General features: G+C 37.3%; 2 protein-coding genes across 2 annotated transcripts; both read right to left on the bottom strand.

Moving 5' to 3' along the window:
- Positions 1–300: 300 nt before the first annotated feature.
- Positions 301–55,769, bottom strand: LOC132556220 (fibroblast growth factor receptor-like 1). Its single transcript, XM_060220613.1, has 8 exons — positions 55,540–55,769; positions 51,320–51,405; positions 27,205–27,480; positions 3,076–3,153; positions 2,421–2,702; positions 2,107–2,225; positions 1,477–1,714; positions 301–1,279 (listed from the first exon to the last, which is right to left on the bottom strand). Exons 2-8 carry the CDS (start codon positions 51,381–51,383, stop codon positions 855–857), a joined length of 1,482 nt encoding a protein of 493 aa, XP_060076596.1. The 5' UTR covers positions 51,384–51,405; positions 55,540–55,769; the 3' UTR covers positions 301–854.
- Positions 55,770–84,437: 28,668 nt separating this feature from the next.
- On the bottom strand, positions 84,438–85,466 carry LOC132556197 (neuroblast differentiation-associated protein AHNAK-like). The gene has a single exon (XM_060220590.1). The coding sequence runs from the start codon at positions 85,464–85,466 to the stop codon at positions 84,438–84,440; it is 1,029 nt and encodes a 342-aa protein (XP_060076573.1).
- Between the last annotated feature and the right edge of the window lie 36,430 nt (positions 85,467–121,896).

The following is a 121,896-nucleotide window of genomic DNA, read 5'->3' as shown; positions in this document are numbered from 1 at the left end:
GGTATGAAAGTTACAAAATGTTTGTAGAAACTTTGCACGATGATGTGCACATTTTTGTAGATCAATCATTTTTAACGTCAAATAAATCTTCTTATTGCAGCACAATTAATTTATTTCACGTCTTGCCAATATTGCAACATTGACCCTTGAACTATTGAGGCAAGGGCATTTAACTCATGAAGGAGGTTATTGTCTTACACACGATTCACTAATTCACTTGTGGTGTCAAAACCTTACTGTTCTGTGTTTTATTTCATATCAATGATTTTTTTTCTAAAAAATCATCACAAGTGTCAAACAGGCCCACTGGGTTCATCATTTATCACAACCGACATCAGGTGCTTGGTTACTTTCTCCAGCTTTTTGTCTGTTTCAATAATGAACTTTAAATGACATTATATTCCTTTACTTTTTTATTGTCAGTTTCAATAATCTATATAAAGTATATCTAAAGCCATTAGGTTACTCCTGTTGTTTTTCTTTGTCACAACCTTGTTGAGAGCTAATTGTGACAGTATCACAAACACCTTGCACAACTTTGGAAATTAGGCAAGTTTTGTTTTATTCCAAAGCTTTGCTTAATTGAAAGTTTTTCGGAGATAAAACTTTTCCTCATCTAACGGCCACAATAGAGCAGGTCTCTTCCAATTTGTACCAAAGGTAATGATATGGATATGAAGAAGGCATAAGTGATCACAGGTTTTTTCAATCTGATAATTTGTATTACGCACTTGTTGATTGCCTAAGTACAATGACTGGTACATGGAAGTGTATCCTTAGGATTTATAGTTACCGTTCCCGTGGTAACCAAACACAAGTTACTATTGCAACTTTTTTAATAAAGTCACGTGGTTTCAGTAAGAATACATATGTTGTGAAGAGTGGGGATTATTTCTACTCTGGGAAACCGATGATATGTCGGTATAAAAGTCAATACTATGGTTTTTTGATAACTTTTCTCGACTGCTTTGTATTAAATGTGGGTTGTGTACACCTGTATACATGTCTCTGATATTAACATTTTGCATTGGGTTGATGTGTAAGTTCGTGGCAGGATTGTTCTGAAGTGGAGGATAGGGTTCTGTCTCATGTGTTGGCACAGGATTAAACCTTGTGTTTCTTGTATTAGAGTTTGAAGAATTATTGCAGCTTTTCCGTTTTTGTAAAAGAATGATTGCCATGACGACTATGATGATGATGATACATGTAGGAACTGCAATCATCAAAGGGAGACTACTGCTTCCACTGTCTGAATCCAATGATGACCTGTGGGGATTGGCTGAAAAAAAAAGAAAAAACATTATTAAAAAGTATGTTTATATTTTTAAAGAAATGTTTTCATTAGATTTTTTACTCATTATTTTTAATGTTAATCATAATTGTAATAAGGCAATTTGGTGTAATTTGATCGTTCATGATTATTACAATGCGATACCCGTGGTCTTATGATCGGAGATAAGAATGTGCTGTACTTACTGTTGACGACAGTGAGATATGCGCTTCTGACATTGTAACCCATGGCGTTGGCCCCCAGACAGATATAGACTCCAGAGTCACGGTCTCGAGCCTTCTGTATTACTAGCTTGTTAAGGTAGGTATTATCAGGGCCTGGCCAAACTTCTCCTGTTTTTAATACGATAAACTGCTGACCACCCAAGCGTAATGTTGTGTTCATGTTCTTCACCTCTGATGGATCGTCTACTCGCTTCAACCACTGAAAAAATGACAAATTAACTGTTTTTACTATCAATAATCAGCCAATTTAACAAATTTCATCGTATAAGGTAGAAAGATAGAACATTTGTGTTCTAATATTTGGTTAAGAAATTCCTGAATTCAGTTCTGGACTCCTTTACATAAAACTTGATTTACTATCTAAAATTGTTTGAGTTTGATTGATCAGATTTCAATTGAGCTGATTTAATCTCTTTAACATATAATACATTCCATACAGGTTTGATATCAAAATAATCTAAGGGCCACAACTCCAGATTTAATGAATTACAAATTTTTGTAGGACACTTTCCCAGATACAATATACAAAGTATGGAGTACAACATTGAAGGAATTACAGTTAATTTTCTTTAATGAGGTTATATAACTGACCTGTATATGTGGTTGTACGACACTCTCTACTTTACACTGAAGTGAAGCTGTTTCACCATACTCAACCGTAGTGTTGAGGGGGTGGGGCTTCAGAAGTACTGGCTTCTCATTAAACTTCTCTGTCAACAAAAGTACAACCAAAAAAATGAAATAATGCAAAAAAGAGTCAATTCAACAATAAATAATTTTGAAGTGTCATTTCAATTTTAAATCTTGTATCAAAACATATCTTTGTGAAATAGTTCTTAAAATATCATAATAATATATCATTTATGAGAGTTCAAAATAATTTTCTGTTTTGACCTATGACCTACCAATGACTTCGAGGGAGTAGTTGTAGGAAATGGCTCCCTGTCTGTTATTAACAACACAAGAGTATCTCCCACTATCACTCTCCTTCAGTTCCGTGATCTTCAGTGTCCAAGATGGCCGTTTGGAGTTGTCATCATCGGTGGAAATGCTATTTCCGTCCTTCAGCCATGACACTTGAGGTCGAGGGTTACCAACAGCCTTACAGACAAATCTGACAGAACTGCCAACTGGCCTCTGGTAATCTCGCTTTTTCATTTTCTCTGGCTGTATAAACTTTGGCTTTGCTGCAATATGAGTTAAATATCTTCTCAGTATAACTAGTCTGTGGTCCCTCGGGCTCTATACCAGTATCACTTGCTATCACTACATTTCACTATGAGTATTGGCAAAACAATAGACAATTTCCATTTTCCAGCACTTATTTCACTGCAAATTAAATTTAGCGACTCCAGTAGTCTGTGAACAAATGATCAAAGCCCCAGGTGGCAAATGGAAAATTCAATTCTATACTCTTAACATATTGTTTCAGAAAATGTTATCAAAATTTGTCACTGAGCGAGTCAGTAGAACATGTTTGTGCGAGACAGAATGCATCACTATTTAGATAGTCCACATGAAGAACAATGTTAAAGGGAAGGCAACTTGTATAATACTTACACCATTCCTTTGAGAGGTCTTCTTCTGGTGTTTGTGGATAAAGATTATTGTCTTGTTTTACCATACCAGTTTCCTCATCTGAAAAATACAAATATTAATACTGATGAATACAGACATTTCTGAAATACTGTTCTTAAAACTTTACTTCTTCAACAACAAATATCATACTTAATTTTGATTCTGAATACTATGCTTGTATACTCTGGATTTTACCGTCCTAATAATTCTCCCTCCTCCGCCTCCTCCCTTCCTCCTCCCCTGCCTCCCCCATAGGAGCATTAACATAACTTCCATTTTCTGACTTAAATCATATTGTCTCAAATATCCAGGTTCTCACCATTTTACAGGAAACTAGCTAGAGCTCCCTACTTAGAAGAGCATTTAAAATATTATTGTAAATTGAAATTTTAACACAGTAAATTTTCTTCCCAGTGTGACATGGGACCATTTGGCCTAATGTTTGGTTTCTTTGCTGACAAACTCAATCCTATAGTGCTTGTACCTGGGGAGATGAGGGGGTGCATGTGTTTACCCATCATGCCTTATCACTAAACAAGTACCTTGTATCAACAGTGCCCTCACTGTCAGCCATTTTGAATATCTCCATTCCCAGGGAACTTTGATAATGAGGGAGTATTTTTTATCTGGCTCCTGGGGTGGGGCTGAAATATCATATTCACCATGTGGCCCCTGCCTGTGTAAATGTACCAGTGTCTGTTAACCAACTTCAGTCCTGCAGTTCTGGTGTACAATTTTTTTCATAACTCAAGCTAACATTACTTCTTGTTTGCACAATATAGTGACTTCTAAACTTTGCCTACAATACATGATTGTCTGGATGATTGTAAACATTTTGATGTTTATTATGAATTAACCTACACACACAAGATTTCACTGCCTTGTTAAACCTCTGCTTCTTGTCCATTGGAATCAACATGCACAGTATTTGACATTTACTGCTGGCTGATAACCTGGGACAAATTTCTCAGCATTTTCTCCGCAGTTTTTAGTGCCTTTTTGTCGGTACAGCTATTTCTCCGAAGCAAAGTTTATGCATTGTTTTTAGTTTTGTAGGAAACTTTTATTTCTCTAACTTTAAACAATAACGTTTAACCCAGATGTAAGTAAATCATTAAACTAGAAATCTCTTGAGATGTTCCAGGTCTAAATCAGTTGTCATGGATACAAAATCAAAAAAGTTTTACTTCGTATCTATGGATACTGTATATCTAAGAGATGTGTCGACAATGTGAAATATAGAAACAATACCTAAAGAGAATTTTCTTACCCACTAATTTGTGTAGTCGGCAGAGTATTGACAAAGTATCACCTGTATATTTCATTTAGGTCATGGTGCCAAATTACTGTGTTGATGTCCATAACAAATATGCAATAAACGAGGTGTGGACCACGTTAAGTCATTCTATTATCTAATATATGCATCAAATGCACTGCACGCATGATTAAATTGGCTCATAACGCTGCCAATTTGCGTAATTTTTATGACACAACCTGAAAAGCTTATCAGCTTCCGAGAATTACCATACAAAACTCACCCATTATATGAATATTAATAATTCTATCACAAAAGTTATCAAGATTTATATGTCCTTCGCTGGAGGGCATCATTTGGATTGCCCGATTCTTCCATGATGCTGTGAACCTAATTATATTAGGTAACATGCATATTTGTGTGTGATGTTCTTATGGGTTTTTTTCGAAGTTTGCGTGATGCCCTAATATCTCATTTCCTATAATAATAACCTAGGTGTCGGCTGCTTGCTGACCAGATGGCACTAGATTTAGGTTTTAAATTAAATCTTGAGGTACAGATGTGTATTACTCAAGGGATTTCAATAAGGAACCATACACATTTCAACATTCTGTATTTACTGATAATTAGACAGCTAATAGCCGCGAGTGTTGGCTCTACCTCATTTTTACTCAAGTCCCTGCTGAAATAACTTTCTCACCATGGTGCCATGAAGCAATGTGAAATTTTCAAATGAAATGCAATTATCTACCATTTTCATTTAGTTACTACAAAATCATGCAGTCTTTAAAAAGCATAGGCATACAGACATTGTCTACGCCACCATTCACAAAGGCATTGCAAGGTATACCACCTAATCTTGATATCATATCAGAAATAATGGGAGATAATTGATTCTACTATTTACTTAGTAAAACTTATTGTTATAGCGTCACTTCAGTTTAAAACTGAACTCATGTCTGTGACAAATCATTTAAACAATGGACATTTTCTAGCTGCAGAAAAGCCCTTCCCTGATTGAATTTTACACCTGTTCATCGTTAAGGTGACAATAGTCGCAAATGAAATGTAGAAAATAAAATAGATATGCTAAGTGGAAAATGAAATATGTTATAAAACTTGTGATCCGTAGACATTACTCAAAGTTATAAAGCTTTGTAGGAGATACAAGGTGCCTAAATCTTTACTAATGCATTGGCTACTTAAATCCCCCTCGGTAACTAACATTTTCTGTTCGTCAGATTATCAGGAAGGATACGAAACGACATGGTTGTTAAAACCATTTTAAATGTTTCAACCATTATAATTGATGTTCAGATCAAGATTGGCTGCAATATGATGCAGCAACAATGTTGTTTCACGTTTCAATTGATTGATTGATTTTTTAGCGGATTGATTACAGGGGCTAATGTTATCCTAGATTTCCGTAGTAGGCCTTCACACCTCTATCGATTCTACTTATTAATTCTGCACAGAGCTATTATCACGGAATGATAAATAATTACATATAAACACCATTTCATGTCTATTTTATCACTGGGCTAACAAGCATTCAATGGAGTAGATTTCTCCTCATCAAAGATGCCTTTTTAGTGTAGAGAGGCATAGCCGTGTGAAATGGATTTAGTCCAGTAGCTGATCAATGATGAATAGAAGGAAAGTTTATGATTTGCTGATAAGGAAGTTTAATGTCAAATTAACACCTCAGTATTCTGTTTTTACCAATAAATAGCCAGGTTCCTTTCCATCTGACACTTCTGTAATACTACCTGTCTAAACCAGATTCTTGACTGTATTATATGGATTGATCCAAACTGCATCATACGCGTGGAAACTACAGAGATCCTAACCTTATCTCATTTTACCTGATTTTACCTGCCAAGACTGGATAGATCTTGACCAAGACAATGACCGTTACAACCAGAAATCAACGCTTAGATCTGGTGCTATTGTTGTAGTATGTAACTATAGAACCCCTACTTACTGTAGTTTGTTGTGCTGATGATTTTGTTACCAGTTTTACAGGTGTTATTTAGTAAGGGACACCTGTAAACAACAACACCCTACATCTTCCTTGTCAAGGAAATCTACCTGTAATCATAAAAATCTTTATATTCACCTGCCTAAGAATTTCTACCGAGACAGTATTTTGCATCATTTCTTTATTCTGAGACATAATTCTATTACACCCCCCCTATCAAACTTCCTCCCACTCTTAAACTCTGTCTCCATGACATTATACCTGTTTCAATACATTTTTCTTGTCTTCCCACCCTACTTCATCTACATACTCCATCTCCTCCAATCCCACACTGTCTGTCTCCCCTCCCTGTCCATATCTTACTTTCCTGCCTCCCCTGGGTTCATTCGTCCATACTCTACCTGCCTCCACCAGAGACACTGTATATAGCTCGGGGATATCTTTGGACATTCTATCCATTATAATTCCTCAGCTGGATTCTGGCCCTGATATTCTATCCAACTCCTACCCAGGTTTGTCTCTAAATCATATGCGTCTTTCCCAAAATATTTGTGTCATGTCGAAATGAAATACCCGGGAGAATTTATGGATACTGGCCTTTCTTGGTTTAACTGTATCAAGTATTGCGATTTTGTCTGACAGTTCCCTATCCTTCAGTACCGACAATAACGCTTCCAGTTCTAATACTGATTTGTCATGTTAGCCGATATTAACAAGACTGTTTTGTGTGACAAAGGCCTTGTATTGGATTACTACTTTACAATTCTAATTAGTGTATTTCTGTAATCTATCTTACATGCATGTGTGCCATTTAGAACAAGATTTCCCTCTTTACAAAGCCTTGTAATGTGATTAATTATCGTCTATTTCAAGCCAATAGTAACGTAAGCTACCTAGCAAGGTTTTAAATCTAATTTGTCCCTGTTTGTGCATTTTTTGCCTGTTACTGCAAGTTTAATGTGTTAGAGTCAAGCAGTAGGATAAAATTAAAAGGCAATTGCTGTACTCTTAAAACAACATATTCTTATTCTGTATCCATTTTTGGGAATTAACAACAAATTTCAGGTAACAAAAAATAAACTGAAATTATAAAGCACATTCTATCAAAGGCTAATTAATTCCACTAAGATCAACTTTTGTAATATTAAACAAACTTCAGGGGAGTGAAGGAGACATGTTGTTATCTATGTATAGTATCTTGACTGTATAAAATCGATCAGTTTTTCTAATGAGTTAAACCGAATGTGCTTGTAAAACTTTTTAAATATTCAAACTTTATAACAAACAGACTTTGCCAGTAGAAGCATTTCAGTAATCCAACCTTGTTTCTTTATTTTACGAGTTAGTTGCCTGTAGTGTTTCAGTCTAAAATTGTAAAAATAAAGTTTGCTTACTGAAGTTTGTGTTAATTTTAACATGTAAACAATTATGCAACAATGTGCACAAAAAATTAAAACGGAACAGAAAGTACAAAATATTTTGTGTAGTGTATATGATAGCCAGCTGTATTGTGTAATTCTAGACCTACCACAAGATCTGGTATTTTATGTGAAAATTATTCAACTAAATATCAGCTGTATCTTCCGATTCACAAAGTCATCTGCAATCATTTTTGACACGCTGAATTTATTTCCCGTGAATTATGGGATTGATCAGATGATCTGCGGTATTTTACCTCCTAACCATTTCTCACCTGTCTAACGATTAAGCGTCTCAAGAGTGCTACTGTTGACCTGAGACTTGGCTCTTCAGGACTATCATTTAAGACGACGACTGATCCTCCTCACTAAGAATACTTAGAAGTATTACAGTCGACGCACAAAAAGGGACAAAAACCTTATCATACAGAATATCTATTTGCTATTAGACTCGCTTATGATCATTTGCACATGGATTTTTAAAAGAAGACAATGAGAGTAGAGGTAACTTAAGACGATTTGTGTGGCAGGGTTTACCTTACCGATACTCATCGTATACCAAACACAGCCTGAAATAGGAGCCACACATTTCCTACATCCATCTCATGAAATATTCAAAGCCGTGAAATCTTTTAAAGTCATTTCTAATTTATAGGCTAGAGTTTCGTGAAAGTTCTGCTTTAATGTATCAGCTTTTGTTGCTATTGAAAATTATATTTTATGGGTCAGTGTATATCTTAAAGTCAGCAGGACGCCCTTTAGTTTTTCCCTAAACAACCATACTACCTCCAAAAACATCTTTCCTCTGCTTTGGGTGACAATAAACAACTTACAACTCTGGTGAACACCTGGGTCAGAAGATAATGGGTTATATTTACTTTGTAACACTATTACATTCACTTTATAACTTTATCATATTTACTTTCTAGCTATATCATATTTACTGTTTAGCTTTATCATATTTACTCTCCACTTACATCATATTTACTGTTTGGCTACATCATATTTACTCTCCACTTACATCATATTTACTGTTTAGCTTTATCATATTTACTCTCCACCTACATCATATTTACTGTTTGGCTACATCATATTTACTCTCCACCTACATCATATTTACTGTTTAGCTTTATCATATTTACTCTCCACCTACATCATATTTACTGTTTGGCTACATCATATTTACTCTCCACCTACATCATATTTACTGTTTAGCTTTATCATATTTACTCTCCACCTACATCATATTTACTGTTTAGCTTTATCATATTTACTCTCCACCTACATCATATTTACTGTTTGGCTATATCATATTTACTGTTTGGCTACATCATATTTACTCTCCACCTACATCATATTTACTTTCTAGCTATATCATATTTACTGTTTAGCTTTATCATATTTACTCTCCACCTACATCATATTTACTTTCTAGCTATATCATATTTACTGTTTAGCTACATCATATTTACTCTCCACCTATATCATATTTACTGTTTGGCTACATCATATTTACTCTCCACCTACATCATATTTACTGTTTAGCTTTATCATATTTACTCTCCACCTACATCATATTTACTGTTTGGCTATATCATATTTACTGTTTGGCTACATCATATTTACTCTCCACCTTTATCATATTTACTGTTTGGCTACATCATATTTACTCTCCACCTACATCATATTTACTGTTTAGCTTTATCATATTTACTCTCCACCTACATCATATTTACTGTTTAGCTTTATCATATTTACTCTCCACCTACATCATATTTACTGTTTGGCTATATCATATTTACTGTTTAGCTACATCATATTTACTCTCCACCTACATCATATTTACAGTCTAGCTATATCATATTTACTGTTTAGCGATATCATATTTACAGTCTAGTTATATCATATTTACTGTTTAGCCACATCATATTTACTCTCCACCTACATCATATTTACAGTCTAGCTATATCATATTTACTGTTTAGCGATATCATATTTACAGTCTAGTTATATCATATTTACTTTCGAGGTTCATCATATTTACAGTCTAGTTATATCATATTATTTACAGTCTAGTTATATCATATTTACTTTCGAGGTTCATCATATTTACAGTCTAGTTATATCATATCTACTGTCCAGCCACATCATATTTACTTTCGAGGTTTATCATATTTACAGGATCATATTTACTGTGTAACACTTTATTATTTACAGTCTAGTTATATCATATTTACTTTCGAGGTTCATCATATTTACAGTCTAGTTATATCATATCTACTGTCCAGCCACATCATATTTACTTTCGAGGTTCATCATATTTACAGTCTAGTTATATCATATCTACTGTCCAGCCACATCATATTTACTTTCGAGGTTTATCATATTTACAGGATCATATTTACTGTGTAACACTTTATTATTTACAGTCTAGCTATGTTTTCTGTCACACAGGTACACTGGATTACCTCAGCTTATAGCTCTAGTGTTTCACAAAGTTTTGACACATTTTCCTCGTCTCCTCACATCTCAATGCTAAAAGGTGATTCAACCACATCACACAGGTAAAAAAAACTTGAGGAAAAGGTGCAAAGTTGTGAACATGAATTTATGTGATACATGTATGCAATATTTATCCTTTGATAAAACGACAACTAATCAATTTCCCCCAGGCGTAATTTAATCGTCAGAGTGACAGCAATTTACGGCATTACAGGAAGAACTGAGCCAGCTCTTCATTACAAAGTCTCTTCTACATCTCATAACTAAAACCAGACAAACTCCATAGGTGATGAAACATCGATAATTTAAAAAAAAAATAAGCTAGACAATAATATACCGGGTATGTTGAAAAAATCCTATTTTCAAAGAGATTTAAATGAAATGAATAAGCCCTGGATTATGATTGGTTCATGTCCTGATGTTACCATCTGTTGTCTCACAGGGACAGAAACACAAAATATATAGATATTTCCAACTGTACAGTTCTTTTAAGAGCGACTTTTCTCTGACAGTTTCAGACATTTCAAAAATGTCAAATTCCATTCTGGATATTTATCTATTTAGTTATGAAATTATATTAAGTGGATTTTAACAAAAAATAAGTACTGACTGCCATTTGTTCCAACAAATTAATTAAATTATTCAACCATAACATATCTTGTTTCTTCCGAACACAGAAAAAATTGAAAACAAATCTAAATTTTTATTTTAAATTCTTATCCTATCAATATCAAGCATCTGTCCACATCTCCCTAGGGAGCTCCATTGGACCACGTGGTCCTTATCTGTCTCCGTATCACGCTCCCATTGGTCATTAAAGGGAGGCTGAATCCAGGAAGTTACACTACAGGCCCAGACCACTGACCCTATCTTTCCCATCTCCTCATGGTTGCTTTCCCGATTTTGGAAGGACCATTTCTGCTATCTGAGACAAGAGATCTGTACCAGGATCCCCAGCCAGTTTTACCGCTGGGAGAGCATGGAACCTGCAGACAATTAGACACCCAGTCCCAGTAAGCAGGTCTGTACAATGGACAGACGGCTGCTGATACTGGCAAGAGATCGTCAAGGCAACAGAAAAAAGTTGACTGTTATCACCAGCATCATACGCCACTGATAACACTTTCCCATCTAACAATTAAATTGATGAGAAATTTGAGAAAAATGAAAAATTTTAATGTTTCCATGAACCCCCTGACCCAAGTTTTTAAATTCTTTAATCATCTTGGGAATGAAAACATTTGAGGCATAACATGTTTCTAGTCGTTACAAGTCCATAGAGACCGTTACCCAGTAATCAACTGCTATTGTTTTCAATGTCTTTGCTTTGATTGCAGCTACAAAATGGGCAGCTATTATTGTATAAACCTGTGTAGGAATACCATTCATAAACACAATGAACAGCTGTAAGCATACTGTCTAAAGATGAAATGTTACATGTTATACCTATAAAGTCGTTACCATCACCACGGATAATTTAGAATTATTGGCATCCAGTGAAACTTAAGCAACAACTTAACTGTGTCAATTACATCATGACTAAGTAAACACTGAGTTAGAAATTTCACAGTCTTCACTCTAACAGACAGCACCAGGTCAAAGATTGAATTCCCTTCTCATAATAAGTGATGAATTATTCATTTTGTCCGAGAACAAAAAGAATTCTTTACGATTTCTGTGCGACAGGTCTAACTAATACGCCAGGGAGGGTTAATGATGTCTCTGAGATGAACAAAATTATCATTTTTTATTTACTTGCTGTTTCCTGTCAAGAATTTGTTGGTATTCTGGCTGTCTGGGTTCATAATATGTTTTATGGCTAATGTTATATGTATTTTAATTAACAAACACATCTGTAATCACTCTCTAGCTGGGATCTTTTTAATTCCATAGAAAACTATTGTACACATGTAGATTTATTTAGTAAATTCTTGTCACCTACTGTTTTCAGGGACAGAAATCTTTAATGAGCTTTCAAGCCATGGTAGAAGTGATAGGGATTAAGGATAACATGTGGGTTTAGTTTTCACATCACCCCCCACCCACCACCCCCACCTCATCCCTCCCTATCTTTATACTCCTACAAAAAGCCCTATTTCCCCTACACCCCTTCATCAGTACCCTAACTTTACCTTTCCCCTATCCCCTACTCCCCTTCATCAGTACCCTAACCTTACCTTTCCCCTATCCCCTACACCCCTTCATCAGTACCCTAACCTTACCTTTCCCCTATCCCCTACACCCCTTCATCAGTACCCTAACTTTACCTTTCCCCTATCCCCTACACCCCTTCATCAGTACCCTAACTTTACCTTTCCCCTATCCCCTACTCCCCTTCATCAGTATCCTAACTTTACCTTTCCCCTATCCCCTACACCCCTTCATCAGTACCCTAACCTTACCTTTCCCCTATCCCCTACTCCCCTTCATCAGTACCCTAACCTTACCTTTCCCCTATCCCCTACACCCCTTCATCAGTACCCTAGTACCCTAACCTTACCTTTCCCCTATCCCCTACACCCCTTCATCAGTACCCTAACCTTACCTTTCCCCTATCCCCTACTCCCCTTCATCAGTACCCTAACCTTACCTTTCCCCTATCCCCTACTCCCCTTCATCAGTACCCTAACTTTACCTTTCCCCTATCCCCTACACCCCTTCATCAGTACCCTAACCTTACCTTTCCCCTATCCCCTACACCCCTTCATCAGTACCCTAACTTTACCTTTCCCCTATCCCCTACACCCCTTCATCAGTACCCTAACTTTACCTTTCCCCTATCCCCTACACCCCTTCATCAGTACCCTAACTTTACCTTTCCCCTATCCCCTACACCCCTTCATCAGTACCCTAACCTTACCTTTCCCCCCTTCATCCCCTACCTTTCCCTATCCCCTACACCCCTTCATCAGTACCCTAACTTTACCTTTCCCCTATCCCCTACTCCCCTTCATCAGTACCCTAACCTTACCTTTCCCCTATCCCCTACACCCCTTCATCAGTACCCTAACCTTACCTTTCCCCTATCCCCTACTCCCCTTCATCAGTACCCTAACCTTACCTTTCCCCTATCCCCTACTCCCCTTCATCAGTACCCTAACTTTACCTTTCCCCTATCCCCTACACCCCTTCATCAGTGCCCTAACCTTACCTTTCCCCTATCCCCTACTCCCCTTCATCAGTACCCTAACTTTACCTTTCCCCTATCCCCTACACCCCTTCATCAGTACCCTAACTTTACCTTTCCCCTATCCCCTACACCCCTTCATCAGTACCCTAACCTTACCTTTCCCCTATCCCCTACACCCCTTCATCAGTACCCTAACTTTACCTTTCCCCTATCCCCTACACCCCTTCATCAGTACCCTAACCTTACCTTTCCCCTATCCCCTACACCCCTTCATCAGTACCCTAACCTTACCTTTCCCCTATCCCCTACACCCCTTCATCAGTGCCCTAACCTTACCTTTCCCCTATCCCCTACATCCCTTCATCAGTACCCTAACTTTACCTTTCCCCTATCCCCTACACCCCTTCATCAGTACCCTAACTTTACCTTTCCCCTATCCCCTACACCCCTTCATCAGTACCCTAACCTTACCTTTCCCCTATCCCCTACACCCCTTCATCAGTGCCCTAACCTTACCTTTCCCCTATCCCCTACATCCCTTCATCAGTACCCTAACTTTACCTTTCCCCTATCCCCTACACCCCTTCATCAGTACCCTAACTTTACCTTTCCCCTATCCCCTACACCCCTTCATCAGTACCCTAACCTTACCTTTCCCCTATCCCCTACACCCCTTCATCAGTGCCCTAACCTTACCTTTCCCCTATCCCCTACATCCCTTCATCAGTACCCTAACTTTACCTTTCCCCTATCCCCTACACCCCTTCATCAGTACCCTAACTTTACCTTTCCCCTATCCCCTACACCCCTTCATCAGTACCCTAACCTTACCTTTCCCCTATCCCCTACACCCCTTCATCAGTGCCCTAACCTTACCTTTCCCCTATCCCCTACATCCCTTCATCAGTACCCTAACTTTACCTTTCCCCTATCCCCTACACCCCTTCATCAGTACCCTAACTTTACCTTTCCCCTATCCCCTACACCCCTTCATCAGTACCCTAACCTTACCTTTCCCCTATCCCCTACACCCCTTCATCAGTACCCTAACTTTACCTTTCCCCTATCCCCTACACCCCTTCATCCCCTAACTTTACCTTTCCCCTATCCCCTACACCCCTTCATCAGTACCCTAACTTTACCTTTCCCCTATCCCCTACACCCCTTCATCAGTACCCTAACCTTACCTTTCCCCTATCCCCTACACCCCTTCATCAGTACCCTAACTTTACCTTTCCCCTATCCCCTACACCCCTTCATCAGTACCCTAACTTTACCTTTCCCCTATCCCCTACACCCCTTCATCAGTGCCCTAAACTAACACTCTTATTCCCCAGTTTTCAGTTCCTTTTTAGACCTATTTGGACCATTTGACCGAAAGATAAGTAAAACCATTGGAATTACACAAACTATTAGGACCCAAACAAACATTTGATAAACCCTAAAATCATAAGAACCATTTATCATTATAACCATCTGGCCCTACACAAACATTAACAACCATTTCAATCATTAGGACCACTTTGATAAAAAGACTGTTACAACCATTAGAAGCAGACAGCAATGTCTTCCAGAAGGACCTCGGCAGAGGGACCAGTGTGATGTTATGTTAGTTGTATTACAGAAATATTTAAAGTTGATTTTGTAACATTTTGCTATCTTTGTGAATAGAACTGCAGCCCGCAGGCCAAACAATGCTCCATTATGTCATCATTACCATTACTGTAGACATAAAAACTTAGTTTGCTTCAAATTGGCAGCAATAATCAAATAATGTAGAAGGTGGTTTATAGAAAACTGTGGGCGGTCTATACAACTCTCCGGGCAGTATGTACGAATCTCCACATCCATCTACAGAAATAATGGACAGAACATTTATCCTATCTTTAGTTATGGTTATCGGTTTATAAAGCCACAGGTAGATCATCTAAACTTTATTCTCAGGTGGGAAGAAACATGATCAATATTTCGACTTCTAATTCTATATGATGTAACTAAGTACATATCACAACCCTCCAACAGCCTGTATCTCCACTAATGCTGTACAACACTATGTGATGTGTCTAAAGAATCAGGTTTTACTGCCATCAGCCATTACACAACAACTCTGAAATGTTCCAGTGACTCTACCTGCTGTTAATCTCAATCATTTTAATACAAAACTATACATCAACATTCTGAGATATCACAGACCCCATCCTATCTGTATAACAACCCATCAAAAATATCCGCTAAATTCAGGAAAGTTGATAATGAAATTATTGTGCATTATCATACTAGTATAGTCTTCTAAAAAACAAAACACAAAAAAATGTGACGGTGCACAAAACCTGGAAGCAATTTGGCTTATCACCAGAGTGTAGTAGACGGACAGTTAAGTGGAATTGTTTAGGAGATTTATCATTATTTCTTGTCGTTTCCTGAGGAAATGTGTTCTCAGAAATGGGAACGGTATCCAAGTGTTCTATCAGGGATTGTTACACAAGCTGACTCCACCTTATGGTAAATATTCCTGGATTCTGATTACATTGATAAGTGACTTAGGTCGTAACCTTAGCAGTATAATTCATCATTGTTACATGGACACCAATAATCATAATTATTTCCATTAAAATTTGCTATTTTTCAGTGTGTTATTTTCAAAAGCAAACATCCTAATCAGTTGCTTCAAATTATATTCAATTAATCAATGAATTTTAAGATATTTTAAATCATATCCCCTAGCTGAAGTTTGCTAATCAATTTAAATGGAAAACTTTTATTCACTTTTTCTTTCACAAAAATCTTCAGTAAAATCAGATTTCCACTTATCAAAATTTACAAACATTTCTCTTCTTTGGACAGCGGACAAAATTTAACAGACACTTCAATGTTCACTTTCAGGAGATTAGGCAGGAGTTGGATCCACCTGTTTACAGTGCACAATCTAAACTCGACTCTTATCTGCTTAAGAAACCAATTATTCCTAATACTTTTATTTTGTTTGAGTCTGCATCAATTATGTTTTTACAAATTTATCGACCATAAAATGAAGATAAAAACAGTTGAGATCTCAAAAATTCAGAACTAGTGTTTGTCCTCTTTTATTTTACAACACAGTGAAAATTTGAAGGTCAAAAAACATAGTAAATCCTTGGTTAAGAAATATTTGCTGTTTTTTTAATGGAATGAGATAACCAGAGATTCCATGCATTACCTGTCCCCTATTCCAGTCCCCTTTTCCCGACTCCAGTTGTCTCCCCATATATATGGACTTCATCATTATATGATCACCGTATTTAAAGATCAATGAACAATTCTGTATGCATGACAGACGTATTTAATACGGTACCTTTGTAATAATGAGAACACCTAGGGCTAGCTGTAACTCTATCCCTATCCATGACAGTGTTTTAATTATCTCAGCCGCGTGGACATGACTGATCCTGGTGAAGTAGGCGTCAACTGTCCCCTGCATTGTCAAGATGATGTCAAATACATTACGGACTGACCAGAAATTGACCAAAGGTATTCAAACTTGCTAGAAAAGTCACCAGCCTGCAGAATGTTGACAGTCCGCTCCCAAGGACGTAACCGTGTTCTATAACAGACTGACGGCTACAATTATACAAAGGACAGGAATGTGCTTACAGGACAAAGGGTCCAGCATGAAGGGTTTTTCCAGCAATAATCATCAAACTGTAGAAGATTAGAGTCAGCCCAGCACTAACAACTCCAGCCATGATCACCAATCTGCAGAGGGTCACCTGCCCACAGCGAACATCTACCCTGTCTCAATATATTTCATTCTTACCCATAAGATTTTGTTACTTTTTTTGAGATCATTATGTCTGATTTGAGGGGTTCTGCTAAATTTTGCATTTTTTTTTTCAAAAATGACCATTCATAACAAAAACAAGTGATAAATATCTAGAAACTTAATGATATTATATAAAGATACCCTTGCTACATGTCAACTTACAGGCTCCAACTCAATGAAATATTTGCCAACATTAGTTTTCAAGAATAAAAATTGTTTTCTCCCAAATATTTCAAGATCTTTTAATTTTTCTTTAATATGATTATAATGGTTTCTTGGAAACATTTGTTTTGTGACTAGCATCGTATAATATTTGTAGAAGATCTCAGTGAAACATTTGTGTTCACATGTTAAGTTTCTTGGAAACATTTGTTTTGTGACTAGCATCGTATAATATTTGTAGAAGATCTCAGTGAAACATTTGTGTTCACATGTTAAGTTAATCATGCTTTGAACGACGAGGCACATCGTTTTACATTCCTCCAAATTATACAGAAGGGATTCTCGACATTTGCATGTTAACTGAATGATGTACTGTTTCGTATTATTGCACAGATTCTGTACATTTGCATGTTAACACTGTAGAGCTAGCGATTTAATGGGTACTGATGTTTCGGTTCATTGCTGACCAACTCCCGAATCAACATCATGATCAAGATGCTAACAGCATCAGCACCAAGCTTTGTTAGAGCTCTGATGAAGCATTCCAAGTAATTCAATCTCCAGTCAGTTAGGCAAATGGAGGAACAATCTAATCCAAAAGTTAGGCAAATGAACACACAATCATACTTAAGTAAGGCAAATTGAGGCATTACTGTTGCCAGCCCTGTGAACAAGATATTGGAACAATATATTACCACCTATTGGTTGTGTAAGAGCGCGACTGGTAATACATCACAGCCAATGGTCGCTATTCTCAGGAGTGTTTTAACAATAAACTCACTCAAGCACCCTGTTTTGTTCATGGAAATGGTACAAATGTTTTTTCTAGTGTCAGAATGAAAGACATCACTTCTCAGTGGATATTGTAATGTCAGTGCAAACTGATCATATGCCCTTTTTGACAAATTACACTTTTATGGAAAGCCCAAAATGTCTAACTAATGCTATTATAGGATTAGTACTCTAACATAACCACCAATTGGTTTTGTACCCTGATTGGTTTTCTTTGCTGTATGATAAACTATTTTAGAAAATTCATACCAACTTGGGAAAATGGACTGTAATTTGCAACAAATGTCACCTTAGTCCATTTGATGATAGTTATAAAAGTTCTTGAAAAAATTTAAGTGTCACAATATGTACTTCTAGTTTCCTTAATGGTGATTTCAGTGAAAAATGAGTTCACCAATCATGTCCTCTGATAGTCCCATAGTAACAGGGTGAGGGGATAGAATGCTTAACACTCCTTATTATATATGGCAATATTAAAGAAAACTGGTGTTTTAACAAAGCAATAAGATGAGAGAGATACCAATAGGGAAACCCCCCCACCTCCACATCTCCCTACTCATTTCTTATGTTATATTCCTGTTCTCCAAAATCTCTACACCTCCCTGTTCCTTCTATGTAAATACTACCCTTCCATCATAACCACCCACTGCTAACAACTACATGACTGTTTACCTTTCATTACTGAGGTGAAATTGAAAATAAATACAACAAGTAGCATGATATGTCCATATCAATGATTGCTACTTCCTCCCCTCCATTGTCAGGAGATTTCCCAGCCCCAGGCAACTAGTTAGGTCCATGGCAGGGTGAGGTAACCCAGACCTGTCAACCAACAACCAATCAGAACACAAGATACCCCAAGGAGGGGGTAATTAGCCAATAGGGGTATCTGATACCCAAGGAGACTGGCAGAGATATTAAACAGATTCAATGGAGGGGAAATTATATAAATATTCTAGTATTATTGTGATCCAACCACTCTGGGACAGGTCTCTTTATCACTCTCATGAACTGATATAAAATCTGAATAAAAAATTATATGTTTATACAGGACAATATCCGACACTTTGTTCAGGTGGAAAGTTCAATCTAGGTCTGTTATTAGAATCTGTAAGACTGCCATTTGATTGTACTGATTGCACAAACTCCTTGTACACTCAGAAAACTTTTCATAGTACAAATTTTCTCTGAAATTGCTAAGCTTGAAATTATATCAACTTTCTATATACTGTCCATATACTTAAAAGAACAAAGAGCAAATTTTCAGTAGGAAAGTGATTTTCTTGATTTAAAAACTAATGAAATAATAAGCTGCCTTTCCCTTCACTTAGCAACGATGAATTGACATCCAAACTACACCAAACTCTCCTCAGGTAATCTGGTAGTATTATTTCACCCATTATGTTGATCTTCATGGTAGGATTTAAGGAAAATTGACTATTCAGTTTGATGTATAACAAGACTGAATTCTGCCATGTTTGTGGACAGGGTTTTCTGACGTGCCCCTTGAATCAGACACCACACATGTTCATGAAACCTATGGACTCTTCAATAAACAATTGTACATAAAGGACTAGAAGTTCATTTAATTCTATTGAGTACCCAATGTCAAAGGAGGGATTACAAGGAAAAGGCAGGGACAACCGGCATATCAGAAATGGGTTTTTGGCAGTTCTGCATACCGCGTCTGATCAAGCCAAGCTTCCGCCTCAATGGTAGGTCCGATGCAGGCACAATGGGTGCCGGTAATGAAGGTATAGGAAGTCACCCAACTGTTGCTTGGTAAACTTATTCATATTTCTATAGAGTTCTGAACAAGAGATCCTGTTAAGACGGGATAAAAGTTTTTGAAAGTAATAAAAGCTGACAGAGTGTCATCCAAGTGCGAGCAATGCTTTAACCATAAGATAGAATGTGACGTCTGCTCACTCCAATACTCTCGCACCAATCCAAATCGAGTCTATGTTTGTAATGTATAAGAAGACACAGGTGTAAGCTGCTTTTGAACAGTCAATTCAAATAGATGTCAAACATGTCATTCACACAGAAGAATGGGAAATCAAAATGAAAGAATAAAAACATATTGGATGTAGTTCTCTCAGCAGCTTTAAGTGGCATCAATTCAGAAGACGCAAAAATGCACAAAAAACTTTATATTTTACTTTTTAGTTGCGAGGAACCCCATGGCTCCTTGGTATTGGTATTAACAAGGCAGATAGAGTCAGGTTGAATTGAGCTCCAGAGGGGGAGTAATTGCGTCTCATTGATATGGAGTATGAACCTGATCTCTCTCCCCAACAGATGTAAAAATAACTTCCATCACATGCAAGGCTTGTTGTCGCTCAAGCCTGCCAGTATTTATATATCTTCAAAGTAATTCTTCAATTGGAAAATTACCAAATATACCTGGGATCTCTCATTCCAGATTTACCATAGTATCCTCAATCATACTAGTCCTATAGAGGTGAAGGTAAGGGGATCGGGCTAACATAACAATTTTTGTCTTCATGGTTACTATATAACAACATTAGCTGGGAATAGGGATAAAATGGTCTCAGGGAAGAGGGGAGCTATGTCTGTGATGATGGGCATGTGATTTTTTCCTTCGTAGTCAATATACAAATTAATTTGATGAGGGCATGACAGATCAGACTGTCGATATATTTAGAATAAGGATTGTCTAAGATTTTCTATATATGTAATCAATACCGATTTATTAGCAGCCCCTGGGGCAAACACATATTAATATTTCTTTTTAGTCAGTATACTGATGAGTTGGAAAGCTCTTCAGGACACATCAGCTTGTGTTGTTGTAATTACTGGTATAGGAAATGGTTTTGTTTTGTTTTTAAGTTTTTGTACTGTTTGAGTCCTATCAACAGTAAGAGTCAATTAGAGCAATGATTTAGTGAATGGTGAATTCAACAAACAAATATTGACATTAAGAGAAAATGACTGCCATTTTAAAATAAATAAATTTTAAAACTTCATTTTGGTACAAAGTCTTTAGATATATTCTAAATATCTAAAAATAAATATCATATCAACACTTAATGTGACCCTAATAAATACTAGTTGCAGGATACCACAAAAAAGTGGCTGATAAACTAGAAGTCTCAGGTTCAAATCCTAGCAGAGGTGATGAAGTAAACAGCGACCGCTGTTAAAATAATTTAAAAAACAAAACTGCAGAAGGAAGACGAGAACAATGTTCTACATTGTCATTGATTGAAAGCAAGGTTGCATTTTTGGAACACCAAGAGGCCAACAAAGTTTTCCTTACATGTACTTGTGCAACAAAATGAAGGGAGGTAACTGAATGGTATTGAAGCCTTCGTCCAGAATTATCTACATGTTTACATCAACAGAAATGTTCATCTTAAAAAACAAATTCCAAACAAATTACTATTCAAACTTTATTCAAACTCTTAAATTGTTATCTTTTATTTATCTATTGTGGGAAAAAAATGTGCAAATATATAGAGAATATCACATAAGATGTACAGTCCTTGAGTGAAGCTAATCATGCTTATCGGGAGATAAAAAAAAAAGCCTACAAACACTTACACACTATCCAAACAAGCCTTGACCAGTATATCCTAATAGTATACCTGCTATTACAAACTCCTCCCATACTTCTGTACCTGTGTATATACAATACATTAACACCTGTACACTTCCACATCTTTAAAAGTCTTCATCTTCCTAACCATTTATAAAATAATTATATCACAATAAACCGACAACTCAGGGACGACATCTTTCTCACACCTGAAAGATAATTGCATCATGAATGTACTATTCTTAAGGATAGATAAAAGTTTATTTTCAACAGTACAAACATTACATTAATGCCAGACAAATATTTAAGCACTATGGTTAGAACTCGGAGTATTTTGTTTCTGATGGAGTTGATCAAGAATAAAAAAGGAAAAATAACCATGATTTGTCGTAGCTTTAGGAGGTGAATGAATATTCTCTTGCTTCCTCTCCTTTTATTTGCACCTTTACCATCATATCTTTTTCAGGGGTAACACTGTCCTTCAATGCAGATTTTAATAGACACACAAAGGCTTATGAGACAATTTCCTAACATAGTTTCCATATAAGCTCAATTCAATTTGAAAATTTTTAAATTTCCTCTCTCTATTCAGGGAAGTATATATTGTCCCAAAAACACCGATAGGATTTCAGGTCAGAGGTCACTCTTATCAGGCGATGTTTGTGTCCAGTGAAGATCACTCGGTCATTTTTGGGTTGACATGAGGTAAATATACAACTACCCCATTGAAATCCATTTGTAAAGTCTGTATCAATAAGGGAACGAGTGGAGGCGTGTAAACTCTGACCTACTTCTGTGCTGAAGATTCTTGTTTTCATCAATGAGTAAGCAGATAATACCATTATGGCAAGAAAAGCACATTGAGGTCCTAGAATATAATGGATCAGTTAGACAAGGTAATGATTAGTCTACCAAAGTCAGGCTTTTTTCAAGATGCTTGTTTTCATGAATGAGAAAGGTTTTAATTAAGTCCTGAAGAGTGAATTTTTAACACTCAAAAACTGTTATTACAGGGTGATCCCCCTTTCTCTCAAGTATTGCTTCTTTATCAAGATTTATACATCTATCTTGTGTGCAATGTGATGTATTTTACACACAAGTCGTATCCGAACAAATCTTATCTCATCCCTCCCACATCTACAACTTTTTTTTCTATCCCAAATCCACTTGAAGGGTCACAATTATTCATATAACATTGCCATTTCACCGTTCTTTCAATCTCAACTGACTGCAATAATAAGAATATTTGTTATCAGCCATTTTTTGTAGTGCTTATGTAAGCCGAAAGTCGCAGTTTACAGATCCCAGGGATAACTTTGACACTTTAAGGCTGTATACTATCTCACTGTAACTTTTCCACAAGAGCTCCATATTATAGTATTTGACGAATATGTTTCAAGCATTACAATTCAGTTTATAAATGATTATTTAAACAACTACATGGTGAAGATAAATTAGAAAGGTACAGGAGAATAATTAAAAGGCTACAGTTGGTATTCTACAGGATAATGAAAGCCTATATAAACATAGGCACATGGAATATGGACAGGGTAATTTAATGTTAGTATAAAATCTAAATAAACAAGGAGGATAACTCAATGGACAGGGTAACTCTTCGTTACAATTTAGTCTAAATGTACAAGGGAAAATACACAATGGCCATGGCAATTCTAGATTATTACATAATTGTTAATGAGCAAGGGAGACAACTCCATAACATAAATCACCTTTTTATCATGAAAAGTAATATGTTACCTAATGAATACCCTGGATTTAAACTTCATTGTTCTTATTTCAAAGTTATATGTATTCACACTTGGAACACATAACTATATGTTTATTCTTGTTACAGATAAAATAGGCTATTTTGGGAATTGTTTTAAGTGTATTGTAAAATAATAATTTTTTTTAACATCTGGTGTTTTTTAATTCTGAAAGCTTGTTCAATCATTCTTTAATCATGAGTTAATATTTCACTTTAAAAGATATTAACTACAGGTTTTTATAAATTTTAAATTGATAAAACAATAAAAATGTAATGAATAAAAGATAAATTTAATTTTCGGTGTAATAACTGGTGAAACGGCTTGAATTATGTCAGTGTAAGCCAGCTAATCATCAAGGTGGATGAACATAGGATTAGAATATTTACAAATATCTCTGACAAATTTTGAAATGAAGCAGAGTGATTGTATAAGTTAGAACAATAAGTCAGAGAGCTCTGACAGGTTAAACCAGATATTTGACCTCTGCCAAATCTCCTAATTAGTCTGCTTTAGATGTGATTTGCTGACAGGTGATATCTGTCACCATGGCAGTAACTATGACAATTAGATTCTGTTTCAGGTTTCAGTCAAGGTTGCAACAAGTGTCTCCTCAAAACAGATACTCTCCTTTAAGACAATATATCTATAACTTAAACCTAAACTGAAACCTGTATATTTTGACCCCCCCCCTGTATACTTTGACCCCCCCCCCCTGTATATTTTGACCTCCCCGTATATTTTGACCCCCCCCCCTTGTATACTTTGACCCCCCCCTGTATATTTTGACCTCCCCCTGTATACTTTGACCTCCCCCTGTAAATATTTTGTCCTCCTCCTGTATACTTTGACCTCCCCCTGTATACTTTGACCTCCCCCCTCCCCCTGTATACTTTGACCTCCCCCCTCCCCCTGTATACTTTGACCTCCCCCTGTATACTTTGACCTCCTCCTATATACTTTGCCCCTCCTTTCTGAACAACAAGTTTTCTCTCACTGTTGCTTTCACATTTGAATTTCAAGATAAAAATAATTTGCTCTAAAGATATTAACATTTACACATTTGTATACCAGTAAATAGCTCACGTTTTATTAAACTGTTGTGTGGAATAAAAGTACAAATATAATCTGTTTTGCAAAAGTTAATCACTGCAAAATTGTTGTGATAAGAGAATCATGAAATTTAGTAACTGCGAATGAATTACAACTTGCTAGAAAGATTTTCAAGCACCAAGGCTTATAAAGTAAAACCCAGATAAAACATTTGACTGTTTTTGCCTGTTACTTATTTACCCATACTTTACACATTTTAGAGCCTATTCAACAAAATTGTTTGATTTTAGAATAATATCCAGTATCCCCTAAACATGTACTTTTAGGAAAAACACTAAACGAAAATTTCTAGATCAGCCCTAAAACCTGCCAAAAAAGACACCTAACAAACATGTAGCCCCAACAACATGGTACATGGGCTCCATCGACAGCCTGAGATAACATATCTCTCTGGAAATCTACAGTAATTAATTCTGGAACCTTGAGTGGGGCATTTTTTCACTCCAATACTTCAAAATAGCTGTGTCTGACATTAATGTTTCTGGCAGCGTAGAGCTGTGTGTGACCTATGATAAGATTGTCTCCCTTTAATGCCAATTAAAAGTTCTTCCCAGTTTTTAATTGACCCTTAAAGTCAGTGATCCCCTTAAAATCAGTGATCCCTTAACCCCATAAAAATGTCCCTTTCAAATCATGGTCATTCACCCCTCCTCCGCCTCCAAAAATCAACTAAAAGAACAAGGCATCCAAACATTTCTCAGATCACACACAGTGCTCTCCCCTTCTGCTGGATACCCAAACCATAATTGGTCTTTATATCAGCAATACTAAAAATGCCCTTTGTTCTATAAAAAAAATTTCAACTGACCGCCAACCTCACAAATTCCCTACATTTGCTCCCTCCCTTCCTTCCCTGTGTTTGAAGAGATACTAGTGTATACAGGCAACTGAGCCGGAAAAGAACCCATAAATCAGCCATTAGCAGACACTGTGCCGCATAAAATTGTCACGGCTTACCCCCACCCTCCAGGACAATTATGGGTCATTTCAGGTGAACTTACATGTATCAGAGGTCCACCAGACTATATCTGTTTGTAGTTTATTACCAGAAATCAGTTAACAATTAACTTGTTACCGGATGGGAGATAATTTGGTTCACCATTTTGTTACCTTCCCATAAACCTTCCCCCTGAGAGTGAAAAGTTTTGTTACTTCAAGTTTCTCAACACAGAGGTACAACTTCACCACACAAAACTACCTCAATGATACCCAACCTGTTAATTTAAATTCAATTTCCAGAAATTTATATTCTAGATAAAAATTGAATGGGAGGTATTATCAGTTTTTCTTAACACTTGATTGTGTTTTATGTCCCCATTGCACACCTTAAACTCACAACGATCACACACTCATCACCGTTTGTCGTGACGAGGGACTCCCATTTATCCAATTTACCTGGTATTTTTGTAAGCCATATGTTAACATGGAGAGTGTATCATTGGGACTTGCTGTTTTTCTGAGGCTAAATGTATCACCATGGAGGCTAGTTGCACTAAATGGCTGCTTTGCGTCACTGACGCCTCATCCCCATGATCCATCAACCCGCCAATAAAGAGGAATATTGCCTCAACTACTGCCTGTATGTAGCCATTTTGTTTAAATTTAAGGTTCTATTTTCACCCTTGTTATACAACTTCAAAACATTATCATAGAAAAAGTTAATTGAGTTTGGATTAAATTATGATTCAATAAAAAATGTAATACAAATCTCTCACATTCATTGTGTTTTCTTTCCTAACACAAACTTTATGATCAGAACTGTAGAATATTTCTATAATTTTCAATCCTTAAACATGTTACAGAATATTTATGTTGAATCACATGACTTTTCTTTGTCATTGTGTATTCAATAAATGTCACGGTCGATGAAAATATGAATTGAATTTGGATAACAGTATTATCACTATTATTTAATTAAATCAGCACTTCAATGCCTTTTCTGACACTATGTATCCCAGTAGATAGAAAAACTGACATAAATTGAATGGAGAAGTGGAGCTTAGACAGAACAGTATCGATGAACCTGCATAGAGAAATGATTATGTAGACGAGGAGGTAATATGTTAGAGCTTCTAAGGATTTCAGGTATATAGTAAGGATACACAGTGATCGGAATTATGTAGTCTGCACCAGACTCTCGCTGAATTTGTATGGATCATTACAATAATATTGACTGCTACGACAGGAATTCTGTTTCACTTGTAGAGGGAGGAATATTTAACAAGAATATCAGGAATATTGAGGGTTGTGTCGGTCTTCATTACCGATTCAACATGGTGAGCAAATTAAAAAGAATGCCTAGAATATCTTACATAGATTGTATGTATCCCAGGTTGTGAATCAATACAGTGTAACAACACAAGGAAAATGCAGTCAATAACTTGATCTAGTATAACAACATCAGGCAAATGTAGTCAATCACACTGATCAAGGTATACATTCCTAGGTTCAATCACAGAAAAAATTGATAAGAGTGATTTACTGTACAGTGAAATCTTCATCAAACAGTCCAGCATCTTGTTAATTGAATTGACCTGAATTGTTTTAGGTTAGAGATTTGGTTGACATGAGAAGAATATTCTGGATCAACAAGATTCCACTATACAGATACAAGAGGAAGTTTGTGGTACTTACTAACGACAACAACAGTGTAGTTTACATGGATGCTGCCAAAACCATTCACTGCTTTACACACGAAGCTACCACCATCTTCTAAAATTATATCCCGAATCCTTAAGGAGCCGTCCCGTAGGACATGATATCTATCCCACAATACATTTATATCCTGTCCATCCTTCAACCATTGAATCATGGGAGCAGGCTCCCCCTCTACCGGACACTTTATCTTCTTAGTCTGTTTCACTTTTAAAACATAGCGAAAATGAGCCTTGTCAGTGAGTCGTGGTGGACCTGAAACAAACATAAAAATATCATATTTAATAACAGAAATCAAAGTCACAAAAAATAGAATTCTATATCATGTTAATTTATTCTATGGAGAAAATGAAGCAGGCCTCATGGGTGAACACACTCTATAGTAAAGAGAGAATATATTGTGCTATTTTGCATTTTAGTTTTTAAACTTTATGAAATTGTTGAAATGATAAAAATTTGAAATGAAGGTGTTAATCATACATTAAATTTGTCGTATATCAGCTATTAATGGAGAGTAGTTTCATAATTCAGGTTTATTTACAACTTTTTAATTTATCCAATTGTTTCTATTGATAAGGCAAGTCACATAATTGAGAGATTCCTGGAGACTACAGACAATTCTTTGGCAACTCAGCAAATACTTGGGCGACTGCAGATAAATGTTTTGACAATTGTCAATTAACTATAAACAAGGTATCACAGTTGTATATCAACACAAATAAAAAGAATGAAAAAAGAAATGTTGATGACATTTTCATGTAGAAATTTTTTCTAGTAGTTTGAAGTGTTTTCCTTCCAAATGAATACAGTAGCAATAACTGTCACACCAGCTGATACATATGACAATGCTGGAGTGTTGACGACCGGAGCCAAACATCCTGCCATACGAAATAATAAGATGGTTGATTTATGTAAGTGTCCGTAATAACAGAGTGACTCATTGAACTTGTGATGGAGTTTGTGAAGGAGGCTGTGATGAAGAGCATCTACAAGTAGGAGGTTCTCCTCTACACACCCCTACAAACCACTCCAACAAAAACACGCTCCACATTTATACCATTATTCCTCTCATATTTTGTCCATCTTGTAGAGCTTAGTTCACAGTACTTCCATTTCCTTGAACTCAAGTGTACTCCTAACTAAAACAACCTGTCCTACCTCAAACTTCCAGGCAGTTGAACAACTCTCATTTGGTCCTTCATAATACTCACATTTCTCAAATAAATAGATTTTTGCAGTTTTATACCTCAATTTGTATTTTCATATAAAAAAATTCCAAACTTCTGAGCAGAATTTAGTGGTTCATGGCTTAAAACACATTTTTATAAATTTGTGAAATTTTGATTTCCCAGCATTTGGACTCCAACATCAAGTACTTACTGTAAATGTTGTTATAAACCCTACATTACATTAAAATCATGCATACATATATCAAAAATATGGACTATATTAAAAATTTTTGACTGACACAAGAACTGTTTACTCTATCATCATATGAAATTAAAAGTTTGAGACTGCCCGGTCACCCAGGCAATGGGATTAGTCCTAAATATTAATTCAAGTACCACAACATTCCCGGTAAGGAATCCCCACATACAGTTCACATGAATCTGAAATTCCTATTTAAATTATAGTACCACATGTCATACCCTCATAATTGATGCCATGTGTTAAAAATAAACCTCGGTATATAGACACTGAGCCTGTCAGCCACTAGTTTACATGATGTCAAAATAGTGTTACCACACCATTGTCACTATATACTGGATTCTTTAATTACTCAGCTACATCAGCATTTATCTCAGTGCCAAGTCCAGGTTAAATTAACATCATCAGTTATTCACCAATGCAGGTAACCTCAATTGACCTCTGACCCTACCCTACTGCAATATGGGAATGATTACCTGAAGTGGCCAGTAAATTTAACTCCCTTGGGTATCATCTAATACATTTACCGATTCTCAAGCTGGGAAATTTTGTCGACATTTTCCTACTCCAGACATTCAGGTTATTTTCTCCAAAGCAATATACTACCTAGTTAATTAATAGTTTTTTTAAGGAATGTTATGTCACAATTCTGAAGCCCCTAACTTATGTACAGCAAACTTTGTCAGGGAGACTCTATCAGCTTTTTTCCATTTCCAATTCATCATATTATGTAGAATTAATGCGACTAACCTCACTATGTCAGATAATTCCTGAGATGTGATTAACTGACAATAGATTGAACACTAGTGTGGGACTGGGCAGCAAGGCCTCCTTTCTGATGCCCTAATGAAACAATCATCTGGACTTTGATCCTATTTATAATTAAATCAAACCTTCCTTAAGAAAACATTTAAAGTGTAATTGCCATTCGAGAAATAGTTCACAGAAAACCTTGATAACATGCAACCCTTAGTTTCAGTCACAGACAAGAGATATTAGTGTCACAAAAGAATACACTCAAATGAACTCCCAAATCTGAAATACCATGGTGCTGATAAGGAGCAATTTAAGAACTTACAGAAATCAATTATTTTACGGAGGACTACTTATCTCACTCGACAATTGAATTTACTGTTGTGTTAGACGTATTCGGTGGAAAAACCTACCTACCTATATACAAAAGGTCCATCCTAACATGACTGAGCCCAACTAACCGTGTCCCCAAACACAGGCCTCAGTCTCGGGTTAGGGTGGATAGAGATCACAGATTAGACTATCGATTATCATGTGTTACGCTTATAAAAAAAATATGTTCAGGAACAAGCCATTACACAAAGAATGAGGCTGTGTACGCCTCATTAGTCGACTACGGGTGTCTACTGTAACAAGCCTCAAAAATGTTTATAGGTTTTACGGGTAGTTTGTGAGGACAGGAGACAGGGGTACGGTTACAGATAATCGCTAGAAATCGGCCTGCTGTATGTGCGGCCACTTAGACACACAAAAGACTAGTTACAGATACTACCATGCCCTCTTCCCTCCTTCAGTGCTATCCTATTTCACCATTTTGTCAGAGTAAGTTTTTTTTTATATTTTTTTCCTCTCAGACACAAGGTGATGCTATGTAAAAACTTTGTGAAGCAGGTGATGGGGTTTTAAATGGATACATTATTCCTGAAGTAGCCTTCAGTGGTTAACAACAGGAGAACATTTGTTCCAGTGTTATAACCAGGCTTTAGGTAGACATACATCTGACAATTAGTGGAAGGAGCTAGGAAGAGAGCCCACTGCTAACACACAGGAGTACATCTATTATCATCATTGGCCAATAGATGTAAAATTAAGCTCAAATTTCATTGACTTTTAAAACTGATTTAAGTCTTAATGATTTGTAAGTATGTGTTTCCCCTCCTATCTTATTTCCTCAATGCCAGACTAATCCTTTCTGTTTCAGTGATTAACATCTTTTTATCATCATTTGATTAATAGGTGCCTTTTTATCATCCTGAGATATACCATAATGATAAATTAAGCTCAGGCTACAAGGTGGCTCTTATTCAGTATAAACATTCAATTTATATTACTCAGCATATCTAATAAAACAAGTTTCAAGTAAAAATCTGACTTGGTAATTTTCTTCATTTTTTTTTCTCACAATACATTTCAGGATCACAGAGTTTATTAAATTTTACACCAAAGTCATTCCAAATGATTAATAGGTATTTATAGAAGAAAAAAATTGACTTATCTTGATAAATGGTGAATAAAGTGATAAAATTCAACAGAATAAACACACGTAAAACTGCTACATTTTTTGTACTTTCATGTGGTGTACTATGGCCTATTGTTTTGTACTAGATCGCCTCAAATTCTATCTTTCATAATCTCTAATCTAATAGCTCCTTACTCACCATGTCCAGTCACCTAATCCCCATTGAGCCCCCTCCTGACTCCCCATTACTGCCCCTCCTGACTATTCTTCCATGCCCCTCCTGGCCCCCCATCCCTCCCCCTCCTGACTGCCCCTCCCTTCCCCTCCTGACTACCCCATCCTGCCCCTCTTGACTATTCCTCCATGCCCCTCCTGGCCCCCCATCCCTCCCCCTCCTGACTCCCCCTCCCATCCCCTCCTCACTACCCCATCCTGCCCCACCTAACTACCCCTCCTTCCCCTGTTGACTATCCCTCCTTGCCCCACCTGAATCTCCCTCCCTCCACTTCCTGACTATCCCTCCCTTACCCTCCTGACTCCCCCATCCTTCCCCTCCGGACTCCCCCTTCCTTCCCCTACTGACTATCCCTCCCTGCCCCACCTGACTCCCCTTTCCTTCCCCTCCTGAGTCCCCCTCCCACCCCCTCCTGACTTTCCTTCCCTCCCCCTCCTAACTCCCCCTCCCTGAACCCTTTTCTCCTATCACAGTTTCCACCTTTCCTAGCTGTACATGCCAAATTACTACAAAAACATATCAATCTTGTAGCCATTTCCGTCTTCTAGAATTAAAACAGATTCAATTTCAAATGCTGTTTTTGCACTTTATACCGCTCCCGATTCATTGAAATCTAGAATTATAGGTGCACACTGCAAGGTTGAACATGGCACTGCTTTAGTTTCCAACATATCATGTCGGGTAATCTCCAGAAAAAGATAACAAAATTGTTTAATTTCAGAAAGGAATTTGAAAAGAAAGCAAGAACTAGACGGGCTGTATAGGAAATGAAAAAATCAGCATTCTTGTGAAGTCTGCATACACAGGTTTGTTTTCTGGGTCACTTTCTCTAAAAATCCACCTCAACTGAAATTAGTTCTAGTTTTCAAAGAGATTATGTCAGAAAATCCCACCTCAATTTAACCTGACAGAAATGAAGTTAGTGAGCCATGCTTCACTAACAGTGAATTCAGCAACTTTTCTATTGTTGATGGGCAAACCATCCATTTTTATAAATTTTTGATTACTAAATTTGTCTCAATCCCTATAACTAGCTGATCATGACAAATGAAGAAATAAATTTTGAAACTTGATTGATTTTGATTCAAAAACAAAAACAGTCCTTTGTAAAACAGCAAAATATCAGCTGAATAATGTGACCTTGGAAAGTCCTGTCAGTTTTTCGACTGATAATGATATCCTGCAGTTGTATCCATCGGCTGTATGATAATTCATGCCTCACAGCTACTCCATACACATTAAAATGTGATCGTGATGTATTGGGAACAAAAAAATTAACAAAGCCCCGACGAAAAACCTGGTAAAATATCCGCTAATTAGTGACTGAAAAAATGTGTTAAAACAGAAGCGCTGTTTTATGTTGTCAGAACAGTGTGGAAGTTGACAGGGGTCCTCATCCAGAGATGCTGAACAAAGATGCAGCATTCCAGATACAGGAAGGCCCGCCCCTGCATCAGTCGACTCCCTAGAGCTACGTAATTGATACACTCTTGAAATATTGTCCTATGGAAAGAACACATCACTATGCCCCTTAGGGAAATTAGTTTTTTCTCAAAAGAAGTTTTCCTTTAATTTTTCATTGCAATTTTTACTTAAACCGTTCATCCAATTTCCAGCTTATCTAGACTATTGTTTCTTCAGCAATTTGTCTGCCATTGTTTACTTCATTGTTTCCTGTTGTCAACACTTTAATTTCTTATTTTATAAAAGTAATTTCTCAAGATTCTACTCAGTGGCTCCACTTTATCATATTTACAGCTTTCACAATAAAACAATTGATATCCATAAAACTTATCATCTGTCATTCTGTATCAACACTCCACAATTTACAGACAATAAAACCACTCAAATTATCGCTTCAGGTAAATATACAAACCTGAAATTCCAGTAAATAAAATTGTATCAGTTTTCTGCTCTTTCATATCCGAGAGCCTTTTTACAAGAGGTCAAAGGTCTAAAGGAAATGACTACTCTAAAGACTGTATATGTATTGCTGATTAAATATAAATCAATACACTTAAGTATTTGGAAATTGAATTTTTGTCAGTAAACCTCTTCAGATTTTGTATTTTGTACAAATAAAACATTCTGACAAAAGTTACTTTCTCATTCCTGAATTTGCCTATCTACATTTCATGTTTCTTCTTTTAAATATGATACCAAATCTAATCAATAATTACAGAAAACTTGAACAGCTGGGCTGTTGTCATGGAAACAGAATATTAATTTTATTAAACGGGTCCAAAGAATGTTGAAGTATAAAATGGAATTATATTGCTGGTCTGTTACATTTAGAATAAATCATACAAGGACAAGAAAAATAATTAAACTTTATGATTATCTCCATCTGATCAACTCCTCACTGACAGTTTAATCATAATTCCCGACATTGCTTGTCGATCTTGTTGCAAGGATGTGCACAAAAATGAAAACCATTAAATGGCTGACCTACACAGCATGATCAGATATCTCATAGCTCACCAGCATCGTCAATATAAAAAGATTTTCTACTGTCTACCAACCAAACTTTGGAAAGAAAGAAATGTCTAAGGGACCAAAAAAGCAAATATGTTATTGTTTCTGTGCTTAAGCTGACTTTCAGATTTTACAAGGGAAAACATCCAATAAATTCTTACTTAGCAAAGATGGAGCACCTCTCTTGAAAGAGAAACATTTTATTAGGACAACCCCTCTGGGAAATTAACCAAGTTAGATACTCCTCTTTTGGAAACATTTTGATATAAACCCTTTTTCCTTATCAAGACATTTCCAGTAACCATTGATTTATGATTTAAGCTAAATTTCTATAACTGCCTAAAAATAACATCCAAGTACAGTACTACTCCTCCAACAGAAACAAGGGATTCAAACAATAGGCTTTTTTTAAAAATATCAAAAGAGTGAAAAGAAGCTTTAAATCTGTGAAACCAAGAAAATGAAGTTGTAAGAAAGTGACAAGAAGAGACAGAAACATGTCACTCTGTCTAAATTATTATCCAATATTTGATTTTTGTTACTTTAATCTTGGCTCGTTCCATTACCAGGACAGGCACGGAGGCTGTCAACTCTGACATCATTTCTCTGTGTCGACCATAAGGGATCCAACCATCTGCTGTATTGTACTTTTTCACACTTCATTTTTTACAGAGTACAACCAAGGGATATTTTTACTACCCAGTTGACACGTGGCCCAAGGAACACCAAATTTCATGACTCTCCAATGGGCCAGACTAGTGACAAAGTACGAAAAAGATCTGAGCCACTCTAAAACAGTTATCAAATCTGGCACTCGCTGGTGAGATTATCTCCCTTGGGAGACTTAACTCAAATAAATGTTCTAAGACTGTTTAACTGCTCCCATTGCTATAGTTTTTAGCGGCACCTATGAGATTAGGTAATTTGAAATCAAAAACTCAAAGATGCAACATCACGTTTTCCACGTAAAATATTTTAATACCCGTGTCCCGAGAGGATGTGTGAGGCAGTAAACCCCTGGTGTGGGTAATGTGTTGGTTCATATAACCTAATTTTCTATTGTTTTACATTTTAATGTCATCTGAAATAACTGACAAATCATCCATTATGTACAAGAAATCTGCAGGATTGCACATCACTGCATCTAGCCATTTCTGCATCATCATCTAATAGTTCTTAATTAGCAACACTGGACATGAACAGTCATCCTAAAGTTCTTCTTAGCAACACTAAAATTTTTCCATAGCAACACTAAAAGTTTCCTTAACAACACTGAAAATTTTCATTAGCAACACAAGGTTTTCTAGCAATAATGGAAATTTACATGGCAACACTGAATGTTTACTTAGCATCACTAAACACCATATGTCACTCATTTTATACAATATTTTCTAAAAATTAAATATTTTGTTACCCTCACTTTACATGAAGCAGATAACATGTTGCTAGTTGAAGGTGATATCTTCTATAATTAACACAAACTTGTATTTCAAGTACGAAGGATTACTAAGCCAAATCACGGATTACGAAGTCCGATAACATCTACACCGTCAAGTAAATCGTTCATTGTCTATATGTTGAAACAGTGTGCATGCAATAAACATTCCTGGTAAATTAGACTTAATCTTCTGTACAACTGATATAACATCCTGAACATTTCCAGATCCATATTCATAACAATATGAATCAGATCTTCTCCAATAAAACTGTCAGTCATTTTATCAAATTCTCGTTAATCAAGTTATGGTTTAAAACAGCTACATACCTCTCTGTTTAGCTTGATTTGGTCATGTTACAATAGGAATCAATTAAATGGATAATTAAATCAATCCTCATTATAATGATTTACACCAGATGCATTTCCTATGGATTTTTACCAAAAAACAAATACAAGAACTCTACAAGAACTCTACAAGAACACTACAAGAACTCTGTATATCCGTAATTAAATGTCTCAAGACCTACTGACTAGTTAACTTAGTCTATATACACAGAAAACCTAATAGGACAAGTACTTTTTCACTTTCATCATTAAAAATGTAACAGAATTTCCAAAAGTTGTGAATAAGTTAGGTAAAAAGAAAACGTCTACATGATTTTTTTTACATCACATTTAAATTGATTAGAGTAGCACGTGCTTGTGTTTGTCTGACTCAGAACAGCAGGACCTTTGTGTAGGAACCACGGGTATCACGGTCCCCCACCAGACAATACTTTGTATACCTGGCGTCCTCCTCTTGTTTAGAAACGATGGAATGTACCTCAGCAGACCAACATGCCTGATCACCTACCAACAGATGTGAGAAGGTTGGCAGTCCCTAGATCATTATTTCTACCAGCATTTTATTTTGGAATGATTTTCATTTTCACTTTTTTCAAGTTTCTTATCTACTTGGGTATAATTTCTCATTTCCAGAGGTAAACTGAAATGTTACTGAAGAATAGGTTGAGACCTATACAACATTTTGATGTAACTATCATGACAAATTGCCAGCACAAAAAACAGATGGTTGCTTAAACCAACTGTAACTTCCAGTCATAATGAATATTACTTTCAATGTTTTGAAAATAAATGATTTAATTGGGGAGAATTTACTGTTTGTAAATCCTAAAATGTCTTGGAACGTGGTTCGATAAACAAACATTGCATTTTAATGGGATCTTTCCTCCCAAAATACATAAAATAAAGAGAAATAATATCGCTTTTAAACTACCAACAACCAAAAAATTGAAACTTTGAATTTGTCAGCATTCAATCACGCATAGTAACAAGCATTAATTGTCATTGCACGCCAAGCACATGTTCGTGTTCAATCTGTCAAAATGCATGTTTTGTGAGAGTTTATCATTGGGATGAAGGTAGAAACAAAGCCAATCCACACTTAAGTGATGGACCTGCCTGGTGTCAGAATAACATCCTGTCATGTCTACCCAGACAGCTGCGCTGGTTCTACAGCCAATCCAAAGTCACTACTTACTGATGACTTCAGCAATTCCACGGATTGGGATTAAAGATGTATGGTACCTTACTTTGATACCTTCATTGCCAAAGAGTTTCATCATGTTATATACAGTGAATATACAGCCATTGAAAAGGCAAACAAGAAGAATTAATTGATATCCAGGTAATTGATTGGGTAATTCTAATCAACCATTAAAATAAATGAAGGTTAATAAAGAGATGTAAATCTGAAACATATCACTATCTAAATCATGCCATTTGGTAAGACTTTGTCCTGTTTGTCATTGGAGCATTAGGAGTGCTAGAAACCAGATAACTAGAGGTTTTATCAGCAAATATTATTCTTTCTTTCTATATGGATGAAAACAGAAATGAGTAAAATGTCTATGTTAAAAAACACTTTCAGTGGAAACATTCAGCTTTGAATATTTTTCCACAAAGTTAGACATTTGTTTATCAATATTATATTCCTAATTTAATTTGAATGTTGTGATATTATATTCCTAATTTAATATAAATGTTGCGTCCCTGGGAGCTGGCAGAAGGTGACCTTAGAATTTAGGAAGGTTAGTGATATAATGAAGAAATTCTGTTCCTCATCAGAATATTATAACCAATGTAACAAGGAAGACCTCCCCAAACAACCACTAGTCTGCTTCTTCCAGCTCTAATGAGATCTAAGCACCAACTTTGCTGTGGTAGCTATCCAGAAACTTTGATAGCAACAATACTCAATCTTTCAACTAAATGGTACCGTTCAATAGTAAACTCCGAGATAATTTTATTTTTCCGAGTTAGTCCAAGTTTTTTCTTTAGTTTCTGTTTTTAAGTATTTGGAAACTATGAATTTTTTTCTTTAAATACATCATTTTACTCCAATTAATACTACAGTGGATTCTTTAGAAATAGTTCGAAGTTTAGACTCACTTACAGCTTTGTAGTTTAGACTGACTTCCTTCTCATGACCCGAACAATTATTTGATATAATTTTGTGATGTTGTTAGCCTTCAAACCTATTCCTGTTTTGTATTAAGTCTTCATCATCACATAATCATAATGTTATATACTCAACACATTTCTACTCTCCAGATCATTATTACACTAATCATTAATCATCTCTCAATTTCTTTTCTCACATTTTTTCCTATTATTCTAAATTTCCCTTCATTTTAGGCCAAACATAATGTAAATTTGTTTCACCACCAGAACAAGCCATGCATCCCCAGAAGATTTATTGAGTATTTCTTCATCCATCTGTAATAACACCACATCCATTCTGTCATACATTATGTATTATGTACATGTATGCTTAGCTATTGTGATTCTGATTCAGTGACCAAAAAAACCCACTTTTTTGTTTGTCATTTCTTTCTTGTTTGTCAGAAGGCTGTTGGTATCCTGATGATGCATACGATTATCTAAGTTATTGGGTGGCTGGAGCAATATTTCAGGCCTGTCTGTCTGTTTGTCCTGGCAGGGTTTAACAACATTAATCAATGTTGACCAATCAGGCAGGTGCTTGCTGCCAGCTGATCTACACCTTAACTGTCCTAATACATTACGCTGGAGTCCTCCTGGGCACACAAACCTCCAGGCCAGGGTGTCTCATTAACACACTCTGTTTGTCCTTTTTGAAGGATTAGCTTTTTTCTTGTTTACACTGTGTATAACTGAAGGTCTAAATTACTATTTACAATGTGATATGGACTTTTTAATTTTTATTTTTTTCCTTGCTTCGTTTTCCTCCATCTCCTCCCCCATTTTTTCTATAAAAATTGTTTTTAATTTGTAAATGTACAGCTAGTTTTAAACTTTCACTTATTGTAAACATAAAGGATAGAAAAACTAGTGTTAAATACTTCTGTCAATCTGTGTACAACACCAGCTTGTTTTACCTCTGTATTTCATAGACACAAAAAAATTTGTTAAGAACCCAAATCTGATTTGTTGACTAACCTAACATGTATATGAAATTGGAGTCTTAAAATCTACAGATAAAGTAAGAAAAATGTTGACAAATCCCACTCCTAATCAGTTTGTGATATATATCCTTTTTTCTTGTCACAGAAATAGGACATTTTGACTAACTATACTAAATGTAGAAGCAAAAAACCCCTAAAGGGCTCTACACACAACACCAGTTAATTGATTCTCTTGGCCCAAAGACAGGTTTTATGGTGTGGTATGTAGTGGAACAATGGCGAGGATGTCTCTGATGACAGACAAATCTACAGCTAGGTGATAGGTCTGGCCCCTACAGGCCATTTGTTTATGGATGTATTATTGTATTTGTGATTATCAGGTGAAAAGATCAGATCATCTTTATATCCAAACCCATCATGACCTATCAAAATCTCACATACTCCAAAATTTATTTTCATTTATCTTTCCTAACAAGACAAATTGTCAACTCAAGTGTTGCTAATAACAAAGACTTCAAACACATCAAAAGGACACAGATGTATTAACACAGAAATTATATTATAAATCAGAAAAAAAATCCCTCACATTTTTCATTGATCTTTTCAATTTATGTCTAATTTTGATTCCCATGTTATATAATGCTATAGAGCTTTCATCAATTCAGTTAAGTCAGCCTGAAGCAAAACTAAGCAGAGGCTGTTTCTAAATCAGAAGTTACCATTACAGAAATTTACAACCCCTGTCCGTGATAAATGTTTTCTAGCAACCACCAAGTTTAGTCTGTGACATAAACTATGTAAATATGGCTTCCTTGATAAACACAAAGGTTCCTGAATAATTCATTACCAATCAAAAATTATAATATACACTCATTACCATCTTAGAGAAGCCAACATGTCAGTCAGGAAAGAAAATGTTTGTTGTTAATGAGAAAAACAGCACAGTAGATGTAATATTTCAGTTAAAATGTTTAATTCAGTTCAGGATTTTCTAATTTCTAATTCAAAAGAAATCTGCTTGTATCCATCCTTACCAAAACTAAAATAAGCACGACAATTTAATATACAATGTTGTCATTTAGAGTCAAAGGTATCCCACAAAAGAAAAATTTGTAAAATATTGCATAAATTATCAGTGTTAATTACCTAAAAATGCTAAATATTTAGTTTATATCATTAGCAAATGAATTTTTCATGAATACTTCTATACATATTTGAAACATTCCTAACTTGTTGAAACCATTTAAAGAATTGTGGCAAAAATAAAGAAAATATGTTTTCCGTTTTTTTTTTTTTTTTATTTTTCTTTTTTCCTGATTTTTAGTGACTAAAGTCTATGTAGTATCTGTTTCCATTGTGATAATGATAAGTGACTCTACAACAAAAATCATCCTCTCTAATTCCAATAACTGGAAGTGAAAGTTACACAAGTCTCGTGTCAAAAAGCCCTGATGTGTCTCACAATTATCTGGAAAATGCCTAAACATCGATATGATTACTGCTTCTCGCACGAAATCATCTGCTCGTATCACATCAGCATGAATCTTCATTTGTAACTTCCATATTTTACTGAATTTCCAAGAATAGAATCTAAATACATGCTGTTTAAAACACAATCTAAACATTAATTTTGCCTGTTTCTATGTCAAATGATTTTTCAATATTAGTTCAAGGCTAAATAAAATTTATATTTTCTCTTTAATCCAAATAGCAACATAAACAATTTTATTTAAATGACAAATAAAAGATTACAGTTCATTAACCTTGAAATAATTAACTTTAGAAAATTATGTTTAAATTGATTTTCAAGCGCACATCTTTCATGTTCCCACTCACTATTTTTTTAATCTTGAAATGTTGACAATTTTATTTCATCTTCCGTGATCAAGGTTAAAATGGAGAAATATTAATAGATAAGTTTGTATTTAATTAAACATCTGAATTTTGTCCACTAAAGAGCTATAGTGAGCTGGAGAGTTAGGAGTTCTTTTATACAAAACACAATATCACAGAACTCCTAATTTTTGGGATAAAATGCTAGTCATTATATGTGTGGAATGTTAACTCATACTCTGTATGATAGGGTTAAAATAGTGGCCATACGAGTGGAAGGTAAGTACTATAGAATTCCAAATCCCACGCTGTATGACAGGATTCAAATAGTTTGAGCGTTAACACCAGTGAATTCCTGAACTCGGACACTGTATGATGGGTCCTTTGTCACCTATTGGACATGGTCTCGTATAACAAAGTTATTGATTTTTTATCTGGTATTGACCATTCTCATTCAATTTCCATGCTATTTATCTCCCATCTTAATGTAAATAGGACTGTCTTCCAATATCCCTTTATTTTCTCGAAAACTTGGGGCTGGTTGTTGATAAATCTTTGCATCATTAGCTCAATAAAACCTGCACGAAATACTATGCTGGAGAGCTACATCAGATGACAAATTACATTTTCACATTTTTGAGTTTTTATCCTATTATTATGTCAAAGTTATGGAATATCTACCATGTTGTGGTCGCAGGACATTAAGTGAAAATGACAGTTTGTGAGAGGGCAGTGGCCACTAACCATCACCACGGTGACAGTTGGCCATAACTCAACCAAACAGTCAGATCATCATCTAGACTTACCATGGGTTGACAGTCTAACCAAGACATTTTCTGATAGTGTTTTTAGTAAAACAGCCCACTGAAAAACGATTTTCCTTGTTTATTCTTGAAAAAGAAAGCTGTTACAGCAATATCATTAATTTGATGTTTATAGACAGAACAACGTCCCATCATCAGTTCCTACTGTTAAAGATGTTATTCAGACAAAATCACATCATAATCATGTAATTATGTTGTCACATTTTTTCCTTGTTTTTCTCTGTTATACAGTTAAAGAACACAGAATGAAGCAGGTTGACTCAGGTTGTCTGTCGATGCACATCTATGTACATGTAGTAGGTTTTTGTGAATTGCACAGGAAGTCATCAATTTCACAAGTATGATTTCTAGTCCTGCCTAAACCTATCAAACCTCCTCCATCCACAGACTACAGTGCTTGTCCAGACTCCTGTAGTGTGGACACATGTGTAGGCTCTAATTAGGTATGAAACAGATTCTGACCACAGCGTTAGTTTTGTCAGCCACATATAAAAGGCCACTACAAAACACCACAGAAGATATTAATGTCACAGAGCAAACGGTTCATCCTACACTACATCTAATGAACATGACTCATGTGATGTAAAAAGCCAAAACATTTTTCGCCTTGGGGTGATTGCTCCATATCACTTCCAAAACATGTTTCATACAAGGAAAAGATCTCTTGTCCCTAACACAACTGACTTGTCAAAGATTATATGAAGGTTTACTTATGTAGTGTATGGGTCTTGTCATATTTGTTCACTGTTGACATTAAATACAGTGTCAGACTTATGAATATCAAAGAAAATCGTTGTCTTTCATGTGACCTGGCCATGTGATAAAAGTGTTACTCTATATTATGACATATGGGCTACAGTTAGGAGTTCAAATCTCACGGATTAATAACTCCAGCACACGTAAAACAGTTAGAGTGGATTGTTTCCGTTTCAGAGTCATGACCTGATGTTTTTCAAAACTTGTTTGATTCAATAGTATAAACATTACTTCCTTAACAGGCTGGGAAAATTTCATCTCAAACTTTCAAATTAAAATCATATCAATTCTACTACATCTATATTCGTATGAAAACTTTACATACCACAAACACATACAAATAATGATACTGATTTTTACCAGATTTTCTTTGTTGATAGGAAAACCTAAACCCTTTTGGGATTCATTTAAATCGCAGGTTTGATATTGTCCCTCGTCCATAATCAAATGTCTGATATAAATCGCAGGTTTGATATTGTCCCTCGTCCATAATCAAATGTCTGATATAAATCGCAGGTTTGATATTGTCCCTCGTCCATAATCAAATGTCTGATATAAATCGCAGGTTTGATATTGTCCCTCGTCCATAATCAAATGTCTGATATAAATCGCAGGTTTGATATTGTCCCTCGTCCATAATCAAATGTCTGATATAAATCGCAAGTTTGATATTGTCCCTCGTCCATAATCAAATGTCTGATATAAATGAATCCCAAGGAGGAATGAGGGACACTATCAAACATCCAATATAAAAAGTGTTGTCCAAACTTCAAAAGGGATGACATCGGAATAATGTACCAGACAACAGCTTACATAACCAGTTTTATTACAACCTCTTAACGAGATCAGTATCATAGGTAATTTGAATTTGATATGAAGAATGAATTTGCTCAAAGTTTAAAATTAAGTGCTTCTTTTTACAAGTCAAACTCATATTGAATTCACTTGGCCATGAATCTTGTGTAAATATGGCCTAATATTGGACAGTATTCCAATAAAGGAAGCTGGAATAATCAATCTGATTAACTGCTGAAATGTCCCCAGATAGCAACATTACAGCCCGCAATTTTTGTCATGGTGATTTTTGGAGAGTTTGAGTCATAGCAAGTTTAAGTGAAAATAAATCTTAACCCAATATTGTCTAATCTACATGTACAGTGCCACAATAACAGAGAATGTAGAATTACCAATAAGATTAAAATCTATTTGGGAGCTGGTATTTGCCTGAAGGGGAACCCTGACCACAGCTGAATCATGTGTCCCTGTTCTGAATCATACTGATTCACCACTTGTCACTGCCCTCTCATCCATTCTCACAAACTCTCTCAGCATCCCTTCCATTTTTTAAAATAAATTATGCATGGAGATGAACACCATTTGCTCCAGGAACAATCCCTTCCCACTGTCATTCATATCTCATCACTATGTTTAAAACAAAATAATCAAATGCTTGTCCTGAAAATGGATATACAAAAAAAAGGTATTCTGAAGCAATGACAATTTATTTCAACAAGTTGGAGAAAGGGAGAAATGAAAGATTCATGGCCTTGCGCTGTCCATGAATTATTTATTTGAACTGGTAAAATTTGGAAGAAAAAAGAAAAAAAAAGGTAATTGCCTACTTACCAGTTGGATAATTTTGCACACTGGGACGTGTAATTTGGGTTCCACAAATTCAGGAGATTTTATGTGTTTATATAACATGTTCATATAAGCATGAAGTTCATGTATACAAAATCTGGGGTATCTTTCACCAACTAATGAGAAAGTGAAATTCCTTGGCCCACATCAAAACTAATATTCCAGATGGTCCACTTCAACAGAAACTCCACAAATCTCTGGCCATTTTTTATCCCAAAAGATAAGTTTTTCATTTGAAAATTTATAAAATGAAAATTGCATGTCCCGAATTTGGGAAAAACCATCTGAATTATCCTTTTTTGATTAATAATTTGGTGTAGGTGATTTCCTTTATGACACACGTGTGCCTTCTGTTACAGGGATTTGTTTCTGTGTGGTTAGGTCTGTTTACATAGCCTGGTATGTATACAGTGATCCCAGCCCTGTGTTTCTTTACCTGACCCACTCAAGAGTGTAAGCTTTCCTCAAGCCTACCCCCTTACAAAGGCATGTGAGAAAAGATGGTCTCACCACAATCACAGAAAACTGACGGTCACCAAACCAATGGCAACACTTAGTCACTGAAAATGAGGTGTGACAAAATCTCACCACAATCACAGAAAACTGACGGTCACCAAAATCCTGGCAACACTTAGTCACTGAAAATGTGGTGTGACAAAATCTCACCACAATCACAGAAAACTGACGGTCACCAAACCACTGGCAACACTTAGTCACTGAAAATGTGGCTCTGCAAAATGTCTTAAAAGACCTTGCAGTGTGAACTATCACCAAAACCATGGTAATACTTGGTCACTGTGGCATCACTACATTTTCTTACGACACAGGCAGTGTGTGAAGGACCAGAATTGAAGGCAGGCCAGCGAATGCACTTGCTCTCTCCACTTATTGCCAGCTTGCTGTGTGTAAGGGTTTCACCATCAGCCTCCCAGCATCAGTAGCTACGCATAAAGTGTTGAAACAATTCTCAAGTACAACTGAGCCAAGATTAAACCCTAATGACAAGTTACATAGTGAATATCTATGATATTTAGTCTATTTCATAAGAGCACTTAACTACTTTCATACATCACTGAAATCCATTAATCAATTCATTCTATTAGACTATTTCAATGTGATAAAAGCAGTAGTATTCTGTTTTCCTTTAAATTTCAGCTACATGTAGCCATTACATCATGATACTTTGTATTAAATCCAAATTTCTAAGAGAGAAGTCTTGAAGATGCATCACCCTTGTAATCAATTTAGCCAACATCTTCTGACACCATATTGTTATCGCAGGCCGTCAACTCAATATCCCTAATTTTTCAAAATCACAGTAGGAATTAGCCAATCCTGTTGTTTTGTACTATGGTATAGTTAATAATTCTGTACCAGCCAAGAGTTGCCAAACACTAATAAATTTGTTCCTGGTGATAAAAATTTTGTCTAAAAGAATCGAGACCTACAGAGCATAGGGAACATTATAAAGCAGAGATATCCATGTTTATCATGCGGATGTAATTCCGTGTTCTGGATAGCATCTTGAGTGATAAAATTGGTAAATATTGTACTCGTCTTAGACAACAGGCACGTACAATCAGTGTAAATAAAGATACCTAAATAACCAAGAAAAAAATATATATTGCCAAAAACTGCACACCTGCAGGCCTAAAAACATTGATGTGAGGAAACTTGTGGGGTGCATGTTTTCACATCTGTAAGGGCAGAAAAATTACCCTGCATGTCACAGGACATGTTAAAATGGTAAGAAACCTATAGATAAACGTTCAGGTGACCAGATAAACAGTGAGGTGGTATCTGCTGTCACAGCGTAACTACCACCAAATCATACCTTTGCAGGCTTAAAGTTTAAACCATCCTATAAGTAGCTGATAAACTCTATAACTTTGACAATTTCCATCATAGAAGCAAACTCTTGAATAACAAGATAAATTTGAAACTTTCTCAAGGATTTTTTGGTGCTATCGGGAATCTGGTAATCATTTGAGTTGATAGAGAGACTCTGACATTGGCCAGACACTACCAACGGTGATTGTTGTTAACCTTTTGTGGTTCTGCAGCAATAAATTATTTACAATTTTCCTGATAAGTGTATAGTACAAATTTCAAACAAAGGAGATAAAACACAGGACTATTCATGGTAAGGGTTTAAACACTGCACTCATTAAACAGGGCAAGGGTTGATAATTCTCTAAAAACCCGCCTCCTCCATCATTGGCCAACGCCATCCTGTCATGTTTTTTGTTTTATGATCTTTGCTGTGCCCAATTTGGTGCTGCCTCCAATCAATGGCCAGTACGCCCATATCCCCCTCCTACCCCACTCCCTATTGCACCTGCAGTCATTATTCATTATATCATATCAAGGAAATGATTATACAACTTAAAAGGTTTAAAAATGTAGCATTAATTTTGACTTTTGCATTGTGACTTGTATTGATCTGGTACATATATCATCTATTGCATATTACTTTCAGATAATTAAACTACAATTGTCTTTTGTTATCTTAATCCTTCCTTCTAATGTTGTAAAATAGTTATGGTCTTTAGTAGATAAGAATATAAAGTGTAAATAAAATAAACAGCAATCATTGCACAGTTGATAAAAATCACAAGAATGATCCACCGACAAAAAATACATTTCTGGAACAAATCACTTTTCGGAAAACTACTTTTATTCATTAATTTCCTCTGTTTTACCCTTTAATGTCAAGTTTACCCCTTCCTCATTGTGACTTATAGATTGAAACTACATCTGGATGAACACTGAATTCAGGAAAACACAGAAAACAAACAAAATCAATATGTATGTTTCTAGTGGGAAAATTATGAAATATATCGCATCAAATCCAATTATTTTTTCTCCTAAATCAAGATTATGAATTTTCCAGAAATCATCCAGTCTGGGCAATATTAAAATCAATCCCTATGGTGCCATGTTTTTAACAATTTTGATGTTCTGCACTGTAGAAAGTGCTACAATCGTCACCTGCTCAGTCAAGGAGAGTCGCCGAGTCGCCGGCACAATTTCGACTCCAGAGTTCCACCCATTATGTTCATGTTTTAAACATCTCCTTATTTTTAACCCAATTTCAACTCCATAAAACCAATTATAACGTAATTTCTAGGGGTTTCCCCGGAAAAGACAGAACGGCTGGGAACTGCGCATCACCCCCTGTCAACGATAATTTACTGTTTACGAATTACACAATGAAAAAGAAATGTGGGAAGGTGTGACCTTGATAGAATTGAAGGTCATCGCCTTTAAATATAGGGTTGGAAGGGGAAGCGGGTTCGCGGCAGTCCCTGCTACCATTATAGGAACAAATGGATCCTTGATGTATTGATTTTCATGGATAATTCTGTTAAATTGTCCCACTCTGCTTTGCTTCACACTATATTTTTTCCATGATTTATTCCTATTTAAAGTCAACACACTAATCTCGTGCAGGTTTTAGATAGATTTCGTGTGATATTTCATCATTTTCTTTCCAACAATCAAGAAATTTATTTTTTGTAGGATCACAGAACAGTCTCCCAGGATTTTATTGTGGAATGGTTATAAAGTAGCCAATAAATTCTTCATCACACTTTCTGATTAAACCTTTGAGACTAGAACAACATTACACAACAGCATCACTCAGACAAAAATATTCTCAAAATATCGAAAATTAAGTGGATAATGCCTACACATGATTGGGTAAAAACAAGATCCCCCGTAGGTACTGGTAGACACGTTTATCGACTAGAGATATCAACAGTTAGCTGTGTTAACAGTAACCCTCGCTGCTAACACATTTACTGTATCATAATTTTCTTCCACTTTATCTCATCTTTCCTTTAATATCACACATCAAAATGTTTCATTAAACTCTGGTCATGTATTCTGCCACTCTCCATCATATCTTGACGCCTCCTTACCCCTCCTCTTATCTCAAAGTTTCTCTCCAGGGGGAGGGGGTTTAGAGAAGAGGGGTGGGGAAAAGAAATGACACTGAGCTGTGCTTTACTAATGGAAACAAAATTTATTCAAATCCTAAATGAAATGTTTTTCAGGAATCAGAAGTTATGCCGTGTAAATTTTCCCTCTGGAAACCTGACCTGCAGTTATGTGTTACACAGGTAGGGAAGATAATACACAGGTATGTCAGACATGAAGAGAAGATAATAGACAGGTGTGTTACACAGGTAGAGAAGATTACACTCTGGTGTGTTACACAGGTAGGGAAGATAATACACAGGTATGTCAGACAGGAAGAGAAGATAATAGACAGGTGTGTTACACAGGTAGAGAAGATTACACTCTGGTGTGTTACACAGGTAGGGAAGATAATACACAGGTATGTCAGACAGGAAGAGAAGATAATAGACAGGTGTGTTACACAGGTAGAGAAGATTACACTCTGGTGTGTTACACAGGTAGGGAAGATAATACACAGGTATGTCAGACAGGAAGAGAAGATAATAGACAGGTGTGTTACACAGGTAGAGAAGATTACACTCTGGTGTGTTACAATGGTAGGGCAGATAATACACAGGTATGTCAGACAGGAAGAGAAGATAATAGACAGGTGTGTTACACAGGTAGAGAAGATTACACTCTGGTGTGTTACACAGGTAGGGAAGATAATACACAGGTATGTCAGACAGGAAGAGAAGATAATAGACAGGTGTGTTACACAGGTTGAGAAGATTACACTCTGGTGTGTTACACAGGTAGGGAAGATAATACACAGGTATGTCAGACAGGAAGAGAAGATAATAGACAGGTGTGTTACACAGGTAGAGAAGATTACACTCTGGTGTGTTACACAGGTAGGGAAGATAATACACAGGTATGTCAGACAGGAAGAGAAGATAATAGACAGGTGTGTTACACAGGTAGAGAAGATTACACTCTGGTGTGTTACACAGGTAGGGAAGATAATACACAGGTATGTCAGACAGGAAGAGAAGATAATAGACAGGTGTGTTACACAGGTAGAGAAGATTACACTCTGGTGTGTTACAATGGTAGGGCAGATAATACACAGGTTTTACAGACTGGTTAAGTTTATCCATCAAGTGGTCAGAGCAGATATTATTAGTCTTGCTTTCTAAACTTTTAAATTTTGGACACTAAAAGATCGTGCTTCAGGGAGATTTTTAAAATGTCGGGAATTTTTACTGTCAACTCCTTCAAATTTAAAACTGAGAAAGTTTTAAAAAATGAGATAATTAAACAAAAAGTCACAGAATTATGATTTAGAAGAACAACTGGGCTTAAATAAATCTCTTCTCACAGCAGGATATATCAGTATTTTAGTCAGAAGGGTTCTCAATATCTATCCATGGTTTTATTTTGTTTTGGTTGCAGACTAAGACAAAATAAAATGACAGATAGATAGTCAGAACCCTTCAGACCAGATAATATCAAAATACAAAAGCCATAAGACCAGACAGATATAGGTTTTAGGACATCTAGGAGGCACTCGCCTTAACAGCTATCTTATCACTGCTGTTTCTCTACACAAGATACATCACAGCGTACATCTTCATTCAAATCCTTGGAATATTAGTAGTAAACTGAATTAAACTAATGAAACCTTTTTCAATTATAGCCATTATTTTGAGTCTGCCAAGTGTCATAATGTAATGTAACTAATTACTTAGTAAATATAGAAGTGTATATATGATGCTAGGTAAGCTATGATATCAGGGGCCCACCTACTAAATGATCCCTCCAATCCCTCCCCAGCCAAACCTAGTCACCCTGCTGCCAACACATATTCTCTCACACATGCTACCTAATGCATTCTGCTATATTTAGATCTTCTATGATGAAATTTTCATCTTAACACAGACTTTTGTTAATTAGAGTGTGTGCTTGTGAATGAAACACTAAATGGGAATTTCTTGGTTTTTAACAGATTATATTTATTATAACTATCACATCAGTTATTGAAGCATTTTCTGAATTGATACTTAAATCATAAATAATACAACTATTTATTGATTTATTATTACTATTATTTATTTCAGGGTTTTTTTTATACATATCTTCACTATTGTATAATATCAACTTTTTCTCATTAATATTGTTGTTAGGTTTCATGCAGACACAAGGTTTTGAGTTTTTAAATGGCAAATATTCCAAGTTTCGCTTTTTTATATAAATATATAATACACTGTTTTGGTTAAATTCTTCTGTCCTCCCCTCTGAGGCATTTGTATCACCAGTAGCATATACTGGGCCACTGTCTGTGTTCACTGTGATCATGATAATATATATTAATTTTCATGTTAAACTTATTTATAAATCTGGATAAGAAAACAGGCCATGCATGTGTTGAGAGTTTTACTGATCAACTTCCAACAGGAAATCGAGAAGTACTCCAAAATTTTCAGATAACAGCATTACATTTTAACCTAATTTTTAAGATTAATAAAGTCTCTAACAACGGGACATGGTTTATTTTCATCCATTAAAATTACTTTCATCACTAGCACTTTTCTTACTGGAGTAGACACAGAGTCTTGTTCTAACCTCACTCAACTCTGGCCAAGTCACGTTTTAAACCCATCGCCAATATCACTCTGTTGTAAACGTTTATAATTTACATCTGTAATGTCCCTGACTGGTTTTAGTACACTCTATCTATTATTCATGAGAGTGACTTTAGACTTCAGCTGACCTTGTGATTATAGTGTTGACCCATTAATTACCGCTAATCTTGGAGAAACTCCCATCAAACAGTCCAACTTATATATGTTGCTGATGCTGAAAGATCACAATTACTTGACCTCTGACCTTTGTCAGTGATCATAACCTGCTATTGGGCCAGTGTTGAATGATCCAGTAATCCTACTGTAAGCACCTGGTTCCGAGAGCCTCCTCGTAAGATCATTCATTCTCATCAATATGCAAATGAAGTCTGAAGTATTCAATTTGGTATGTTTACATGGACAGGAAGCTGACCAATTAAGACAGGAATATAATTCCCGACCACTTGAAATATGGTCAAGCATTTCTGTTGTGGTCAACCATTATATTGTTACAAATTAATGATAGGTTTCTGCCCTCCTTTGATGAATTTCCCTTCCATGTTAAGGTTGGAACTGAAATCCTTGTAGTATGATCTTTGGTTGTATATAAATCAGCTCTCTTTCAACAGGGACCATTTTAATTCAATTATCACAGTATGGACGGTATACTTGCATATTATTCAACATTCCACTGTTTTGAAAAAAAAAAGGTTTTGAGGTGAACTTGGTGAGAGAAAAAACTATTCAAAAGTTAAAAATCAGTGTTTAATGATAGTTTTTAAAATAGCACTTTGTTTGAAGTTAGAATATCCTCTGTCTTTTTGGATATAAATTTGGGAATTCTCAGCACCTATCACTGAATGTGATAGGAGGGTATGGATATCATTACACTCTCAAAGGGATTTCCTATATTCTCAGATATTTTGATGCGATAGGGTGTCTTTTTCTGTCAATTCAGGATGTTTGGGGTCTGTAGATAAGGACGGACTACATGGGTGAGCTGATATTTGGACATTTAGGGTCTGTAGATAAGGACAGACTACATGGGTGAGCTGATATTAGGACGTTTAGGGGTTTGTAGATGAGGACAGACCATGGGCAACCCGATGTAATGTAAGGATATTTTGGGTCTATAGATAAGGACAGGCTACACAGGTGACCTGATGCAAGATAGATCAACTGGTTTTAACATTCAATCTATTTTTTTTATTTTTTACACAATAAAATTTTCAATCTCAGCAAATTTTAATGAGAGTTTGAAATATGAAAGTCTACTCACCGTTAGCCGTTACAAATCCCAGGGTCAGTAGCACCAACACTCCCAATCTGTCCATTCTAACCATGGTGCTTCCTCTCCGAACAAATCTGTAAACAGGAACGACTGATATTTAAAAAATCTCCTATTTATAACTCCTAAGTGTTTGGACAGTCCGACAGTTCAAAACTTCAAAACATATGGCTGTGTCCATGAGTTTTGATTCTGCTGACCTTGGTGTTGGAGTTGAAATAAAGTTTTCACAGCAAGACAGTGTGTTCATACGCTCAACATTCGACATTATAAAATAAAACACATGCTGAAATCGTCCCGATCTTGTCTTCAGCAATCTGTATCCATGACAAATTGGGTTTTACGCGCAAACACAAAAGCCTAGCTAGCTACACTAGGCTGCAGTAGTAGTGTCAAGTTTTGATGTTTTTGATAACGTCAGAATGATTGGAGATTGAAAACCCGCACGTGCTTCACACCAGACTTGTGAACAAAAAAATGAAAGAATGTGAAATGTACATGGTACGTAGTGAAACTGACATCACGAGAACTTGTTAGCAGTGTCGAGGCCTGTCCGTACACTTCCGGTGTTGTTTTTTTTACTATCAAGCTAGATGTTCCCGTAGTTGTCAATCATCGCTTGTATGAATATTCCATTACATGTCGGCCCCTGCTCTGTTAGTTTTGCTCCAACATCTTCCCATGGCACTCCAATCTAAGCATTCCTAGATAACCCCGAGTGTAATTTCTACTTGTACTGTCCGTCATTGGCCATTCTATGTATCTGTCCAGTACTGGACCGCTTGTTTAATTCCCATTATAAACATGGCCTTTGACTTTATGAACATTTCGTACAACCTTCTTTGTTGAAATATATTTACATTTGGTTATATTCTGCATTGCGTTTTAGCACAGTACATCCGATGAAACTAGTGAACACAGAAGCCGCATTTTACTGGCAAAAAATCCAACCGACAGATTATTTCTAAATTACAGCAATCTTTGTCAACATGTTTCTGACATTTTCTGAATCGTTTTGATATGTATGCAACATGCCCGTTTTGTATATATACTTATCGAATCAACGCTTGAAGACCTAGTCTGCTGAGAGAGCGTAATGAATTTCCCGTCCCTGCTAATAGCAAGGCCACATTAGACCATTAACGCCCGGCTCCGTCCTCCCCCGCTAAGGGGGCTCATGCTGCTTTCTGGCTGACACGGGACCGTATAATTATTTTCTAGATATTCTTCATCATGGCTATAAAATATTATATTTTAGTCAAGATTTGAAGGAAAGTTAACTTGAGATTTTAACAGGAAAACACAGCACGTGCGATATTTTTGTATGGTAATGTTTACGCTATCACGTTGACGGCGAGGGAGTACTTCAAGCCAATTCAAGTGTCGAGACTTGCGGCTTTTCTATCCAGCCATTCGCAATTGGATTGAAAATGACTAGCGTACATTTTTTTAGAAAGATATACACATTTTTTCATATCACAACACGGATTATCTACTACTTACAACTTTTCTTAGATTATAAACACATTTTTTCTTGTACTTATATCAGACAAACCTCGAGCTGAATTAAGTAAGAGATAAATAGTTACAAGTGACGTGTTTATAAATATATTTTCTATGTATACAAAGACCTCATCTCCATCACAAACCCACGTGGGAAAAATCTAGAGTCGTATACAAACTAGAGATCGAAGTCACGACCACAACCGAGATGAACCCTGGCTCATAATCGATCTTCTGGTTTTAGAATAATCATTACATTTCATTGGCTATCGTCTACCAGGCATGGAGCGATTGCTGAAGAAGACAAATATAAACACGAAATCACTTTAAATCTGTTTACAACTGTATCATTTTCTGGTGCTTGAATTCAATCAAGTTATAATGCCTATGAATATTAAGATGCCGGGACCAGAATACGTCTCTATACGCTACAGACCTAGCTTATTGAATTTCGGGATTGAATGTCGACCGAACTCCAGCACCTATGTGGTATGATCATTGTGTTTCCTCAATGGAAGAAAAGGAAACCGATTTAATATGGTTTTTATTATAAAGTGCACCGAGTACAGTATATATGGACTATTGGTGGCTGTTTACGAACGATGTCTTTTTCATTGAGTTTCCCCGTGTGTGTTCGCTTTATACACACGTTTTATAAGCGTGTCTGATTATTATTATTTAGGTACACACTAAAAACTTATCAAACATTTTCAAAAGACTCTTGAATAATTATCAATTATAAAATCAAACACGTTGTATGATGATTTCAATCGCAGTCAATTATGAATTCATTTGAGCTGTATTTATTGATTTTCAAATATCTAATTCTAGGTCTGAATCTTTTTTAATTCAGTTAAAGAAACTCCCTAAGTTAAATTGGATGACTAAATCATGTGGTTTTAACATGTTAACTAAAGGTATTTATGACGTGATAATCTCTTCATCATTCACCCTCCCAATAAGTAGCAAACTCGTCCATTACCTAAATATAATGTGGTTAGGTGATCAGAGGCATGTATCGGTGACAATATGAAAGAAAAACAGAAAAAAAATACCCGGCTTAAAATTTCAGTTTTGACTTTAATTCATTTATCAATATAATGCCCTAAAATATCAAAAGGCAGACTAAAATCTTATTTCAATATAAATTGAATTTCTAAACTGAATATAATACAGTGTTTATTCCTTTCGGCATTACAATTTGTATTTTGATCGATATAAGTTATAATTATGCCGACGTAGTTAGCATTATTTGACGGGTCTGCCCCGGGTCAAAGTTTTCATCACGGGGTCATTTCCTCCTACAATTATCGTTATCGAAGGCGGTCTGAATCAAATAATTTCGCCCGGGAGAAATCGAGCGCGAGGTAATCAGATTCTATTAAGGTGGACACAGATAGATAAAAGGGCGTTAGATTAAACCGATCAGCTGATAATTTTATAATGAAAGAACTCCCTTAAAATCACGTCTTCCTGTCATGTCGCCCAAACACTATATAACAAAGACTTAGAGGGGAAAGGAGCCTGTGTGAACGCCCTCTACATTCTCTAACTCAAGAAAACATTTCTAAATTTAGTCAATTTTCAGCGTCGTGTTACAATTATTATGCGATTGGGTTAGCTATTCATAAACACAGCCTTTATTTTTGGCATTACTATGACCAGGAATAAAATTAGTTCGTCTCGGTACGTTAAAATTAAGAACTTGAATCAGTCTTATTTTCTTCTCTAAATTACCATCTTCTGAAAGTTATATCGCAAAACAAATTATCGTTAGGTCAACACATTGCGGCAAACTTTTGCAATTCATTCTTTGGCTTTAGTGAATTTAATCTGCTCGTTGTTTCACTTAGTTTTAATTTGAATAAAAAACTCAGTTATCATCTTTAAAAATCCGATATTGCGGGATAATTTTACCGTCTTACCGGAAACACCTGTGTCAGGCAGTGTTATAACGATAACAAGACGAATCGGTTGGGTCCATTTATATTCTAGTTTGATCGATTACATAAAGTAATTATAACAAGGCCCAAGACAGGAGCGGCACAAGATGGACTGATAAAACACGTGATAAAATGATCATATTTTTATATAAACAATCAATAATTAGGAAAGAAATTATCGATGAAAATACTGTCTTTTTAGGATGTTTAATCTCGTGTAAAGCCTTATTTATCTGAAATGAGGACGTAACAATTTTATAGCCGTGACGTCAAAAAGGTAAAAGTTTGATATCAAAGGTAAATGTCAGCACGTGATTGATGGGTCCCTATGTATGTAATAAAACTATAGATCTACAGACCGCGTGGCCCCAAGTAAAAAAATGTTGTTTTCATAATCACCGAAATATAGAACACTCCTATCAAAATTTAGAGAAAATAAAGTTTTTTCTTATCTACGTAAAATTATATCTCAGGATTTTCAGGCTCTCAGTTGATAATTGATAAAATCTTTGTAAATATTAGTGTAGACCATCAACACGATATGACCTACAGTTAACAACATTGACTTAAAGCTTTTAATGAATGTCTAACATCGCAAATTCAATAGCGTTGTATATCACGTACAAACAATTCTCATTAATACGCAGACTATAGGACAAGTTTCTAATTAAATCAGGACCAACAGTTAACATAATAGCTCTTCTGTTAGTGAAATATATTTGTATTTATAAAATAAAATTCTTTGAAATAAATACGTATGATTACCTTGTATAAGTATTCCACTGTCCTTAAATGGCGTCCTTACACTGTCATTATAATCCTATATCAAAGGCCACTCGTGTTAAATATCCAGCTTTTATAATCCTCGTCATTTCACAGACAATCTGACATAATTGCTACTATAACAGATAAATTACACTACAATAAACGTCTCTCTATAATAAAATATAAAGATCACAAAACATCCCTGAATCGTCTGCCGATACGCGATGTGTATCCCTCCACGACGTCACTGTACTACGAGAGACATTGTAAGGCTGAACCGCTCGCTATAAAAACTCGACACTGACTGGCTACCGCTGTAGCGTACACGCTTACTTCTCTCTCTTGGTGGTCAAAGCGGAAAATTCGCAATAATCACAGAGCGCAATAACAGAGCACACTCGCCTCTCCCCTCCAACAGGACACGTTAATGAAGTCGTCTGTTTATCTTGATACCAAATATTGGGTCAGTCCCATTGTCACCCATGGGGGACAACAGAGTCGTAAAATAAATATTCCTCTTGGGTGAAATGAAAATATATGACGTTCAACTGTTCAACCCTTGAACCGTTAAATAATAAATTATTGTTAGACCTAGTCTACCAAACCACAATTTCTGTCGAGTAATTCATCAGATCAAATAGAAAATTATTATTTTTCTGTCATATACTTGCTATTTCAGAGAGCATAACAAGTAACTTCACAATGTTGTTTTTCAAACTGTCTAAAGAATCTTCAAAAACAACTGATTATCACTCTGTGTATATAAGCTGTTTAGGTAGTGATAAGAGTAAATTGTTGTGTAGACTCAGTGGCTTACATATAACACTAGAAATAACTTCTTTTAAAAAACCGATATGTCAACGTCTTTTTAATGACAATAAAGCCAGAAAACACTATCACAAAACCGATAAATTGTATACATCCACAACGGCTATACGTTATATCAAGATTTTATCGTCTGTTCTCTCTTGTGTGCGCTCTTATGGAAAAGCAAAATTGGATTATTCAGTTGATATCAGAATAGCATTGTTATTTGTTAATGTATACGAGTTGGAGCGAATTTAGTCAATTATGATTTCAGATAATCAGTTCCATTAGGCGCTCTTACCAAAACATTTGTCCATTTCAAAACGGTGGGAAATGTCAGGACGCATTGCCCGTCAGTTAAGTTTCCACTTGGGAAGGGACAAACAACTTACCAGGCGTAAATTCAATATAATATGCATATGAAATCATCATCAGCGGCTACAGCTATCAACGTGGAGAGACCGTATCTAAACACCTAATATAACTACAAATCTTACACAAAAATCCGATATATACCTAAAATATAAACATGGTTAATATTTAAAGTGTTCTGATGACCTTGATGTCATACACTAAGTCAAGCGTGTGCAGGAGGTAGATTTTGTCGTATTTTTCTGTTATTGCCGATGACATGCCCGATAAGAAAAATGGATGACACAATTATTATAATTATTCAATGAACAGGTTTTATGAGATTTAGTTATTCCGATTTCGTTTATGATATACACCTAACTCTCGTCATTGCTTGTCATTCATGCAAATTTTCTCGCTATTGAAAATGACAATGTAGCCTGCAGGCGTATGCGTTTGCCGTTTATCGGAAAAATAATTAAATTTTATGTGTATTTTTTACAGATAACGGCCTGCAATGACAATAGGGTTCAGGTAAAATATGAAGAACATGTAAAATGGCTGTGAAAAGTGTCTGTGTTTTCGTCTCTCTGTAGAGACAGTCATGAAATAATTACTAAAAAAAAAAACGTCCAAAGCACAGTAACGGTTATCTCCCTTCGTGAGAGTGCGTTGTCTCCCTTAGCTCGGTCTTTGTGATTCGTCTTGCGATTTTAAGGATTTATTCTAAACCTTTATGAATTGTGTTGGGCATGCGTAAGATTAGCGTTGATCTGCGAATGTCATTGTGGAGATCGCCATCGTGAACACAAGACCGGGACCGAAAATTACAGCCCTAGATCGCTCATTTATTATCTCAATTACCCCTGCAAAAGTACAGGACCAATTAATGTTACTTGGCTCGAGCCGTCCCCGAAGGTCTTCCATGACTATCCCGGTAACCCCGACGTCTCGAGAATACGGTGGTTCTCCCTATTATTCAATTTTAAAAATGTATAGGGCTTTTTCGTCAGCTATAATTGCAGCCCAGTGCCTCACTTAGGCCGTGATCTATGCCGTCTCTGCATTGACTCGTGACAAAACGGTTCCCGGTTTTCACAAAGGCTCGTACTCTTGAAAACGAGAGACCGTTATTCTCAAACGCCTAAATCTCTAATAATGGTATACGGTCCAAAATAGTTGTAAAACAACAATGTGAAATAAACCCTAATGACCGATGTTTTTACATAAAGTCTGCCTTGAAGAAGTAAATGGCAAAATGTTTTCGGCAAAATCTCTTCAGGGGACAATTTTTAACATATGTTTGTATGACGGAGAGCAAAGCATTACCAATAATACGACCTAAACAATTTATCCCACAAATGTTTATTAGTTTACGTTTATAATTCAATGAACCACTCTTGCAGGTTTTCATTTGATCCCTTTGTGACTTTTCTCAATGAGTAGGATGTCGACAGTAGCAGCATGTATACACGGGGTATATAGCTGACCTGTTAACGGTATTCTGAATTCGCGTGCCACAACGTCACTACTATTTCATTCCACTCCAAATTTATGAGCTATCTGAAAATTTATGTGCCATTCGCGACGGCATAAAGACTCATTGATAATCATTGGGTGATTTGGTGTTCAGCCGGTGTTGGTTTTGCCGCACGTTAAATGTCCAACCCAATGTGGGTATTAGGGGATAATACTGAGGCGGCAATCAAGAGTACACATAAATCTACAGGCCCTTCAGTCGTGTTTACATCTGGTGATATATGTAAACAGTTCGGCAAATAATGGCCCTGGCCTATCAAGCAGCGTTTGCAGTAAGTCTTAACGCATTGCTGTCAAGCCTCACAACTGCGTGGACAGCATAGTGTTAAGTGAAATTGTCTTTTTTAGATACTTTAATTCTAAAAAAATACCCTTTCAAAATTTAATTTATACTGGTGAGTCTAAAGAGAAGATCAAAAATGTTTTAACATAACGTTATCATATACATGTATGTTATAAACTATTTCATAAACTGTTGACTAATTCCGACGTGGACCCCGGTTTTTGTCATTTTATGCTTATTTACTTTCTTAGCTATAAATACAGAAGTGCTTTAATTCTTGTAGACAAGGATAATTCGGGGAAAAGTGGCGAGGGCACTTCTCCGCCATGACGTGTGTCATGACCAGGAATGTGACTCGGCCTTAAGTTGACTGTAACAGAATATTCCGATGTAATGTCAATACACGATGTATATAGGAGTTGATTTAGGACGACGTAGTACAAATACTCTCAAGGACACTGTATATAAACAATATCCATTGTTCATGTCCACTAGAAGGTTGTTCCATGGTAGCCTTTCATCCTGTGTTCAAATCCGGGATAAGCATTTGACTGGGAAGAAAATTGCAGCCGTTACTTGCGGGCACCTATTGACAAGGATTCCGAGAGTAGGTCGTCTATTGCTGGGTTACTTGGACACAGGGGTATGTGAACCCGTCACACCAACAACGACTTAACTCTGTCATCAGACCCGCTGTTCTGACGTCGTATGCACAAAATATTATTCAACTCCGTCATCTCTCTCCTTCGCATGACGTCGGGCAGGCAGGAAGGGAGGGAGTTGAGCACAATATCAAGCCTTTTTCTGACATATGATGATTAGGTAGGACAAGGAATTTCCCATGTCAAGCTAAACTCTTTTAAACACGTGGATTAAGTACTTTATATGTGTTTTTTTACATAGCCTTGTTACATAGTTGTACATTAAAGCACACAGTAGTTACTTGGTGTAACAACGACACCAGCAACAAGTGCGAGATTTACCTCGATTATAGCCGTTTATACAGGTGTCACCTCGACTGTAGCCGTACATACAGGTGTCACCACGACTGTAACCGTACGTACATGTGTCACCTCGACTGTACCCGTACATAAATGTGTCACCACGACTGTACTATACGTACAAGTGTCACCACGACTGTAACAGTGCGTACATGTGTCACCACGACTGTAGTCGTACATACATGTGTCACCGCGACTGTGCCGTACATACAGGTGTCACCACGACTGTAGCCGTACATACAGGTGTCACCACGACTGTAGCCGTACATACAGGTGTCACCACGACTGTAGCCGTACATACAGGTGTCACTACGACTGTAACTGTACGTACAAGTGTCACCACGACTGTACCGTACATACAGGTGTCACCACGACTGTAACTGTACGTACATGTGTCACCACGACTGTAGCCGTACATACAGGTGTCATCACACTTGTAGCCGTGCGTAAAGGTGTCACCAAAACTATATCCGCGTATACACTCACGCGTCACCAAATCTGCAGCCGTACGTGTTGTCAAGTGTACGTGTGTACGTACAGGTTGTTGACAGTGGTGGACCAACTAAGGTGCGTTACTTGAGCCAGTTATCTGCAATACTTATCTACAATGCGATCATTGTGTTGTATTTTTAGCTTATCAGAGTGAAGAATTTCAATACTTTGCGGTATGTGTTGGGCCAGCTAATGGTATACTGATGTTCTCATCTATCGAAAAGAATCAAGTTATTTTTTCTTTAATTATAAGTCCCTAATCGAACTTAATACTTTACTGCATATGACTGAATATCTTGGTTTATCCATAATATACACTTTAATACAAGTCTTACATATTTGTATCAATCCTATAACATCAAATCGTTAAACAGAAAAATAAATATTTTTATTAACTACAAGATTCCAATTTCCCTGCCTAATCCCACGTCTAAAGCCTCAGTTGTTTTACCTGTGCACACCTGGCCAGGGTTGCTGGTTGACACTAGTTCTCTGATTAAGTATAAATCTAAATATTATTTTAAACGCGAGTCAATAAAACATGTCCTGGAAACTAGTACCAATCGTTTGTTTCAAATAATAGGATGATCTTTTCGGGTGTGTTAGATTGACCTTTCCCAGAGTGCAAACTTCAGTGTCGTGGTTTGTCATTTGCATCATGACAGGCGTCAATGCGTGTGTCATAATATGTACATGCATAATTATTTGTCAATTATAGGTTTACAGCTTCCGGTAATTGGTATAGCATTAAGAGAAAATAACCACGAACCAACAAATGTTTAATTAGAAAAAGCACAGTTTTTGATTTGACTGGAGGCGCAATAATTTTCTCTCACGAGCTCACGAGCTGACCTAGCCGGTGGTTATAAGAAAAAATGACACCGGAAGCGCTGGAGTAAATGACAGATTGTACAAATTGTCATTATTGGTCGTAAATCCCGCTTGTCCATAATTCCTGGCGCATCCTCTACATATTTACACGCACCATTCACAGAAATAAAGAGTAAAATGAGCTAGAAAAGTTTTCAACGTCGGTACCTAAATTTTACTCAAAAATAAATAATAATAAATCTAATTAGGAATTTGTATTACTACATCTTCTATCAAACCGGTTTGTAAAACATAGACGATGTTTTTTCCCATTTAAATTGTATTTACAGTATATTCCATAGCAATGTACTACCGCGGACTTAAGATAAGCTATATATCAGTCCGTGGTACTATAACGTATTTGAAATAATATTTTTTAAACCATCTATCTATTCTAAGTCCGTGATCCATCATAAAGCAGTACATGCGTTTTTGTCACGTCAACTTGCAGCACAGAAAACTTCATCATGAATCGGTAATGAATGTTTCTAATAGAAATACCGTAGAATTAGACGTGGAACACAAGATACACTTACCTCGGAATTGGTAATGAAAATGGATTTCCGCCAAACTCCGTGAAGTATGAATGTTCAGTAATGACAGTTTTGAGTTTGTACTAGTTTAATCGTCCGCACAGAACTGATATCTCTTCAGTAATGAACAGGTTACGTTTTTACTCGGTTATCTGTATGTAGTACACTGACTATCGCGTGATCCAATCAACGAATCTCGTTTGTTGAAGTCTTTTCCGGACAATGAGCTGGACAAGCCGGTTAATGAGATATAGAAATCAACCTGTGGGCATTCACTTGATTTCGGACAATCTATGTAATGAGAGAACTGACCAGTGTGACGTCACAATTCGTTTGCGAACCTCGGGCACAGCATGACACCTTGTGTCAGCTGGTCACGTGATATGACACCCCGCTGATTATTTTTGTTACGAATGAAAACATTTTGATTAAGGCTTAACTGTGTTTGCCGCTGTGATCGTTGCCGATTGAATGAGATGAAAATATTATTTTTTCTTTAATAAGGGTATTGTTGTAGTGACTGATCGCAGAATAATACTCTGTCAAACATGAAATCTGTTCAGAAACTCTGCCCGATAATCAACCTATCAAACGATTTTTAAGATGATTAATGAAAAAAAACCTCCACATTTTTGGTCGGATTATACAGGCAACTGACAATAAAGGCTCACTAATAGGATTATATCTCTTGTCATGATTGGTCGTCAGGTCAATATGATAAGTTTAATAAATATAGGTCATATTGTTACTTTATAGTTATCACATTACTATCTACATCTACAGATCTCCATACCATATCATACTTAACTGAAATATTACAAGTGTAACAGTTATCATAACATAGATTATACAATACTTATTTATATTGTAAATTACCTCATAATCAATTAAAATATGAAATATAATAATATATATAGTGTAATACTTTATCATCTAATGCATGACATACATTGTTTATTAAAATATCACACATGTAATACTTTATCATCTAATGCATGACATGCATTGTTTATTAAAATATCACACATGTAATACTTTATTATCACTTAATGTATGCCATTCATTGTTGTTTACTGGAATATTACATGTGTAATACTTTATTATCATCAAATGTGTGCCATAGATTGTTTATTAGAATTACACATGCGTCATACGTAGTAAATCGTAGCATCATGTTTTGTCGGGTATGATGATAAATGCTTCACACATCCAGCACTATCATAATGTGTCTGTATTACGGCAAGTCGCTTTTATACCCCGAGAAAAAGCTATTTACATGAAATAAACTAAACATGCCTTATTTATCATATAAAAATCGTCGTATTTTGATTGTTGTATAAAGATAGTGTGTTATATTTGTATTGTATGGTAATGTGTTTCTCTTTGTTGATATGAAGAAGACAATCATGTTTACTTTAATGTGTAATATTTTAATTAAAAGTTCATTTGTGTCGTGTTTTGCTGACTACACATCTACGAACGATCAGCAACACATGTTTTAGAAATCTGATATAAGAGAAACTCTGGAATTATTCGAAACAATGTAACTTTTTAATTTTGACGTAACATCTTCTGATAATGACCGATTCTACGATTTTAAGTTGGTGTAGTGCTGTGAGGATTTTTGACCTTGATTAATATTTTGTTTATAGTCTGTCCATCAAGTCTAACCCGCTCTGACATTTTATCAAAAAATCACACTTTTCTACTCATTGTAAACGTTCTGAAATTCAAAACAAAATTATTGCCACGGGCATTTCAGAGAAAGTTAAGAATTTTCGCCCAGGGATATTCTAGCTGAGATATGACGTATCAATTTGTCGATCGTAATCAGATAGGTTTTTAGCTGTGCAGAAATTAATTTATTCTGTCAAAAAGTGAGCTTTTGATGCACGAGTTTTAATAATACGTACAACAGTATTTATTTCAGCATTTCATTACAAAAGTAATCATTGCACGATGACGTCATATATGTATTTAAAGAAAAGTTTTTTATATGATTAAAGCCAGGCTTTGTGACATTTCAGTATCTCAGGTCCTGCACCAGAATCGTACATTTAGTAGACCTATCATTTATTTCACATTTATTTCCATTGAAAATTTTATTGTTCGCTATGTCATTACAGTGAAGGATGCAGTGTAATTGCTTTTGTCTATTTACGAAATTCAATTTCCATATAAAATATGTGTTTTTAAGCTTTGGTTCGGAATGGAGTTCCACCCGGCTGAACGGGTATCATACTTCACTATAATTTCTTATGTTTCATTACAAACACTACTGTGTTAGACATCGTGTAAACAATATTACTTACGATTTCACGGAATAACATTAATGTCACTTTAATAAAGTTACAAACTACCTGTAGTTCACGCACAGGTGTGATAAAAACGTTGATACAGGTGCGAAGCTCAACGCGCAGGTAAACCAGCTAGGTGTCAGGTCGATGTAGGGCTTAGTCAGGGACCGGAATGTACTTCTATTAACTAATAAGGTGTAATACATTTTATACATAACAGCATCCTGAGCCTGTTTTCTATACCAATACTGTACCACTACACCTTACAAACGGGACCGGCTTGGGTTACGTCCCCTTTAAACTAGTCTTAATTGGGTGGCCACCTTAGCAATTTCACGGTCCACTGATTTTCCTGTGATCTTTGGTTTAAAAGAGATGAAACTCAAGATCCGACATGGGTTTAAAGTGTTTAAAAGAAATTCGATAATTGTAATTCAGTGTCAGTGAACAAAATGTATCTTTAATTTAAAAAGAAATTTGTCAAAACGCATTTCAACCTGTAAAATGAAATTCTTTACTTTGTGTTTAAAATGATTAAATCGGGTTTTGGGTTAAAAGTTATTGTTCATAAATTCGTGAACTATGCTTAGATATTACGTAAGAGCGAGTCATATAGACATCCCCATATTCACCTCATGTTAAGTGCATTTATTTAATGTGCTTAGATAGGCAAATATTCCCTTTCATATCACTTCTCGGCTATTCCATCCTCTTCCACGGGTATTCCATCCTCTTCCACGTGTATCCCATCCTCTTCCAAGGGTATTCCATTCTCTTCCACAGGTATCCCATCCTCTTCCACGGGTATTTCAGCCTCTTCCACGGGTATCCCATCCTCTTCCACGGGTATTTCAGCCTCTTCCACGGGTATCCCATCCTCTTCCACGGGTATTTCAGCCTCTTCCACGGGTATTCCATCCCCTTACACGGGTATCCCAGCCTCTCCTGCGTTTATCCAAGCCTCCATGTGATTATGGATTGAGTTTTTGGTCCCCCCCTTTCGGTATCCATTTTAATTGGTTTCATCATATAGGTATTTCGGAAGTGACCGAGCCAACGCACCAAACCGGAAGTTCGTAATATAACATATGTTAAACAATAATTCGCCGCACGTAGAGCATTTCAAATCCGGTTCTCAATATGTTTTAAATTTTTTATTTTATGTTTGAATCTGGAAATGTCATAAACGAACTAATTAGCCCCATAAGTTTACGTACAGTTTCAAAGTTCATCCTTATGGCACTGAATCCTGTATAAAAAGAATTCTACTGAATTTGTAAATTATGGCGCTGCGCCGTCAACAAGTACTGTTGAGTCCGTGTCAGCTTCCACATTGCTGTATCCCGGAAATCCCCAGAAATAATAACCATATACCGGAGGAAATTCCTGGCGTATGTCACTATTGCTATCACTGGTGGCTCTAAGTTGTAGTCATAAGTAAGGTGTCAACGTCGTATATTTTACACAAACAATACCATCAGTTTCATTATATTTCTTCCCAGAGTTTTGTAGTTAGCTAACTTCCGGCGCGAAGGTCACGTGGTCTGGCAAGCTGGCGTTTCCTGAGTGGGATAAGATTATTTATGGGCGATGTTTACATTTGTTGTAGAGTACTTATAAATGTGTCAGTCTGTCACTGTGCTTTGTTTACTAAACCTTGCCTGGTGCTGGTATTGACGGAACACAGGGAGGAACAGGTCAGCGCTACCCTCTACGGGGCACGATAACACACTACGGATATTGTATGTTTATATTAACACAGAAAATAGATATAATACTTTATAAACGTTATCATTATTAAGACAGTACTGTCATAACATGGCCTGTATTTGCTAGTTACTGGTTTTCTGTTGAGAAGGCTATCTTGATTGTTTCATAATGCTGTTTTAACATTTCACTGATAAGTCATTATGAATGATGGATGTTTACAATAAAGAACAATTGAAACACTTCCTTATATATTATCCATTTCTTATTTAAACACTTATTCAAGCGTCATACGGGGGTCCCAAGGCCCTAGGTTCGAAACTGGGTCTATTACATGGCGTCGAGTACCAAGAAGAGAGCCATAACGCACCTGGAATCTATTAAGAAACAAATTAAAGTTTAAATGACGTCATGTGTAAACAGCATTGAAGAGACAAGGTAGTGTTTCGTCTTATGTATAAGACGCCAAGTGTTAAGAACATCTTGATAGGAATAGAGAAGTTATGACGTCATTTGTAGAAAGGGTCGTCAAGAAAAACCGGATAGCAGTTGGGATTTGAGGCAGGATTCGTGTGATGTTGGGTGTAAAAGTTGACACCATGGAACATAGATCGCGAAAGATAAACAATACAGAGGTCATGATGATGATGGAGTTATGTTACCCACAAAGTGCGGTTGTGTAGTCACCGTAGAATAACCAACAACAACCCATGTTGATTATTCTAAACTTGCTGACATTCATCAGTGGCCCCATGAAAATTTGAACTGCGATTTAGAATTAAGACGGTATCATAATCGTGACGTCAGTGGTAGAAATGGGAATCAGGACATGTTTCATTTACAAAAGTATAAAGAGAATAGTCGAATCTACAGTAAACATCCAATGGTTTCCTACTTACACAGACTATAGGAGGCAGCTTACCAAATAAACTCATCTTCTGAATCTAGGCTCACAGCTATCATAAATCAATTTCACATTTATTTTTTTCGTTAACTATTGCGACATATGATGATCGCAATGTATTATTTTTGGTTGTTTTCTATCCAGTCGCCGGGACCAAAAATCGCTGCAGTCAGAAATGGCTTGTTTCAATATGTATCTGACATTTCCAGGAACCGTTCGTCCATAGGACATCATCAAATGTCTACTTTGAAGATCATTAACAACGCTCGTATACCTTGTATTATGAAAAGCGTGACGGGTATATAAGGTAGATTCCTAGACATGCGAGGATAGTGCTCTCATCGACAAACGAACACTTCGGATGGAGTGTTAAAGTTAAGACTGACATACACCATTTTAACCATATGTTTCCTTAAGAAATAAAAAAGTAAATACATTAAACAGCAAATAAAGAATAAATAGAAGTTTATCGATTTTAAGATAAATACACGAGACAGGTGTATACAAACACACATAACTCACCTGTAATCAGAAGTCGGGGTCGTTAAGTCAAATGTTTCACCCGAGTCACAAATCAATCACGCTGACTTTAATCCAACATCTTGTCACACTAGGAATTTAGGGCTACCTCAAGTTTAAAAACTGTCCGTTTCACGTGATTTTCTTACAAGATTACTGTATAAATCCATCCACGTGTATTCACAACTTTGATTTCACACTATGATCTTACAACTTTATAGACACATCGTGGTCAGTAGCGTTTAAAGGTATGTCCGAAGTTCCTTTTTGTTGAAATGAACAGCCTTGCCTTGACCGCCAAGTAAACATGATTTAACATACGATAGTTTGTTCACTAGCCGTCCTTATAAATACAATATTCATTACACATACTTCACTCCAGGTAAACTTAAATAAACAGAAATTTATATCAGCCAGAAAAAAACTTTTTGAAGAATGTTTGATTTCTTCTCTTAAACACAATATGTTGTAACCTAATTTTCCATTTAAGTCTAAATTCGTGCTTGTCTGAGCAACAGAACGGATAAAAGCCCCTTGAGAGATCAAACCAAATCACGTGACAGGAACATGCCAGGACTGCTGGGAATAAGGTAAATCTGCTCATCAACAGAGCGGCATGGCGGACATTGGGAAGATAAAGAGCGTGTAAGCTGTCGATAGGACGCCGTAACCCTGGACATGTGGGGACATTTTATCAGCGTTTATATAAACTAGATAAGATAAATACAATAACAAGTTATGTTAGCCCAAAATGAGGCTATTTCAAAATGACCGTATATCATAAGAGGCTTGATTTCAATGCAGTTTGATGCTGCTTGCATTGGAACAGCTTCGCAGAACGGCGAATCCGAAACCTATCTGTCTTTTTGCAGATATCGCGATGCTGTGATATAATGACTACACTATCTATAAACAAATATTATGAAGCTAAATATTCATTTATTGATTAGATACATTTTCAAAGACAAAAGATGGGACATATCCAAAGATGGCGTCGTGTAAACAGCCGAACAGCATCTAGGTTTGGATTTCATTGCATTCATTTGTTTGTTTTTTTTAAGAACCATTTTTACCGGATCGTTACACACACTTTTAGCCTAAGCTTTGATCGACACCACCTTATAAACATAGGCAACAGACTAAGAAGAATGCATTGTTGTTCATTTGAAACTGAGCTTCGTGCGCAATACGACAACGGAGCGTCACTTTACCAAAAATGCAAATGTGTGTTGTATGCATAAATAAATATGAAGTTATCTAGTGATATCAAAGGTTGTGTACTTAGTCCTGTGTATGTCGAATAGTGTATTACTCATTTGAACGATCCTATTCCTTTATCTTATGCTATAATTTGTGCTAAAATTTAATTTTGTTCACGGACGACATAACAGCACGTGAATATTGTCCATTGATATGTCCCTTCCGTAATATTTCGATGTTTATTACAACTATCACATGATAAGTGTATTTGATGTTTAACATTGATGAGATACAACTGTCAATGTATTGATATTAAAACCTCCTTACGTCCTATCTGCATCAAATTCTCTCTTACGATTAAAATCGGATTGATGTTTTACAAATTTTAGAAACTGTAGAAATAAGGACCAGGTCAGAGTGTCGATAATACTGCAGTGTGTTTCGACTCTGTCATCTTGTATGTCCCCTCCGGACCACGTAAATGACGGTGCATACCTGGTATCATTAACAAAATAAGGGTTCTGGGACAACCTGAATTTGTTTGTATTATCTCATTATCATATTGTCAAATAACTAAGTGTTTCGTAGCATATTAAGACCGCGTGATTTAGAATAGTAATTTGTTGTTTATTATAGAGGCTGTGCGCCTTTTTTTCTCGATGCTTTTGAATTTACTTTTCAATAATTTTCATTGGAATTGATATTCAAACATGAAAATCCGTATTAGAATACACCAATGGCATTTTACGTGCTTCAATTACTACATCGATGTTGTTGGTATTGATACCCATACATAATTATATGGAGGATGCCACGATAGTTCATTCGGTAAAGCGGCGGACTTATCATCAGGTGGAGAGATGTGTGGTCTGATTCTTACCTGGGGAAGTTTGTGTTTCCCTGGTCAAGATCCGAGATGTGTGGTCTGATCCTTACCTGGGGAAGTTTGTGTTTCCCAGGTGAAGATCCGAGATGTGTGGTCTGATCCTTACCTGGTGAAGTTTGTGTTTCCCAGGTGAAGATCCGAGATGTGTGGTCTGATTCTTACCTGGTGAAGTTTGTGTTTCCCTGGTGAAGATCCGAGATGTTAGGTCTGATCCTTACCTGGGGAAGTTTGTGTTTCCCTGGTCAAGATCCGAGATGTATGGTCTGATCCTTACCTGGGGAAGTTTGTGTTTCCCAGGTCAAGATCCGAGATATGTGGTCTGATTCTTACCTGGGGAAGTTTGTGTTTCCCAGGTGAAGATCCGAGATGTGTGGTCTGATCCTTACCTGGGGAAGTTTGTGTTTCCCAGGTCAAGATCCGAGATGTGTGGTGTGATCTTACCTGGTGAAGTTTGTGTTTCCCAGGTAAAAATCCGAGATGTTAGGTCTGATCCTTACCTGGGGAAGTTTGTGTTTCCCTGGTCAAGATCCGAGATGTGTGGTCTGATCCTTACCTGGGGAAGTTTGTGTTTCCCTGGTCAAGATCTGAGATGTGTGGTCTGATCCTTACCTGGGGAAGTATGTGTTTCCCTGGTCAAGATCCGAGATGTGTGGTCTGATCCTTACCTGGGGAAGTTTGTGTTTCCCAGGTGAAGATCCGAGATGTGTGGTCTGATCCTTACCTGGGGAAGTTTGTGTTTCCCAGGTGAAGATCCGAGATGTGTGGTGTGATCTTACCTGGTGAAGTTTGTGTTTCCCAGGTAAAGACCCGCGATGTTAGGTCTGATCCTTACCTGGGGAAGTTTGTGTTTCCCTGGTCAAGATCCGAGATGTGTGGTCTGATCCTTACCTGGGGAAGTTTGTGTTTCCCAGGTGAAGATCCGAGATGTGTGGTGTGATCTTACCTGGTGAAGTTTGTGTTTCCCAGGTAAAGATCCGAGATGTTAGGTCTGATCCTTACCTGGGGAAGTTTGTGTTTCCCTGGTCAAGATCCGAGACGTGTGGTCTGATCCTTACCTGGGGAACTTTGTGTTTCCCTGGTCAAGATCCGAGATGTGTGGTCTGATCCTTACCTGGGGAACTTTGTGTTTCCCTGGTCAAGATCCGAGATGTGTGGTCTGATCCTTACCTGGGGAACTTTGTGTTTCTCAGGTGAAGATCCGAGATGTGTGGTCTGATCCTTACCTGGGGAAGTTTGTGTTTCCCTGGTCAAGATCCGAGATGTGTGGTCTGATCCTTACCTGAACCGAGATGTGTAGTCTGATCCTTACCTGGGGAAGTTTGTGTTTCCCTGGTCAAGATCCGAGATGTGTGGTCTGATCCTTACCTGGGGAAGTTTGTGTTTCCCTGGTCAAGATCCGAGATGTGTGGTCTGATCCTTACCTGGGGAAGTATGTGTTTCCCAGGTGAAGATCCGAGATGTGTGGTCTGATCCTTACCTGGGGAAGTTTGTGTTTCCCTGGTGAAGATCCGAGATGTGTAGTCTGATCCTTACCTGGGGAAGTTTGTGTTTCCCTGGTGAAGATTCGAGATGTGTGGTCTGATCCTTACCTGGGGAAGTTTGTGTTTCCCAGGTGAAGATCCGAGATGTGTGGTCTGATCCTTACCTAGGGAACTTTGTGTTTCCCTGGTGAAGATCCGAGATGTGTGGTCTGATCCTTACCTGGGGAAGTTTGTGTTTCCTAGGTGAAGATCCGAGATGTGTGGTGTGATCTTACCTGGTGAAGTTTGTGTTTCCCAGGTGAAGATCCGAGATGTGTGGTCTGGTTACGATAAATAATCTAAGAGACACTGAGTAATCCGGACATTTAACCGAAACATTACGACAACTAATATAAGAGAGTAATCTGGACATTTCCAAACGTTACTCCACTATTTAGAAAAAAATACTGTCTCCCATCACAACTCATCGACCGAAAATTCGTTATTTCAATGTCCGAATCAAATTTTTCCAAAAAAGAAAAAAAGAAAAAAAAAACGTGTCATTTTTTTGTATTATACATTGTTGAGAACTATAACTTTTAAGTCACAAGCAAAATGTGTTCAGTGACATACACGCACGTAACTCCACATATGTGCAAATTGTTTAGTCGACTTCGTAGGATACTACGAACTTGTTTTTCTGCACGTGCAAATTATGTTTAGTCACTTACACAAAGACAATACACATGTGTCTCCATACACGTGCAAAATTTGTTAAGTCACCCCCCACAACTACTACCCACGTGCCTCTGTACAAATTGAAATATGTTTAGTCACTTACCCAAAACTACCATACACGTGCCTCCGTGCTTGTGTAAAATATGTTTAGTCACTCAGCCAAAGACAGCACACACGTGCCTCAGTACACGTAAAAACGTGTTTAGTCCCTTAGTCAAAGTTGCAATACACGTGCCTCTGTGTGCGTGCAAGATAGTCACTTACTTAACGCAGCCAGGAACATTGCTCGCACTATGAATTGCACAAAGCTTAAACGACTAAACCCCAAAAGCTTGGTATCCAATCACAGCCAGTCATTTTAGGCCTAATCGAGATATAAAGTTCAGTGCACCAACAGCCTCGGTACGGGAAAGCAATCTAGGGGTTGTCATCAAGCTTGCTTAGAATTAGAATTGTTGTTGTATTAGGCTGAAATAAATTGTTTTGAATATTACGTATGACATCATAGTTATACACGGGATGTCGACACACCAGGTTAATAATTTTCTGATATATTAGTTTTAAGGATATAATAGAATCTTTATTTTGGATTTAGAGAAATGAGAGTGTAAAAGATAACCCGATGTGTTCTGTTTTTTATTAAATATTTGTTACAATACTTTCATTATCCACGATAAACACTGCCAGCAACACCATAACCCTTGCTGATCCTTGCCGAGATCAAATTAAATTTGAAAACCGCCCGGACATTTTTTTCTGGTGCAGATATTGGTCCCCAAACGGAAGCTTGTGTGCAGTACTTTTCTTGTACTTGTCAAAAACAGACAAACTGATTTTAAATTAAACCGTTCAGATTAGGGCGACGGATATTTAATTAGTCTGGCTGATCTGTTAGATTAGAAAAATGTGCCGTTGTCAAGACTGGAACAGATATTGATAAAATTCTCAGAGTTTTTTAGGATGTTATTTTTTAGGGTAATTTATTAAACGTTTACGAGGGACACTATTAATTTTAATATATATTGTTATATGCAAGCAATAAGCCCAGTACTGAAACAGCCCGGGGCCCAAATGAGTGTTACACTAGTAGACCTTAGTCAGAATAGAATATGGTAAATGTTACAACATGTATCCAATGGAAACATATGTTTATGCGCGAATATGGGGATCATTCGACTTCCGGTTTTTAGAATCTGGAAAGTTATTTCAAGAAGGGAAAGGTTCCTTTAGTTTCTGGGTAACGATTTTTCAGAAAGGGGACATTTGTATAACAATGTATATGGAGAAATGTTTCGGCAAGGAAACTTGCACTGTTTCGTAGCGCGTGAGAGGCGTTTTTTATTTGTTTGGTTTTTTTTTTCGTGAAAGGAAATGTTTCCGTATGGAATCGCTAAAGCGGTTTTTTGGGGAAAAGAAAACTCTGTATATAATCGTTGGAGTGTCTCGTGAAAGGGAACGTCTCCGTACAGAATCAATGAATCGTTTTCATGAAAGGGAACGTCTCCGTACAGAATCAATGAAGCGTTTTCATGAAAGGGAACGTCTCCGTACAGAATCAATGAAGCGTTTTCATGAAAGGGAACGTTTCCGTATTGAATTGTGTAATTGCGTTTCACGAAATGGAACGTCACATGATTGAATTGCTGAAGTAATGTTTTTCTTGAAAAGGATTGTTTCAGCATAGAACCGTTAATTAACGTTTCGTGAAAGGAAACGTCTTCATATAGAATCATGGAATAACGTTTCGTGAAAGGAAACGTCTCCGTATGTTAGGACGAACGTTAAAGGAACTTCGGTATCTTTAGATATATAACGATATTATCTGATATATGAGTAATCGTTACATCTATTTTATGTTCATTCATTGTTTCAGGAATCTTGCCCATAAATTCCTTATATTCTTATTGTATTATATAGCAAAACACAGTTTCCTGCAAATGAATGCCTATTAAGCCGACAAGAATTATAAGCGCTGTTTGCACATCATTATCTATCATCTTTACCTTTCTTCCCACTTCAGTGCGACAATTTAGACACCAGAAGGATCTCCATTATCACTGTTTGTCCCTGAGTGACGACTTGGTGTTGATGGGCTTTTAAAACATTACCAATTAATCAGTGTTTGTGTAAGTAACGAGACACGGCGTCACCTCCACAACGTAGTCGTGACGCCTGCTTAGCGTCAGGAAGTATCCCACTACCGCCTTCAAAACATTGGCCTGTTGATGGCAATCGTTGGTAATATGCTTGCCAACATCATAATGGACAAATTACACGAGATGCATGCACGTTGTGGTTTTGTGTGACTAGTTGATATATGTACTCCTACTACATAAAATACGTACTCTTTGCACGACCAGCCATAGTAGCATGTTTGGTTCCTTTCGTCATCAGATTATGTGTACATTAACGTAAATGGTTTGGTTCGTGGTTTCGTCATCAAACTTTGTGTGCTACTTTTCAAATGTTCATCTATTGCACATGCTTGGTTCGTGTGATGTTATTGATATCCAATGACAAGGTCATAAGGTCATTTGCTATTTATTTATGTACCACTGTTTTTTGTGGGTTTTTTTTATTGTCGTTTAAGGAAATACAGACTGTCACCAGATTTAAATGAATTTAAGATTTTCGTGACGTTATATGCACGTTTTGTACTTATGCTTGTAATAAGTAGAAGTTAGAACTGCCATAAAAGTTCTTACCCTGTTAGCAAAATGAACTAGCAAAACTGTATTACTTGGTAAGTATTTAGAGCTTGAATAGTTTCATTTGATGAAGTTAACGCGGTACATGTCGTACTAGTCACTAAAACGTCCAACATAGCACTGCGTGTGTGGACCTTTATGTACAATGTAAAGCAAACCCATATACATTACGTTTGTCGCGTAAAGTAACATGTCTTCACATGATGTATAACGAACGTGCAACCCAAAGTACATTTTACAACTGACATGCATATATAGGATGGAGATAAATACTATCATCTTTTAAGAGAATGCCTTTCAAATTGGACTGTATAAACACGCAAGCATATGCAATGAAATACATCATGAAAGAAAAAATCTCGGGGACTGAGCTTTGAAATTCTCAGCTCTGTTGAACATGCTTCCATGTATCGACTAAAGGATCAGACAGAATTCGGAATTCAAGACACGTTACCGATTCCTTTATTAGATATTTAAGCCAAAAAAGAGTTCCGGAATTCTAGACACGTTACTGTTTCTTTTATTAGATATGATGGACGCCAGAGACGACATGGATCGTCTCAGAGGAAACAATTACACCACATATCTCTGTCAGTCGGGTTCCACACAGTCGAATGGCGTGACTTCGCTTCAAGTTGGAATTAAATGTTGAAGTGAAGCGACTGAAGTCCTCGGGAGTTCGTGATAAGTAAATAGGTATATTTACTGGGTAAAAAACCCGCAGAAATAGAATTTATCATCAACACCGTAAGAAATGAAGATTTTCCAACAAGTTATCTTTTACTCACGAACTATTGAAGACATATTTATAACATTTTTTATCGATATATGTGAATGATGTGCAAATGTTGTTTTGATGCATGCGTGAGATTTTTCATCGATTTACAGAAACATCTTGATATGTAAAATATGAGAGGCGCGGACACATATCGTGCACGAACAGCGAAATCTAAGAAAGGCGGGAACAGAACCCAATTAACTACGGGAATAATTATGGAAGTAGGGGATACAACTTGGTAAAATTCAAGTTAACGAGAGAAAACGATTCATTTATTTGATGAAGGAATTGCTTTAAACGTTGAAACGGGAGGAAATAGTTTCCAAAGGATCTTTAGTTCACGAAGAGCCTTACAATGCTGATGACAGGAACAATACAACAGTAGAGAGCGAGCTGTACCTTATACCGAGGTCGAATGTCCGTCTCACGACTCGAGTCATGTGGATGTCAGTGACAAATATTGAGTCCTTCGGATACCTGGGTACAATGTTAGGTCTGTTGAATGTCAGCGTTGATTTCTGCCGAATACCAGGGCCAAGTATTGAGCTTTCGGGCTGTTTCCAATCAAGAAATGTCAAATAGGTATCACGTATCGCCTTTGTCATGAAAGAGTGATAATGAATCTTTCGAATTCTAGTGTTGAGAATAATAGCTTTACAACGTAAAAGGTTTGATGAATATTACAGGTATCAGAGATTGAGTCTTTCGATTTAAGTGCTTACTGTAAAAATATTATTTTCGTGGGACTCAAATTTCATGGTTTTCTATTGATATATATTTTCGTTCGTAAACTTTGCTCACAAACTCAGCTGCTGCTATGAACTAAGTGTATTTGAAGTACTTAGCCAATTGAATGTCAGTATCAAGCCCTTCTGTCTGTGATAAAACAACTTAATGTCGAATATAGAACAAAGAATTGAACCTACCTGAATATACCTTTCTCGTGTAGATATTAATAGTGTAATCCCTGTATAACTAGTTGTGAGACATATCTATACCTTTCTCGTGTAGATATTATATAGTGTAATCCCTGTATAACTAGTAGTGAGACATATCTATACATCCCTGTATAACTAGTAGTGAGACATATCTATACCTTTCTCGTGTAGATATTATATAGTGTAATCCCTGTATAACTAGTAGTGAGACATATCTATACATTCCTGTATAACTAGTAGTGAGACATATCTATACATCCCTGTATAACTAGTAGTGAGACATATCTATACATCCCTGTATAACCAGTAGTGAGACATATCTATACATCCCTGTATAACTAGTAGTGATACATATCTATACATCCCTGTATAACTAGTAGTGAGACATATCTATACATCCCTGTATAACCAGTAGTGAGACATATTTATACATCCCTGTATAACTAGTAGTGAGACATATCTATACTTTTCTCGTGTAGATATTATATAGTGTACATCCCTGTATGACTAGTAGTGAGACATATCTATACATCCCTGTATAACTAGTAGTGAGACATATCTATACATCCCTGTATAACCAGTAGTGAGACATATCTATACATCCCTGTATAACTAGTAGTGAGACATATCTATACCTTTCTCATGTAGATATTATATAGTGTACATCCCTGTATAACTAGTAGTGAGACATATCTATACATCCCTGTATAACTAGTAGTGAGACATATCTATACATCCCTGTATAACTAGTAGTGAGACATATCTATACCTTTCTCATGTAGATATTATATAGTGTACATCCCTGTATAACTAGTAGTGAGACATATCTATACCTTTCTCATGTAGATATTATATAGTGTACATCCCTGTATAACTAGTAGTGAGACATATCTATACATCCCTGTATAACTAGTAGTGAGACATATCTATACATCCCTGTATAACTAGTAGTGAGACATATCTATACCTTTCTCATGTAGATATTATATAGTGTACATCCCTGTATAACTAGTAGTGAGACATATCTATACATCCCTGTATAACTAGTAGTGAGACATATCTATACATCCCTGTATAACTAGTAGTGAGACATATCTATACCTTTCTCATGTAGATATTATATAGTGTACATCCCTGTATAACTAGTAGTGAGACATATCTATACATCCCTGTATAACTAGTAGTGAGACATATCTATACATCCCTGTATAACTAGTAGTGAGACATATCTATACCTTTCTCATGTAGATATTATATAGTGTACATCCCTGTATAACTAGTAGTGAGACATATCTATACATCCCTGTATAACTAGTAGTGAGACATATCTATACATCCCTGTATAACTAGTAGTGAGACATATCTATACATCCCTGTATAACCAGTAGTGAGACATATCTATACATCCCTGTATAACTAGTAGTGAGACATATCTATACTTTTCTCGTGTAGATATTATATAGTGTACATCCCTGTATGACTAGTAGTGAGACATATCTATACCTTTCTCGTGTAGATATTATATAGTGTACATCCCTGTATGACTAGTAGTGAGACATATCTATACATCCCTGTATAACTAGTAGTGAGACATATCTATACTTTTCTCGTGTAGATATTATATAGTGTAATCCCTGTATAACTAGTAGTGAGACATATCTATACCTTTCTCGTGTAGATATTATATAGTGTAATCCCTGTATAACTAGTAGTGAGACATATCTATACATCCCTGTATAACTAGTAGTGAGACATATCTATACTTTTCTCGTGTAGATATTATATAGTGTAATCCCTGTATAACTAGTAGTGAGACATATCTATACATCCCTGTATAACTAGTAGTGAGACATATCTATACATCCCTGTATAACTAGTAGTGAGACATATCTATACCTTTCTCGTGTAGATATTATATAGTGTAATCCCTGTATAACTAGTAGTGAGACATATCTATACATCCCTGTATAACTAGTAGTGAGACATATTTATAGTTACTTAGTACATCGATTGAATCTTCACGAATGAAAATGAGAAATACTTTTATTTACAAGACGGTGTTTAGAAACTGAACTGCTTCTTCTATCATTGACTATCAGGACTGTTGTAACTGATTTAAGTTTGACATGTCACTCCGAGATGTAGATTTCCAGTATGTACATATCCCTGTTAGTGACGACATTTTTCTTATGTTTCTCCATTTCTTTGCCTTAGACATGTAACATATAACACGCAAAATCTGTAGATAAGTAGATAAATATTATCGTTACTTATAAAACGAAGCCGTAGTGTATCTGTATGTCCAGGTGGTCGGCCGTCACCCTCGGTACAGCCATAGTTTACAGAGTCGAGGAGGGGCACCTTGGCAGATGACGTACACGAATAAACAGACGTTAGATATCGAGGCCATGGATCCGTGCTCCGTCACCAATAACTGGCATATCTTTGCAATTACGCATTTTAAAAGCATTTTGATCGATTAGATTGTGTGGGTCTTTTTTCAGAGAAAATCCTGCTTCCATGAAATATTTTCTCAATATGTTTTGGTTCTTTTGAAAACATTTGATTAATCACGTGGTTTAAAGCAGACAACGCTTTCCATGACTACGGCCCAATCCTAAACGACCCGGGTGTTGGGTAAACCGAGGCGGAATCACGGCATGAATATTGTTCTTCGGGCGAACGCAGTGCGTCCCAACGCCTCGTAATCGTAGGAGATACTCTAGGTGTCTGGAGAAGAGTTTGTAACTTTGTTAGAAGGGTTTGTAAGAAGGGATAGTCCACCTTTCCTAGCATTTCTTTCGACCAATTTTGTTTTTCTCTTGTCGCCCCTTAATTGTTATGCTTTAGGTCTAACACTGGCGAGTCCTAGAAGGACGTCCGATTCATTGTTGGCACACACGACACAGACTAGTTTTCCTAGAAAATCACGAGCAGACGGAACAATGACGTAACGCCAATCAAGCTTTGCATTGCGACAAGATATTGAAAAAAATATCATATTTATCTCTTTTTCATGCTCTCTCTCTCTCTCTCTCTCTCTCTCTCTCTCTCTCTCTCTCTCTCTCTCTCTCTCTCTCTCTCCGATACATACATCACTCAGTTACTACTGCAGTCGCTCTTGCCATTTCGAATTAAACAGCCTAGTGCTCTTGAACTCATTAAATGGACAAAGTTTCAATTTAGGGAAGACACAGTGTCTCTAGATGGGAGGTTGTGTTATCACCTGGAGGTGATTCGAGAACGTGTGGTATAAACGAAAGAGGGAAGATCGACGGAATTCTGCTGATATTATGATGTATATAGAGGAAAGAACGGCCGAATTGTCCCGATGTTATGATGTATGTAGAGGAAAGAATGGCCGAATTGTCCCGATGTTATGATGTATGTAGAGGAAAGAACGGCCGAATTGTCCCGATGTTATGCTGTATGTAGAGGAAAGAACGGCCGAATTGTCCCGATGTTATGATGTATGTAGAGGAAAAAACGGCCGAATTGTCCCGATGTTATGATGTATGTAGAGGAAAGAACGGCCGAATTGTCCCGATGTTATGATGTATGTAGAGGAAAGAACGGCCGAATTGTCCCGATGTTAGGATGTATATAGAGGAAAACGGCCGAATTGTCCCGATGTTAGGATGTATATAGAGGAAAGAACGGCCGAATTGTCCCGATGATAGGATGCATAAAACACAAGGTTTTATAGTGTTTTAGTGATGTAATAATTTTAGACAGGTTTGTGTAGATTGTGTCATTACTGCCTCATAGTTAATATATCAAAGCTAGAACTGAGAAAGTTTATGTTCGTCCAATTTTTAAAGCGTTGTTTTGTCATGTGCAATGCTTAATGACCATTTAAATTCGTTTTTTTTATCAAATAACATTATAAAAACAAGAACACATTATAATTAAATACTGTTATACAAAAGTCAAACTAATTTTCGGGAAACCGTTCTTTAATCATCATAAAAGCATTATAGGTAACTTCAACTGAACAAGACAATTCGACCAGAATTCAGAACATATAATTACTCTTCACACTTTGTGGCGAGACGAGCAGTTCTACCAACAACATATCCTACTGCTATATTTCCCTGTACATTGGGGACGTCTTTGAATAAATTCTGATGTACCATGAGAAAAACACGTCTTTAAATAAGGGATTTCACGACTAATATTTTACACATAAGCAAAAATTTGGAAAAAACAAAAACAAAAAAAAACAAACAAAAGTATTGCAGGTAAATTATACCGTTATGATAGGTCCGAATTCCTAACAGGGACTGAATTTGTATTTAGAATGGTATACTGACTGATACAGACTTAACTCTATGTTTGACCAGCAGCAATAATTCTCTATAGTCAACATGCAGAGAGGCTTGCGAATTATTAGTTTTTGAAAAGTACACAAAACCTGACAAATTTCAAATTATGAATTAAATTAATCACCGTGAAATCGATTTGTTAGCGTACCACTGTACATTACTATGGAATCGTTATAAAGGTTCGATTGCACAAATGTACAATACACACGTACAGCGAGTCTGGGTCTACCCCGCAACCTGTAATAGGTACTTATAATATTAACTAATATCTATAACTTTTGTAAATCAGGGTTTGGATAATTTATCTACATTTTGCAAATTTGTCCTGTTTTATTATTGATTATTGACCGTCATAGGATTTTTTTGGTATCTGACAAAAATGTCTACATCACGTTCAGCATATAAAAAAAATTACATACATTTTTATTTAGACTTGGTTTGATAAATATTTTATAGCTTATGTGGTAGCCTGATTAGGATTTCAACTAAAACCTTATCTACAGAAATGGGTGATTCGGGCGAAGTTCGAGGACCGTTAACTTCATCAGTTATACCTAAAAGTTCAGAGGAAATAATGGTGTACTTACACACTCTCCACACGCTGAAGTTATGATGAAGTCTGCATTATTCAAATGTTCGTCTCTGTCAGAATTTACCTAGCTATCAGAATTGATTCGTCTCTGTCAGAATTTACCTAGCTATCAGAATTGATTCGTCTCTGTCAGAATTTACCTAGCTATCAGAATTGATTCGTCTCTGTCAGAATTTACCTAGCTATCAGAATTGATTCGTCTCTGTCAGAATTTACCTAGTTATCACGATGGACACTTCAATCCTTATAAGGGACAGTGTTATTAGATAAAGCATGTCTTCAGCAGAAGCTGTGGTGCCCCATCCAGCCATCTTAACGTTTGTGATACTTGTTATAATTTATCTTTAAGTGAGGAGTATGAATATGATATATCGTGTTTTATTACTTTTATATAGTCAGTAGATTTAGTAACGATTCAATCGAGAAAAGGTTAGTTTCGCGGTGTATCATGGGTAAGATGATCACCATGTCGGTGCTACATGATGAACGCCATATTGCATGCCGCATGTAATACGCTTGAATTATTGACACATACTAGTACCAAACGTTTTTAGACAAAACATTTATTTAAAAAAACGATTGAAATATATATCTAAGTATATATATATATATAATCAAATAGGTTTAAGTAATTTACCGAACTTTTCGCTTTAGCTCAATCAATATGGACCACAGTCTTGATTTTAATTTTGATTTTGTATACGCACCAATAACGACATGTGTGCTTATGTTTGTGGATCAATAGATAACAAGCTAGAACCATTTTCATTTCACATTCATAGACATTATGAATGCTAATTGGATGAGGACAAATTTAGGACTGTAAACACAGCGCTTCACGTTCATTTTGTCTTTATCCAATTAACATTCATATATACCATGGATGTCACTCTGAACCAGTTCAATATTTATCATATATACCACGGTTGTCATTCTGAGCCAGTCCAATACTCATATATACCATGGATGTCACTCTGAACCAGTTCAATACTTATCATATATACCACGGTTGTCACTCTGAACCAGTTCAATACTCATCATATATACCATGGATGTCACTCTGAACCAGTTCAATATTTATCATATATACCACGGTTGTCATCCTGAACCAGTTCAATACTTATATATACCATGGATGTCACTCTGAACCAGTTAAATACTTATCATATATACAACGGTTGTCATTCTGAGCCAGTCCAATACTCATATATACCATGGATGTCACTCTGAACCAGTTCAATACTTATCATATATACCACGGTTGTCACTCTGAACCAGTTCAATATTTATCATATATACCACGGTTGTCACTCTGAACCAGTTCAATACTCATCATATATACCATGGATGTCACTCTGAACCAGTTCAATACTTATTATATTTACCACAGATGTCACCTTGAACCAGTTCAATACTTATATATACCACGGATATCATCCTGAACCAGTTCAATACTTATTATATTTACCACAGATGTCATCCTGAACCAGTTCAATACTTATATATACCATGGATGTCACCCTGAACCAGTTCAATATTTATCATATATACCACGGATGTCACCCTGAACCAGTTCAATACTTATCATATTTACCACGGATGTCACCCTGATCCAGTTCAATAATTATCATATATACCACGGATGTCACCCTGAACCAGTTCAGTACTTATCATATATACCACGGATGTCACCCTGAACCAGTTCAATACTTATCATATTTACCACGGATGTCACCCTGATCCAGTTCAATAATTATCATATATACCACGGATGTCACCCTGAACCAGTTCAGTACTTATCATATTTACCACGGATGTCACCCTGAACCAGTTCAATACTTATCATCTATACCACGTATGTCACCCTGAACCAGTTTAATACTTATCATATTTACCACGGATGTCACCCTGAACCAGTTCAATACTTATCATATTTACCACGGATGTCAACCTGAACCAGTTAAATACTTATCATATTTACCACGGATGTCACCCTGAACCAGTTCAATACTTATCATATTTACCACGGATGTCAACCTGAACCAGTTAAATACTTATCATATTTACCACGGATGTCAACCTGAACCAGTTAAATGCTTTTGCTTCTCATCTTCTATTCTTATCTGATTATAAAGGGGAAATTCAGTTTTAATTACGTTACTTTCAATATCCCTTGGTTTGTTGGCAGTTCACGAGCTAGTAATACACATCTGCCTCTGATAAAGTTACACAAAAATGTTGCTATACAATGGTATACATAAACATAGAAAACAAATCACCACCACCACGCCCACTATAAAATACGCCTTACCCTTCAGTTTGAAACACGTGATGAATAATTATTCTCCCAAGTGTCCAAATCAAGTTGAAAGCGTCTCTCTAACAACAAGCTATATTTATTGTGTACACGGTATACTCCCCTATCTCTGCCACACCAAGTATCGCAAAGAGTGAGGGTAACTGATCGGATGCTGAACAGCCATTATATCCCAAAGAAATCTCAGAGGTATTGGGCAAGATTGTAGATTTATCACCTAAATGACAAACCTCCGACAGACCTGATCAACTATGTGACAAACGTCGGATAGATCCCGAGCGATGTCATCTATCTTATGTGTCCTCCTGCGTTGTAATGGGACAATGTGAACATATGTCGGGGGACATTCGAAGACATTGTCGGAACTTTGATGAATTTGTATATGTAGGATTTGCGCGGTATTGTCCCGTATGGAATCTGTCATGTCCCAAAACTATCACGTGACGTCAGAGCTGTCGGAACAGATCGATTTTCGCCAACAAAGACACAAATTACGTGTACACCATCTTCCCTTGGAACTTCCACGTTTTGAATAGCGACGGTTGTCAAGCTAAATCTCGCCACATAAGGTATGAATAACGAACCGCCTAGAACCCTTTCTCTGCTTTTACACTGTCATAACCTGTGAAAAGAAACTGCCTTTGTGTTGTTACACCAACTATTTCTATTTTGTATTGGAGTCATCACGTATTTCTAAGACTTTGCATAGATAAGATGGCAAAAGGATTATCACGTGATTTGGCAGTCACGTGGTAAATATACTTCCGGTAAACACTCCTGGATATGTTTTCCCGATTTAAGGTTATTTCTCCATTAGGTTATTCTCCCTTTTAGTACAAACCTATAGACTACCTCACCCTCCAACAGAGTCATACAGCATCCTGCAGCTATAAGTTACGATTTTCCTTCAAATCTCAAGTCTATCTCGTGATGTACGTGTCTAAAAGCAAGTCTATTCAAGAGAGACAAGGTGTAATGGAAACGAACCTGAAATATTAAGGTATTTACTGTAATCAGCCTATAATACTGAAATATTGAAGTTAAAATGTTTGAATTAATCTTTTCTCGTATTGATTTATGTTGCCAACCAAATTCTGTACAAGACATAGTTATATTTCATATTTTTTTTCATCCCGAAGGTAATAAATCTAGGGTTTGTTTTGTTTAAAATGATTTTGCAACCGGTTTTGAATAACTGGATCATTTTCGCACGTGAAAATTTTACTATCAGTTGTAAGGGTAAAACATTATAAGTTCGGAGTCGTGTCTGACACAGCGTTTATCATTACGTCTAATAATTAACCATTGTTTTATTTCTCTTTAAAAACTTTGTTTCCATATTCATTAAATCAGCGAAAACTGGAACTCACCCTTTGTAAAGCTGAATTACAACCTGGCCTCACAAACTTACTGAAGCAATATGAGAGTGCATTGTATAGGAAAATAGGAGAAAACGACTTTCGTGTCTTCGTGCAACGTTTGTACGCGCAGCAAACAAGCGGTATGTCATAATAAGACGAGCAGACTGCTTAATATAGGTCCATTCGAGGTTTATTGGTGAGTGTACAACATGCTTCGGGAGATGATGATGTTAAATATGATGGTCGCGGACAGAAAAAACTTTGTATAATTAGTTACTGCCATACGACATTATCATCCATATAGAGTTACAATGTCTAGTTCCATGTTTACAATTTCTAGTTCCGGATTTCCAATGTCTTGTTCTGGGCTAACAATGTCTGGTTCCGGATTTCTAATGTCTAGTTCCTGGTTTACAATGTATAGTTCCGGATTTCTAATGTCTACTTCCGGATTTCTAATGTCTAGTTCCGGATTTACAATGTATAGTTCCCGATTTACAATGTTTAGTTCCGGATTTCTAATGCCTAGTTTCGGATTTCTAATGTCTAGTTCCGGATTTACAATGTATAGTTCCCGATTTACAATGTTTAGTTCCGGATTTCTAATGCCTAGTTTCGGATTTCTAATGTCTAGTTCTGGATTTACAATGTCTAGTTCCATGTTTACAATGTCCAGTTCCGGATTTCTAATGTCTAGTTCCATGTTTACAATGTCCAGTTCCGGATTTCTAATATCTAGTTCCGGGTTTACAATGTCCAGTTCCGGATTTCTAATGTCTAGTTCCGGGTTTACAATGTCCAGTTCCGGATTTCTAATGTCTAGTTCCGGGTTTACAATGTTTAGTTCCGGATTTCTAATGCCTAGTTTCGGATTTCTAATGTCCAGTTCCGGATTTCTAATATCTAGTTCCGGGTTTACAATGTCCAGTTCCGGATTTCTAATGTCTAGTTCCGGGTTTACAATGTCCAGTTCCGGATTTCTAATGTCTAGTTCCGGGTTTACAATGTTTAGTTCCGGATTTCTAATGCCTAGTTTCGGATTTCTAATGTCCAGTTCCGGATTTCTAATGTCTAGTTCCGGGTTTACAATGTCCAGTTCCGGATTTCTAATGTCTAGTTCTGGATTTACAATGTCTAGTTCCATGTTTACAATGTCCAGTTCCGGATTTCTAATGTCTAGTTCCGGGTTTACAATGTCCAGTTCCGGATTTCTAATGTCTACTTCCGCGTTTACAATGTTTAGATCCGGATTTACAATGCCTAGTTCCGGATTTCTAATGTCTAGTTCTGGATTTACAATGTCTAGTTCTGAGTTTACCATGTATGGGATTACAATGTCTAGCTATCGGGTTTACAATGTCTAGTTCCGGGTTTGCAATGTCTAGTTTCAGATTTCTAATGTCTAGTTCCGGATTTCTAATGTCTAGTTCTGAGTTTACCATGTATGGGTTTACAATGTCTATTTCCGGGTTTACAATGTCTAGTTCCGGAATTTTAATGTCTAGTTCAGGATTTACAATGTCTGGTTCCATGTTTACATGTCTAGTTCCGTATTTCTAATGTCTAGTTCCGGATTTACAATGTCTAGTTCTGAGTTTACCAATGTATGGCTTTACAATGTCTAGCTATCGGGTTTACAATGTCCAGTTTCGGATTGAAAGCATAAATAATTAATTTATTCGGTGCCAACATGTTTCGGTTTGAGACCGTGTCCGAGTAGATACAAACGACTACTTCAAAATGTATTTTTCGATGTCTGAAATTTTCTTGGTTATATCAATAGTTGTAAACAAGAGGTTCTATTTTTCTCGGAAGTCATAAACCGGACTATGGTTCTCTTTGTTAGTTAAATTTGATTCCATCTTCTCGAAAATGTTAAAAGTAAGAACTCCTCTGAAATAACGACCACGGAAAGAATATTATATCTGTGGCTACTTTAAAGCGAGCACTCACATTTTGAAATTGTAGAAATCTGATTTTGGAAAATATTTAATACAAGGAATCTGAAAACGTCTTTGTTCGAGGTTTCCTCCAAGTTCATCTCGAACATCGCTGTTTGGTATGAGAGGCTCTCTAAATACCGTGTTCACGTTTTTTTCTGGCGCGATGCTGTAAGTGTGCAAGTTTGAATGCTAGTCAACTAATTACCTAAATTTGAGAACATGTATTCTGATACTGCATTACCTACCACACTTAATCACCCGATGTACAGAAATAACCAATTTTTAAATAGCAAATTACCGTCTAATTAGCTGGAGCATCTTTCCTATCGTTCCAATATATGAATAAACAAAAACAAGTTTTCAAAACAAACTAAATGCACTTTAAAACGTTTTTCTGACACTGAATGATGTATTACCTTGCTACATTCCTGTTGTCGGTTGGATGTTTTGTTCTAAACTAAAGACCTGAAAAGTACACGATTTAGCAGCTTCACTCTTGTGTTCTGAAAGCTAAAGTGTTCTCGGGGCTGAATGTCCCCTTGGACAAGACAGGAAGGTCGAAACGAACCACAAAAAAACTTGAAGTTCATCAGAAGACAAAATCAACAAATTAAAAACGCATCACATGGCATCAGCTTGTCCGTTCTAAGAAAGGAAAACGTTCCATTGGACGATAATAATTGTTAAAAGGACCAATCGACGTTTCACTAAAACAAGTTATCAACTCGTGTGCAATACAAAAATAAATTCCAATCGGGAAATTGCGATTGACGTCACACGTGTATATATTTATAGAAATGTCGCCGAAAACGTTTCCTTATACTTCCTAACACTACACTGCATTATACCTGTTCTTTCAGCGTAAGCGATTGACCGGTACACTACAAGTCGCGTTATTGGTTTCATAGAATCTGTCTCTTCATACCGGTTTGGTCTGTCATGGCGAACAGATGTATTCTGTTTCCTTGTGCGATATGAAGTTGGCAGTATTTGATGTCGTTAGTTTGCCAGTCGGTTCTTTTATTGTTTATCATGTACTCATTTGGAATCGTACCAAACTTACTTGGATTGATCAAGGTTTTTCATGGCGGATATGGTCAGTGAAGCATCAGACGCTTAACCTTCCGGAACACAAGTCCTTATTCTCGTGGTATTTTTTCATGGATGCCACAGTAAAATGTTCTTTGTTCATGTTTTGCCTTAGTGTCGGATTTTTTAGTTTAGATTAAGAGTCTGTTGATATGTCGATAAACTTGGTTGGTTTTTATTGTTAACATTGGAGGCGATAGAGGCAAGTGCTTGCTTTCATTGTGTAAGTCACGGACCTCCGTTAGACAAGCACGTGGTTGTGAATCCAAAAGCCAAGTAAGTGACTTCTTCGACTTTTCAAACATTTATATGTATATAACCATCCTGTTATGATGCAATTGAAGACTCGAGACTTGTCCATATACATGGATTTAAGATATTCAGATTGTCCGTAATTTATATGTTATTTGACGGAACGTGGAATAAAAACCGTGCTTTTCATGCATAATTCATGTCAATCACAAAATCAGCCTTTCCAGCTTCTAGATAAACTTCAACCTACTTCGCTCGAGAAAAACAGCTTATCTGAGTATTCACATTGCAGAAGGAAGCGAAGGATTCGAGTTGAAAAATCAATAAGCATGACATTATCGCTAGTTTTGAAATTACGGCTTTTTACGGTATGTACATCAGTTGCCTGTTTGACATTGCTGGCTTAACTTCTGGGTCAACAGGACAAGGTATCATCTAACATCGTACACATTTCATGACTCCAGGTTCTCGATATAATAAGTCCGTAAAGCCCTAATGGTGTAATATAAAAGTAATGGTCGACATAGCCTAGTGTAACGGCGTGTTCTGCCATGCGTATAGAGCACTTCCGGTTTAAGGAAAGGGATTATCAACCTGTCGTACAATAAATCTCTTAAATGAAGCACACGAGCCTGAATTTTCATCCTTATCCTCGTTTAGTGACTCAGACGAGAAAAGAGCGCATCTGCTGCCTCCAATATTACTCGTAGAGTCGGAACTATTTCCCGCACGGTGCAGTAAAATTGTCCCTTTAAGAACTGGCAGATAGGCCATTGCCGTTCCTACTACAATTCATCAGGGTTGCCATTAGAAGTATAAATTAAATGAAATATTATGGTTTCAGTACCATTTTCATCAAATAGCTGCGTTGGTGATTAATTCGGGTAATATCCATCCAAACCATAACGTAAACTTTTAATTTTTGAATTTTGAGTTGCAGTGTATTGTGTACGTGTGTACGCTCGTGAATTTTGAGTTGCAGTGTATTGTGTACGTGTGTATGCTCGTGAATTTTGAGTTGCAGTGTATTGTGTACGTGTGTACGCTCGTGAATTTTGAGTTGCAGTGTATTGTGTACGTGTGTACGCTCGTGAATTTTGAGTTGCAGTGTATTGTGTACGTGTGCATGCTCGTGAATTTTGAGTTGCAGTGTATAGTGTACGTGTGTATGCTCGTGAATTTTGAGTTGCAGTGTATTGTGTACGTGTGTATGCTCGTGAATTTTGAGTTGCAGTGTATTGTGTACGTGTGTACGCTCGTGAATTTTGAGTTGCAGTGTATTGTGTACGTGTGTATGCTCGTGAATTTTGAGTTGCAGTGTATTGTGTACGTGTGTACGCTCGTGAATTTTGAGTTGCAGTGTATTGTGTACGTGTGTACGCTCGTGAATTTTGAGTTGCAGTGTATTGTGTACGTGTGTATGCTCGTGAATTTTGAGTTGCAGTGTATTGTGTACGTGTGTATGCTCGTGAATTTTGAGTTGCAGTGTATTGTGTACGTGTGTATGCTCGTGAATTTTGAGTTGCAGTGTATTGTGTACGTGTGTACGCTCGTGAATTTTGAGTTGCAGTGTATTGTGTACGTGTGTACGCTCGTGAATTTTGAGTTGCAGTGTATTGTGTACGTGTGTATGCTCGTGAATTTTGAGTTGCAGTGTATTGTGTACGTGTGTATGCTCGTGAATTTTGAGTTGCAGTGTATTGTGTACGTGTGTATGCTCGTGAATTTTGAGTTGCAGTGTATTGTGTACGTGTGTACGCTCGTGAATTTTGAGTTGCAGTGTATTGTGTACGTGTGTATTTTTTTTTCTCTCTAAGTATATGAACGGTGATAAGATAGTATTTCTGTCCTAGTTGCACTGTGGCGGTACTTCCGGTTCGGAACTTCTGTTAGCGCTAGAAGGTTTTACATGCAACATCCGGACGTTGTGGTATTTTATAAACTTAACACAAACACCATTGTATGATGCAAATCAGAGTCATGTCTTGTCCTTTCTGTGACCATATTGACAGAGGGGTTAGTTATAAATATAAACTTTTAAAACTCTACACAATTGTCTGCCTCCTTTTTCACGCAACGAAATGAAATTCTTCCATCTTCCATTGTCTCTTAAGAACAAAATATCTTTGATAAGTTAATAAAACGAGAGTTTACACTATATAATATTTATATGACACGATATGTAAAAACTGTTTTAGATAGGTAAATACTTATCATTATCTACTATCAATTATATTTAGATCACTAAGGTAACTGACAAGGTTACAGAATACAACTGACTTACATGATCTAAGGAAGCCAATGGGAGAGGACGAGGGAAACAGGCGGGTGGCTGAGAAAAGTTATAGTTTTCGGTTTTGTAATCAGTGCTGCAGTAATGTTAAATCCTTGTAAAAACTATAACGAAGTATTACATGGTGTATGTTATATTGTCGATAGATCAGAGTTTTGTTTATCTAAAGGATGAACATGTCTTCATAGGATTAATCTGTAGGCGAATGACATGACGCCGGTGTAAGCTATCAGGGACGATACCATCGATATAATAACGACTCGTGCATTCTCTATCGGAGACGATACCATCGATATAATAACAACTCGTGCATTCTCTATCGGAGACGATACCATCGATATAATAACAACTCGTGCATATCCTATCGGAGACTATACCATCGATATAATAACGACTCGTGCATTCTCTATCGGAGACGATACCATCGATATAACAACGACTCGTGCATTCTCTATCGGAGACGATACCATCGATATAATAACGACTCGTGCATTCTTTATCGGAGACGATACCATCGATATAATAACGACTCGTGCATATCCTATCGGAGACGATACCATCGATATAATAACGACTCGTGCATTCTCTATCGGAGACGATACCATCGATATAATAACGACTCGTGCATTCTTTATCGGAGACGATACCATCGATATAATAACGACTCGTGCATTCTCTATCGGAGACGATACCATCGATGTAATAACGACTCGTGCATTCTCTATCGGAGACGGTACAATCGATATAATAACGACTCGTGCATTCTCTATCGGAGACGATACCATCGATATAATAACGACTCGTGGGTCTTCCATCGGAGACGATACAATCAATACCACCGTTACTCGCGAGTCCTATATTGGAGACGATAATATCAATATCACTCAGACTCGTGTGTCATCTCTAGGAGACGATACCATTAATATTACTCCGGATTGTGTGTCATCTCAAAGAGACGATACCATTAATATTACTCCGGATCGTGTGTCATCTCTAGGAGACGATACCATTAATATTACTCCGGATCGTGTGTCATCTCTAGGAGACGATACCATTAATATTACTCTGGACCGTGTGTCATCTCTAGGAGAAGATATCATTAATATTACTCCGGATCGTGTGTAATTTCTAGGAGACGATACCATTAATATTACTCCGACTGGTGTCTCATCTCTAGGAGACGATACCATTTATACTACTCCAGATCGTGTGTCATTTCTAGGAGACGATATCGTTAATTCTACTCCGACTGGTGTCTCATCTCTAGGAGACGATACCATTAACGATACCATTAATATTAATCCGACTCGTGTGTTATTTCTAGGAGACGATACCATCAATACTACTCATTGGTTTGTCATCCTATAGGGGGACGATACCATTAGTATTACTCTCACACGCATGACTTCTATAGAGCTTGAACATGCCTCGTGAGCTTCATTAAGAAAGACAAAAGTAATGGAAGCACGCGGGCCCACAATTTGTCGTTAACATGTTAAAACCCTTCCTGATACATTGTCCAGGTTGTCGCAGAACTCGCAAGAATATCTGGTCGATTTTTCAAAACAAGATAAAAACACTAAATTAAGAAATATAACCTTGAAGATGTTTGTTATCTTTGTACGGTTTCAGATATCATTAGAGCTGGAGTTATCGACGTAACCACTAATGACTCTGTTACTCTAACACGTTACACTTCCTCCGAACGTGCTATTTATACATTAAAGCATGTTATGTACGCGCATTGGTTCAGGAAACATTACATAAGTATACGTCTACAATTAATTTCGATGATGATAGTTATAACATAAAGGTTTGGTGCTGTAAATACGTAATAACCATATATGAAATCCAATTGAATGAAAGAAAATACTAAAAAAATACCTATTCAGGTAAAAAAAAACCAGTGTTGTAAGAAACTTGATAAACAACGATTGTGTATTTCTGTAACTTAACATTGACAGGCGTTCTCGATGTTAAAGGGATTAGCTGATGACAGTTCATTACTTTTCAGCCGTGCGTTAAACATTCACAAAGGTCGTGGCAAGTCCTGTAATAATCCCTATGTACAGTAGTTACATGTGAGATTTCTATAGTAGTAGCTGTGTCCTACAGAGGCATGTGCAATAAAAATAATCCTGGTGACATTAAAACAATTACTTTATCGCTTCACTGTAGGTAGGTTTATCGCCTTTTCTGTTTTTATCGTATAGACAATGAAGTGTACAATGGCTTGGTTTGGTTTTATTTTTGTTTTTCTTTCTAAACGTCCCATCAACTGTTATGGTCATCTAAGGAAAATCTAGCTATGTTTGCGAGTATACGTGTGGTGTGCTTGAGTAACATTCCTTGTGATACAGTGTGGAACTGATGTCAGTTTTATATAATGTTATCACACCAACCTTATATAGTGCTATCACACTGCCTTAATACCGTGCTATCACACCGATTTCATTGTTGTTGTTGTTATGTAAATGTATATGTACCAATTGATTTCAACTTTAAAAGGTGTTATTTTGATCCCTAAGAGTTCTCAAATAAAGAAACGATGTTCTACGAGTATATGAAGAGACCATAGCTGTATGTACTAGTTGATTGTGATGGTTACAAATGGTAAGACACATTGTCAATATCCTTTGATCCGTAAGTTACCACTATTTACACGCTACAAGGATAGCGCCAGCTGAAAATGGTATATAAGTATACAACACGTGACAAAAAGCCTTTAACAAGTAACGTACTTTCCTACGTTCCAGAGTTACAGAGGTTGAGAGCCACAAAACTTTCCTATGTTCTAAAGTCATAGAGGCTGAGAGCCACAATGTGTTTTTACGTCGCAGAGTTAAAGAGCTTGAGAGCCACAAAGCATTCTTACGTCCCAGAGTTACAGAGGCTGATAGCCACAATGTGTTGTTACGTCCCAGAGTTACAGAAGCTGAGAGCCACAAAGTATTCTTGCGTCCCAGAGTTACAGAGGTTGAGAGCCACAAAACTTTCCTATGTTCTAAAGTCATAGAGGCTGAGAGCCACAATGTGTTCTTACGTCGCAGAGTTAAAGAGCTTGAGAGCCACAAAGCATTCTTACGTCACAGAGTTACAGAGGCTGATAGCCACAATGTGTTGTTACGTCCCAGAGTTACAGAAGCTGAGAGCCACAAAGTATTCTTACGTCCCAGAGTTACAGAGGTTGAGAGCCACAAAACTTTCCTATGTTCTAAAGTCATAGAGGCTGAGAGCCACAATGTGTTCTTACGTCGCAGAGTTAAAGAGCTTGAGAGCCACAAAGCATTCTTACGTCACAGAGTTACAGAGGCTGATAGCCACAATGTGTTGTTACGTCCCAGAGTTACAGAAGCTGAGAGCCACAAAGTATTCTTACGTCCCAGAGTTACAGAGGTTGAGAGCCACAAAACTTTCCTATGTTCTAAAGTCATAGAGGCTGAGAGCCACAATGTGTTCTTACGTCGCAGAGTTAAAGAGCTTGAGAGCCACAAAGCATTCTTACGTTACAGAGTTACAGAGGCTGATAGCCACAATGTGTTGTTACGTCCCAGAGTTACAGAAGCTGAGAGCCACAAAGTATTCTTACGTCACAGAGTTACAGAGGCTGATAGCCACAATGTGTTGTTACGTCCCAGAATTACAGAAGCTGATAGCCACAATGTGTTGTTACGTCCCAGATTTACAGAGGCTGATAGCCACAATGTGTTGTTACGTCCCAGAGTTACAGAGGCTGATAGCCACAATGTGTTGTTACGTCCCAGAGATACAGAGGCTGATAGCCACAATGTGTTGTTACGTCCCAGAGATACAGAGGCTGATAGCCACAAAGTGTTGTTACGTCACAGATTTACAGAGGCTGGAGCCACAACTTGTTCTTACGTCTTAGAGCTACAGAGGCTGAGAGTCACAACACTTTCCTACGACCTAGAGTTACAAAGGCTGAGAGCAACAATACTTTTAGTAGAAGTAACAATATATGATTTATTGTTTAGTTTTACCATTAAATCTTCCTGGTCCAACACCAAACCTATCACAATCTGAACAACACCATGTTGTGTACAATATATCGTGTGATGATAAAATTGGCCCCTTCCTTGTTTTCTTTTGAATTTAATAGCTGAGATTTTCTCTAACAAGTACCGACATACCATGTACAGCTTGAAATCAGCTCAATTCGTTTTGAGAATTGTACAGTAACAAAGTGAAGAAACGTGACTTTGTCCTAATCACTCTCCTTAAATGTGCTGTTCAAACCATACAGAACTCTTGGATATATCGAATTAGTTTTGCTGTCTTTGGACTTTCCTTTTTCGATGGTCGATACAACTGCATCGCCATCACAAAGCCCAAGCAGCTCTACCAGTAATGGCGGCACGTATACTAAGTAAGGAGACAATGGCGCACAGATCGTGTTTCTGTGTCGTTTCCAATATGCTGAAAGACTTTGGTTTATTACAAAACAACATGTACAGTCTACGCCCTGGTAACGAATATTTCAGATTTACAAGTGACGTCTTTATACTCGTACAGTCGGTGCAAACAAATTTGTACCATGTTTTAACATATTGACTGCAAGAGAAACATGAATGTAAAAGTCTGTATTTTTCCTTTCTGTATTCTTGCAATATTCAATCGGGTTGAAAACTATTAAAGTAAGATTTACACAAATCTAAATATGTGCTTACGTATTGAAGTTAACGAATTAGAATAATGAAAACGACGTTGTAAATCACACCAATAACTAGTTAGGATCAGATTGCCTATTTCATCAAGAAGATGCACTAACATCCACCACTGAACGATTTGGAAAGCACTACGAGTTAAATATTCCAGAAGTTGATTTACAAACCCGACGCAATTCTAATCAAGTGAAAGACCTGTGACATCATGTCGACAAATTTTTCAAGGTTAAATGACCTTGACCTCAAGAAAGCCCGCAGTGCGCCACATCGACAGACACTTACCAGCCGAGTCATGTATACTTGAATACAAATGGCTGACATATTGAAATGATTACGCGTCTTGTGACAGTCAAGTGTCTGTCGTTCCGTAAAGGGTGTAGTGTCATTCTGTCTGATTCCATTTCCCCACGTGATAGTTTCAAGTCTATATTTCTATATAAAACGGCACGTGACAATGTTTCAATACAGGAGGAAACAAAATCGACGTACAGTTGATTGTAAAGTACAGGGAAAAACATGTCATTTCCGGGTTTTCTCATCCAGAATACAAGGTCAGTCTTATTAAATAAAGGCTATAATTTTTATTGAAGAAAAAGACGATGAAAACGTCTTTAGAGATCGACCAATATCGCTCATGAAATTTTATACATGCATGAATGTATTTTTTAATTTGATTGTATTTTTACTGTCGTACTGATAACATTTAATAATAAATACGAGTAATTTATAATACCATATAAGGACGTGAATCATAAACAGCCGGATTGTCGACCATCACTTGAGACACCAACAGAAAGCCTGACAGTAAGATGTGTCTCTATGTGACCTCTACCCTTCTATCTTTATTGTAATACTGTAACACTGATTCTTTGACATCTATCTTTCCATTTTGAAAACAAATAAACGCATACAAACCAACGAATACATAGGAAATGTCTTCACTATAAGTGTTAATGGGCTTTGTCTTCCGGTGTTAAGTATACTATTTCAACATATGAATTCACTAGAATAATATATTTGTTACAATCTTGAGTTTTGTTGATCTGTCTTGTCGATGCCAAGAATATGTACAATATTATGTGTTTGTTTCGCCTGTATTCGGATTTACGCAATTATTTCCAAAAAAAATAATGAAGAGGTCGTAAAACGAGCCAATGTGTTAAAATATAAAACGTTACTCAAATATTGTTGTTTCTTGTCTGTTTCTGGTATATGTTGCTGTTTCTTGTCTGTTCCTGGAAGATATTGCTATTCTTTACCTGTTCCTGGTATATGATGCTGTTCTTGTCTGTTCCTGATGAAGATTGTTGTTTCGTGTCTGTACCTGATATATGTTGTTGTTTCTTGTCCGTCCCTAGTATATGTTGTTGTTTTTTGTCCGTCCCTGGTATATGTTATTGTTTCTTGTCCGTCCCTGGTATATGTTGTTTTTTGTCCCTGGTATACGATGTTGTTTCTTGTCCGTCCCTGGTATACGATGTTGTTTCTTGTCCGTCCCTGGTATATGTTGTTGTTTCTTGTCCGTCCCTGGTATATGTTGTTGTTTTTTGTCCGTCCCTGGTATATGTTGTTGTTTTTTGTCCCTGGTATACGATGTTGTTTCTTGTCCGTCCCTGGTATATGTTGTTGTTTCTTGTCCGTCCCTGGTATATGTTGTTGTTTTTTGTCCGTCCCTAGTATATGTTGTTGTTTTTTGTCCCTGGTATACGATGTTGTTTCTTGTCCGTCCCTGGTATATGTTTTTTTTGTCCGTCCCTGGTATATGTTGTTGTTTTTTGTCCCTGGTATACGATGTTGTTTCTTGTCCGTCCCTGGTATATGTTTTTTTTGTCCGTCCCTGGTATATGTTGTTGTTTCTTGTCCGTCCCTAGTATATATTTTTGTTTCTTGTCCCTGGTATACGATGTTGTTTCTTGTCCGTCCCTGGTATATGTTGTTGTTCCTTGTCCCTGGTATACGATGTTGTTTCTTGTCCGTCCCTGGTATATGATGTTGTTTCTTGTCCCTGGTATACGATGTTGTTTCTTGTCCGTCCCTGGTATATGTTGTTGTTTTTTGTCCCTGGTATACGATGTTGTTTCTTGTCCGTCCCTGGTATATGTTGTTGTTTGTTGTCCGTCCCTGGTATATGTTGTTGTTTTTTGTCCCTGGTATATGTTGCTATTTCTTGTCCGTACCTGGTATATGTTGTTTTTTTTGTCCGTCCCTAGTATATATTGTTGTTTTTTGTCCCTGGTATACGATGTTGTTTCTTGTCCGTCCCTGGTATATGTTGTTGTTTTTTGTCCCTGGTATACGATGTTGTTTCTTGTCCGTCCCTGGTATATGTTGTTGTTTTTTGTCCCTGGTATACGATGTTGTTTCTAGTCCGTCCCTGGTATATGTTGTTATTTTTTGTCCCTGGTATACGATATTGTTTCTTGTCCGTCCCTGGTATATATTGTTGTTTCTTGTCCGTCCCTGGTATATGGTGTTGTTTTTGTCCCTGGTATACGATGTTGTTTCTTGTCCCTGGTATACGATGTTGTTTCTTGTCCGTCCCTGGTATATGTTGTTGTTTTTTGTCCGTCCCTGGTATATGTTGTTGTTTTTGTCCCTGGTATATGTTGTTGTTTCTTGTCCCTGGTATACGATATTGTTTCTTGTCCGTCCCTGGTATATATTGTTGTTTCTTGTCCGTCCCTGGTATATGTTGTTGTTTTTGTCCCTGGTATATGTTGTTGTTTTTTGTCCCTGGTATACGATGTTGTTTCTTGTCCGTCCCTGGTATATGTTGTTGTTTTTTGTCCCTGGTATACGATGTTGTTTCTTGTCCGTCCCTGGTATATGTTGTTGTTTTTTGTCCCTGGTATACGATGTTGTTTCTTGTCCGTCCCTGGTATATGTTGTTGTTTTTTGTCCCTGGTATACGATATTGTTTCTTGTCCGTCCCTGGTATATATTGTTGTTTCTTGTCCGTCCCTGGTATATATTGTTGTTTCTTGTCCGTCCCTGGTATATGTTGTTGTTTTTGTCCCTGGTATACGATGTTGTTTCTTGTCCGTCCCTGGTATATGTTGTTGTTTTTGTCCCTGGTATACGATGTTGTTTCTTGTCCGTCCCTGGTATATATTGTTGTTTCTTGTCCGTCCCTGGTATATGTTGTTGTTATTTGTCCGTCCCTGGTATATGTTGTTGTTTTTTTGTCCCTGGTGTATGTTGCTATTTCTTGTCAGACCCTGGTATATGTTGTTGTTTTTTGTCCGTCCCTGGTATATGTTGTTGTTTTTTTGTCCCTGGTATATATGTTGCTATTTCTTGTCAGACCCTGGTATATGTTGTCAATGACAACGTCTATATATTTGTTGTAGGTCATTGCTTTTCTTTGGTTGTGTTGTGTCACACAAACTGGTATTCCCTTTACGAAATAAAGATTCTATCTTTCTACTGTTTAAATCAATACACTTGATTGTTAAGACTGTTTTCTGCTATTTAATGTTACCTCTGTTTTATCGTTGGCTTTATATTTCCTGCCTTAGCATCAATTCTGTAGGAGACGTAAACGTGATTAAGTGTTTTCGTTCGAATATAAAGTGCAGTCAGCAAACGTATAGAAAATTATTTGACATTCGAAGTACACAGGACTGATATTGTTTGAATGGACTAGATTGGTTGCTGATATTACCCAGTTGTTTCATCATACTTTGGAAATCGGCCTTGACCTGTTGTCATGTGATATCGGCGTCCTTGACCTGTTGCTTGACTTCATTACATTCTAGTTGCTGCTCTTTGCTGTTTTCAAGACTATTTAATGAGTGTTGTTGTTGAATGTATCACCTATGCTCATTTCTACAACGCTGAAATATATGAATATCAACTACACTTTATACTCGCCATGAACGTTCTCTGTGACATGCACCGAAAATTTCCATCCATACGTTCGTCCGGTCAGCCGCTTATAACGACGAAAAAACAATAGTGAAATGACCTTTGTAAATTGCTAAGTATTCAGCTCTTTACGTTTGACAAGTAATTTCGAGCTCAAAATGATCGTTTTGGTCGACTTAAATACATGAGTGACAACGAAGAGATTAATCGCTGGTTTGTGAAATGTCACCTCCTTCACGATGGGCAGACGACAGAATTATCTCTATTGTTTAATGTGGATGAGAGTTGACAAGTTTATTCAGAGTGCCTCTCCTTACATGGTGAGACCGGCTGGAATGGATCTCTATTTATGCGTAATAAAAACTCGTAAAAATGTTAATTCTGTTATAAAATATGTTTCTGAATGTGCCTTATAATTATTATTATGCACAAATATAGTTTGACTCATATTTCACCAACTTTCAACGACTTATCAAATTTAGTACAATAGTTACAGCCAAATAAAAGAAAGCTACTTCGCTTATCGATATAATCCATCAAAATCAGGTGACGGCTCCCAAATTAGACTCTATCGGACTCATGCTGTGTCGCACTGGCCTACAATCACGTGTTATCTCGTTTTATCACATTCAATCTCTAATATCAGTAGAGTGATTCATAAACTTTATATGGAATATATTGGTTTTCCCTTTACAATATTCACTGTGAAAAGTTCGCTTCTTCTAAAAACAGGTAGAAAGAATTACAACAGGGAAAATTCAAAAGTTTTTTTTACTTCCTTATCAGTTTACCCCCTTTAAAGAAGATAACCCATCACATACAAGTGATTCAGCTTGTAAGGAAACACCCCGGCAGTATTGAAGCAATCCGAAAAAAAGGAAGGCATTGGAAGTAAAAACAAATCAAATCAAAAATATCTTACTATACAGTCGCCATATCATAGGCAACAATGATATTCTCGCGGTGGAAAACTTATTATCAATTCCAGTAACATTGTTTTTCTGCTTTTCACGAAGTCTACAGTTACTAAATGGTATATTATGCAGTTTTTATACATCTCTAGGAAACTCCAGTATCGTCGTAGAACTTGCTGCACTTTCGATCAATAGCTATTTTCATTCTTTTTTTAACTTTTCCTATTTCAGTTGGTGAAGCCATTTTGAGACGTTGTTTATACTGACACATACCTTATACACTGATGTATAAAAGATCTGACGTGGTTTTAATGAGAGAGATGCCAAGGACAGAAAAAAACTATCGAGTTGTTAATGTTATAATCTGCTAATGTTTGGTGGAAGAAATCTCAATTATTACCACTGTCGTGTCACGTTTGGAATGTTCGCCGCTGAGCCGCGGAATCTTTTTTCAGTTTACATTAACTTGGCCCGAATACTTTACGTTTAGTCTACAAATTTATATTGTTTATCGAACGAAAGTAAAAGTTAAGTGTTGAAAAGTGACATAGTTAAATTGTCACCAGTATATAATGTATTTCTGGCCCTCGTATCGTATACCATAAACCCACTTTAATGAAACTTCAGTCGAGACAAGGACACAGAAGAGTAAAACAAGTATGTGAGTTCCTGTTTGAATGAATCCTGAAAATATAGCCATTGAATGTTTGAGAGCGTTTGTCACTTGACGCGTGCGTGTGTATGGAGTAGTGTTATTTGACGCGGAACAGTACCGGATATGTCAATGATGATGCGGTCGACTTCGAATTACAATGAGACAAATTCCGGTATGACGGTATCAAATGAATTATTACGTATAGGTACAAATTGTTCTCTCTTGTTCGTCAAAACAAACGTGAAAGATGTACCAGGTAGATCTGATGACTGCTCAGTCCGTCTGAAATATCACACGACCAAGTGACATCGTCAATAAAAGGAAGAAGTATTGAGAATTTTTTCCACAAATGTCGACTTAAATAGTTTTCTGTCCTTTCCTTTGTTCGAACCACCTTGACCAGATTCGTCTTTATAAACCAAAGTGAAATAATCTCAAGAATTTATACTTGTTTGTAAATTTTATTGTTTCGTTTCGCTTCACTTCAAACTGCAGTTTTACAGCGGAATGCCCGTCTTAGATTGGGATTCAGCAGTATTTCAAATTTATAGAAGCGTTTGTTGCTGAGAATAGATTTTCTAGACCACAGCCATTAACCTGCAATGTGGGATTTGATTAGCGATAAGAAAACTATTATTAAACGTTTAACGTTTAACTCTATTGGCCCGTAATTAAATCACTGGTAAAGAACGACAAGTTAAAGGGGCAGTAAAGTAACGCCCCACGGTTAATGCGATGATCTTGGGAATGATTTACGTCAGAATTTTGTTTCGGTATTTCATTAATATTTATTGCCAAGTGTTTTTCTTGTTTCTGTGATTCTGGGCAATTTAAATCCGGTAAAACACAATCAGCTGCGTGAAGCTTGGCGATTCGTACTATAGATACCCCCTCACTTATCTAGCAAGTCCCAATAGGGGCGTCCTCTTCATACTCCTCTAAACTGGAGATACTTGTTTGTGTTTTAATCTGGGTAGAATTGAAATTCTTTAACGTTTGTGTTGTTAAGGTTTGTATTTGAAGATTATCTTATATATTTACATATATATATATATATATCTGAGAGCTTGTTCCAAAGGCAAAATCAAAATAAACATAGAACTTTATGACAGTTTTGGATCTAGATTTTGGGTACCAATGACGATACTGCTTCAGTTTTGAAGGCCGAGCTTGTTGATACTTGGTAAATATATCGACTTACAGGGACGCATGGATTTGGTTAGAACATAGAAAATATGATGTAATTCTAAAAATGTTTTAATTTCATTATTCTTCACTTAATCTATTTATTATTATTTGATATACTGCCTTATTTGAAAGAAAATAATGATTAAACGTTCTCAATCTATATCTTTCAGAACCAAATAAATAGACAAATAAAGTTGGATTTTCTGGCCAGGTATTTTCCCTTTTTGAAATCATTTTGAACTTTATAATAACGAAAAATGTTACGGTAAATCATTCGTAATACCATATAGCTAGAGTGTCTGGATGACCGGGACGTTTTGGTGCCTGGAATCGGATGTGAACCTAAGCACTGCCTTTGATCGATACATTCCACCTGAACCGACCCGAGAAACAGAGAATTACTATGAATTCGTTCCCGATGTCATGAACAGTTGTGACTCTAACGGCTGGTGAATTGTCGGTAGTGATGGCTTCTTGATAGAGCACACACGAACAAACACTCGCCACAGGCATTTACTAAATTAAGGAATCACCACGAGCAGGAAATGAAACGGAACGAAGCTGACACGGAATGGCTACCCCAACACGCACATCAAGTCAGGCTAAATTCCGAACACAGATTTGAGTCAAGATAAGTGGTCAGAATTTCTACTAGATCTGTTGGTGGCATCCTTATAATGATAAGACAAGTGTCCTTTCTTTAAGGCAGTCTGATAATGTCGTGTTTTCTCTCCTCCTTCCTGTCAGCTGAAGAGCTCATCAACGGCGCCTTGTAAAGTCGTCACGTCACCTGAACTAGTGGACTTGTGGGAGTCAGTCATGTACGGTAAATTCTCCGAAGGTTTGTTTCGGATGAAATATCCCTAGTAAAAGCATCATTATAAAAATGGATATTGTTAGATAACATTTAATTTGAAAATTGTTTATCAGTTTTTAGTGTCAACATTTCAATTTGGTTCTTGGTATCAGTTATATTCTCCAAGGGACCTTTAAATAGGAAATACAAATAAAAATAAATGGCACGTAATTCAAGATGACATATTTACCGTATTTATCAGTCCAGCGTGACAGTCCGGATGTTCTTTGATTGAGTAGTCAGTTAAAACCAAACATTGGATTAACACCAAGAGGATGGGTCATTTCACCGGCCCTGAATCCATTCCTCATGTCAAACACAGGCGTGTTTAGAATCGGATTACTTTGTTAGCCATCCAAAAACCCCTGACTGGATTTGTTGTTAGGTTAAAAAAAAAGAAAATGTAAGATTTTGTAAGTTTATTGAAAAAAACGCGAAGTCGCCCTGTGCTTCAATTTACACGCACCCACCAATTGCTCCCTCCTTTCGCCCGCCTTTTACGAAGCAGTATATTTAGCATTTCTCGCTTGAGTGACATATTCGACATGTAATGGAAAGTACTTGTCAAAACTGCCTTAAATTGATAGATTTATTTCGTACTATTTTTTAGCCCGATACTGCATGTTTGCCTCAGGAAATAAGTCCAAGGTTTGGTGGAATATTGATTACGGAGCTCCGAGTAATTATAAAAATAATTCTGTTTTAGTGTAGCCTCCGAATTAGATCGCATGTGGCGTGTTTAATTATGGAAACATTAAAAGGAAATAGGAAGAAAAAATACATTTCTACCAATACCTTAAAATTACATGTCTACAGTAACCGTAAAGTTACGTCCCTACAGAAACCGTCAAGTTACATGTCTACAGTAACTGAAAAAATATATATCCCTACCGTAACCGTAAAGTTACGTCCCTACAGTAACAGTAAAGTTATGTCCCTACAATAACCGTAAAGTTACATCCCTACAGTAACCGTAAGGTTACATCCCTACCGTAACCGTAAGGTTACATCCCTACAGTAACCGTAAAGTTACATCCCTACAGTAACCGTAACGTTACATCCCTACCGTAACAGTAAAGTTACATCCCTATAGTAACCGTAAAGTTACATGTCTACAGTAACCGTAAAGTTACGTTCCTACAATAACCGAAAAGTCACGTCCCTGCAGTAACCGTACAGTTAGATCCCTTCAAAAACCGTAAAGTTACATCCCTACAGTAACCGTTAAGTTTCCCCCTACAGTAACCGTAAAGTTACATGTCTACAGTAACCGTAAAGTTACGTCCCTACAGTAACCGAAAAGTTACGTCCCTGCAGTAACCGTACAGTTAGATCCCTTCAAAAACCGTAAAGTTACATCCCTACAGTAACCGTAAAGTTACACCCCTACAGTAACCGTAAAGTTACATCCCTTCAGTAACCGTTAAGTTACACCCCTACAGTAACCGTAAAGTTACATGTCTACAGTAACCGTTAAGTTACATGTCTACAGTAACCGTAAAGTTACATCCCTAGAGTAACCGTAAAGTTACATCCCTACAGTAACCGTAAAGTTACATCCCTACCGTAACCGTAAAGTTACACCCCTACAGTAACCGTAAAGTTACATCCCTACAGTAACCGGAAAGTTACATGTCTACAGTAACCGTAAAGTTACAGTAACCGTAAAGTTAACCGTAAAGTTACATCCCTACAGTAACCGTAAAGTTACATCCCTACCGTAACTGTAAAGTTACATCCCTACAGTAACCGTTAAGTTACACCCCTACAGTAACCGTAAAGTTACATGTCTACAGTAACCGTAAAGTTACGTCCCTACAGTAACCGAAAAGTTACGTCCCTTCAGTAACCGTACAGTTAGATCCCTTCAAAAGCCGTAAAGTTACATCCCTACAGTAACCGTAAAGTTACATCCCTACCGTAGCCGTAAAGTTACACCCCTACAGTAACCGTAAAGTTACATCCCTACAGTAACCGTAAAGTTACATGTCTACAGTAACCGTAAAGTTACGTCCCTGCAGTAACCGTAAAATCAGATCCCTACAGCAACCGTAAAGTTACGTCCCTGCAGTAACCGTAAAGTTACATCCCTACAGTAACCGTAAAGTTACATCCCTACAGTAACCGTAAAAGGCTGGAGTAGAGCGAAAGTTGTCCGTTTAAATATTCAGAAAAGATATAATTAATGTTTTTAAGACATTTCCGTTATATAAACAAACCAAAAATACCAGTGTAGTTCACGGTACAATAAACGACACTCAGAACTTAACTATAATGACGTCATTATTGTGGAGATAAAAACGGCGACGGTTGTTTCTTTTGACCAAAACTGTTGGTATCGAATCGCTTTTGTAAAATAGCTTCGTAATCTGCATAAGAAAACATCACATATAGAGAGTATGTATGTATAAACACTCGGCTGTTTTATGGTTTTATAAATGACAAAACTTGGAATAAAAACATATAGCGCTAAACATACAGACGTAAAGATACAAAGCTAATACTCAAAATAGCCCCCTGGCCTGGCTACTTTATTTACAAATTTATTTGTTTGATTTGGTAATCGAATTTAATTTGAAAAGAATTGTGCATGAACTGATCGAACAAGAAACGCTTTATACTATGCGGAGTTTGCAGGCAGATCTAGAGCTCGTGTACCCATACATTCAGCGTGGATAGTTCTGTCCACAAATGTAGAGCTAGTCAAATATGTACGGTGGCTGGTGAACTCAGATTCCCCGTATGAATATGTTTTTCTTGTCCCACGTGTACGGATCGCTGGTGAACTCAGATTCCCCGTATGAATATGTTTTCCTTGTCCCACGTGTACGGACCGGTGTTGACTCAGATTCCCCGTATCAGTATGTTTTCCTTGTCCCACGTGTACGGACCGGTGGTGACTCAGATTCCCCGTATCAGTATGTTTTCCTTGTCCCACGTGTACGAGTACGGATCGCTGGTAACTCTGATTCCCCTTATCAGTATGTTTTCCTTGTCCCACGTGTACGTGTACGGATCGATGGCAACTCTGATTCCCCGTATCAGTATGTTTTCCTTGTCTCGCGTGTACGAGTACGGATCGCAGGTGACTCAGATTCCCCGTATCAGTATGTTTTCCTTGTCCCACGTGTACGAGTACGGATCGCTGGCAACTCTGATTCCCCGTATCAGTATGTTTTCCTTGTCCCACGTGTACGAGTACGGATCGTTGGCAACTCTGATTCCCCGTATCAGTATGTTTTCCTTGTCCCACGTGTACGAGTACGGATCGCTGGTGACTCAGATTCCCCGTATCAGTATGTTTTCCTTGTCCCACGTGTACGTGTACGGATCGCTGGTAACTCTGATTCCCCGTATCAGTATGTTTTCCTTGTCTCGCGTGTACGAGTACGGATCGCTGGCAACTCTGATTCCCCGTATCAGTATGTTTTCCTTGTCCCACGTGTACGAGTACGGATCGTTGGCAACTCTGATTCCCGTATCAGTATGTTTTCCTTGTCCCACGTGTACGAGTACGGATCGCTGGTGACTCAGATTCCCCGTATCAGTATGTTTTCCTTGTCCCACGTGTACGAGTACGGATCGCTGGTGACTCAGATTCCCCGTATCAGTATGTTTTCCTTGTCCCACGTGTACGGCTATGGACCTGTTCCCGTATGATCCTGTTACGTGAACTCGCATTATACTTCTGATTACCGTCCTGATTACGAACTTCCGTTGTAGAAGTGACAAGACTTAAATCTGGGCAATTGGTCTGTGTCTTTTCCCTATGGTGTTGTTCCTCAATAGTTCCGTTGTAAAAGGTGATGTCTCGGATGCTGGGATGTGCTGTTAACATATTCTAGCTTAAAAGATGGAATAATTTAATATGAAATAGTGTAATATGAGATCAGATCAATATGGAGAGGTGTGGAATATGTAAATACTAACAAAGTTATCTGGGAACACATTGCAAGACAAAAAAGTGGCCGGTACGGTATTATAATGTATCCGATGTGTCTAGGTTGTGTCTATATTGTAAAATCTCCGGTTCTTTAACAGTTAATTCCTGTTTTACAGAGAATCATGATACACATTGGTGGGGTTCTATATATCAGGCTGTTGTTAACCTAATGAAGACAATTGGTTTAAGGTACACCAACATACTTTGGGCCGTGTCTGGTGTTGCTAGACTTTTACTTTCCAGTCCCACGTTAGATCGTACTTGTGTTTGGTAACTGTTAAAATATCGACAAGAGGATAGAGTTAGATATAATTACGGATGGACTAACCCCGAAACAAGAATCGACTGGCCCGGGTAGAAGATGTAAAGCGATATACGATATTGAATAACAGACTCTGTGGTAATCCTACTGAGATGGGGGTGCACCTGTAACTTGTGGTGATAAATCAAACACAAATATTGCGTGGCAGAAAAGGGCGTGCGGGTATCCATGACAATAGGTCTGTTTCGTTTTCAGCCTTTTTGACGTTATACAGGTAAGTTTATACCCACGATATGCTTGAACAGGTGTTTTATACACCTTGTGCATGTTAGTGTGGTCAGGGTGGTCTCGGGGGGGTCTACACTGACCCCACACTTGCCTATCCCCCGGATATTAGTGAGAAGTGTTGAGTGACTGATATAAGACACGCGGAGAATTCCAGTCTCTGACGCTAATTAATACAGGACCACACATTCAAACTAACAGTTGCTTATTTATTATGCACATCCTTTCACTTAATATGAAAAAATCTAAACTTGAAAAGAGCTTCGAATCAGCTGACTTATGAGCTTTCCTATTGATTTTTTAATATTTAAGTTAATTTAATTTTACCAAAACCGCTTAGGCATATTTCAATGTTCCTTACATGCATCAACGAAACATATAAAAGAGTTCTGCCCCATTATCTTAAACTTCAAATTAAATTAAAACTATTAATTTTTCAGAAAACCAAGATATATTTGTAAGTGTTCCAAAACTGTTGTTTCATCACGGTCAATGCAGTACTTCCTGTTCTTCAAATGGAATACTGCTTCCGGTATCCGAAAGGTGAAGGTAACATATTGTATCAAGGAAGGGAAGTAACCCTGTCCAGTCTCAGCCTTTTCTAGCCATTTTAAGGCTTGTTAGGAAATTGAGAAGTGTTTAAGTGCTTGAAAACCGTCTTTGTTGAATAAAAGCAACAAGACACCAGACAATTCTTCGAATATCATTAAAATCTTGGCTAACATCCGCTAAATCTGTTTCTTCGTGTATCTGTGTTTCAGTTATCCACCAGGATTGACAAAGTCATGGTAATGAAAACTGTTTTCTGATGATGATTATAGATTGGCTGTATTTAGACTCTACATCTTAATGCTGCAGTATACGTAATGTAGCGTCTACAATAATATACCATAAATACATTACTATTATGAGACTACAACCACCGAATCATCCACGTAATTTCTTTGACCCTCCTCAAGAATAACTTTGCTCAACCTTGGAATCACTGTGTAAACTCAAAGCTTAGGTTTACGTGGATCCGTATAAATTACTTCAATCAAAAAATATACCAGGTGCCGTAATGAATTATTTTTCACGTGACAATGTCCTGACTCACCATACAAACACGTTGACCTATTTTTACAATATGGCATATGGCTGCTTTCGATTGATACAAAATACGGAACTATTCATTAAACGGAACAAATAAATATAACAAAGTGAAACGAATTCCGCTCTTTTTTCAAACTTGTTACCGGAGTTTAAACTGCGTTTGTTTCCGGTTATTTTCTCACTTCTTATAAAAATGCTGTGGATTTCTCAATGGAATTTTTGGAAAGAGATGCTCTCGATGTACATCAAATCTTATGTGAAAATGTTAAATGTTATCAAAGTACGAACGGTTGGGTACTCTGGGTCAGAGACTTCTGGTCAGTTGTCTTAATTTCTGCATTATTAGTAATGCTTCAAAACTGTTAATTTTGAAATATCTTGACCAAAAACACAGAAAAAAGCAAATATGTTGTTAGAGTTACTCTGAGCGATATTTGTGCGTGTAGATTATTCCTCGTTGCTTGTCGTTGCGTGTGAATTATTCCTTGTTACCTGCCTTTGCGTGTCCACATTATCATTTTTTACTAGACTGCAAGCGACCTTCATCTTCAAAGGCTTCTTTGTTTGGTTACGATATTCGCAGCCTTGAAGCTATAAACAGATAAGAAAATGCATACATATATATACAGTTTATGTCATTATGCCCATATAAGGCATTAGTTGGATTTTGCACACATTTAACTCTTTTTTAATTCTCATATCCTCTATAGAAAAGACGTGCTTAATTTCCTTCAATCAAAATCAAAATTAACTTGTGTAACATGCCTTCCAATATCAATATTTCATTAAACCCTGACGAAATGGACTAGACGAGGACGGTAATATGCTGGCGATGTTTCCTCACGATATTTTACTGCGTTGATGCCTGAAATAGGAATCAAGGTCAACATTTATTACAAAGTCAGGTTCACTGTCGACTTGTAGTTACGGAATAACTACAGAATAACACAGACGCAGTCCTGCCATTACTGCAACATTAACACAAGGAAACTCGATGTAAGTCGAGATCCAGTGAATGTTTCTACAGTTGCTAAATAGTTAAGATATCCTAAGGCTGATCAAGCTTCTGGACGACCCAGTTGATTGTTTGTAGCTGTTCTCCTGATGACAGAGCAAGATGGTATTTCCGTCATTTTGTGTCAGAGCATTAAATCGTTGAACTCGTATAAAGCACGTTTGGTATTGATAGATTCGGTATATGTGATATGTTAACAGTAAACTCCGTGATGTTGTAGTATTGAAGTCTTCATTGTCAGTCTTCTATTTCTGTTCCGTGAGAATTCCATCAGGATTTACAGACCTACAGCGACAGGTGCCTGAAAATCAGCTGATGTTCTCAGCAGTTGTAGAACATATTCGGGCGTTTGTTGGATGCGACAGGAGCCAATGAACCCTCTTGGGAGGGGGAGGAATGTGTAGAGAGAGAGGGAGAGGGGAATATTTGGAGGATTGGAAGCACGACACGTAGATTCCAGGGCCATGTTTTACACCCAAACCTCCTGTACCCGCCGATTGATGGTTTCGGTTTTGCTTTTAAATTCGGGAGAAAATGACCACGTTTTGAATACGAAACTACGACTGTAATTAACAGGCTGGTTCCATCACTTCGATACATGATTATTTTAGACATGTAAATACACTTCGGAACTCCAATCAACGGATGGTACAGTTTGGCAGTGTAAAATAACCTTTTGACCGAGCTTTGATCGTCACAGTTTCGTATCGTCGTGTTCCATCTACAGCCAAAATCTGCTGATACAGCTTCGGTCTGGTACATCAATCTGAGATATCAAGTAGTTGTAAAGACCGATTCCAAGACAATATGTATGTTTATATATCTTACTGTGATAAAGATAAAAAATGACCAGGCTTTAGAGAACTCCGTGGAAAATTCATGGTTTGTTATCTAATCTTTGCTTCACAAGGTTGTAGTGTTGATGGTAGCTAGAGGTCACAACAGAGGCCTGTAACAATGTATCTACAGGATCTATTTATTGACCAATCAAATACATCATTTTAAAAACAGAAAAGGCTTCCACTCCCATTTTGAGAAATACCAACAACAATGGCAGCTGATTTGAATGAAGTCCTTAAAGAAAAGAAATACGTTTTTTGAGATTCATTTAATTGGAAACTTTACAAACGATTTGGAATTTGTTTACGCATATATATGTAACTGAAAACGTCACCTCAAAGTGTATCAAATACACGCTAATGGCGTTTTCAATTAAAACCAGCTTTATTTGACTTGAATTTCAGCGGAAGGCTGACATTGAGAAATTCACCGGTTTTGTTTCGCATTCACAGTGATGTGTAAATTTAGTCTCTTGCATGTAAGTCGTGTTTTCCTGGTAGGTGATCTATTTGTATCCATTTCGGTACCAGAGATGTAAAAATTGATCAGTATTTGGCCGAAAAGTGGCGACATTTCTAAGGTTGGCGAATGTACTAGTATTCCATACAAGCCCCATACAAGTGTCTGTGGAGGTCCCAAGAAAAGTTTTAAATGTGTCTGTAGAGACCACCAGAAACATTGTTACATGTCTTTGTGGAGGCCCCCAGTAACATTGTTACAGGTTTCTGTGGAGGCCCCCAGTAACATTGTTACAGATCTCTGTGGAGGCCCCAGTAACATTGTTACAGGTCTCTGTGGAGGCCCCCAGTAACATTGTTACAGATCTCTGTGGAGGCCCCCAGTAACATTGTTACAGATCACTATGGAGGCCCCCAGTAACATTGTTACAGGTCTCTGTGGAGGCCCCCAGTAACCTTGTTACGGGTCTTTGTTGAGGCCTTCAGTAACATTGTTACATGTATCTGTAGAATTCACCGCACCTACAAACACTTTCCGATTTAAATGTTTATACCAACTGGAATAAATATTTGATACTGGCTGTGTAAATGACGTAGCTTATTATGAATGACCTTTTTAATTTTTTTCTTCAGAGTAAACATTTCTTTGTTTATACTCGATTTTTGTGCTGTGGAAACAAAATAAAAGAAATAGACTTTGTTTCACGAATAACAAATATCAATTTTTAAATAAAATATACTGGTTTCTTTTGAATCTGATTTTTCTCTGAAGTTGGCAGCACTTCTATATACAAAACAAAAAGCATTAAAGTCCTTCGTGTAATAGCGCAATAATAGAATTTTATACACGAGTAGAATATCCTTTGTACCATACCATACCGCGTTTTGTAGACAATTCCCACAGGAAAGGGTATAATTGTATATGTACTGATATATCCCCTGTTTATTTATGGTTTATATGACCCTTTGGTAATAATGCCTTATATAACTATTTTATTTCCCTCTAAGACTCGTGACATATTCAGTTTTATGTCAGGTTTTGTCACGCTACACAGCCATCTTGGATCTCGCGAGAGTGCGTTACAGTGCGGGTCTCTGACAAATGTCTTTTCGTAGGACTTCAGTATCGTCATCGATCGACTAAGCGTTGACAAAAAATACTTCGCCTGATCTTATTTTTCTCTCACAAAACATTCGGATACCAAGAGGAATTGACAAGTAAATCTAATAATACACTTCATTTATCACGTGATCTAATTGAAACAAATGAAGATAAAAGAGGAGAGTTCCCCTTGTGTAGAATGAATTAAAGATGGCTACACCGAAATCAAGGACTTCAGGATGTTAACATGCCTACAGAATTAGTTTATCTGTTATTCATTCAGAAGAAAATTATATGGATTCGTCTTTTTTCGTTCTCTCCTTTACTTTTTCTAATTGGTTTCTCCGTTATTCAACTAGTTCTCCGTCATAAAGAACCCTTGATGGTAATATAACTACACTTTAATTGAAACTTTTACGGATATGAATTAAACCTCTCCGCAGTAATGCTATTTAACGATTTCAAATGGACTCATTGACATTGTTTTAAACATTAATTTTTGAAAGATGCATTTTCTTTTAGCACAATGACGGAAGATACTACTACCTGCTAATTAAAGAACTTGTCAACCTTAAGACGTTGGTGTAATTTTGAGTAAGATCTTCTATAAACATTAGGAGGGCATGATAATGTAACGAATTCTAACTGTACGAATTGCCCCTGGTATCGATCGTCATTGTCGAGTTTAACCATTTTGTTGAAGTGAGTTTGCCGTATTAATTGAAGTCCCTCCGACCATCCTTTATGCTATAATACGTACTTAGTATCTTCAAGAAATAGCAGATATTTCGAAATGCTAGTAACATATAAACGTTTGAACAATACTTGTTTTACAGCTGTTAATATTAGAGACGATGATACAGAGGTGTTAACCTAGAGTCTTATATTTAAATGTGATGAACGAACATCGAAAGTTTCTTTAACTTGTAATTTACGGCACCACACACAAGTAAAGGGTGTTGAATAAACATAATGATTATGTGACTATGTTTTTCTTCGTGTGCAGGTATAATAAAATGATAATTTGTATTTTGATAATCAAATGTAACATATAGTTTTGAAATGTCAACAGATAATATTAAACTCTTACAAGCTTATATAGTATTAATAGGTACGGTAGATGTTAATTTTAGGATTAGCAGTGTTGCATAACTCAGTTTGATGAATGGATATAGAAGGAAGGATGTGAGTGGGTATAGAAGGATGTGAGTGGGTAAAGAAGGTTGTGAGTGGGTAAAGAAGGTTGTGAGTGGGTAAAGAAGGCTGTGATTTGGTAAAGAAGGTTGTGATTGGGTAAAGAAGGTTGTGAGTGGGTAAAGAAGGTTGTGAGTGGGTAAAGAAGGTTATGAGTGGGTATGGAAGGATGTGAGTGGGTATGGAAGGTTGTGATTGGGTAAAGAAGGTTGTGAGTGGGTAAAGAAGGCTGTGAGTGGGTAAAGAAGGTTGTGAGTGGGTATGGAAGGCTGTGATTTGGTAAAGAAGGCTGTGATTTGGTAAAGAAGGCTGTGATTTGGTAAAGAAGGCTGTGAGTGGGTAAAGAAGGTTGTGAGTGGGTAAAGAAGGTTGTGAGTGGGTAAAGAAGGTTGTGAGTGGGTAAAGAAGGTTGTGATTGGGTAAAGAAGGCTGTGATTTGGTAAAGAAGGCTGTGAGTGGGTAAAGAAGGTTGTGATTGGGTAAAGAAGGTTGTGAGTGGGTAAAGAAGGTTGTGAGTGGGTATGGAAGGTTGTGAGTGGGTAAAGAAGTCTGTGAACGGGTAAAGAAGGTTGTGTGTGGGTACAGAAGGATGTGAGTGGGTAAAGAAGGCTGTGGGTGGGTATAGAAGGATGTGAGTGGGTAAAGAAGGCTGTGGGTGGGTAAAGAAGGTTGTGAGTGGGTAAAGAAGGTTATGAGTGGGTAAAGAAGGTTGTGAGTGGGTAAAGAAGGTTGTGATTGGGTAAAGAAGGTTGTGTGTGGGTACAGAAGGATGTGAGTGGGTAAAGAAGGCTGTGGGTGGGTATAGAAGGATGTGAGTGGGTAAAGGAGGCTGTTAGTGGGTAAAAAAGGCTGTGAGTGGGTGTAGAAGGTTGTGGGTGGGTATGGAAAGTTGTGAGTGGGTGTAGAAGGTTGTTAGTGGGTAAAGAAGGCTAAGAAGGTTGTGAGTGGGTGTAGAAGGTTGTGAGTGGGTATGGAAGGTTGTGAGTGGGTGTAGAAGGTTGTGAGTTGGCAAAGAAGGTTGTGAGTGGGTATGGAAGGTTGTGAGTTGGCAAAGAAGGCTGTGAGTGGGTAAAGAAGGTTGTGAGTTGGCAAAGAAGGCTGTGAGTGGGTATGGAAGGCTGTGAGCGGGTAAAGAAGGTTGTGAGTGGGTATGGAAGATTGTGCGTGGGTGTAGAAGGTTGTGAGTAGGTAAAGAAGGATGTGAGTGGGTAAAGAAGGCTGTCAGTGGGTAAAGAAGGCTCTGAGTTGGTTTAGGAGGCTGTGAGTGGGTAAAGAAGGCTGTGAGTGGGTAAAGAAGGCTGTGAGAGGGTAAAGAAGGCTGTGAGTGGGTATGGAAGGTTGAGAGTGGGTGTAGAATGTTATAAGTGGGTGTAGAAGGTTGTTAGTGTGTAAAGAAGGCTGTGAGTGGGTATGGAAGGTTGTGATTAGGTGAAGAAGGCTGTGAGTGGGTAAAGAAGGTTAAGAAGGTTGTGAGTGGGTGTAGAAGGTTGTGAGTGGGTATGGAAGGTTGTGCGTGGGTGTAGAAAGTTGTGAGTTGGCAAAGAAGGTTGTGAGTGGGTATGGAAGGTTGTGAGGTGGCAAAGAAGGCTGTGAGTGGGTAAAGAAGGTTGTGAGTTGGCAAAGAAGGCTGTGAGTGGGTATGGAAGGCTGTGCGTGGATGTAGAAGGTTGTTAGTGGGTAAAGAAGGATGTGAGTGGGTAAAGAAGGCTGTCAGTGGGTAAAGAAGGATTGTGATCGGGTAAAGAAGGCTCTGAGTTGGTGTAGAAGGCTGTGAGTGGGTATGGAAGGTTGGGAGTGTGTGTAGAAGGTTGTGAGTTGGCAAAGAAGGTTGTGAGTGGGTATGGAAGGTTGTGAGTGGGTGTAGAATGTTGTAAGTGGGTGTAGAAGTTTGTTAGTGGGTAAAGAAGGTTGTGAGTGGGTAAAGAAGGTTGTGAGTGGGTATGGAAGTTGTGAGTGGGTAAAGAAGTCTGTGAGTGGGTAAAGAAGGCTAAGAAGGTTGTGAGTGGGTGTAGAAGGTTATGAGTGGGTATGGAAGGTTGTGAGTGGGTGTAGAAAGTTGTGAGTTGGCAAAGAAGGTTGTGAGTGGGTATGGAAGGTTGTGAGGTGGCAAAGAAGGCTGTGAGTGGGTAAAGAAGGTTGTGAGTTGGCAAAGAAGGCTGTGAGTGGGTATGGAAGGATTGTTAGTGGGTAAAGAAGGCTCTGAGTTGGTGTAGGAGGATGTGAGTGGGTATGGAGGGTTGTGTGTGGGTGTAGAAGGTTGTGAGTTGGCAAAGAAGGTTGTGAGTAGGTAACGAAGGCTGTGAGAGGGTAAAGAAGGCTGTGAGTGGGTATGGAAGGTTGTGAGTGTGTGTATAATGTTGTAAGTGGGTGTAGAAGGTTGTTAGTGTGTAAAGAAGGCTGTGAGTGGGTATGGAAGGTTGTGAGTGGGTGTAGAAGGTTGTGAGTTGGCAAAGAAGGTTGTGAGTGGGTAACGAAGGCTGTGAGAGGGTAAAGAAGGCTGTGAGTGGGTATGGAAGGTTGTGAGTGGGTGTAGAATGTTATAAGTGGGTGTAGAAGGTTGTTAGTGTGTAAAGAAGGCTGTGAGTGGGTATGGAGGGTTGTGATTAGGTGAAGAAGGCTGTGAGTGGGTAAAGAAGGCTAAGAAGGTTGTGAGTGGGTGTAGAAGGTTATGAGTGGGTATGGAAGGTTGTGAGTGGGTGTAGAAAGTTGTGAGTTGGCAAAGAAGGTTGTGAGTGGGTATGGAAGGTTGTGAGGTGGCAAAGAAGGCTGTGAGTGGGTAAAGAAGGTTGTGAGTGGGTATGGAAGGCTGTGCGTGGATGTAGAAAGTTGTTAGTGGGTAAAGAAGGATGTGAGTGGGTAAAGACGGCTGTCAGTGGGTAAAGAAGGATTGTGATCGGGTAAAGAAGGCTCTGAGTTGGTGTAGAAGGCTGTGAGTGGGTATGGAAGGTTGGGAGTGGGTGTAGAAGGTTGTGAGTTGGCAAAGAAGGTTGTGAGTGGGTAAAGAAGGCTGTGAGTGGGTGTTGAAGGTTGTGAGTGGGTATGGAAGGTTGTGAGTGGGTGTAGAATGTTGTAAGTGGGTGTAGAAGTTTGTTAGTGGGTAAAGAAGGCTGTGAGTGGGTAAAGAAGGTTGTGAGTTGGCAAAGAAGGCTGTGAGTGGTTATGGAAGGTTGTGAGTGGGTGTAGAAGGTTGTGATTGGGTAAAGAAGATTGTGAGTGGTTATGGAAGGCTTTGGGTGGGTATAGAAGGATGTGAGTGGGTAAAAAAGGCTGTGGGTGGGTGTAGAAGGATGTGAGTGGGTGTAGAAGGCTGTGAGTGGGTGTAGAAGGTTGTGAGTGGGTATGGAAGGTTGTGAGTGGGTGTAGAAGGTTGTTAGTGGGTAAAAAAGGCTGTCAATGGGTAAAGAAAGCTGTCAGTGGGTAAAGAGGGCTGTGAGTGGGTAAAAAAGGCTGTGGGTGGGTAAAGAAGGATGTAAAGAAGGCTGTGAGTAGGTAAAGAAGGCTGTGAGTGGGTGTAGAAGGCTGTGAGTGGGTATGGAAAGTTGTGGGTGGGTAAAAAAGGCTGTGAGTGGTTGTATAAGAATGTGAGTGGGTAAAGAAGGCTGAAAGGCTGTGAGAAGGTTGTGAGTGTGGTGGGTAGAAGGTTGTGAGTGGGTATGTGAGTGGGTGTAAAGGTTGTGAGTGAGTGGGTAGTGTGTGTAGAAGGCTGTGAGTGGGTGTAGAAGGCTGTGAGTGGGTGTAGACGGTTTGTGAGTTGAGTGGGTAAAGAAGGCTGTGAGTGGGTAAAAAAGGCTGTGGGTGGGTAAAGAAGGCTGTGAGTGGGTGTAGAAGGCTGTGAGTGGGATTAGAAGGTGGTGAGTGGGTAAAGAAGGATGTGAGTGGGTGTAGAAGGCTGTGAGTAGGTAAAGAAGGCTGTGAGTGGATGTAGAAGGCTGTGAGTGGATGTAGAAGGTTGTAAGATGATACCGAAAGTTATAAATGGGTAAAGAAGGTTGTGAGGGGGTATGGAAGGTTGTGAGTGGGTGTAGAATGTTGTTAGTGTGTAAAGAAGGTTGTGAGGGGGTTAAGAAAGGTGTGAGTAAGGATATAATTGTTGTTAGTGTGTACAGAATGGTTGGTATACAAGGTTGTGAGTTGGTATACCAGGTTGTTAACAAATTTAAATTTGAAACATATATAAAGAATGATATCAAGAATGTCGATAAGTCCTTTGTGATATAGCGTCACCTGTGAACAGTATACACGGACAAATCTAGGGCTTACAACCAAAACATTAGAAATCTGTGAACAGGTACATGTAACGTGAAACTTGTAATCCAAGGTGTCGCCGAACTGTGCACACAGATAACTAAACATCGAATCGACCAAGAAGAGTACACGGCTACAGCATGCTGTTTTCGGTTAGAATTGAAATTGCCATATCTCTGAGGGATAAACACAATCACTACTACTGAAAGTATCACTGTCAGAACAACAAAGGTACCATCATCCGAATCACCACAGATATCATCACCAGAGTCACCAGCACCACAGATATCATCACCAGAGTCACCAGCACCAAAGTTATCATCACCAGAGTCACCAGCACCACAGTTATCATCACCAGAGTCACCAGCACCAAAGTTATCATCACCAGAGTCACCAGCACCACAGATATCATCACCAGAGTCACCAGCACCACAGATATCATCACCAGAGTCACCAGCACCAAAGTTATCATCACCAGAGTCACCAGCACCAAAGTTATCATCACCAGAGTCACCAGCACCAAAGTTATCATCACCAGAGTCACCAGCACCACAGATATCATCACCAGAGTCACCAGCACCAAAGTTATCATCACCAGAGTCACCAGCACCAAAGTTATCATCACAGACCAGCATCATCACCAGAGTCACCAGCACCAAAGTTATCATCACCAGAGTCACCAGCACCAAAGTTATCATCACCAGAGTCACCAGCACCAAAGTTATCATCACCAGAGTCACCAGCACCAAAGTTATCATCACCAGAGTCACCAGCACCACAGATATCATCACCAGAGTCACCAGCACCAAAGTTATCATCACCAGAGTCACCAGCACCAAAGTTATCATCACCAGAGTCACCAGAGTCACCAGCACCACAGATATCATCACCAGAGTCACCAGCACCAAAGTTATCATCACCAGAGTTACCAGCACCAATGTCACCCCTTCTTATCATTCTATTAAACTAATTATTAACACGTTACCCACACCAACGTCACCCCCACCAGTCATTCCATTAAACTCATCATTAAAACGTGACCCGCACTGACGTCATCATCATTAGATATGCCACTAAACTTATCATTAAAACATTTCCAGCAAACCAACGTCATTATTACTAGTTACAATACCAACCAACACCCTCATTAAATCAACAGCACCATTGTTATCATTGCTAACGTCACAACGTCTCTTTGCCCTATCCGAGTCCAACGCTATCCTCTAACATATTTCCTCGGGCTCATTAAGTTGTCTGTCTGCAAGAATATACTCTGTTATATGGTTAATGAAATGGCGATAGCTATATATAAACGTAGTTGGAAACAACGATGATTGCTATTCCTTCTGGAATCAAAATGTTGATTGGAAAAAACGTTTTGGAGTCTGGAGGGACCATTTATAATAATTAGCAGACAAATCGAGTGCAGACATTTCCGATGGATATATTTCTAGGAAAGGAAACTATGTACTTCACCAAATGGCATTGTTGATGAGAATGATATTGTTAGTAAAACTCGTGTGAGTGGAGAACACGCGGTTCAAAAGACTCCACGTAGTTACCAAAATAGCATCGAGTTGTAGATCAATACAAAGTTATGTAATTCCTCAATAGTATAGTATTAGATTTTTATTGTAGATTTTACATCAACGTGAAAAAATCAACTTTTCCTTATCGTCTGTAAACATTTCGGCTATCAAATCAACAAACCATTGATATTCAAAATCGAAATGGTAAATAGTTTCTACTTGTTAACCGTGTTCTCTCGTTTTAACATCGCGTTGCCTACTTGGATTGACAAAGATCTAAATATAAGGTGTCGACGATGAAACACAAAATGCACGAGATTGGACCACGGTTGCTGTTTTATTATTTGTACATCTGTATTTACACTAAAACAGATTTATTGATACAAAATTAAGTGTGACGTCATGTTTCATGTAAAGCACAAGTACTAATGTAATTAAAATCTTTAGGATGAATTGGGGTTATGTTCTTAAAGAGCATTGACAATTTAAAACAAGAGAATAAGAGGGCTTACATACTGCGTCATATACAACAAGAGGGCTCACACACTTCGTCATATACAACAAGAGGGCTCACACACTTCGTCATACAGAACAAGAGGGCTCACACACTTCGTCATATAGAACAAGAGAGCTCACACACTTCGTCATATACAACAAGAGGGCTCACACACTTCGTCATATACAATAAGAGGGCTCACACACTTCGTCATATACAACAAGAGTCTTACACACTTCGTCATACAGAACAAGAGGGCTCACACACTTCGTCATATACAACAAGAGGGCTCACACACTTCGTCATATAGAACAAGAGGGCTCACACACTTCGTCATATACAACAAGAGTGCTTACACACTTCGTCATATAGAACAAGAGAGCTCACACACTTCGTCATACACAACAAGAGGGCTCACACACTTCGTCATATACAACAAGAGGGCTTATACACTTCGTCATATACAACAAGAGGGCTCACACTTTGTCATATAGAACAAGAGGGCTCACACACTTCGTCATATACAACAAGAGGGCTTATACACTTCGTCATATACAACAAGAGGGCTCACACTTCGTCATATACACCTACAAGTTCAATCAATGCACTCTATCATTTCGATTATTTCGCCGAGCTTATTGCCCCGTGAATAGCCAATGGCATTTTGAGGTTGGGTCTCCTTGTAGAAGCTGGTACCTATCTGACTGAACAACACACAGGAGGCCCGTCACATGCCAATTACAGTAAAACGTCTTTCCCAAGGACACAGACACGTTAGGACAGATCGACAAGAGTAACATGGGATTCCTTGCCATTTGTCATATGTCAATGGCATGGTCCTATATCTTGCCTCACCCTACATCCGAAACGCCATGTCCATCGTATATCGTTTAACCCATTTATCTATATCAAATGTCGGATGTCTAAAGTCAGTTAATTAACTTATTAGATAATTTCGTGGTAAGATTGGGCTTCCAGGAGCAGTCCTTGTTGCCATGTCTGATTTCGTGGTAAGTTTGGGCTCCCAGGATCGGTCCTTGTTGCCATGTCTGATTTCGTGGTAAGTTTGGGTGCCCAGGAGCAGTCCTTGTTGTCATGTTTCCTGAGATCGTTCTAAAAAATCGTTAAAACAAACGATGCTTCGCACCATATTCCTAAAAGATACCAATCAAGCCATAAAAAGGCCTCGCTCCTTGACCGCCTTCCGTAATATATTGCCGAAAGTCATCGTGAAAACTGGCCATGGCCTTCTCCTTGAACGTCTTCTTGAATATGTTACCTAAACTCACCATAAAAACTGATCATACCCCTCTCCTTGACCGCCTTTTTGAAGATGTTGCCGAAACCCATCGTAAAAAATATAAAGTTCATGCCTTACTTACCGACCGTGTTCCTATAAAAGTCTGCAAACCGTTATAAAAACACTGACTATGCCTGCTCACTGACCGTAATGATTTTCCACGTCCCCATGACCACCAGAACCAGTGCTAAGAATCACGTTCATGCGCATTCGTCAATGATTTGAATACTTTAATCGATATTGTCCAGATTTTAGTTAAATGGAAGAGTCAATAATAGAATAAAATTTACATTCCTTCACACTTCTTATTCTCGATCAATGCTGAAGTTGTGCACTCTGGGTTAAATTTGGTAGATGTTACAAATACTCGGGTTTACATGTGTACAGCAATAGGGTCAATGTGTAATATATACTGTTAAGATACTAGCACTGAATTAGTATTTGATAACTGTTGCCATGGAAGCAGTATTTGTATCATTTCTGTCAGTAAGTTGTGTTCTGTCCTATAGGTATACTGGACGTACTCTGTAGGGTTAATACAGCTGATTATAGGTTCGATATGTACTTCTCGTAACCATGTAATGGATTACTGTTCTACGACAAGAAGTAAAACTCGGTTTAATTAAAAACCATTCCAAACTATTTCTTAATGTCAACCCAGTTTTTTGTGAAAATATATAGTCCTCCATAATTTGATGAAATATATGGATTTTCTTGAAAAGACTTCTCTCAAAAAATAGTTCATCGAAATTTCCATTCTCCTGACAGCTTTGGAATGACAACGCCCAGGATTTAAAAATGAAATGGAATTCGTGCGGAAGAATAATTTTGGAAGTGAAGTGAAAATGCAATTTCTTTTCCACCCAAAAGCTTTAACGAACACACACATATAGATTCTCCAGATTACAGAGCCTGGATGATAAGGTACATTCTTGTTATATACATTCATTTTGCTCGTGTAGAAAAGTTAAGACAGCCGATAAAATCAACAGTTTACAGAGAAAAGGTTTTCATACGAGTATAAAGTGTCCATATATCATCTAACACTACGACATTTCAGACTCCATCATAGGCGATGACACTGGACTCGGCAACTTAAGGCACTGGAAATTATTTACAATTATTTGATGCGTACAGGTTTACTGTCATGACGTCGTAAAAAGTAATTTTGGGTGTAAACACTATAACAAGAACATGTAAGTGTTGACGAAAGGACCAGAGCCACACTGTTATTTTCTGAGATCTTATAGAGGTTTAAGTCTGATGTTGTTCGGGAACAAGGTTCACGGTTTTTTTTATCGCCATTCTGGTCATGTAGACGTAATCGAATGTCTTATTCTCCTCCAAGTTTGTAAAATAAGCAAGATGGATTGAAAATGTATAACCAGATTTGTGAAATAAAGAAAATCGGAGAAATGTTCAGCGAACCTTGTGTCGTTTCGAATCCCATAATTACGATTGTCGGAATAAAATCGAATTTCAGGGCGGGAAACAGGATCATGGATCAATTAATCAACATGCTTGGTTTTGAGAATGTTCATGCATTGCCGTCTTAATCCTCTCAAAGGTCTATAATTAGTCCGGTATCACCGTTAGGACCTCGCAGTCGCTAGAGAAATGGGCATGTGGGAAACCTTAAGGTCTCATCGATCTGCAAACAAATACGAGACTCCAAATAGAAGCGAGGACATTATGTTCCAGTACGAGGCTTCAGAAAAACGTCTTGTTAATGGAACGCTTTAGACGACAGCGATGCTAGAATACGTGTTTAATGAGAAAACAAATAAGGACCTGGAGACATACATGCGGAGACGGTAAGCTAATGCGAACTTCTGGAGAAATGAAGATATTGATAGTAAACAGGGAGCTATTGGCGGCAATAAGGAACATCAGCTGGACATTGAACATCGATAACAGGCTACAGACGAAAGTGAGGTCCGTGAACACCACAAAGAGGCTACAGACGAAAGTGAGGCACGTGAACGTCACAAAGAGGCTATCTGACGTTTGGTCCGACTTGCCATACTGTTTTATAATCATGGTTTATCACTTTTGGCGTTTGGTACTGATCGGTATCTTTAATCTTTCATCAAGATGTGTCAATGAAATATCTTCCAGTTTGTGTCTTTTTGTATTTTCTTTGTCCAAATATTTTCACATTTATAAGTCTTAGCCAGAAAACTGGGTGTATCCGCAATCATTACTCTTGCGAAACGATTTCTGTTATAATCGTGATCATCTAAATGTT

This window comes from Ylistrum balloti, unplaced genomic scaffold, assembly GCF_031769215.1.
Source record: "Ylistrum balloti isolate Yb309-2 unplaced genomic scaffold, AGI_CSIRO_Ybal_v1 Utg370554, whole genome shotgun sequence".
Taxonomy (NCBI): Eukaryota; Metazoa; Mollusca; class Bivalvia; order Pectinida; family Pectinidae; genus Ylistrum; species Ylistrum balloti.
This window is presented reverse-complemented; position numbering and strand designations above follow the sequence as displayed.

What these genes read in the sequence shown, in the direction of transcription:
- LOC132556220 (XM_060220613.1), bottom strand. Translation starts at nt 51,383, where the DNA reads ATGGTTAGAATGGACAGATTGGGAGTGTTGGTGCTACTGACCCTGGGA. An exon ending in CTACACTGTTGTTGTCGTTA is followed by an intron (nt 3,154 to 27,204) that starts GTAAGTACCACA and finishes TGTATTTTTCAG; the next exon opens with ATGAGGAAACTGGTATGGTA. An exon ending in CTACTCCCTCGAAGTCATTG is followed by an intron (nt 2,226 to 2,420) that starts GTAGGTCATAGG and finishes TTTTGTTGACAG; the next exon opens with AGAAGTTTAATGAGAAGCCA.
- LOC132556197 (XM_060220590.1), bottom strand. Translation starts at nt 85,466, where the DNA reads ATGGTAAACTCAGAACTAGACATTGTAAATCCAGAACTAGACATTAGA.